The 110914-nt window shown below is 41.7% G+C and overlaps 1 protein-coding gene across 1 annotated transcript; it reads left to right on the forward strand.

Annotated features, from left to right (window-relative positions):
• Nucleotides 1-10104: 10104 nt before the first annotated feature.
• vipr2 (vasoactive intestinal peptide receptor 2) lies at nucleotides 10105-86422 on the forward strand. Its single transcript, XM_030752248.1, has 13 exons — nucleotides 10105-10235; nucleotides 37408-37513; nucleotides 55225-55338; nucleotides 61622-61713; nucleotides 71756-71853; nucleotides 72631-72763; nucleotides 74985-75135; nucleotides 76309-76369; nucleotides 78585-78654; nucleotides 80974-81065; nucleotides 82567-82696; nucleotides 82780-82821; nucleotides 85695-86422. Exons 1-13 carry the CDS (start codon nucleotides 10185-10187, stop codon nucleotides 85866-85868), a joined length of 1314 nt encoding a protein of 437 aa, XP_030608108.1. The 5' UTR covers nucleotides 10105-10184; the 3' UTR covers nucleotides 85869-86422.
• Nucleotides 86423-110914: the final 24492 nt, after the last annotated feature.

Consider the following 110914-nt stretch of genomic DNA (forward strand, 5'->3'; position numbering starts at 1 on the left):
AAACTCCTGCCTCTCTCAGCCAATATTAATAATAAGATTAGTTTTTTCCACTGGGCTGTAGTTGGATCTGACAACTTGATGTGCATGTACTGTAGGTCAGATGAGCATCCCTGTTATAAGCAGTGTCTAGCACACACACTCGGTCCTGCACTTGTTTTCAAGCCTGGGAGAGGCAAAGCATGACACCCACATAAGTTTTGTTCATCAGTGGGTTTATGATAGACCGTGGTTTTAAACTAGGCTGCAACCAGAGAAAATAAGCAAACATAAGAAAGGCTTTTTGTCTGGAGTCTTTCCTGTCATTTTCTGCCCACGTTGTATTACCTGCACTGCTTTCTCATGAGGAAATCCTCATAAATGAAACAGATTATCTTACATTTATGCTGGTCTCACTGTCCATCTCACACATTCACTTTGACGCTTGGACACATCAGTGCAGACCCCTTTTAGTTTGGGTCAAGATCCACTTTTCAGTTTAGGTCACTGGAGACCAAAGTAAAGTGAGACATTACAAAGAGCGCTTTTCGTTCCATTAAAAAAAAAAAAAAAGTATATATGCTGTTATTGTCATTATTCTCATTTCATTTTCTCTACTGCTGGCAGAGTAATGGCAGAGGGAAGATGAAAAGGAGGCAGAATAATGTGCTTCCCAAAATGAGGGTGGGAAACACACAATTTGCAACTCTACTGCAGCAAAGCAATAATGCATACAATCTGTGTGTGTGTGTGTGTGTGTGTGTGTGTGTGTGTGTGTGTGTGTGTGTGTGTGTGTGTGTGTGTGTGTGTGTGTGTGTGTGTGTGTGTGTGTGTCGCTCAGGTAAGAAGAAAGAAAAGCGGTAAGGTGGAGGACAGGAGCTCAAGCTCAAAGCCAAGTTCCCTCTAAAAAAAAAAAATAGTCTGTTTTGAATAATTATAACAATAATAATGATGACATGGTTTGTTGGTGTGTTTCAAAACCATCACTTTAGTTCAGGCACATTTGAGTTTTAAGTTAGTTTTAGGTGGGTGTGGATGCAGTCCACACACACTGCTGTACTCATGGAGTATTTCATGAATAACTGCTGTGCAAACTTTTGGTTTGATCAATAAGGTCTTCTTAGTGTAAGTTTGTCCTGACCGGGATTTGAACCCCTGATATGACATTCCCAAAAAGATCTCATGATCAATATCTTCTGTGGCAATTATTAATTTAAAAAAAACAAACAAACTGTGGACCCACAGCAGCACGTGACCTTTTCCATTTTCCTTTTTTTGTCCAAAACCTGCAAAAAAGCTTCCTCAAAGGTTGAGGAATAACTGCTGTCATGGTTAAAATAAACCAGTATTGGATGTTGGAAGGAGATGGTAAATTAGCAGAGATCTCCTGAGTTATTTTCTTAGCACATATAAACAATCTGTCTTCTTCTTCCTGCCTACATTCTTGTGCTATAAAAACATCACAGGCCCTGTTCCTTTGCTGGAAGCATAATTTCTTTACTTGGTACAAAATTTTAGCACTAAACACGCTGTGATTGGGAATTTGCTGAAAGTAGTGCCTGGAGGTTCAAACATCATGTTGCCTGGGTATATACCTGAGTCTGGGTCCATCCACCCATCCATTCACTTCTGCTTATCCTGTTCAGGGTCGGGGGGGGGGGGGGGGGGGGGGGGGGGGGTGTCAAGTTCTGGTGTCTGTCTTGGTGTCCACTTCCTGTTTTATTTTGGTAAAGTCTTGTTTCTTGTGCAGTGTATTTAGTTTTGCTTCCCCTTGTCTCAGTGTTCAGCTGTGTCACCTGCTGTTTCCACTTTCCCTCGTTATCCCCTGGTGTATTTAAGTCCTGTGTTTTCTCTCCTTGTTGTTGATGTTGCTGTGTTGGCATGCCTGTGTGTTTTTGTCTACCTTGCTTTGTTTTTGTTTTCCGCTTTATGTCTGACTCCCACAAGGATTTTGTTTCTTGTTCTACTCAGTAAACACCTTTTAGGTTGTGTCTGTGTCCAGAGTCCTGCATCTGGGTCCATCTCTGCCCGTCACAGCGCCCGCCATGACAGCGAGAGGCAGGGTACACCCTGGACAGGTCGCCAGCCTGTCGCAAGGCCAACACAGAGAGACAGACAACACTCACATTCACACCTATGGGCAATTTAGAGTTTCCAATTAACCTAACCCCAGTAAGTGCATGTCTTTGGACTGTGGGAGGAAACCGGAGTACCCGGAGAAAACCCACACAGACACGGGGAGAACATGCGAACTCCTGGGTCTGGGTATTTTCAGCATTTTGAATACGAGGTGTTGCAAACTGTTCGCTCCAGGAACAGTAACACAGGATCGAGTTTAGCAGTGCTTGCAGACCGTGAGCAGCTTTATTAGTAGAAGAGAAATTTTTCTTGTTTTTCTTTTGTTTTATGCCTTCGACTCACACCTACAGAACATGTATCATTGCATTTAAATGCAACACCAGTGTCTGTTTTCAGATAACAACCCTCTGTGCTGTTTACAGTAATGAGAAAATTATGCACTTTCCAAACCAGATTACACATTCAGTAAACCCACACAGAAAACAAATGCATGTAAGCTCTATGTCCCTAGATAATATGTGCACTGTGTCATAGATAATACACTTTTTTAGGTATACTTTGATAGCACTGGGTTGGATCCACCTTTGCCTTCACAACTGCCTTAGCTCTATGTGCCATAGACTTAACATGCTGGAAACGTTCCTCAGAGATTCTGATCCACATTGATATGACAACATCACACAGTTGTAGATTTGTTGGCTGCACATCCACAATGGCACTCTCCCGTTCCATCACATCCCAAAGATGCTCTGTTTTATTGAGATCTGGTGACCGTGGAGGCCGTTTGAGTGCAGTGAACTCGCTGTCATGTTCAAGAAACTAGTTTAAGATGTTTTGTTTACACGGTCCATTATCCAGCCATCAGAATATGGCTGATTGTAGTTATAAAGGGATGGACATGGTCAGCAACAATATTCAGGTGGGCTGTACCATTAAAACGGTGCTCATTTGATACTAAGAGGCCCAAAATCTGCCAAGAAAATATCCTTGACACCGTTACAGCACCACCACCAGCAGGAAGCAGTGATACAGGATGGATCCATGTTTTATGTTGTTTAAATCCTGAGCCTGCCGTCAACATGTTGCAGCAGAAATCGAAAAGTAGTTTGTAAAATAAAATACGAACAACTGAATTTCAAGATTTTGTTTATGTTGTCTGACATAAATGTAGGAAACTGTGGAATGTGGTTCATGACAAATATGAGTTTGGCTGTTTATGAATTTAAAATTTTATGTTGAATAAAACTCTCATCCTTCATTTCTCTCCTTCCATTATGACTTAACTGAGATAAATAATTTACTAAACTGAGCCCTTTTTAAAAAAAATAGTAGGCCTTTTTTTCATCAGACCTTATCTTTTAATCAAATATCCCAGTCCCTTAAACTCAGCTTTTCTGAGAGAATTTATTGACTCATTTTTATTAGCTTTTATCTTTATTTTTGCTGAGCTCCCTAAACCTTGGTCCCAAATCTTCCTGCAAGGAAAACAGACATTAAAAAAGAGAGAAAGAAAAAAAAAACCATTCCCCACCACATCTGCATCAGGAAGGCACATTTTGTGCAGCCAGACTGTTTAAAATCTGGTTTACACACAAGCCATAAAGCAGCCGCAGCAGCTCAGCGGCTGTTTTACGTTTTTGTGCTCGCTTGTTGCAGTGTTGATACGTTCACCCACAGCAGAGCCACTGATGGTCTCTGGCTTTGTGTAAATATGTGCCACTTCATCCTGACTCTGCTTTCATTAGCTCACTATACAAGGCAGAAAACATGTACACAGCTGCGAGTGTGTGTATAATGGAGCGAGGGGTGTTTCTGGACAACCTTGTACGTATTCTGTTCTGGTAAACCCCACTGAATCCAAACGTGGGGGTTTGAAGTGGCATTTTTGCTGAACGCACGACACGTTTCTTCAGTCACTTAAAGTTGTAAAGTTGACCTTTATTGACACTTTCTTCAAATGCTGTATGTGCTGCTGAGAATCTGCAGTGAAGAAGAAAAAAACCCAGTCTGACATTTCTACTGTATTCCAGCTGAAACTGCAGCAAAAGCTCGTTAAGAAACCGGTTCATGTTTTGGATCCTTTTGTTCAGACAGGAATACTTGGACTGATCCAAAATCTGTTTGTAACAAATGGTTACAGAATTACAGTCGAATTTGAAATTATTACATATTATACTGCAGGATATTTCTGACTAACTCGACAGCTCGTTCTCTTTCTCTTGACTTGCTTTAAAGATGTAACACATTTTGGGGTCAACTTGAAAGAAGGTGGATGTGAAATATAAAAGTGAGGTCAGAGGTCAACTGATATTTGGATGCAAACTATAATGTGACATTTAGAATCCCCGTATAGCAGAATCATTTCCTAAATGCTGCCAATACAAATGAAATCAGCAGAATTTGAAGCAGAGTTTTAAAGCTAAAAGACATTTTTATGAAGGTTTGACCTTATTTGACCTTGAAGAAAAGGTCAGAGGTCCAAAGTAACCTGATATTTAGAATCCCCATTTATCATTTCCTGTATGCCTGTATGTTGTCAATACAGGCAATGGCAGTAAGAAACATAGTTTTGAATAGCTCTATATAGCATCATTTTGAATTTGACCTTCAGATTGATCTATTGACCTTGGAGGAAAGGTCTGAGGTCATATGACATGATATATTAAATCTTTATACCGTACTCTCTATATGCTGACAATGCACACTACACTTGTAAGTCTTTTAGTATAATTTTGGACCAATAAATCATTAAATTGACCTTAAAGACCTCGGCAGATGTGAGCCTAATTTTAATGGACTGTTAACAGGACCCCACTCTACACCCCTCAGAATTCATTCAGACCCTTTTGAGCGATTGTGTTTACAGACAGAACGACACGCACGTACGAATTGCCATTTTGACTGTGTTACTTTGTGCCATAGCTTTCAAGCCATTTGTCTCTTACTCACGCTTAGCCTGTGCCTGTTTCCAGTATGGTATTATTATGACTCAACTTGTTCCCCGTGAGCTTGCTTTTTTCCCCCCTCAAATCCATCCTTTGTTGTGCGTTTTGGCCTGATATCTGAACTGTTACAAGGGTGAGCAACAACAGTAGCTTTACTGAAATATAATATGAGACGGGTGGCAGAGCGCAAAGGGGAGATGTACTGATACCACTCAGAGCTGATTGCTCAGAGCTGACCTAGAAGTCACTTTCTATTCCTCTCAGTTAAAAGGATATGACAGACAGCGTTTTCCAATATTTTGCAGAAAAAGCAAAATTTGCACACAAGATGCATTTTTTGTTTGTTTTGCTTTATGTTTTGGTACCACATGGCAAAATTCTGTTCTCCCACATCTCATCTTCCCACTCCCATCCTCACCACGTTCTACAGAGGCACCACAAAGAGCATACCCACAAGTTACATCTGGTTTAGTAAATGCAAAAGTCAGACTGGAAGTCTGTGCAGAGGGTGATGAGGTCAGCGAAGAAGGTCTTCGTGACTTCACTTCCTCCCATCCAGGGCATTGTGCTCAAACTGCCTGACCTATCAGAGACCCCACTATGAGCTGCTCTCCCTGCTAGCCTCCAGTAAGAGGTTTCACAGACTTTGGAGCAGAACAGCTGGATTCTGCAGCCGTGCCTTTCCCCTAACTATGAGACTTTTAAACTCACAATAAGTGGATCTTGACCCAATAACAATAACAACTCACAATCTATCTATCCATCCATCCATCCATCCATCCATCCGAACAGTGGACGAGAAAGTAGGGTGTGAGCATTACAAGTTGTTTTGAGGAAGATGAGTTGATGGAATCAGATTTGGTGGGATCACACTGCCCTCTTCTCATGTGAACAAACAGGCCCTAGTTTGACCCACTGTTCTGTTTAGCCTGTTGCGTGTTACACAACATCGTTCTATAGCTCTGATTGTATTCACAGAATAAATATGTGGTGGGGATGAAAAGATGGCTGATTGCAAGTGTCAGTGTTGTACTGGTACGTAATGAGAGAAGTGGGGGAACCGTGAACTGTCCTCCACAGTCGGCACTGAGGTCCAATTAATTACACATATAAACAAAAAATTTTAAATGGTCTCAGTGTTCACAGTTCAGTTCAAGTCTTTGTTTCAAAACAAATGAACACTGAATGTTACATAATTAGTTTGCTATATGAAGCACTGCTCCCTGATTACTGTATCTCCTATCAAGAGTCGGTGTGCAGACCTCTCTCCTGCTTCAAAGAGTTTTTGTTGCCTTGACATTAAACAGTAAAAGTGTCCTGTCGGGTTTTCTAATAAACTAAAAGTGTGAATCCTGCTGTATTACATACATTCCTCTGCAGTCTTCTTCTTTGCAAACTTTGATGGTATATCAAAGTATTGCGACACCACTGAGAGCACTAAATTATATCAGCACAGGCATCCCGCATGAAGATGGTCAAAGGTTTTTAAATTCAATCTTGACCTTAGAAGCAGCAGCTGAGCAAACTGCTTGTTAACTTTCTATAATTTCCCATAAATCTGCATCAGCAGATAAAGTTGCCGCGGATGTTGATGTTCAACTTGTGCACTTTAAAGGCGATCAAATTCGTGTTGGTTTACCCTAAAACTCTTGTTTCCACTTGGCAGCAGCAGAAAGCAGGACTGCAATATTGCAGCCAGCAAACAACGACAGCATTCGTTTGGAGTCGTTTGTGTCGTCCTTCTGGCTCTGGTTTGGTATCTACCAACTCCTCAGGTAAATCTGGGTTTTTAGCTTCTACTTTGTTCACCAGTGTAGTTTATAACTTTGTTTATTTGCTGTTTGGTGCTGAGCAGGCAGGGTACTGTGGGTTTTAGAGGTTTGGGTTTGCTATATTAGACTGTTATTGCTTAACTTTGAAGTTTGAGCCTTTATTGAATTTAAAGTGCAAAAGATGCAAATGGAATTTTAACATGATTTCTATTTTCCACGTAAACAACTAAAAAACGTGGTTGATGTATCGGCCAACAAAACACAGTTAAAACACTGAAGACAGCTGTTAACATCTGTGTGGGGTGGTTCTAACCCAGGAGGTAGGGCAGGTCATCTGCTAATCAGAAGGTTGGTGGTTCAATCCTTGGCTGCCACCGTATCTTTGGGCAAGGCCCAAGTTGCTGTCCGATGCGTTGACTGGAGCATGAATGTTAGACAGAAAGCACTTAGTGGCTGATTGAGGGATGTTGTAGAAGGTGCTTTGAGTGTTAATTTTAATTTTCAGTACACTCCTGTGGGAAGGGACAAATCATTAAGGATTATGAACTTGTTACAGCATCACAGACTTAAAGAAATGATACCTGAGGTCAAAACTGGTATGAAAATGGATCTAGACACAAGCTTTCCGGGGGCATTACTTGTGAAATGATGACAAACTTTAATCACTACCCAGTGCAACTATGAGTCTGTGTATGAATTCAAAGTGTGCTACCACACAAAAACAGACACAAACTAAAGAAAGAAACACGAGATGTAAGGGCCGTTTGGACACACTGTTCCCTCCTGTTGGAGACAGCGGAGGTAAAAAGCAATTGTTAAATTCAAATGATTCGTTCTCACATCACAGCATGGATTTTTTTTAATGGTACACACTGGAAGAAAGGCTTCACGCTCCAGAACAGACGTGGTTTAAAATACAGGCAGATGTCTGCTTATTTAATTGCCCACTGTCTTTGTGCTCTGTTTAATTTATTTAAAACTTTTTATTCTTCAGTCAGTACAAATTATTCTGGTGTGAAATGATTACTTAGCAGCCAAGTCAATATTTTCAACACTGAGACATTTGGAATGAAAGTAGAATTATTAGAGTTTTGTCCAATTATCTAAAAGGTTTTAAAGGGAGTCTGGTGTGTGTTACTTTCACAAAGAAAAAAATGATGCACTGCTAATAAAAAGAAGGGAACAGTCGGTTATCACAGTATAACACAAAGTCAGTTAAACTTCAAGATATCAATCTGTCCTGTTAGGAAACATCACTGTGAATGTGATGTTTTGGTGCTAATTAAAGAGACAACACACACACTGAAGGAGCAACAACAAGACAGCCCCCCCCAAAAAATAAATATTTTACAGGTGGTGGCCACAGATCGCTGCTCTCCCGTTATCCTTCCTGACTGATTTTTCTCTGCTTCTGCCTGTACCTGCAGGTTGCACAGGTACGCCGGCTCCTTCGGGATTACCTTATGAAGGTTTGTGGCGTCCTCGTAGCACTAAAGAATGTGGAGGAGGTACCAGGAGACTGGGACATACTGGTACCGGTTATCTGCTCCTTTGTGAGCGAAGGAACAGGAGGAGCCGTGCACCGCCTTACATAAGATTAAGATTAAGATTAAGATAAAGCTCTTCAGTGCTGCTAATGTGCATTTTTCTAACCAAGCTGTCAGAAATAGATTCTATGAGGGAGGCTTGAGGAGCCGACATCCTTTGGTGGGACCTGTGCTCACAGCCCAGCATCGTTCAGCTCAACGGGCATAACTTTCAGCAAGGCTTATATTAATCATATAAATACAATAATAACTATTTGGTTCACACTACAAAATAGTAGGTGCCTGAAATCTAATCACGAGCGAGTTGCTTTCATCTGTACAATTTCTTAACCTCTTATCCAACTCAGGGTTGGATAAGAGGGCAGTCAGTGCTTATCCCAGCTGTCATAGGGCGAGAGGCAGGGCACGTCCTGGACAGGTCAACACTCCGTCACAGGGCTAACACAGAGAGACACACAACCAAGATGCATGTCTCCCTTTAGACAGAGAATGTGAAAAATAGAAAGAGGGAAAAGTTATGTAAGATAATGGTCAGTGGGAATTAAATCACAGTGTATCAGGGTGGTCTTATACCCAAACTCCCTCTCCCCGCTCCCTCCAAGTGTTTCAGTGGGCGCCGTATTTATGGCAGATTTGTGGCTCTTCTGTTATCAGTTTGCCTTTTACCTGAGTATTAGGTGTAATTGCTCTTTTGGACTGTTATGCTTATATACAGTACTTTCTGCAAATGTGTTTTGAATAAAATCTGAACATGACTTTTCAAATGATAAATAAACTCACTGGCACTTCATTAGGTACACCTGTTCAGCTGTTTGTCTGCCAGCAAGTCAAGACGACCCGCTGAAGCTCAAACTGAGCATCAGACTGGTTAACAAAGGTGATTCAAGTGACTCTGACTGTGCCGTAGCTGTTAGCTGGTCTGTGTATGGCAGAAACTGCTGCTCCACTGGGATTTTCTCACACAACCATCTCTGGGGATTACAGAGAATGATTCGAGAAGCGGTGATGAGCAGTCAGCTGTGTGGCATTGTAGGATCCATTTCTACCTGTAAGTGCTTCTGCAGCAGAATCAGCGGTGATCCATTTCAAGTCTCTTTGGACTGATTTTAAACTTTTCTCTGTGCTGTCAGCGGCTAAGAAAAGTAACGACCCCAACATCGATGACCACGGCGTACCCATCTTCTGGTGGCTGTTTCTCGTAGAATAATGCATCATTTCACAAAGCTGAAATCGCCTCAAACTGGTTTCTTGAACATGTCAGTGAGTTCGCTGTTTGGCTTCCACAGGCCCGAGATCTCAGTCCAGTAGAACACCTTTGGGATGTGGGGGGAAGAGGAGATTCAGTTCCTGGATGGGCAGCTGATAAGTCTGCAACAACTGTGCTGCTATCAACTGTGCTATGATTTTGGTCAATATTGACCAAAATCTCTGAAAATCATTTCCATTTTGTTGTGATTGTTTTTTTGTTTTTGTTTTGACGCTGATAACCAACTTTTGCTTGCAAATCTGATGACAGCCTTAATCGCGCAAGAAAGTTTTATTTTGAAACCCAGTACCGGAAACGTGCCTGCTTGTGACTGTGAACCTGACGGCAGAAGTCAGCAGCGGGTAAATGATCCGTCCGCACATTCGGCTCAGTGGAGGCGAGCAGCGTGGATAAAGGACGTCACATACTGGGCTTTAAAAAAAGAGAGAGAGAACAAAAAAAAAAATAATTCATGGAATTAAACATTTCTTTAGATCTTTATTTTATTTTATTTTATTTTCACCGGGATGAAAAACTCTGAAGTGGAGTTTAAATGAAGAGCTTTAACCTGAGTTTCTCCAGTTAGGACGGCTCACTGGCTTCCAGCTGAGGAATAAAGATGAAAAGTTTGCTCTTTGTCACCTTGTTGCTCTCGACCTGTCTGCTCACGGTGAGTGTTTGTGTGTGTGCGCGCCTGCGCCCGCGTGCGTGCGTGCGCGTGCTTTGGTAATTGATGGATCGGAGGAAAAGTTTGCTGTCTGTCGTTGCATTTGGTTAATTAAACGGTTATTAATTGGACTTGTGAGGTTATCCTTTATGGTGTTTTGTTCCCTTTTGCTCTGTGCGCTGATTCGTGATGGTAAAGCTGCCTCTAATGAGTCTCAGTGTCAACTGCATTAATTGTACGGTCTATTAAAATGTCACGAAGAGGTCATCAAACCTCCAAAATCTTTAAAATTATTTTCAGCTCAAATTATTTGTTGACTGGTCCACTGATGGGTAATTACTCAGTGAGGCTTTTGCTAATTGCACCAATTAGCAGAAAAAAAGATATTTGAATAGTAAAAATTGATACTTTTCTTACTGTTATAATACAAGTCAGTTAATTTCTTAAAGTGTCTTAAAGTGTCATACCAAACAAGAAACGTGAGTAATTTTTAATGGACTTTTTTCAAGCCCGTTTCACATTTTATGGATTAAACTTTGGATTTTATGGAGGTTTGATGTGTTGAAGAATCGTTTGATTCATATTTTCACAAAGCATCTGACAAAAGAAGTCCTTTGAATTTGGGTGGTTTCAATTACAATTAACTGCAGAATAATGCGACATAAAATTGAAGCTCAGTAATCTCATTTGTTGTGCCTTTATCTGCCAGATATTTGGTTCACCTTCAGTCAAAACTGTACAAAGAGCTCACGTGAGAAATAAATTGGCCAATGAACTGAGCTGGTAGCTTTTTTTGTTTTTTTTTTTAAACAGATTAATCATTAATTAAAATTTTTGATGATGATACATATATCAAATATATGTATCATCATCAAAAATGATACATATATCAAATATATTCTGCTCCTGGCAAATTGAATATCCTTGGACAAAGCAAGTCATCAGAAATAAGGGGAAATTATTGCTTAATTTCTTTTTACAGACTTTTTCCTGGCAAAACGATTAACCAATTAATCATGCTATAAGTGGCAGATTGAATAAGTAGAATAATCATTAGTTATAGCCTTAATCCTTGAATCTGCTGACGCTCTTTTCTAGCGTTTCTGTGTTCATTAATTAAGACAATCAGTGGACATAATCTCTCACTTCATGTTGTTCTTTTCGAGGCATCCTCCAGCCATGATCCCACTTTTTTTCTGTCCCTCGCACATTATCTGCCCTTCTGCTGTGTTGATCCACCCCGCAGGATAAACAGTGGACGTGCTCCCTCTCTCCCTCTCCCTTCCCAGCAGCCCCCTCCTCCTTTGACTAAAAGCAGATGGGGCTGTAAAAATGTTCACATCACCCAAAACAAATGCCAGAGTTTAATCATCTGACAGACGAATGCTGCCACTCCAAAACCCCTCCTTCCTTGTGCACAGATCTGTTACTGATATATCGCTGGATCTGGGTTTTGGCTACAATCTCTGACGGCTTTTATGGTTAAGTTAATGCGTTCTTCATAATTTAGTCCTCACAGTAACGTCCAACTGGGCTCAATGAGACTTGGTCTAAATCCACGTTGGTTTTCTCAAAATGAGCATAACTGATATTTGCACATTATTTTGGGTTACTGGTGTTATGCATGCTGCTAAAATTGTAGCTATACATTTAACGTATTTGTTGGCTTTAGATTAAACCTTTTAGGAATATTTTTCCTATAACATCCACAGGATTTTTGCATCAGTGCGATCATTTGCATTTTCCTTCCCTTGGATCCGCAAAAAAAGAAGTCTAACTTTGGCTATCATGACTTACAGATATTTACTGTGTCATAAGAACATGCAGTCGCAGTGATTTGGGTTTGTAGAGTTGTAATTTGATTTGCAATAAATTGCTTGTTGAGTCAGAAATGGAGAACATGCATCAGTTTCATGCTCTTACTTTAGTGTGCCAAACAAGGATCAGATGAAGGCCACTTACTGACCAAACCAGTAAATCCTCCTCTTTCTCTCAGGAGAAAACTTTTAAAAAATTTTTCCTTGTATTTATGTGTATTTTGTACTCCGTGTACGCAGTAAAAATACTCTGTGCTTTCAGGTGGCGTCTCCAGCTGTGGAGAATGGCCTCGAGGTTGGCAGGAAAACTCTGCTTCATCCACAGCTCTGCGTATGCTGCAGGTCTTTTTGTGCGTTTTTATTTTAATATATAATTTTTTTTTTTTTAATACCTGAGCAAAATCAGCTGGAAGTTTTGTCATTTGGTGAAGTTCAGTTTTGTCCTCTTCAGTTAAAAAGTGAGTCGTCGAAAGTTTTGAAACAATTCAAAGTTCTTCAAGTTGAGTTGTTGGAAAATGATTTTTTTTTTTTATACATTATGACTGTAAACAAAAGTAGACTGAAAATTATAGCTAGTTATAGTTAGTGGTTAATCAGTATATGAGCTAAAATATTCTCAGTTGCCTAGCCTAGTTTAAATGTAGCTGGAGTTATGTATATAGTGTCATGAAGGCTTTGCTCCTCCTGAGAATAAAACTGCTCCTTTGACTTACACATGCTGGATGTGTGGATGTTAGTGTTGTACACAACAGACTGTGGGCAGATAAACAGACATCAGCAGTGGCCAAAGAGAGAAAACAAGAGGAGCTCCAGAACTGCCAGAGACTTACAATCAGTACACTGATGTGAAAGATGGGAAATTTAAGGGAATAATAAAGTTGATGAGGTAGTATTTCCTACATTTCCTCATACTGTGCATGTCTCTCTGTGGCCTCAGTGCACCAGACAGCAGCAGGGACTCAGGTGTGAAGGCCACAGTGGTAGATTAAGCTCATCTGTCTGGACACGGGCTGCAAGATAACTGGATTCAGCCAGAGATATTTACCCCGGGGTACAAAAAGTCACGTTATATTCTGATGAGAGCTCATCCTCAAAGCAGAGGACGACTCATCTTGAAAACTTTCTAACTCCGTGTCATTTGTATTGACATTTCTTTATCTTATTTGGCACAAAAAGACACATCAGGCATCTGAAGAAAAGAAGAAACGTTTGCATTTTTGTGTTGAGTGAGCCGTGCCAAATCCACTTCTAATACAGCCGTACTATCCACGGAAAAGTGTGGCACAGAAACACAGTGGAGCAGTTTGGCTGAAGAGGAAAATAAAACAGCCTCACAAACTTCCTTTTTCTGGGATAATTTCTTTAATGCTAATTAAGAAAGTAAGAAAAACGGGGAATGAAGTCTCAGTATTGTGCAGCGTGTGCACTCCTTTGTAACCGTTTTATGTAAAGTTAATTTAAATTTTTAACTTTCACATATTCTTTTACCAAAAAGACAGAGATGGGAGCAGGGGCGGTTCTAGGGGCGGGGCCACAGGGGCATTGGCCCCATCTGAAATCTGATTGGCCCCCTGATGTGCCCCTGTCCTGTCACTCATCTGTCCTTTGTCCGAGAGCAAGGAACAAATTATAGGTGGATGCAATTCCATGCTGAAACACCAGTAGCGCTAATGAGCCAAATAGGAATGTCCCGTGTGAATAAAGCTTACAGGCCCCTCAATGGCCCCTTACTCAGAAAAATCCTAGATCCGCCACTGGATGGGAGAAAAACGACCAAATAATGCAGTTTTGTCCTTTGGCCGTGGAGCTCGGCACGCTGGGTTAGTGGGTTTGTTAGAGAGAGTTCTGGATGTTGTTCAGGATGTTGCCATAGACAAAGTTGAACAGCTCCTCCCTTGACTTGGTTCCATCCAGTTGCACAACATCAACACCTGATGCCTCCATGATGTTTTCTGTGTGCAGGGATGCTGTTATTGAAGTATTTTACTCCAGTCCACAATCTTTTCCTAAAAGTGGAGTAGCTTTTAGCGCCTAAATGCTATCAGGCACCTCACAATGCCTGAACCTAACCAGTGAGCGAAGGTTAAAAGTGGGTGAAAACGAAGTGAATGAGTGGCGGAAGGAAAAGAAACAGAGTGGTCCAGACAGGATGCAAAGCCTGGTCTCCTGGCTGATATACCTGCATGTTATGCCATCACCAGCCTCCCAAAGCAGACTTTGAAGGTGTCTAAAAATATGTGGCCGTTATCTCTTGGTGACAGATGGTGCCATGTTCAGTACGCCAAGCCACCAGTGCCAAAATGCACCTTTTTCTTAGTGGTGAGGTGCAGGCAGCATCCCACAGCGCTGCGTTATTTGACACCTCGGGATCAAAATGTTTTGCAAAGCCTGAACTCACAGCCATGCTGTTCAAAACGAACCAGGAAAAGAGATCAAACTTTACGCAAACGTGGTCAAGGACAATGTGAAAGGAAGTACATCGCGCGAGCTGTTGTGTCAAAACTGCTCCTGTTCTCAACATCCACCGTGCTCCTCTGATCAGCACAGCAGCAGAAAAACATTTGAATTCTCTCGCGCTGCCTTTCTAATGACTGACATTCACAAATGCTCCCATTGTCAGTTCAATTTGAAGTCATATTGATCGGGACTTTGGGGCAAACAGATTGTGTTTGGACAAATTCTTTGTTTTGGAAAATAATGATAATGGTGCACTAATGCGAGTGTATGGTGAAACAACGCTCAGTTTGCTGTTCACGTCTTGGAGCTTGCTTCCAGCTGCGGGCTGATTCGGTTACTTCTAAGTGGATGCTTCCCAGACTTGTGGAAACAGAACATAAGCGATTTAATCCAGCTTCTAAGAAGCAAGATTAGGTGGCACACAGTGCTGTTTAGAGGGGGAAGGGGAAGATTACATGTTTTTTGAGCCAGTATTGAAAATGGCCCAGGTTGAGCAGTGACTGAGAGGCAAAAACATTAGAGCAGCTGGAGGCTGCAGGCACCTGTTGTGCTGCTTTGTGCAGGCCGTGCTGTGGGATGGGTCATTATTTACATACAAAAAAATGAACTGTATTTGCTAGCATGAACGTGTGAGAAGGGTAATGAGTTGTGCATGATATGGCAAAGATTTCTCTGAATTGATTGATAAAGAATCATTGTAATATTGTTCCCCACTTTTCAGTCAGCCAAGGGTTTCTCCCTCCTGAGCAATTCCAATTACAAGAACTCCCATTCTCTAAAGTCCTGGTGTCAAAGGTCCGCTCACAGAGGAGTCCAAAGCGAAGAGGACCCCATGGAGCTGCAGCACAGAGGTGTGACGCTCATGGGATTAACATTTTAAATAATTTAAATCGAAGGGGCCAGTAAAATGGATACAGATTTTTTCGTTTTATTCTCTTTTTTGATTTATTGTATCAAAAACCCCTGCCTCTTGCCCTGTGTCAGCTGGGATAGGCTCCAGCACCCCCGTGACCCTGAACAGGATAAGTGGAAGTGAATGGATGGATGGATGTATCAAAAACAGCAGCAAATTTCTAGCATCAATCTCCTGATAGCGGTCACCTTTAACCACCACAAACAGCTCTTTCGTATACATAAGTTTGTAAGTTTCTGCTTCGATTTCCTCGTGTCTGTTTTTATTTATCGTTTGGAAATGGATGCCATCAAGGGAGGAGATCATGGTATAAACCAGGGCTCTTCAACTCCAGGCCTCGAGGTCCGGTGTCCTGCAGGTTTTAGATGTATCTCTGCTTCAGCACACCTGAATCAAATACAGAAGTCATTAGCAGGACTCTGGAGAACTTGACTGCATACTGAGGAGGTAATTCAGCCAGTTGATTCAGGTGTGTTGGAGCAGAGACACATGTAAAACCTGCAGGACACCGGCCCTCGAGGCCTGGATTTGAGGATCCCTGGAATAAACCCTTAAAGTAACAGACTCCTCCACGGGTAAAGTCAAACTCCATGTAAGAAAGACAGAAGTATGTTTAACTGAAGGTTATTGGTATAGTTTTTTTTATAATTTTTCTTTTCCTCTATTGGCGGGTGCAAATATTAAATTTAGCTGTTCAGCTCCAGATTCACGGGGAGTCTCACGACGCCCTGTAAGTGAATTACAGCCAGTTTCAGCACAAAGGAACTAAAAGGAAGTGAACCGGTGCTGTAGATCAACTCTGCGCATGGATTCAGATATTTGAGCTGAGCTCATACTTCATTTTACTGCACCTAATGTGTTCATTTGCACCGTCTGTTATCAAAAAGAGCTTATACCGAGTGATTAAGAATAAGCATTAACAGTCAAGACTCAACTCGTGGGTCGTGATTTGAAGTTTAACTGTATTTGTCTAATTATGGTTAAATTAAGTCATAATTTTACAGACTGACATTTGACGGTTAAAGAATCATTTCATTTCATTTTGACTCAGCACATTTCCCATTAATGCGGCTTTTTGTGGCTCTGTGGGAGAGCTAAATTTGCACTCAGCGCTAATGTAGAGATTCAGAGGCAAAAGGAATCACAAAGAACAATCTGCGTCAGGGCGGCCAGTGCCTGTTCCTGGCACGGCTTGAGTCTCACTGAAAGTAAACACAGAAGCTGTAATCTTTCCCGTAGCCATTGTGCCGACTGCATAAAGGGCTAGTTGGCAGCTGACTTCATGATCCTGCATCATGTTTCTAGCATATACAGTACTGTGCAAAAGTCTTAAGCCACCCCTTATTTCTTAGGAAAATGGGAAAGAGGTGCAGAGATTTATTGAAAGATGTACAATCACACATGGAAATACAGTATGTAAGGTAAAAACAGTTTGTACAATTCTAATGAGCTCAAAAGTCAATGTTTGGCATGACCACCTTTATTCTGAGCACAGCTTAAACTTTCTTGTAATTTCATTACATTGTTTTCGGGATTAGTTCTTCAGGTTTCTTGAAAGACATTCAGAGCTCTTCTTTGCATGTTGGCTGCCTTTAGCTCCATTCTCTGTCAGGTGAACAGAATAAAAGGCAGTTCTGTTCTCTTCAATAATGCTGTTCAGGATAGAAAGTTGTTGTTTATTCTTGGAGCGCAAGTACTGTGATGTTGTTTAGCACCACACAGCATGGCTTGGACAAAGCAAACAGGTGTCTGCAGCTCAGGGGAGGCCAATCATTGACTGATAGTGTGTTACTGATACTGTACTGCTGTTTTTTTTTTTTTTTTTTATTCAGGAATGTGTTTCCTGCATTGACAGTGTGTTTGGGATCATTGTCATGTTGAAAAATGAAGCTGTTGCCACTCAAACACTTCCCAGATGGCATTGCATGATGGGTCAAAATCTGACCGGACTTTTCTGCATTCATAATTCCATCAATTTTAACAAGATCTGCAACACCACGGGCTGAAAATGCAGCTCCAAACCGTGACAAGAGCCTCCATCCTGGTTTACAGATGGCTGTAGACACTCACTGTTGTGCCTCTCTCCTGACCCCTGCCCTACATATCGACAACCATTTGAACCAATAATTTCAGATTTGGATTAATGACTCCATGAAACCTGTTGGTACTAATTTTCAGGCCAGTTTTTGTGTAATCGGGCATACCTCGGCCCTGCTTCTCTTCCTACTGAATGTCTTCTTGATAGCTACCCTTCCACTGAGACCATTTCTGAATTGGGTTCAGTGAACAGTCAATGGATCAAGGGCTAGATGTCCTGTAAAGTCTTTGCTGTATTTTTTTTCCTGTTGACCTGCTGAAGTTCAAATTGAGCCTCAGAATTGGGAAGAAATGTGATTTAAGTGACTTTGAAAGCACCAAATCACAACAAGCAGTCTCCTCAAGGCCCTTTATATTGTAAAGTAAAAACCATACAATAATTGCAGAGAAACACAACAATCAAAACAACCCCCAATGAGCAGCACTTGGCCACAGTGGGAAGGAAAAACTCCCTTTTAACAGGAAAAACCTCCGGTAGAACCAGGCTCAGGGAGGGGCAGCCATCTGCCACGACTGGTTGGGGGATTGTTGGTGTCAGACAGCCTGGTCTGAGTATTTCAGAAACTGCTGATCTACCAGGATTTCCCCACACAAACATCTCTAGAGTTAACAGAGAATCATCTGAAAAAGGAAAATATCCACTGAGTGGTGAAAATGTCAGAGATCAGAGAAAAGTGGCCAGATGAAAAGACGACATTACAACCAAGGTATGCAGAAGGGCATCTGTGAATGCATAACATTCAAACCAGTTGTTCAGAACAGTCAACAGAGGCTTGGATTGTAGGGTCAGACTTTGACATGAAGAACATGAAAGCATGCACCCGTCCTGCCTTTTGTCAATGATTCAGGACGGTGGTGGTAAAGTTGTGTGGAGGGTGTTTTCTTGGCACACTTTGGGCCTCTTTGTTCCGTTTGGGCATTGTTTAAACACAGTCTGCCTGAGCATTTTTGCTTACCATGCCCATCCCTTTATGACCACAGTGTTCTGTTTTCAAATGTACCACCAGACCTCAGTCCAGCAGAGATATGGGGGAACGGGAACATCGTAGATGTGCAATTCAATTCAATTCAATTCAATTTTATTTATATAGCGCCAAATCACAACAAACTGTCGCCTCAAGGTGCTTTGTATTGTTGGTAAAGACCCTACAATAATACAGCAGCAAACAAATCTGCAGCAAATGCATGACGCTGTCATGTAAATATGGACCAAAATCTCTATGGAATGTTCCCGGCAGAAGAATTAAGGCAGTTCTGAAGGCAAAAGTGGGTCCAACCCGGTACTACCAAGGTGTACTTAATAAAGTGTCTGGTTTGTGTATGTGCATACTAAATACATGAGCCAGACAGTTTGACAGTTAAAGAATCATTTCATTTCACTCCAGACAGTTTGTATCCACAGTGAAGCTGTTCGTAGATTAGAAGATGTCATGTGAGACGTCCAGCACAAACAATCAAGTGTTCTTTTCTTCTAGTTGATTTTGGGGAAACTCAGTCTCCAAGACAACAACATTCTCCAAAGCCGTGCAACCATAATTTCGTGTTTCACAGCTGGGATTGCTCTCATCCACGCACCCATGGACATTTTCGAAGACTGGCATCAACAGGTCTCACTTTTTGCAGCAAAAGTGTTTCCCCGTCCTTTGGCAGTGAGCACAGGCACATTACAAGTATGTCGAAGTACACTGTGTTTCAAGACTTACTGCCCTTCTACCTCTGTCCTCAGTCTGTTGACTGGTTCCATGAAATACAGTCGACCTTCAAACTGAAATGATTTGAGATCATGCTTTTATGGTCTATGGGGTAATCCACCACAGCCCAACACATGTAAACAAGCCTGAATGTAATAATATTTATGCTTAAGAGTCCATGTAAAAAAAAAAAAGTCACAGCTGGACTTTATATTACAAAGTCCAGCTGCTGCTCCTTCAAATGGAAGCAGTTCAAGACTCCCATTTTCAGGTACTGTTGGGTCACTTGTTTAGTCTGCACTATATTTAATTACAGCATTTTAACCAGCCAAAATGAATGAAGCCAAACAGACAAAGGCACTCTTGGCATGTGAGCGCAGGAACCGATACTTCAAGTTTTGTATAGATGAGCTGAAATACAGATGTGAAAATGATCTGTAAGAACACCCAGAAGACCCATGCTCAAATTTCAAGATACAGATTTTTGAGCATGGACCTGTACTATACAGCCAAATCTCTCAAGTTTTTCACATTATTTGTTTTGAATGGCAAATTGCAGGGTCTGTCATAAGCATCTGCTGTATGTACAGTAATCATAAAGAGCACCTACACAGTGAGCTGGCAGGGCTGATCAAGGACATAAGGCGGATGAGAGTCCGCATCATCAATCAGCATCCACAAAACCTACACCCCACCCACAATACTATGCTCACAGTACTGTCAGAAAATAATTGATCCAATGAGTTCTTTAATATCCCGGAATGCCAACATCTCTTTTCATCAACCAGCAATGAAAGCACCAGTAGAGAAAGTATATACAAACTCAACTCCCACTATAGCAGCGATCAAACCTACACACTCCTCTGAAAAAGTACAGACACAGCAGCAAAAAATAAATCGTTCTTTAAAAGGAGAAAGAAAAACTGCTTTGAGGCGATTTTTCTCCAACAAAACACAAAATTCAAGTATTGCTTTGAAGTTTCATCACCATAACATCTCGCTGAAAATATCTAAAAATACAAACTGGTACAGAATTGTTAATGAAAACTTTGCGTATGTAATATCTCTCCTGTTTGTTTTTTATAGCCAACAAGAAAATAGTCCAAATGTAATTTACTGAATTGCCTCAAAACGTATATTTTAATGGATTCAACAGACTTTAAATGATTGAACATTGTCAGTACATCACACTTTATAGAAAACACTAGCCAGCAAGTGATATACCATATAAAACAGCAACATTAAGATGGACTCATCAAAGCATGTGATGTTAAAGGACAGATACCATGAGAGGATTCTCTATGTTTCCATAGTTTAGGTAGACATAATACATAAGAATGGGTCCTTCTTTCAAGTACCAAGAATTTTCTGTTACTGTCTAAAGGAGTTGTGGTTCATCAGAGAGTGGAGCAGTCTTTGTTGGGATTGAGTTGAATAGCTGAATGGAGCTATTACAGTCATTCACCTCCAGCTCCATCTTCATCATACTTCCTTTTAAAGGAACACTTTGAAAACACATCAGTCAGTGATATCCTTCATCCTCCAGGAACTGCCTGCATACTCTCACCACATGAGGAATTGTCGTAGATCTACCGTCCCAGCGTAGGGTCTGACAGTGGGTCCAAGGATTTCATCCCAGTACCTAGTGGGAGTCAGGGTACTGTTTCCTAGGCAGTAGAGGTCTGTGCCTCCCTAGACCATCAAAGACTCACCACCAATCTAGTCATGCTGAACGATGTTACAGGCGGCATAACGTTCTCTGTGGCTTCTCCAGACCTTTTCACGTCTGTCACATGTGCTCAAGTTGAATCTGCTCTCGTCTGTTAAAAGCACAGGATTGCAGTGGCAGACCTGCCAGCTCGGGTATTCTGTGGCAAATGCCAATCAGGCTCCAAGAAGCCAGGCAGTGAGCACAGGGCCCACTAGAGGAAACCCCCACCCTGAAGGAATTGGACTACCCATTCAACCTCTATAGGCTCGAGGTATGGCCTCAAGCTACCCGTAGTGCCACTGACCCAAACCAAATACAAAACTATTGAGGAAAAAAAAACAGAAAAGATGAGGAGGGAAAAAATGTCAGTGGCCTCCACCAGTAATACCATTCATGTTTTGGGGCTTTTCATTGTTTCTCCTCTATTCAGTTCAGTTGAATTAAATACTATTTATATAGCACCAAATCACAACAAACAGTCGCCTCGAGTTGCTTTATATTGTGGGTAAAGACCCTACAATAATACAGAGAAACCCACCAGTCAAAACAGCCCTCTATGAGCAAACACTTGGAGACAGTGGGAAGGAAAAACTCCTTTTTAACAGGAAGAAACCTCCAGCAGAACCAGGCTCAGGGAGGGGCAGTCATCTGCTGAGGGGAGAGTGACAGGACAAAAGACACACTGTGGAAGAGAGACATATTAATAATAACTCATAACTTTATAGATTTTGGAAGGTAGTAGGAGTAATCTCCTTTTAGGACATCAGCAGTGAGCCTGAGATGATCCACAGGCTGACTTTAGCTGTATTTTGCCCACATGTGATCTTGATCATTTGGGCTTCGATCACAAGAAGTCATTCTCTACTAAAGGAGCAGTCCGCAGGGATGCTAAAAAGGGAGAAAAGATGTGGACAGAGTTCTGGGGATAATGACGCAAAACAAGTAAAGAAAATGTTTGTGAGTATTTCAGGTTTAGTCTAGCAGACCTGTGTGTGTGCAGCTTTAACGGTGCTGCTGTGAAAGAAGAGAGAACTATCAGCATGAAAAGGAAGTAGTGTAGGCTGTACCAATGGGACATCATTGAATCACAGGTAACCTCTTTCCCATACAGTGCTGAATTATTTAGTAATCTGAATATAAGTGCACAAATATTCTTTTACAAAATCTAACTGTCCCTTTTATCACCATTAGCTTTTTAAAAATGCAAAATAATAATAATAATAATAATAATAATAATAATGCCTTAGACTTATATAAGTCTTGAAGTCTATAGTGCTTTTCAAGGTACTTAAAGACCCTTTACAATTCCATGCATTATTCATTCGCACCACAATCATACATGTTACAGTGTCTTGCCTAGGAATAAAAAATAAGGACTAAAAAACTAAATACCACCTAAGCCTCAGAGCAGTGTACGAATGAGTTCACTAACCGGATGCTGTATCTGCGCCTTAATTATAGGTGCTTAGGTGATAATTGAGGTGCACGGTGGTCTTATCATGGAAGCAAACTGGATGACTCACTAATGACTCACAGTGCGATCACATAGCAGTGAAAACTGCAGCTGCTCTCTTTTATATCGAAATGTATCGATATTTTATTGCCAGGCTGTGCTTCTCTTCAGTAAAGGAATAGCAGAATTGTGCAAATCATCATAAACCTCTTTTATATGTTGCGTGGTGGTTGTGATTAACACGAGACAATTTTTTAAGGTGTCACAAAGTGAAAGTGCGGAAGCAGCGTGTTTGTGTTGACGTCTAAATGAAATTGTAACATTTAAAGTTTGTATATACGAGCTGCAAAGAATAGTTTGTCAGATATTTGTGGGTCAACATCTTCTCGATCTGGTGAATTCGGGTGACCCAGAGCAGCAAATCTCACAAATGGAGACAGTGGAGAGCTGGGAATCAGTTCATGGATTTTAGTTACAACGTCAGAGGGTGTTCTTGTAGACAAAGTCTGAGGCAGGCAGGTTAGTTTACAGAGAAGAGATTTTCAGGAGGTCTGGCTTTCTGGCCGGCTGGCTGACATATGAGAGGAATGTAGGGCACAGAGGGAGAGGCAGAGGGAAATGACAGGAATAAGACACAAAGTAAGTAGCCTGTATCCAGAGAGCCCGAGCACGCTGTTGATACAAACTCACACGAGGGAGAGAGACCGTGAGAGAGATATAATTGAGGTAAATGTCAGATTGACTGAGTGACAGTTTGATGGTTAGGTGGTGTGGCCTCTTTTCTCATTATTATAAGAGATCTAGATTTGAATGTGCATTTTGTAGCTACCTGTCGATATGTAGTCCAAATAGATATCATTTATAGTGAAGGAGGCAATTATCAGGTTGAAAACAAAGAAAAGGACAAACAGATAAAATAAACTTTAGGAGACATGCAGCTGTTGGTGGGACTGCTGATAGATGTAGGAAGAGGAAAGAGTTATACTTTGTTCTCAGATTCACTCAGTTGCTGTGAAATTGACGTCACGGCAGAAAGACAATGACACATAACCTGAAGCAACTCAAGAGCTGCTTTTAAGGCCAAAAAGACCAACAAGCAGCTGGAGGCATTTGCAGTAAAACTCAGCATTTTATGATGTCTGTGGGTTATAGAGGTCAGACACTCATAGCAAATTATTGTTATTCTTCTTATTATTATTTCTTGTTGTTTTGGACCCTGTGAAAATGGTTAGACTGTGTAAAAAGGTGATAATTCAGAGTTGTTAATTCAGTGTTTTTGGCAAAATTAAAGCTGAGACTTTGCACTTCAATCACATCTTGATTGCTTAATTTCATATTCACTGTGGCAGTATACAGAGGGAAAATGATTAATATTGTGTCGTCATCCAGAAAACTTTTTTTAAACAGTGAGTGCTATAAAAGGCAGATTGTGCGTTTGATGTGAGATTGTGTTTTTCTCTGTGTTGTTTAGAGAGCGATTGGACATACTGGGTCATTTCTGTGAACACTCTGTTGGTTTATCCATCACTTCTGTTCAGTCTCATGTTATAAGGTTTTGGTGTAAGTCTGTGGCACAGTTTATTTCTTTTTATTTCAGAAAGTGGCAAAATGCATATTTTGTCCAACGTGTTGCATTTAGCGGGACTGCAGTCAGAAAATCCACATTTGGATGATGAAGATGTGAAAATGATTCATTTGGTCAGCAAACCTTTGATTTTACTGGTAATTGAGGTGATTTTCCTTTCTTTTGATCTCATTTCAGAGAGCTGTTTGTTGTCTTTGTATTTAGGCCACAGCTGAGCAGTGAGGCATAGCCCATTATGAAAAAGCATAGTGCTGTAATTTCTCCTCACGCTGTGTTGTTTCCGTCTCTGTGAAGCACCACCTTGACTCTGCCTCAGCTTATGAAACGTGCTTCATAAATGTAATTGCCTCGCCTTGTAGATTTTTTTAACCAGCAGCTGCTGTTGTTCTGTGAGCATTGTTGTGAGTCTTTTATAATCCAGTTTAAAGCTGAACTGTAAATCACGCTGGATAAAACCGTCTGTTAAATAGAACCAAATTGGATCAACACTTTACTGCCCCCCCCCATTCTCAGTAATACTCTCATTTAAAGGATAATATCACAATCTTTTTTGAATACAATCACAGTCCTTGTTCTGAATTGCAGTTCTCCTCACAGCTTTAGTCTGTATCACGTGATCACGTTGTTAGTTGCCTGAATCCAAAGCCTGTCACTTCTACTCAAAGCTAAAAGGTCCAAGTCACAAATCTGTGCATCTCTCTGGGTACTCTGGCTTCCTCCCACAGTCTAAAGACATGCATGAGTTAAAGGTTCATTGGTGATTCTAAATTGGCCATAATCTGTTTGTGTGTGTGTGTGTGTGTGTGTGTGTGTGTGTGTGTGTGTGTGTGTGTGTGTGTGTGTGTGTTAGCCCTGCTGCAGATTGGTGACCTATCCAGGGTGTACCCTGCCTCTCACCCTCTGACAGCTGGGATAGGCTCCAGGCCCCACAGGACCCTGAATTAGATAAGTGGATGGATGGACAACAGCATTTAAGAACAGAAGCTGTCAAATAAATGCAGTATACAGTACTATAATATATGCCATATACAGTAACACACTGTGCAGCATCAGTTAATTGTATCTAATGCACTTCAGCCCAGTCAAAGAGAAGCAGTACTCCATTCTTCAGAGAGATGCACCAACTAGCACGTTTGTGGAGGAGTTATTTGGAAGCATGATCAACTGAAACACCCTGAAGCTCTGGGTTAAAAAAAAAAGAAGTCCAGACATATTAAAACAACATGTTGGTGATTGTTCACTGATAATATTATAATGCTAAAGAGAAACTGAGTGAGTACGCTCTGCTCTGATGTACGGCAGCGATGCTGAAGTCACAGAGTAACCCTGAAGCAGATGGTGAAGCCTGGTTGGAGCTTTGCTTCAGGGTGAAAGCAGAGCTGAGCAGTGGATTCTTTCAGATCTTGTTTTACTTATATCACATGCATTTTGGGGCACGAGGGGGCTTAAGGTCAGAATAGCAGAAAAAAGTAGCTGAAGCACCAACCGGGGAAATGAACATGTGGCAGCCTGCTCTCTCTCTTTGCTGCTGCCTGCCCTGCAGAGTCCGTTTGACCGAGGCACTGAACCTGAAGCAGATCCAATTAAAACTGCACTGTAAGGTATTACTGTAGCAATAGCTGCTGAAGTCGAGACCTTATTGGCATTCTTTTCACACTTCATGTTAAAATTAAGTCCCCACGTCAGATATAATCATAAGATGCTGCAGTAAAAAGTAAACTGTGAGCAATGAACTGTGAGAAACGCAGAAGCTTTACTGTGCTGTGAGTCTGCCCTGCAGTGAGATCACTCTGATAAAAGAACCCACAAACCAACATTTTCCACTATCTGTTTAATCGGATGCGCTGTATGAACCCTGTCTCTTAACAGGCTTCGCTGCCCACAAACACAATGACTCTGATAAGGACCGCGAACACGGTTTCAGGGCTTTGATTTGGGGAGCTGTCACACAAACACAGTTGCCTGTTTGTTAATGTCTGATACCACAGTTACACTGGAGGCGTCATTTATCAACAACATGTTGTATAGCATCATAGTCTCAGACGTTTTCATCAGTCGACCAGGCTGAGAAGAACAAATTGCTCCATCCAGACATTCCCGAAAAGGTGAGGGTCCTGGGGTGTTTCTGGGTCACCAGGGATGAATCCCTAAGAGGAGTCTGAGGTGGAACAAACCATGAACTTTGCACAGGGTGTTGGGAGACAGGATGGAAAAGATCTGCTGCTAATATTGTGGTGCTGAAAGCACAATGCACTTTTAGTGGTGTATCTTTTTTCCCCCACTAATGTAGTGCTGCTGCCTGCCGGTTTTATCTGTAGTGCCTTCTGAGAACCCAACCAGCAATTTGAGACGTGATTATTACCTTCCCTTTACTAGCAGAGGCTGAGTGAAAACAAATCACGGCAGGCAGAATATGTGTTGTGCATCTGTCCTTGTTGGTGGTTCCAAAGCAGGCACCAACCTTTTTGGTGACACCTGGTCTAGATGAGGCCGTAGCAGCGGCATCGTGTAAGTGGCAGAGCTGGTAGAGTCCATTCCCGGCCAGGTGAGATGTGTTTTAGCAGCACGCAGAGGGCCGATAGCTTATTTAAGATGGATGGTAATAATGTTCTGACTCACTCAACCAATACATGATGTGTATATATAAACAATGATTAATGTCTTTAGTAATAGTGTACTAAATAATACTTTGAAAACAGTTTGACTGTGTGAAAGGGTTTGCTTGTAGTGGTGAACTGACAGTTATAACTTGATTTTGAGCTTAATGTTTTCTTTCGGGCGTTTAATTGACTTTATTGGTTTTAGTTGTCAGTGATCATTTACTGAGGCAATACTCTGTATGTCAGATTTAGCTTCTTGCTATCTGCTGTTCCTGAGGAAATGGAAATGCTCTGCTGCATTTTAGAGGGTCCAGTTTATTGTGGATCATACGGAAGTGGAAAGTGGAGGTTGAATTCCAGCTGTCATGATGGGCTTTAGGGATAAAGGATGTTACCTTCCTGATGTGGGAGAGGTCGTTAAAGCCAGAATCACCTCGACTTCCAGCATGCGTCCTGGAACTAGCCTCCTGGAGGGAGGAAGGCCTGGACTTTACTCCAGGTGACTACCAAGTAACTACAAGGTAACTACCACATAACTAATTAGAAAATCTATGTTCAATGAACCCCTGCTCAGCCACTTGTTATTTTTTCTTTAAAGATTTTTGCTTGCTGTTTGCATAAAACCGATCAAAGGTTTTACAGATAGAGGAAGTGCTGAGCAGTTGCAGAAGAAACAAATGTCTCACATTTGAAACCGTAATCTAGTTTCTTCTGATGAAGTTTTTGTTTAATCTTCTTTCACTTTGACATTTCCGTTTTAACCACAGTTTGCTGTCTGAGATCACTGCAGGACGGTTGTTAAGCGATTAAGAACTCCTCATTTTTGCCCTTTCTTATCTGATATACGAACAGAGGAAATGCTCATCCTCTTCTTGAGCTTTTCACCTTTTTAAACTGCTTGGATGAATTTTTATAATTTCATAATGTAAAGAGAAACAGTTGGTGAGAGAGTGCAGCAGCACATCAGTAGATGAGATTTCAGAAATACAGACGCAAGGATTATTTTGAAGACCTTTGTTTTGTCATCATCCACATCCACTTTAAAACATGCAATATGCAACTTTAGATTTTTAGAGTATTGCCAGCACTTTTCCATGTTCCAGAAAAATAATTTTGGCATTAGTAGTTGCTCACATTTGTCAAATGAAAGACATTTTGAAAGTATAAGCAAGTAAAAGCTATTTTTGACCACAAGACATTATAGACAACACAGCTCTGACATACAGTGGGGGGAAATTGTAATAGGATGAAATCTGTACTGAAATGAAACATGGATACAACTTTTAATGAACTGGAATTTTAAAAGGTAACTTTGTCCATCAAACTTAGGTGAACTGATGTTAACTGCTGCATACCAGTACTCGTCCCTGTGCTTTTCTTGCTCTAATTCAATTTAGGGCCGGGAGATATGAACTCAAATCAAAATCACAATTTACTGAACATTTTACCAGGATTACCCTCTTAACCTGTTAACTGGCAGCACCAAAATCCCCTGAAAAAACGACATAAGACATAATAATAACATAAGGTTATTATTTGATCTGGAAAACCCATTTCGTAGCCTGTTAACTGGCCACGTCAAAATGGTTTTCACAGAGCCAATAATAACCAGAGGGCGTCATGTAGCTTTGTCGGGTGATTTGGTGTGGCCAGTTACATGATTGGCCGAATGAGGTGTCAATCAAAATGAGAGGGTCTAGCCTGCCATATAATATGAACTCCAAACGTCCTGTGGACGGAACGTGACCAGTTAAGAGGCTACCAGGAATGGTCTTACAGGTGGAGGCCACTGCCAGTTCTTGTTGGTGGTTCCAAAGCAGTTTTTTGGTGCCAACTTTCTGAAACAGACACCAGTCTGATATTTTTCCCTCCTCATCTTTTCTGGCTGTTTTTTCACTAGTTCTGCATTTGGCTAGGGTCAGTGTCACTGCTGGTAGTATGAGGCCAAACCTGGACCCTACAGAGGCTGCACAGGTAGTCCAGCTCCTCCAGGCTGGCACATTAATATGTGCCATTGCCAGAAGTTTTGCAGTGTCTCCCACCACAGACCCAAGAGCATGGAGGAGATTCCAGGAAACAGGCCGTTACTCTAGCAGAGCTGGACAGGGCCACAGAAGGTCCTTAACCCATCAGCAGGACCGGTATCTGCTCCTTTACGCAAGGAGGAACAGGATGAGCACTGCCAGAGCTACAAAATGACCTCCAGCAGCCACTGGTGTCAATGTCTCTGACCAAACAATCAGAAACAAAATTTGTAAGGGTGACCTGAAGGCCCAACATCCCCTACTTGTGCTCACTGCCTGGCACCTTGGAGCCTGACTGGTACTTGCCATAGAATACCACAATTGGCAGGTCCACCACTGGAGCCCTGTACTTTACACAGATGAGAGCAGGTTCACCCTGAGCACATGTGACAGACATGAAAGAAGCTGTGGAGAACATTATGCTGCCTGTATCATCTTTCAGTATGACTCGTTTGGTGGTGGGTGACTGATGGTATGGGGAGGCACGCACAGACCTCTACAGGCTAGGCAACGGCACCCTGACTGCCATCACGCATCAGGATGAAATCCTTGAACCCACTGTCAGACCCTACGCTGGTGCAGTGGCTCCTGGGTTCCTCCTGGTGGATGACAATGCCTGGCCTCATGTGGTGAGAGTACAGTATGTAGGCAGTTCATGGAGGATGAAGGAATTGATGCTGCTGACTGGCCCTCACTCTCACCTGATTAAATCCAATTCTATTGAACACCTCTGGGACATTATGTTTCGGTCCATCCAAAGCCGCCAGGTTAGCACCTTAGACTGTCCAGGTGCTCAGTAATGCCCTGGTCCACATCTGGGAGGAGATCCCCCAGCACACTGTCCGTTGCCTCATTAGGAGCATGCCCCAATGTTGTTAGGCATACATACAAACTACTGAGTACCAGTTTTAGTTGTTGCAATGAAATTTCAGCAAAATGGACTAGCCTGTTGCATCATTTTTTTTTTCAGGGTATCTTTGAATTCAGCACTCTGTATCATCCATCAAACGATGTGGGATCCTTTGTGCCTAACACATTACCAAGTCTATATCAGTATAGATACCCAGCATGTTTTACTTTCCCATTGAGATCTGATGTTATTTCATTTTAATTTTGTTGAGCATTTTCTATGCGCTACAGGGTGTTGGCGAGTTTCTTCAGCTGCTTCTGGGAGTTTCTCATACTTCATTTGGTTTTGTTTTTTTGTCACTGTGGATTTGAATACTGCTCGTTCTTCGGTCAACCTCCGCTGTAAAACCAAATCGAGTAAAGGTAAACTCAGGGCAGCATAATCATCTCCTAAAGCTCATTCGATGGTGGCCAGCTAGTGGTGTGGATCATTGCTGATTGAAACCAGAACAGGAAAACACATTAGGAAAACCTGCTGATAAGCCTGATTCATTAGCATTTATATAACTCAGTTGTTATATAATGGGGAGACTTTCAATAAATATTCTCTTGCTGCTTATATTTTTTTTTGTCAGACTTTAAAAACACTCGTTGGTTTGATAAAATGAGTTTAGATCAACTGTGATGTGCAGCTTAAAGCTCCTCGTTAGGAAAATGCAGGAATTATTGAAGAAATGGGAGAAAAATCAAACGTTCTATCAAAATTTCAGACACTACCTCAGTGTTTTCTTTACTGTTTGCAGAGATGCGTTGAATGAGTAGCATTTCCTTTCGCTGTCCTAACTTTTGTTAGTCGTCATCATCTACAGCAGCGGTCCCCAACCTTTTTTGTGCCACTGACCAGTTTAATGTAATAATATATTTTCACGGACTGGCCTTTAAGGTGCGGCGGATTAATACAGCAAAATAAATAATACGACCAGCATAAGAACTGTGATATCTTATAACTATAATAATAAACGTGAATCCACTGTGAACTCGTCTGCAACTTTATTAACAACGTCCTTGTAACATCACACCATCCTCTCTGCCCCCAACACTCTGGTCGCCATGATAACTTTAAACATGCCTTCAAAATAAGATGCACCTCAGTGTTTTCTCTGCAACTCAGTTTTGGTAGCTTGTGGGTTGGCTGGGTTCGGCCTCACCAAGTATCGGCTGGCACACACCAATACACGGTCAGAATCCCTACAGTAACGGGAAGTTCAGGGTCATGGGGGGGCCTATTCCAGCTGTCATGGGGTGAGAGGCAGGGTACACGCTGTACAGGTCTCCAGCCTGTCGCAGGGCCAACACAGAGAGACAGACAACCATTCACACTCACATTCACACCTATGGGCGATTTAGAGTGACCAATTAACCTAACTGCAGTAACTGGGTGTCTTTGGACTGCGGAAGGAAACTGAAGTACTTGGAGGAAATGCATGCAGACACGGGGAGAACATGCAAACAGCGAGAGGCCCTTCATGAGGAGAGGCCAAGGTCGAATCGAACCCAGGCCTTCTAGATGTTATTCCAGCTGTGAGGCAGCAGTGCTAACCACCACACCACTGTGCTCCCCCTATCCCCATGTTGCTAAATATAAATGGACTAGTTCTTATATAGTGCTTTTCTACTCTAGTTGACCACTCAAAGCGCTTTACATGAGCGTTATGTAGGTCAGCCAACCTAGTTCATTAGACAGGTACGGGAACCAGTGACGCTTGTAGGTTTAATCTTTAGTGGTGACGTATCACGTGACCGAGACAAGCTCCTTGACACGTCAAGAGAGAGTCATAGATGGATGAAATGGACTGAATCTGCCCATTTTTCAAAATAAAACAGTGTTCAGCCTCAGATAATAAATAAAACAGAAATAATATAAGTTATTTATTCTTTCAGTGGGGCCCGGTACCGGTCCGGGGGTTGGGGACCTCTGATCAGAGTAGATTGTGGATCTCCATCAGAGTCAAAGCTGGAGGCAGCTTTGTGGAGAAGAAGCTGGCTCTGCGCCAGTCAGGCCCCAGAGTAACTCTGCTATAACACAGGTGGTGTTTGTTTTAGATACAATATTTCATCAGACGTTTGTGGGATTGCCCTGAGATTTTGTGCTGACATTTGTGTTCACGAGGGCTCACTCCAGTTCATTTTTCAATTCAATTGTTTTACAAAATCATAACATTACTAATCTCAGGGAAATATACATAAAAGGAGAAAGTAAACAGTTTCCTCTTGAGTTGGCGCCTGATTTGTGGGTTTTTACCGAAATGTTCCTGCAACTACTAGATGGGTTGCCATAAGTTTCCCCACAAAGTTACCAGACGATACATGATAGTTATTTAACTTACTAACATAACCTAACTTTATGGGAGCTGCTATCCCCCCCCCCCCCCAAAGACTTTTGGTGAACTCTCCTTTAGCATCTTTACCAACTCAAAGTTTTCATTTCTCGAGTCCAGTAATAATTTTGTTTTTAATAAACAGCAGAAAAACTAGTAAGCGCCAAATACAGACTGCTTTGTCTTGAGAAAAATGTTCGTGTAGTCATGAACTGCAGGAAGTTGCAGGAAGCAAACTAAGAAAAGACGAGCCGTTTATTTAGCCCGTACCATGAAGCACAAAGATCCTCAGCGCACAGAAGGAGAACACACCAGGCAGGATAACAGGCATCACCACAAAGGGCAACGCACTATTTATGCACAGACAGGGTAGTCAGGTAAGTGTACACACCTGGTGCACTTTACTGAAGTGGGTTTTATTGTGATGTTTAACACTATCTGCTGTTGATGCAGTAGTAGCCAAATTCATTTTCTCTTACTAATTTTCTCTTAGAGGAGTAATCTCATCTTATCTGATGTTGCACTCGACTCATGTGCTGCATGCATCCACTGCCTATAACGCTGATAACTCAGTGTGCAGTGGACCAAACAGAGCAGCCTGTGTTCAGCTCTGCACAGACGAGGGAGACAGAAGGAGACACAGAGGAGTTTATTTTTTACGTGAAAGGAAAAACCAATCACAGCTGGCCTCGTTGTCGTACTTTAATTTGTGGATATAGATGAAGTGATATCAACTGCAAAGGTAAAACGGTACTGTGATATTTGCCTGTTTCTTTATTTCCAATTTCCTCCCTTTTTAAGCAGTTTGCATATGTGCAAAAAGTTAGAGACTTGGTTAATGTTGTAGCTCGTGTTTTTAAAAAAGAATGAAATGAAATGAAAGGAAGTCTTGCTTTAAGGCACTTCTGCATTGGCTTCTCTCTTCAGACCTGGTGAGTTTGTCCAAAATGCTGCAAACCTTTAAGGGCAACACGCTGTGTGATGTATGATACATGTTAGAAATGCACCCATTGTTTTCTGTGCTTTGTGCCGTATCTTGACTGCAATGCACTCATCAATTCGACTTCTGTGTCTGGTTGTTGTATACTTTCTTGCCTGCTGAGTAAGTGAGTGAGGAAATGGTGTGCTATTGGATTTGACATGCCCTGCAATGAAGGTCACGAGCACTTAGCCTGAAATTGACATGAAATTTTCCGGTGTGTCACTGTGCTCTCCGTCCCTTCAGTAGATTTTTTTATTTTCAGCATTTGCCTCACAAAAAAGGTTGAACTTCTGTAACATGGAACACTTGAACCATCTGGAATGACTATAATAAATATGTCATCCGGGTTGTAAAATAATGCTGTTCATGCTCCCTCTGCATGAACAGACAGGTGTGGGAACACGGAGCTTAAGTTGTCTCTGACTTCAAACAGCAGAGGGAGATGAAAAGCAGAGAGAGAAGGTTTGGCAGAAGAGCCAAATGAAAAGATGGTCCTGGTAGGAGCCCATAAAAGCAACATGTGACACAAATGGACTTACTTCAGTGTGCGAGAGGCAAACTGAACAAGAAGGGGCTGAAACCGTCTCCATCGGGCCATAAAATATGTTTTTTTTTTTTTAGATGTAACTAGGTGCCAGTTTTGCTGGCTGCTGTAACACAAATGATCCAGCCTGGTGTATATCCATTTGTTGAAGTTTTTCCATGAGCTAAACTGCTGGCAGAAAAAAAAAAAAAGGCTCTGGTGAAAAAGGAAGTGATGCGCTGCTTAGTTTATGTAGAAGAAAGAGCCGTCAGTGTGGAGTTCAGCCATCAGAACTCTGAGGAAGGACAGAAAATGGTATCTGCATGTTGGATTTCCCACTACAGTTAAACTAGGTTGTCTTTGAGCTGTGATTTAGGAACCTGATATCACCTATTAGTTAGTGTGCATCTTGAAGCTTCAAGTGTCACGGCTGGTGCAGGCAAGGCAGGGAGGACCCCCAGCGTGGGACACGGCGAGAGTGTAGATTTATTGATATTGTTTACAATGAACACAAAACTCGAAGCTAGAAACCAGAAGAGGAAAAGAAAAAAAAAAAAAAAAAAAAAAAAAAAACACACACACACACACACACACACACACACACACACAAAACTAACCAACACTGAGACTTAAATACACAGATGGAACGAGGGGGAGTGGAAACAGCTGGGCACAACAGGTGAAATGAATGAGACTAATGACACAGGAAGTAAAACACAACACAAAACACAGGGAACACTGGACTGCCAAAATAAAACAGGAAGTGACTAAACATAACAGACGCAGAAACATAACATAACACAGAAAACTTGACAAACAGAACATTACACAAAGAAACAGCAAACTCAAACAACCTGAGAAACTAAACTATAAGAAACACTAAGAAACACAACTGGAAAAATACAACAAAAGAGAGCTACACAAAAGAAACTCAAAACACCGGGCCACCGGCCCAGGACCACGACAAGCTGAGCCTTGTCACTGTTACCATTTTGGTGTTTCGAAAGATGAAAGGGCCGAAGTCGCCCTGAGGAACGCGGCAAATCTCATTCAGATCAAGATCAAGTTTCAAAGACTTCTATAGAATCTGATTTCTTTTTGCTACCACAGGATTTTGCCATGTGTAATCTAAAAATATCTTCCTTCCTAACTGCTAAAGGCAAAAATAAATAAAAATCTGTGCATGCCGGTGTAAACATTCGGGCTTTGTTTCCTCTCATCTTCATGTGCGTACCGACGTTCATGCGTGTGGTTTCTCTGTGTGTGTTTACCCTCACATCTTTTCCAGACGGTGGCAGTAAATAGAAGTGTTGGGTGTTAGTCATATGGCTTGATGACTTTCTGAACACGTCTGTCATCTCCGCGTTCAGTCCCAGTTACATTCATCAAAGCTAATTTGGTTTGACAGGAGACAGAAGAAATCTGAGTTTGTTTTTGCTGAATAATAATCTGTTACTTGCATTTAGTGCAGATAATATTCAGTGTTGAATGCATAAAATTGCAGTTCAGTTGGGACTTGAGGCTCATGGTTGTGTAAGTCTGTGTGTGTGTGTGTGTGTGTGTGTGTGTGTGTGTTGTGCTGTCTGGATGATGGCCAGCCTGGCCTCATGCCTTGTCATGCCAGGAGATAAAGAGCCGCAGTCTCTCTGGGAGATTTTGACTGAGTGACTGACAGGACATTGGGAGTTATTTCAAAACCCGTTGATCCCATTAAAGGGCAAAATAACAGCAAAATGACACGTAGCAGGAAAACTACTTGAACTGGATTCTTTACTCTGAGCTAAATTTATATTTGAAGCGACTGAAGAAGCTGGTGGGAGTTTGAATACAACCTCACACAAGTCCTTAAATTTAATGTGTTTAATTGTCGTGTTTTGAGTTAGTAAGGGCTTTACATGCTTTGTTATTTATGTAGGAATATCACTCACATAACTGCAGCACATGTAACAAAGCTGCAGCGTTTCCATGTCTGTTATACTGCGGAAATTGGATCAGATTATTATTTTTCTCATATTTACTGAAAGTCACACAGTTTTCAGCCCTTTATAACTTAAATTATAGAAGATGATTTTTCATTCATCTTGTGCTGTTTGGCTCCATCACACTTTCCTCCTCAGGATTTACACACACACACACACACACACACACACACACACACACACACACACACACACACACACACACACTGGTGTGCTGGCTGGTTGGTTTAAGCAGCTTATCTTGACCTTCTCTTCATCCGTCTATCATAACCCTCACGCCTCTGTGTATCAGCTTGAAACACTTTCTTCCACACCTGACATATAAAGAAAAAGGCAAACACAGTGCGGACTCATAAATGTTGCAGGTGGTCTGTCATGTTATTTTCTATCAGTTTGTGGGAGTGTTGTTAGTGGACTTTCTTCCATACTCTGCACACAGATTTGATACCACCTGTTTATTCTATTTTATATTGAGGTGGATTACTGCTGCGATTGGCTCGGGGCCCTCCCCTCAACCCTCCACTGGAGAAGCAGTTAAGAAGATGGATGGATGGTTCCCTTTGGCAAGCAATCTCGAGGTGTTTTTCCAGTTAAAGAGAGCTGATTTAAAGTGAGAAGTCTGCAGACTTAATGCAGAAACGTGGATTGTTCATACCCTCTGCTAATGTTGATTATCAGGGCTCGAGCACTGATGGTCTTCAGACCAACTGTTTAACTAGATTTTTACACTGATTTCAATCTGATTTAAGCTTGCACATCAGGTTTGTGAGATAAACATCAAGGATGTTTAGACACTTTTGAATATCAATATAATAAATTATATGAACACAATGCGCAAAGTTCTCTCTTTCCAAGAACCAACAACAGTCACCCATCACGCTCAGATTACATTTTCCCTGATATCAGTTTTCCATCACTTTTATATCTTGATGAAATCTTCCCCCGTGCTCATTGCTGACATCATGGGAAGAAAGTCAAGATGAAAATGTAAAAAGTGCATCTTCAGTGACATTCTGGCACCCATGTGCTGATATGTTATCCACAAACTCAGCATAATTCTCTGCTCTGCGATTGCCAGGAGAATTCTGGACGACCTGCACGAATGCTTCCCGTGCTGATGATTCAGCTGGCTTCAGTTTCCTTTTGAACTCATCGTTAAGCATCGGTTCAGGCCCAAGAAAAACACCTTCCTTAATTTTAGCTTATTTCTCAAATGCTGAAATGCATTGTTGTTTCTGTCCAGTCGTCCAATACTTGGAACATAATACCTAAAAAAAAAAAAACGGGACATGATAGATGAAAACGGTTTTCAGATTTGGAGTCCGCAAATGGGATGATGAATTTCAGTGTTTATCCAATCTGCCCCAAAACTATATGTGTGCCAGTATTCAGCGATAGTTGTTGCAGCATCTATTGGGAAAGGAAATGTCACGTTTTTATCCTTTAGTGTATTTCTCCTCACAGGTTGATTGATCAAGTCTGAATCAACTTCAGACTTTAATAATAGTTCAGTGTGAAAACTGAGTTTTCAGCACACACTTTGCCATGAAACAGGAAGTTGCAGTTGAGCGTTCCAGCAGAGGCATCCACGTGCTGACGTTTAGTTGCAGTCATAGTGCCACCTAGTGGCAACAGGAAGTGAGCATTAGTTGGCAAAATATCATCTGATGTACATGAAATTTTCATTGTGTGTTCCACACATGACATACAACAAAATGATTAGTAGGGGTTCTCCAGAGCCACCTAATGGGAACAGGAAGTGATAAGTAACTCATTTGTGCAGCAGCCAATTAGAATCCAAGTGACTGCAGGAAATGCCTCTGCTGCAGCACGATTCGCTGGCATCGTTCCTCCACCAAAGCATGCCTCGGCGTACACCGAGGTGCTTGGGTCCTCATTGCTGCTTGCAGCTTTAGTTACAAGTGTCTTATCTTGAGCAGTGTTCCCTACAGATCTGGATTGTAGATATGCAGAAGGGGGGCATGGGCTTGCCACAAATTTCTAAACTTGTTGATATAGACACCTAATTTCCCTGACACTCTCAGACTATTTTAGGGTTGACATAGCAGGAATAATTAACATATAAATTGGATTCTTTTTATTGCTTCCACTGCAGGTTGACGGCCGACATCCAACCTGTAACTTCCTGCTGGAGGTGGAGAGAGACCAGGCTGAGTGTGTGAAGAGGCTGAGGGAGGAGGAGGCCGTCAGAAGCCATAAAGGTCACAGTCACTCAAAGCACCACTGTTAGAAACCAGATTTCCTCTAACACTAACTTGGCAAAACTTTGTGGAGCTTTAAACACAATTTGTTTAAACATATTTTGGTTTGTTTCAAGCATTAATGTGGCTACTTGGCTCATGTTAGCATGGGTTTTTCCACGGCGGCAGGTGTTTGAGTAAATACCGAGAACATCCATTATGCTGGCTGCATTATGGATCAACATCTGGAACAACTTGCCAGCTGATTTAATTACCCTGCATATTCATTCATGCACACCGGTTTAGTAACATTTGTGGCTGTGCAACGCTTTCACACTGCAGAGATTGCAGCAAATGAGATAAAATGATTTGTGTTTGCAAATTGCAGGATTGCAAGGATAAGGTTATGAGATCCACCCCGTGCAGTTTTCATGCCTGGTAGAAACATCAGGTGTTGCTAGTTGCTTTGCAAATTAACTACATGACTTGTATTTAGGACCTTGCCTGGCAGACTATGTAGTGGACATTTAAATGCAGCCTATTAGATCAAAATGCACAATCCTCAAACATACAGCTGTTTAGGAGTCCTTCAACTAAAACACATCCTTTTTTCCTGTCTTAAAAGACAAATGTTACACAACGCATTTGGGGGGGTTTTGCAGTTTAAAGGACTGAGAAAGTGAGTATGCAGAGTCGGAACATGCACACCAACATTTCAACTGGGAGAACTGAGAGTTTTCAGGTCCAGGTATTACGACTGCTTGGTTAGGGTCTGGGAAAAAATACAAACTTTTACTTGTTAGAAAGTTTCTCTGTGACTGCTATTGAGTAGTCAAATATCCTTAGGATGGTACCTGAGTAAGTGAAGTCTGGTTTAATTCTGTAAAGGAATGAAATGAGAACATTCACAGCAATGTTCTAGTGACACAGATCATGTAAATGTTAATTAACAGTGTTTTCCATTTCGTGCCATGACATCCTGAGAAAGGCTGAAAAACCCAAAGGTGAGCTATGAGCATTATGTATCTATGTAGAACACAGACTTACATAAACATGTTCTATAAAGAGAGCGATAGGTTAATCATAATTCACTTTGTGTTAGTTGTGTCCTTTGCTTTACTGCCTGCCGTTAGGACTGACATTAATTAAAGGGCAGGAGTTGCACTGGATCATGTCTCTAGTGGGAAGACAAAATGTGAGTAGAGAGGTTGAGAACGTGACGAGCATTTAATTTCATTTTACAGACTTTTTCTTTAAATGAAAAAAATGTTTTTGCAGGATGTCTGCTTTCATGAATTACATAAGAATCCATGGCATTAAGTATCTAATTTGCCCGTTATTTTTCTTGGGAACATTGCAGACCCACGTCAGTAACAGTCGTATCACGTGACGGCAGTGTGGCAGGCAGAATGTGGACCCAAAGCAGGACTCAGGAAACTGACCGTAGCCTCAAAACTCAGCTTAATTGCTGGCAAGTTGTGAAAAAGAAAGAAAGATGTGCCAAACAAGGGTGGCCCAAACAAACTGGAAAATACAGAACTGGGAGAGACATTACCATGAGGGGAGGACATGACAAGGAGCTGAGGAAAACTGAGGGTTTAAATACACACATGAGATAATTAGGGAGAGAGGACACAGCTGGGGAAAACAAGACACAGGTGAACAGAATCTAACTGAGAGACAAGAGGAAACAAAGCTGGACACAATGCACATGAGACACAGGACTACCAAAATAAAACAGGAAGTAGGTAAACACCAGGACATAAGAGAGGCAGGATAACTAAAACTCAAGAACCAGAATAATCCACTAAGTAACTACAAACTCAAACACATAATCCAAAATATAATTATGAGAACATAGGAGCTCATAAATAAGAAAATTCTTAACTAAGGACTAAGAATAAACTCAAAACAGTGTCACACAGTCACACAGTGACTAGTCCTGTGTGACTGTGACTGAGTGTCACCTCCCTTATTGTTAAAGAGAAAACTGCAGCAAGTATTTGCAGCTTTGTCGCAGATATAAATGGTACAGAGCTGTGGTGACATCACAGTGTGCAGCTTGTATGATGGACCTCTAACGACCCTAAACACCAGCAGATGCAGTTATTCAAATGGTCATTAGAGGTCTATGAAACACAGGTAAAGGTTTGGTAACTAAGTTTTAAGAAGAAGAAGAAGAAACATCCTTTATTGTCCCACAGAGGGGAAATTTGGGTGTAACAGCAGCCGCAGTTATTATAAATATAAATATAATAATTTACACTATTGAGAATATATATATATATATATATATATATATATATATATATATATATATATATATATATATATATATATATATATATATATATATATATATATATAATCAACAAACAAGATTATCCTTAATAATACTACTAATAACACTATATACAATGTACATGATGTGCCTGTGTGTTGAACCTTAACAGGCCGGACTATTTACAGTATATTATATATTATCCTACATTGTGTAGATTATTGTGGTTTTTGTTGGGAGCAGTGATGGTTATTATAAAGTCTTACAGCTGCTGGGAGGAAGGATCTACGATAACGCTCCTTTGTGCATTTAGGATGCAGCAGTCTGTCACTGAAGGAGCTCTCCAGCTCGGCAACAGCTTCATGCATGGGGTGGGAGACCTTGTCCATCAGTGATGTTATTTTGGTTAGAGTCCTTCTGTCTCCCACCACCTGCACTGAGTGGAGAAGACATCCTAGGACAGAGCTGGCTTTCCTGATGAGCTTGTCTATCCTCTTCCTCTCAGCTGTAGACTGCTGCTGCTCCAACATACTGTTGCATAGAAGATGGCTGATGCCACTACAGAGTCATAGAAGGTCTTCAGGAGTGCCCCCTGCACTCCAAAAGACCTCAGCCTTCTCAGCAGGTAGAGTCTGCTCTGACCCTTCCTGTAGAGCGCATCAGTGTTATGAGTCCAGTCCAGTTTATTGTTCAGGTGAACACCCAGGTACTTATAAGAGTCCACTATCTCAAAGTTTCTTACAAACATTAACTCGAATTACAGTGGTGTACAGCCTAATATTAACTACCAGTCTCATATATTTATCCATCCATCCATCCGTCCATCCATCCGTCCATCCATCCATCCATCCATCCATCCGTCCATCCATCCATCCATCCATCCATCCATCCATCCATCCGTCCGTCCGTCCGTCCGTCCGTCCGTCCGTCCGTCCGTCCGTCCGTCCGTCCGTCCGTCCGTCCATCCGTCCATCCATTCTGGAGCTGGAGCCTATCCCAGTCATTTACATTTTACTGGCAGGCTGAGCGGACTACAAGTCATTCAGCTGCTTATCGAGCGGATCTCTTGTCTTGTTGTTGGATAAACTCCAACCTCAGTGTTTTGAACAGCAGTTCTGCTGTGAGCTGGAGGACCGTTTTAACCAGAACCTGTACCAGGTGTAAGGAGATCTATTGGCTTAATTTACGTGCTTACTTTGATGTCTAAAATGATTCATTTGCTTTTCGTAAAGTTGCATGAAGTTTGATTTTCATCTGCTGAAGTAGGCTGACATAACCTTATTATTTGAAACAGAAAGAATGCATCAACAGTGGAATCTGCAGTCTGAAGGCTGATGTGAAAATGTATGAAGGTTCATACAGTACAGTATTCATACCATGTGAGGACGTGATTAGATCTCATAACACAGTTTAATCCCATGGTTTGTAATCTGTCCAGCCATGTTTTCTACACAAAATGAAAAGCTTTATTTAAGGTCACTTATCTTTTATTGAGTCCACTGAAAATCTGTGCAGTGCAGCTGGGAATGGATTCCAACTAAATCTGGACATGAGACACATGCGATTATTTCTCTGCTGGGCAAAAATAAATATTAAATGCAGACACACTTCCTTTATGAATGTAGACGTCTACTGTACTACAGTGTAGACCTCTGCTCAAAGTTCAGGTGACTTTGAAATCTAATATAACAGTAAATTATAAACCACAATGACAAATGATCATCGATTTAAAGGGTCCATTTTCACAGATCATTACCCGTGTTAAAAAAAAATCTGAAAACTTTAAACATTATAAAACTTTTCCAGTTATAGCTGAAAACATTTTCCAGATTAAGAAACAAAAAATGTGGCTGCACCATTAGCCCCTGAGGATATGAAATAGCTTTAATTTCTACAAAATAAAATACTCTGGAGACAGGAAGTCCAGAACGAAACAGTTTTTTTGAGGGGACATTTTGGCACTATAATCAAATCCACAGTGGCTGATTCGTGCTACGGCAAGATTTACCCCAAAATACGATGTCCGTGGACATGTGGTGCTCAGGGAGCTGCTATGATATTTCAAACAAAGGAGTGGAAATTAAAGAGAAATGTTTCTTTAAATTTGGTACTTAGGATTAAACATGCAGTAGTGCATCTTTTACTAGAATAATATATTAACAAGTGCCAGCATTGGCCTGGGGGGACCACACTTTGACACCCTGGAATTAAACTGAGATAGATAAATGTGCAAAGAGTAGATGAGTTTAAATTCCTGGAGTCAAACATCCAAAGCAACAGACAGGAGAGGCGAGGAAGAGCGTGGCTGGGTGGAGCGGGTACAGACGAGTGCCAGGGGTGATTTGTAACAGAACGATAGCAACAAGACTGAAAGGGAAGACCAGGATGGACAGTTTTAGAAATGAGTGTATCAGAGGGACAGATCACGTTGAGCGGTTTGGAGACAAAGTTAGAAAGATGAGGTTGAGATGTTTGGATGGAGGAGTAGTGGATAAATATGTTGAATATGGAGCTGCCAGGCAGGAGGAGAGACCACAGAGAAGCTTCATGGATGTAGTGAAGGAGGACATGCAGAGGGATGGGGGGAGATGGAGGCAGACCCCTAAAGCCAGAAGAAGAAGAAGGTGATGATGATAAACTTGCATCAGGTGACACAAAGTGCTATTGGAGGAATAAAGGAGGGTGACTGTGTTTGTAATTCAAATTAATTTGTACAAATGTAACCTGATATATTACTGTCTGGTAACAGATTTACAGGTGTTCTCTGGTTCCTAAACACAGCATCCTTCCCAGGACAAACACAAACATTACATGTGGCACATAATCAATGAGGTGAACCTCCAAACTGGTTTACTATATTAATGAAAGGCGTTTTACCAAAAACATCTAACTGCACTTCTGAAACCCAGTCCAATTATTATTTAAAAATGTGCTATTAATTTGTTATTATTTGATCACACGCGTTCATGTTTAGGTTTTTCTGCCTAAGATCATGCAGGATGGTTTTGACTTTTATTGATGTGACAAAATGATGTTACCTCCAGGTCTGGTGGGGTCTCTTGTCTGAAGATCCTAAGATGTTGCTTCTGGTGGTCTTTAATAATAGAGCTGTCAAGTAGGTTTGAAAAACGTCAGACTGAGAACAAGCCTCTGTTTTGGGGATGTACATAACTGGTCACTAAGAAATTAGCTGATCTGAATGCTATTTTGTTGTGAAAACACAAGTGAATATCTACACTTTTGCAGTTAGGTCCATAATTTGTCCAAAGACAGATTTTTTGGAGAAAAAGATAATTGTTGTAGTTTTGCCTCTTTACACCACAGTGGGTTTCAAATCAATCATTATAAGGTTAAAGTCCAGACTTTCAACTATGAGAGCGAAAACAAATAAAATGCATGATGACAAAATTATTTACATAGTTAAGAAAAACAACATCGCATCATCTCAAGGAAGCAGGTGTACCATCATCAAGATCTACAGGTGAGAGAAGTCTTCTTGAATGGAAATACAGATGACTTACAACAAGGTGCAGCACTGGTTATACTCTAGGAGAAGATGTCCAGATTAGACTTCACCAGCAAACATTTAAAAGAACCTGCAGAGATCTCAAAAACATCTTTGGACAGATGGAAAAAGTATGGAGAAGGAGAGGAATGAGCATGATCTAAAGTGTACCATAGATCCTGTTAAACATGGTGGAGACAGTGTTCTGAAATGGGCATGTATGGCTGCCAGTGGAACGGGTCACTGGTGTTTATTGATGTGGCTGCTGATAGCAGTGCAGGGCTACGCTCTCTGCTCAGAGTCAGCTCTGAGTCTGCTCGCAGAGTGAGTGGATGATGATCCAAAGACAAAAAAATTAAAAACTTTATGAAGAAATAGTTTAACATTTCACAAAACAAACAATGCCAAAAACTCTTGTTAGCTGGAATTAAAAGGTCAACATCATTTATTTTTTTGTGCATTTTCAATATTTGCCAATTAATGTCTCAGGAACCACGATTTCTTACCTACGGTTGCTTTGTTCCATCAATCCATTTTCTCCCGCTTATCCGGGGCCCGGTCGTGGGGGCAGCAGCTGAAGAGGAGAAGCCCAGACCTCCCTCTCCCCAGCCACCTGCACCAGCTGATCTGGGGGGTCCCCAAGGCATACTCAGGCTAGCCAAGTAATATAATCTCTCCAGCGTGTCCTAGGTCTGCCCCGGGGCCTCCTCTTGGTAGGACATCCTGGAACACCTCACCCAAAAGGCGCCCAGGAGGCATGATGCCCGAACCACCTCAACTGGCTCCTCTCGATGTGGAGGAGCAGCGGCTTTCTGAGCCCCCCCTGAATGGCTGCGTTCCCCACCCTATCTCTAAGGGAGAGGCCAGCCACCCTTCAGAGGAAGCTCATTTCTGCTGCTTGTATTCGCAGTCTCATTCTTTTGGTCAGTAGGGGTAGGGTTGCTTTGTTCACTGACTAAACAAATAAAATGCATTAGGAAGGGAGCTTTAGAGGAAGTAGCAAGCTTTTGCTTTTATGTAAACCTTGGACAGAGCTCGGGGAACATCTCTGATCCCTTTTATTAATGCTACACCATGAAAGCCGTTCAGCTGCTGTTCCAATTGTTAACTGTTAAATAGCTGATTATGAAACGGGCTGCGTGGGCCAATAATTACTGACAGACTAAAACACAAGACTCAGAGACTAAAGTGTTGATTTTTACAGGCTTTATTGTACGAAGGAGATCTGCGATAATGAGCGAGGATTTTGAAGTGAGGTGCAGGTCTGACCACAGGACAGATGATTCTGGGAGAGAGGAGAGAACTATTAGTCCAAGAGTCCAGACAGAGGTTTTCCACAGTGTGAGTCCAGTTAGTGAGAAGGAAAACATGTGAGAGCTCCTCCCGACCTCAGGGAGCGTTAGAGACCGCAAACAAAGATGAACCAGTACAGGACTCTGGCAGACTATGACAGTTGGAAATAGCTGATTAGTCTCACCCAGACTTTATCTCCCCATGTGCCCATCTGCAAAATAGGCTAATTACCACAGAAAATCCACAGAATCAGGTCCTCTGATGGTGCTCACAGCTCAAAGTATGAAAGAGAAAAAAGTCAAGAGAAAATTGAAGCGAAAGCCCATTAGAGTTTTTCATTTTCCACTTTTTTTTTGCTGAACTAACATGTACAGTAAGAGTTTTAATGATCCATAGTGAAAAATATCCTGCTCTGAAATACAAATAATCCAAACCATGAGCTACACGAAATATCGTGATGTACAGCGTACTCAGATCATCCGTTATCTGTCCACCGCAGTTAGAAATGCAAACAGTGGAGATGGTTTATGTGCTTCAGCCTCAGCTGAGACAGACTCAGTACAGCACTGTAAATCTGCTGTATGCTTTCTATACAGTCTCAGATGTTGTAACATCAACCAGAGGAAATTTATAATACATGTGCTTTAAATATTTAAAGTTTTTCTTTTTTCTTGTTTTGAAGTAAAGCAACAATCCTCACAGGAGGAGCTGAGTCTGCTCACAGAGAAGAGGTCCATAAGCTGACATTATGGTGCTTACCGAACACCATAAATCAACTAAATAAATAAACTCATAATAAACTTATGGAGATGCAGAGCAGACCCTCTCCCATCTTCACCCATCTTCATAAATGGAGACTGTGTGGAAAGAGTCCACTGATTCAAATTCCTGGAAACCCACATAGCACACGCTCTCTCTCCACAGACACAACAATGTTCGCACTTTCTGAGAATCCAGAAGAAAAGCTGCTGCTGACCTTTTACCGCCCCACAGCAGGGAGTGCTCTAACACACTGTGGTGTGGTATGCTGGATGCTCCGTGGTGACAAAAAAAAGCTCCCCAGAAGGTCATCGACGTGGCCTAAAAAATTAATGGCTGCCCTCGTGCTCCCCCGGCCTGTCCTGTTGTTTTATTATATTTTATGTCATACTTCAATTCACATGGCAATAACTTTGATTTGTACAATAACTGCAGACTGGAAAAGATGTTGGTTTTGCGGTTAAGGTTCCTCTTTTATATTGTGTCCAAGTTTTTATGGTGTGCTTGATGTAAGTTTTTTTTAATATCATATTGCAAGCATGTAACTCTAATGTATGAAGCAGAGGTGGCGTTCCCACCTTCATTACATCCACAATACAACAGCAATAAAAAGCTGTCTCCATCTTCTCCATAAAACAGGATTTGAAATCATTTGGTGTTTTTATGGATAAACACGCAGAAGAGTATTTTCATCATTTTAAGTGCCCTGTTTGGGATAGTAGCATTACTTTTTTAATTGCTTTATCTTTGTAATAATGCACATCAACTCCGTATGTGTCTGTGAAGAAGCTAATATAGGTTTAGCCTATTATCTCAAAATACTGAATATTGTAACGTCCTTGAATGATGGCACGTCTTATTTGATTTAGAACAACAATCTGCCCTCTGATGGGGATTCTTTTCAATCCTCCATCAGGAATGTGCAAGCAAATATGTGAACAATGATGCTGACATCACAACCTTTCTGTACACATACATGTTATTGCCACTTTGTTAGGTACAAATCAGCCAGTCACATGGCAGCAACTCATTGAGGTGTGCAGATGTGGTGAAGCCGACCTGCTGAAGTTCAAACTGAGCATCAGAACGGAGAGGAAAGGTGATCCAAGTGACTTTTAATGTGTTGTGTTTTTTTTTTTTGTAACCTGTGTTGTCTGGCAACTTAACAACTGGTCACAAATTGCTGCATCTGTAGCAAAATACCCCCCCCCCCCCCACACACACACACACACACCCACACACACACACACACACCCCGCCACCCACAACAAACAGCACCTGAAAGAGAATAATACAACAAACAGCAAACACACTCTTGTTCTGTTGCTTGTGTGTGTGTGTGTGTGTGTGTGTGTGTGCGCGTGCATGTGTGTGTGTGTGTGTGTGTGTGTGTGTGTGTGTGTCTGTGTGTGTGTGTGTGTGTGTGTGCATTTGCCATGAAACGTACTTGATGAAGAGGGTGAGAAGCCAAAACAATGACCCCTGGAGCCAGAGATAGACAGAGATAGACTCAGGAAACCCAGGCCTCCTGCAGCCCCCCATGAGCACTGAAGACCCAGGGCCACATGTCCCAATGACAACCACGTGCCTAACCCCAGAGAAGGAGGAGGGAGGTCCCAGCTGGGGTTCCCACAGCCAAAGGACAAGAGCCCCAGCGAACCAGCGACAACAGGCAGCCGACCCCGCCAGAGGCAGGTCATCCCTGCACGAGCCAAGGGAGGGCTCCAGGTGTCTGTGAACCGCCCAATGATGAGTAGAGCCCCCAGCAGAGCATGTAGAAGTGGCCCGAGTCAACCCAAACCACAGCCCCCAAGGGCCAACAACCAGACCAAAACACCCAGCCTCGTGCCCCTGAACCACCGACTGCCCGCCTCCCACGTGGGCAGCAACGACCAATGGGGAGCAAACATGTCCCACAGGGGGCGAGGCACAGCAAGCCCCAGACGCAGGACCAGACATACATGCACATATACACACGCACGCGCGCATATCCACGCACACTCTCACACACAGGCCATTCACAAGCGCATGCGCATGCTTGTGCGCGCGCACACACACACACACACAAAGATAAATGCACAACAAGACACACTCATCCACGTCAACCCATCTTCTGACGAGTGGGTGAATGAGTACCCCAGAGCCGGCAGCCACCCCAGAATGCAGTCAGCCCAACCCTCGACACCCTGACCAACCCCCGCCCAGGGATGGGTGCAGGAAACAGGGCTGTGGAAAGACTGCCCCCCTCCCCACTCATCTCACTATGTGTCATAGTTGTTGTTGCAGGCGGGCTGGTCTGAGTATGTCAGAAACCGCTGATCTTCTGGGATTTCCCCACACAACCACCTCTAGGGTTTCAGACAATGGTTCAAGAAAAGGAAAGTATCTGTGGTGAAAATGCTTTGTTGATGAACTCAAAAACCACTCATTACAACCAAGTTATGGAGAAGAAGATTTCTGTCAGTCAAGAACAGGAAATTAAGGCTACAGTTCATATGGGCTCACCAAAACATCGAAAACTGGAAAAAAAATTGCCTGGTCTGATGAGTCTTGGATTTCTGCTGCTACTTTTGGATGATAGAGTCAAAACAACATGAAAACATGCATCCATCCTGCCTTGTATCACTGGTTCAGGCTGGTGGTGGTGTTGTAATGAGGTGGAGGATATTTTCTTGACACACTTTGGACCTTTTGGTACCAAATTGGTATTGTTAAACACCACAACTTCCTGAGTATTGTTGCTGACCATGTCCATGTCTTTATGACCACAGTGTACCCATCCTCTGCTAGTTTCTTCCACCAGGATAACGCACAATGTTACAAAGCTCAAATCATCTATTGGACAATGAGTTCACTGTATCCAGAGTCACCAGATCTCAATTCAATACAGCACATTTGGGATGTGGTGGACTGGGAGATTCACATCATGCATGTGCAGCCAACAAATCTGCAGCAACTGTCAACAGGGACTAAAATTTCAGAGGTCTTCGAATCTGTGCCTCGAACAATTAAAGAGAGAGGTCATAGACTTTGAATAAAAAGCAAGTGAATAGTTTTTCTTTGGAAAGCCTCACTGATGATGGATATTATATGATGTAACCCATTTCTTGCATAATCATCCTGGCACTAAATTGTGACCATATACTGTATTTTTTTAAAAAAGGCCAGATCTAGGTCTTCCATGTGACTTCAACAATCTTATTACCGTATTTTCCGGACTATAGAGCGCACCATACTATAAGCCGCACCTACAAATTTTTTGGAAAAAACTGGAAACGTACATATATAAGCCGCACCGGGCTATAAGCCGCTGGTATCTCCGCCGCTCTTGGTTTTCCACAATTACTTGGCACTCAGCAGAGGGGGACAGACAACCCCAAATTTGAGTTATAACAAGTCAATTCACCATTGATTCGTTCACGCCGAGCTTACGTGCAGCGGCTCTATTTCCCTCCTGTAGTGCCAGGTCGATAGCCCTCAACTTAAAAGCGGCATCATAGGAAGTTCTTTTTGTGGTTTCCATGATGAGGGAGTTTGAAAAAAATCTCTTTTGTGCCTGCTGCTAGCAGTTGTTGGCGCTTTCTTCTTTGATTTCCAACTTTGACGTCCCATGATTCATATCCTGCTAAAGAGCCCCCTGGTGGTTAAAGAAAAATCCACAGAAACGCCGCACCGGGCTATAAGCCGCATGGTTCAAAACGTGGGAAAAAAGTAGCGGCTTATAGTCCGAAAAATACGGTAATTTGAAGCCTGATGAACTTGAGCAAACTTCCTCCCTGCATCATTAAAGTTTGATCTGCATATGTCTAAAATGCACAAAGGTCTTCATGCATAATACACAGTTTATGGTCACATCTCTGAAAAGCGTGTTAAAAAACAGAATTTTTTAAAATTATTTTTGTTTAAGCATAAAACACAGTGTGTACGGTTTTAACAACCTGAATTTCAGATGCTCCTGCTGTGTTAAAGCTCAATGACACGAAGGAGAGTAAAAATCTAACATGGCTGAAATCCTCGGGGGGGTTATTAGAACAGATCTCAGGATTTCATCTGATGCTGAAGCCTTGCTAATATTTTGACACCAAACAGTTGACATTTAGCCGGCTGAGCCCCAGTGTAAATGGAGAATCTCACATTTGACCTTTAAAAAGCATCAAAACTGTTGCTAACTTGACCTTAAGTTTGTTTGTTTCTGAGGTCTATAAGCAAATCATTGTAATTAAGTTGTTCCTTTAATTTTTTTAGTTTAATGGCTTAGCCATCGTGTTTCTGGAACTTCAACATAAAAATTAATTTTGGTCATTGATTAAACTGATGAAAAATTAAAATTAAGACCAAGCAGCGCCGCTCTCCTGCACCTGTTTCCAACAGCTTGTCCTGGCTCCTCAAACTGAATAATAATCACAGCCTTTCTGTGTGTACCTGAAATCCACTGTTTCTTTGTGTTTCTGGTTTCCTTCTGTCGATATTTAGTGTTTATCCTCATGTCTCAGTGTTACTTATTTGTCTTTTGGTTACTTCCAGTCAACTTAGTCACCAACTGGGAGGCATGAGCCAGTGTACTACTACTACCACTGCAGCTGGTCCCAACTCTGGTTAATGGGGAGGGCTGACCTCTCTACTGTGATGACCTCTGTAAGAAAGGGAGCATGAAAAAAAGAAGGTTATTTCCAGTTTTACGATGGTTACTTTATCCATGAGCGTTGTTGTAGTTTTCTATGCAGCTTTCGGTTATCCTCGTTTGTGTTCGTCTGCCCCACCCTTTTTGGTTTCACCGGTGTTTGATCGGCTCCACCTGTGTCTAGTCTGCATCCCTGCACGTGTAGATTTTTTTAAAAAATGTTTCAAATGTCAGAATGAGTGATACAGTCTAATAGTTACAGGTAGGAAGGATCTTGTGTAGTCCTGCACCCTGGGGCAATGAGCCTTTTACTGCATGTGCTGTGGTGAACAATCAGGGAGGCATGTATGTGGTGGGATGGATTGTCTATGATGCTGCAGAGTTTCTTCAGCACCGTCCTCTCAGAGCCTTCGTCCTGCTGCCCCAGCACGCTGCCTCATAAAAAATGTTTGGATTCCTTGAACAACCATTAAAAAAGTTCATGTTTTGTCCATTTTGCCAACCACTACAACTTAGATCCAAAATCTGAACCCACATGAAAAAATAATTTTCTTTAGTCAACCAAAAGTCTGTTACATTAGAGGTGTATGTACTTTTATAAATGTTCTGATTTAAGTGAAACAAAAGAGTCACAGTTTTGTGTTGCAGTTTGATTGTGGTTTGCTGCTGACTTCATTTATTTAATGCTTGTGTATTTTTTTTTTCAGGGACAACAAAGTCTCAGGGCAGCTTGTAAAATAGTGCATTTAATCTTGATTGATTTGTGATCATGGACACAAAAACAGGATCTGAAGGTAGTTTGGGCAAATTTTATCAGTTCTTTCTTCATCACAAAGCAACAAACAAAATCCACCTCAGGAAGTAGGATGAGTTTGTATTTATCCTTGTTTTTCGACACCTTTAGATGGACGACGTTAAACGTCTTCACGGTGGAACTCAAACCTGCTGCTTTAGATGCACAACCAAAGATGTGACAGATTCTTTCACATTGGGCGTTTTCATGAGGGAGCACTTAAAATCACACAGTGTACAACTTAAATGTCATGTTGTCATCCCTCACTGGCTTCCCACCACTGAACACATCATTTGTGTTCAAATTGTGTGAAATAAAGAGCCGAGCCACTCTGACATTTGGAAACTTCTGGATGTCAAATTGAAGTGAAAATGGAGTTGCGCAAAGTTTTCTTTCCAAACATGTCTTTGACTGCAGGAGGTTAATGGAATATATTTACCCGTCTAAACATAAGTCCCTTTTTAAAACTGACTGCGCGGAATCGAAAAAGCTCGGCCGGCCTTTACTCGCATTGAAGGGAAAATAAAAAAAAGACCATGAAGCAGAAGGAAGACGACTTCCCTCCAGATGTTTGCTGCTGTGCTTTTGGTGCCTCGTCACTTAAAAACTGGCCCTCTGATGTGTTTCTATGAAAGCGCTCAGAGAAAGGATGGATCACTTAGCGGGTAGATGGAGTTTTCTTCATGCACCGATGGGTTCAGATCTGTGTTTGAGCCATTTTACCCAAGGACATTTGTTCTTTCTTTCATCTCTCCTTTTCTTTTGCCCTCGTTTGCCCTCTCTGTCTGTTATTTCCTATCCGCTTTTTCCGTCTTACCACCAACCCCACCAACCCTCACCCCCACCCCAGGCTTTTCCTCTTTTTAGCTCCTTAAAAAAATCTGGCTGTCTAGATTTAGCAGTTTCTCTGTGCAGACAATTTATGCAGAAGTCATGACAGGAATAAACTTTGCTCCGTACTTTAGGAAGCTAGGACAAATTCACGAGGAACAAAGTGTAACCACTTCAGAAACAAGGACAGGAGACGAGTTTAGCAGAGGTGCCAAAAGTACACACACGTGTCACTTAAATAGAAGTACAGATAGTTCTGCTAAAAAAATACTCTGGTTTTATTCGTATAACGCCAAATCACAACAAACCGTCACCTCAAGGTGCTTTATATTGTAGGTAAAGACCCTACAGTAATTACAGAGAAAACCCAACAGTCTAAAAAAAAACCCTATGAGCAGCACTTGGTGACAGTGGGAAGGAAAAACTCCTTTTTAACAGGAAGAAACCTCCAGCAGAACCAGGCTCAGGGAGGGGCAGCCATCTGTGACCGGTTGGACTGAGGGGAGAGAGACAGGACAAAAGACGTGCTGTGGAAGAGAGACAGAGATTAATAATAACTAATGATTAAATGCAGAGTGGGGTACAAACAGAGTGAGAAGAGATGAATGAGAATGAGGAATAGAAGGAAAGACAGCAGTGAGAGGAGGAACGAGACAACAGCTAAACGTGTGAGCTTCAAATGAGATTTTCATGTTTCCTTTTTCACTGTGGATGAAGATCTTTACAGAAGTGAACTCAATTTAGGGAAAGAGGAGGATTATTTCTGAAGATGCTCTGATCGACCCCCCCGGAGTGTGTGTGTGTGTGTGTGTGTGTGTGTGTGATGCTCCTGCAGCAGGGATCTTTAGCAGGGATGTTGGGGAGGCGAGGTGCATTTAGTAAACACACTGTCTCCATTCATCTGTTGATAAAAAGCCCATGTGACTGCTCAGTTTGTCTGCAGCACTTTCGCACCCATTAAGGCTCACGCTTAAGAGCTGGCAGAGCTATTTTGGGCAACAGTCTGTTTTGTATTCAGGAGTTTTGTATGTAGTCGAGGTTCTTCCTCCCGATTTTGTCTAACCCCCCCGTCATTGTGACAGATTCTCTGTAATGTTTATGGACAGCATCTTTTAGTGCAGCCGAGAACCCGAGGCCGTCAGGGTGGGTACACCCAGGATCATCTCTCTGCTTGTTGCAGATGATGTGGTCCTGTTGACTTCACTGAGCAGTGACCTCAGACTCACCCCGGGGCAGTTTGCAGTCAAGTGTGAAGTGGCTGAGATGAGAATTACCACTTCTGACGACATGGTTCTACAAGAGTAGACTTTAAGCATCTTGGGTCTTGTTGAGCGGAAGAACAGGGTGTCTGAGCTGCATCTCTCCCCACCTTAGTTTCTCCCCAGCGGTCTGAATCACAACCAATACTTTTTAGCTCCTCCGGCTGAAAGACTGATGAGCTTATGCAATGGTGAGGCATTGGTCTGTCTCAGTTTGTACGTTACAGACAACCAATGGCAAAATAACACAACTTTGTCTCTGTGCTTGACACATTACAACAGCCACCACCAATAGGCGGACCTCTGTCCGGATCCGGACTGAAATGATGTCTCAAGCGGACCCGAACCTAATACCAAAACAGAAATAACCACTTTATTAAAATCTTGTTGAGCGCTTTCTGGTTTACCAGCGCAGATTTTACAGTCCTTACGGTAGTAGTGAAGCGTCCAATGAAACCCACTGACCGAGTTTGATACCACCAAGCTGGTTCCTGACGTAAACTTTGTAACAAACAGGGTTATTATAGTTAACGAAAACGAACGAAATAATGAAAACTGAAACTGAAAAAAACATTTTCATTGACTGAAATAAATAAAATCTATAATTAAAAGCAAAAAACAGTATTGTGAGTTTACAAAACTAACTAAAACTAACAGAAATTATAGATAAAATGACCTTTGTTTTCGTAATTTTATTTAAAACCCTTGTGGATTCATATGTAATAATTTTTTTCTGCTCTAACAGTTTAAGCTGGGAGCGCCATCGGGCAACTGTGTGCGTGCGTGCTCACCGCGTGCTCACGGTGCTTTGTGTGTGCTTTGGACAGTGCGTGCTCACAGTCCAAAGTAACGGCAGCGGTCTGCCGAGAAACCGCACCGATCCTTCAACGTAACCTGACGTGCGCCTCCGGAGAAATCGAACTACATGTCGGGTCCACACAGCCCACAAGGTTGTGATTAACCTGTTCAGTCCTTGTGCGTTTCTGGCTACTTTTTGCTGCAGTGTTTGAATTCATCAGTGAGAGAATAACTATCAGGACTAATAATCAAAGCAGCAATATAAGGACTCACAAATGTCAGCAAATTCCTGGAGGGAGCTGCTGGAACTATCGGAATGGATATGAGGAAATAAAGAGAGTGGAAAAACAGGGACAAATATGTTTGCAGCCAAAAAACTGAGCACAAAGAGCGAGGACCAAAAAAATCCCAGCCGGCACATAAAACACCAGCACGCGACCGCAAGGTAATTAACACACACAATCCAGCTACACAAGCATAAATGGTTGGCCACTTAAGTAGTTGTTTTTGTCCAACATTCGCTGTGTTCTGATGGTTTACACCACGTGTTCTGATGGTTTACACCACGTGTTCTGATGGTTTACACCACGTGTTGTGATGGTTTACACCACGTGTTCTGATGGTTTACACCACGTGTTCTGATGTTTTACGCCACGTGTTCTGATGGTTTACACCACGTGTTCTGATGTTTTACACCACGTGTTCTGATGGTTTACACCACGTGTTCTGATGGTTTACGCCACGTGTTCTGCACTGACGCTGAAGTTTGTTGGAGAGTTTATTCAGTTTTGGAGTTCATGTTTTTCTTTGTTTCTCCTTGTTGATGTTCATGTGTTTCCTTAATATTACACACATTAAACACGTAATGCTGCTATTTTGTGAACAGCTGGTTGTTGAATGCAAATTTTTAAACGGTATCTTTTGTCCCCCCAGTGCTGGGGGTTACTGGGGTTAGGTTAATTGGCTATTCTAAATTGCCCATAGGTGTGAATGTGAGTGTGAAAGGTTGTTCGTCTCTCTGTGTTGGCCCTGTGACAGGCTGGCGACCTGTTCAGGGTGTACCCTGCCTCTCGCCCTATGACAGCTGGGATAGGCTCCAGCCCCCCCGCGACCCTGACCAGGATAAGCGGAAGCGAATGGATGGATGGATGGATGGATGGTATCTTTTGTCGAGTTATTACACAATAGTCACTCTTGCTCCTGACAAAGTATGAAAAACTAAAACTAATGAAAACTAAACTAAAACTAAGCATGAAACCAAATATAAAAACTAATGCTCTGAAAACTAACAAAAACTTATATATCACATTAAATAGTTGGACTTCCGGACTTTGGCCTCATGAAATTTTGTCTGACTGGACCTCTTTAAATTTTATTTGAATACCCCTGCATTACAATAATCTTTGAATTGTGATGGGTCATGAGCTGGATGAGCTACTACTTCCTGTCAGGTGACAGCTTCACTCTGCTCCTGCATCCACTTACAAACATGAACATGTAATTTCAGCACATGTCTGGTGCTGCTGTTTTATTGTCTGTTTCTGTACAGGGCTTTTAAATGTGAAAATTTTATCCACCTTTGGTTTTGACAGAGCCGGGATGCAAAGGGATGTGGGACAACATAGCATGCTGGGAGCGAGCTGGGTTAGGGGAGACCATGACCATCCCCTGTCCTCGATTCCTCAGGACTGTATTCGGCAGAAATGGTGAGCATGACTGATTAATAAACAAGTGTAAAGGGGATCTTTTACTATACTTTTTTGCATCTCTACAGAGAAAAATTTATATTCAAAAGCCTAAACTATTGATAACATGATTATATTTTAGTATTATCACTTCGGAGTGCATTAACTCACATTGTTTTGTAGTTTCTGACACTATGCATGTGCTCACTTTGGTCTCAGTGACATAAATTTTGTCGTTATATCTCGTTCTTGTAAATTTGTTGCAGCTAACCCCCGTCTTACACTGAAGGCATATTTTAAAAAGATGTTTTAATGAATATTATAAGCTGCATCGCCATGCAAACATGGACACCAGACGTATGAAAAACTGGTGTCTTTGCATATTACTTGAACATTCTTCAGCTCCATTACTTTTGCGTGGCAGATGCTTTACAAAAATTCCCAAACAAAACAAAACTCTGAAGCATCACAAGGGAAACGAAATGGACCTTTAAAAAATTGTGTAAATTTACTTTCACTTTGCTCACTTCCTATGAGGCTTCTCCTGTAACATTTATACCAGTCAACAAAAGAAATGCAAGACTGGGTTTAAAATAGATTTTATAGGTTGACACTATAATAAATGCATATGCAAGATATTTAATATGAATGTCTGGATCTGTTGTTGAGGAAATACTCTCCATTCCTGGTTTAGTGCAGGTCCCAGTGTTGTGATGGTCATTGGTTGTGGCTGGATCTGATAAACACGTGAACCCAGCATTTCTCAGGTATGTTCAATAGGAGGCATATCAGGACTAAATGCTGGCCAAGGAAGTGTCTGGATCTGTTCCCGATCCTGAAAGGCCTGCGCTAGTCTGGTAGTATGTGGACGGGCCTGCTGAAGCAGCCACAGGATGGGGTGCAGTACAGGTTGGAGCACACCAGCAACAATCAGAGTGCTCTTATGGACATGCAAAGCTACAGCAACAGCTTGAACACACATGCCAGCGTCCAGTATGCCAACAGCCCAGCCTCGGTCAACCTCAGTCATTAGCAGCACCGATAACAAGGTCGTGCATGCACTGGCCTTTTTGTGCTGTGAGACACTTGGCTTTAAAATGCAGTAAAGAAAACCAATTCTGTGGTTTACAAGTGAGTTCATTTTGGATGGTTAACAAATTACCACTGACAAAAGCCACTCAGCTGAAACTGAAAGCTGTTCACAGGATACATTTGTGTTTCTTAAGAGGCTAAAATGATGCACTGAAAAATGGACTTAAAGACTGAAAATGTATTTCATGGCATTTCTTTTTGGGAATAGTATAATGAATACAATAATACTTTGAAAATGTTTTAAATACTGTTAATTCATGCGAAAACAGAATGTTGGCGGCAGAACGTTTAATGAAATAAAGCAGGGATGATGTTTGCTTGTAGGCTAACTTGGACGTTAGCATCAGTTTGATTTCCTCGAAAGACAAAAGAAAAGGAAAAAACTGAAGGATCTTTTTTTTTGGATTATAAAAAAACATCTGTGGGAAATGAAAGTCTGGGATAATCACACATGGTGTTCAGACAGATAATCTCCCCAAACTGATGTAAATTTTATGGTTTGTGAATCATGAACAAACTACACCACAGTCACATGACTTCACAGTCACGGCCTCTAAACACATCCCAAATCCCGGAAACCAGTCGTTCAGCCTTTTGTTAGCAAACACCTGCTCTGGGACACACGAAAGCTTTATGAGTTTATGAATTTATCATGAATTTATGAGTGGAGTTTGTATTTTTTAACTTTTTTAGATATAGAAAAAATCTGAAACTGTTGACAGCTTTTGCTTCCCACAAACCTTATTTAAGACGTCTCATCAAAAATCCATTCAAATAACCTGCTGACCTTCAGCTGAGGGAACGGGACAAAAACATGAACTCATCAGCCGGTTTTTATTCCTGCAGCATTATTGATTCAAAAATGTAATTTTGCTAGAATTGTTTGTTTGTTTTCAGTGAAATTTATATGTGTTTTTATGCATATTTATCAAATGTAAAACTAAATTTTTAAGACTCTTGTACAGCAGCAGTTTTTAATAAGTTACCAATATCATTATTACTAGTACTAATACCTCTTAAATGTAACTAAATTTGAATTGAAATAAGCTTCAACATCCACCTCAAAGGCTTTCTCAGTTTCAGTAATTACACATAGATTACAACATGTATTACAGACTATTATATTTTATTGTAATATTTCATTATCTTATATTTATCCCCTTGAGGCGACTGTTTGTTGTGATTCGGTGCTATATAAATAAATTTAAATTACATGATTATGACTGATATTGATGATGGTTCTATTCTAAACCAGGCCTCAGATATCTGCAGATCACTTTATGCAGAGCTGCGCGTAAATCACACAGCAGATGGGTTCTGCATTAATACTCACAAGACTCTCTGTCCCCGTTAGACGCTTGTCATCTCCCAGTTGTGTGAATGTGTGCAGTCACTGGATTCCCTCCTGAATCCATCAGATTTTCCGGCCAGTGACCAGATGGCAGTTTAGGTTTCCGCTCTGAGTGTGCTCTGATTTACATTGATGACTAAACATCGTGCAAGCGCCCAGCGGCTTGTTCTGAGCCAGAGCTCACCCCGACGCTTCCCTGTCTGGGACAGATCCAGAACCCCTGAAGTTACTACATTTTACTGGGATAGTAAAGACACATTAAACACGATCAAGATGGTATTGAAGGCTTTTTTTTTTTTTGTTGATTAAACATAACCATTGAGAAAAGAAGATTTTTTTTTCTCTAAAGACAGCTGTTGTATTTTTTTTAAAATAAAATGATAGCTCTCCGAAATAGAAGTTCTTTATTTTACTCAGCATTATGAGAAGGCACCTCACCTTCATACTTTATAACAGCATGAAAAGCATAGTTTAAGTAAACTGAAATGAAAACAAAAGGCCAAAATGAGATAAAACAATAACAACCCTGAAAATAAACCTGTCTATGGTGCAGATGGGACTCGGATGCAGACTTGGAATAAAAGTTAACAGGTTTATTTACAATGAAGCAAAAGCAAGATTTTGACAGCTGAAGGATTTCCAGTTGGCAAATCCAAGGCTCCGATACTGACAGGTCCACGGATGAATCTCTCCACAGGGAAAACTCCCTCAGTCGGTGCTGAATTCCTGCGCAGAGGAGAACAAACAGGTGTGGCAAAGGCCCAGAGGAGAGGCAAACAAATGTTCTGAGAGAAGGAGACAACTTCACTGACTGCTTCCAAAGTAATCATTAAGCATTGACTGAAGGTCTTCCTTCCTCTTAAATAGCACACAGCAAAGAGAGAATGGGTGAGCCAGCATGCGAAAAATGACTTGTCACGTGTAACTGAGACAAAACTGTATATATATGGGAGAACAGTTGTTACAGTAATTACTGCAACTGTGTGCAGTGAACTTCATCTTCAAAGAGACTTCAGTGCATCAGTCGGTGCCTTGAATCTCTCGGTCTTCTGAATTTTTTTGTATGCTCAGTTTGGTCTTAAAGGGAAAAAAAATACTCAAAGTGCGACTTTGGTGGATATTTCCCATTGTTTTTTTTGAGGTTTTACAAATGTAAAAATAAAAAAAAAATCATCAAGTAAAGCATAAATGAAAATGAATAGTTGTATCCATATGTAAACAGTTACATTTTGTTTCACATTAATGAGCTGCAACAAGTTATTGCTGACATATTGATACATAAGTACATTCTTTTTTCCTGCATCCAATGTTTTATTTTTTTTTTAGAGCAAACAGGTTTAAAATATATATATATATATATATATATATATATATATATATATATATATATATATATATATATATATAAAAAGTTAAACCACAGTTAAAACAATATACAATACTAGTAGTACTTTTACTTTAGTAAAAGATCTGAAAACTCTCCCCATCATTTTTCAGTACTGCATGCTGTATTTGCGAAAGCTTTAATCGGCATCATCAGCCAACGTCTGCACATCAGTGACATTCACATTCAAGACTGCTGTTGTATTTAGAGCGATCGCAGCAGTGCACACAGCGCAGATGCTGCAAGCAGCATCAGCACATACGTGCAAGTGCAATTCCCCGTTGCTTTTTGAATCATTGTCTTAGTTTCAGCTGTGATTTAGTGGACAGGGTTTGTTGAGTATGCAGCGAGGCGGAAGCACGGTGGCGTTCCTTCCAGTCAGTGCACAAATGATGCTTCGTGCTTCTTACAGTGGATTCTGGGAATTTACAAAAGGATGAACTGCACTGGCACCTCCCCCCCCCCCCCCCCCGCAAATTTCCCTCAGGGGTCACTGCCTGCTGTGCATGCCATACATTTTAGACGCACTGATGGTGTTTTTATGCAATGGAAATATAAGCAATAACCTTAATTGTGTAACAATTTACAATGCAAATGTTACATTTCTAGATATATTTTGAGCATCCATCTTCACGAGAGCCCATTCATTTTTATTCTGCGTGCTACTCTGATGAAATGTTGCTATTAGTGGTGGTACTAATACTCATAATTGACAGTAGTAAATTAGTCTGTCAGAAGGGTTGAAGCGCTGACATTTTCATGCTAAGTGTTAAAAAAGACTCCGTCAAGCTGAAATGAGTGACCTACAATAAGTTTGCTCAGTTAGGAGTTCACTGAATATGGATATAACAAAAAAAAAAAACGGACAAATCACCAGAAAAAGTCAGACGATTAGTCACTGATGACATTAGGGATGCTGGTGCGATTTAAATGTGTATTTAGAAGAGAAATTTTTCTTATCATCTTTGGTTCAGCATCAACGTGGAAGACACACCAAAGGCCATCGAGGCCCTCCGCAGGAATACATGTTGAAACTGTATTAAATCAGGGGTGAGAAATAGAGTTTCTATTAAGGCCACGCTGGGTGATGAGACTCACATTAATAGCCAGACATATAGTTGATTGACAGGCTTTAACGGAATAGAAAATGTGAGTCTCATACTGTCATGGTCCTGGGCCGGTGGCCCAGTGTTTATGTTCATGTATAGTTCTGTTATTATGGTGTCTGTCTCCCCATACTGATGTGCTGTCCTTAGGTGTTTAGTCTGGGTGTCAAGTTATTTCCTGTTTTATTTTGGTAGGTTCCTGGTCTGTGTGCTTTGGGTTTAGTTTGTCTTGTACTTCCCTCCCAGCTGTTTTCCATTTGTTCATTACCTTCTGTGTATTTAAGTCTTGTGTTTCCCATGCTCCTTGTCGCGTCGTTGATGTTATTGTGCCTGCGTGTGACGTTTTTGTGCCCGTATGTTCCTGTGCTCCCTGTGGCTTCCCTTCGTCTCCTCTTATTTGTCATCCAAGGTTTTTGTATTTGTTTTTTCCTGTTGAAATAAATCCCTTTTAAGTTACGCTGACTTCTGGAGTCCTTCGTGTCAGCCATTCCTCGCCTGTTTCCTCCCCGGCCATGACACATACAACCTTTTCACCTACAGTCTGAGCCAATAAAGCCCTGAACCAGTCTGCAAACATTATTAGCCTATATGACATTTAATGAAGCAAAATAAAGCATTCTGATTTCAAGAAAACTGTCATCACAACCTGTTTCACAAGCCTGAAATAAATTTAATGGAACCAAATAACCCTGATGCATTGTAAAAGCAAAGTAATGCATCTTTATTTGGTTCTTGCACATATTTCTACATGCCTTATCTAGCCTTCTGCACAGCCCAAAAAAGGACAACTCAATATTTGTGTAGGAGGTTTCGTAGAAATTAAAGCTCTTAAATCATGTACTTCACATAAAAGTAAACCTTGGCCTTTATCGGTTTTAGATTTATCTCAGAGTTGCTGTAGTTGCATTTTCAGTTAAACAACTTTCTGAAGTGTCTCTTCTCTGTCTGGGACTTCACGTCTTTGCTGGTTCCTGGATTCAAACATCAAAAAGATGGCAAAAATTTAGTTCTTTGAACATTAGTCTATTGCAGGGCAAACACACAGACAGATAACCATTTGTAGCTACAGCCAAAAAGCCAACAGGTGGGAACCTACACAGGCACATGCAAAGGAAACTTTAATAAAAACTTACTTACAGCTAGAATCCAGTAAAAGAGATAAACCAAATGAAAATGACAACCACGGTGATCCAGGGGTTCTCAGGGAACAGCATCAAGTGGTGAACAGAGAGAAATACAGGAAACCTGTCGCAGTGACACCTGCACGTTTTCCTGTTCATGATCTGTTTCCAAAAAAAGGATAAAACAGGATGCAGTCAGTGCTTATTGAGAAAGAGAGACTGAGCTGTGTGTGCACTTCTTCTCCTTTAGGTAACATTAGCAGAAACTGCACGTCAGCAGGATGGTCTGATGTTTTCCCAAACATAACCAGCGTGTGCGGGGCAGACGCGAGCCAGGATAAGGTACAGTAAACATCTGGACTGTTGCCTTTTGTTTCTCTGAGTTGTAAATGTCACCTGGACATAAACGAATTCCGGCTGTGGAGCAGGAAAAGAAGCTGTAACCTAACACGGACCATTAGTGGCCCATAATTGACGAAGCCCGCAGGGTTGGCTGTTAATTAACACCAGTTAGTGGTGAAAGACTGCTTCTTTAAAAGGTCAATATGCCCAACAGTACTGTGATACACATTTAAATGTGAGCAATTTGTGTGTGCACACTCTGCTGCCTAGTTTTTTGTGTCATTTAATGGGGAAAAGCACCATTAGCCTTCCTCTAGAAGCAATTCGGTGTTAAAGGGTCGTCATTTTATGTTTCCCAGAATATCTGTATAATAGCAGCCATTTATCCAGGTAGGAAATTTTCTGAATGGCTGACAGGTCATACAGTTTAACTCCACTGCTACTGTAAGCTTGGTTGGACTGAGTTACATACATTTGAGACAGTCTGGTATCATAGAATAGGAATAGTCCAGTGGTATGCACATATTTAATATTAAGGCACACCTTTATTCATATCTGTACAGCATAGGTCATCCAGCATGTTGCTAAATCTTCTTTTTGCTGTATGATTTTTATTTAAGAGTGTCTCCACTTCACTTGTATACAGAGGCCTGTGCAAAAGTCTCGAACCACAGCTCTTTAATTTATTTATGTTTTGCTTCAATGGTGCCAGATTTTCTGGTAATTTTTTAAATGTGGTCTTGAACAATTTAGCAAAGAACCAATTTTAAATTTATCTTTAGGTACTTTGTTACTAGCAGCCTGTCAGGAGAACATGTCCTCTCCCATTTCTTTAGTAGAATCTATGAAAAATTGTACGTTTCACCTATTTCCCAATACCGTGCCTCCAACGCTGTATCAGACACTTGGTCTTCTTGCCTCTGGGTTAAATCTAGCTCTCTTTTGAATTAGAGCTGGTCTCTTTCCATGGCAATGTTTAGTTTCCAAGTTCCGCTTTAGCCTCCGTGTCAGCATTAGCCAATTTCAACACACATTTGAAACATTCAGTGAATCAAGGGTTTCCCTCTTTGTGCGCTTGTAAACTGCAGCAATAACATCCCAAAATCCTAAAACACACCTGGACCAGTCTCATGACATGGCAACATGCCTCAGCATAGACAACAATGAATCTGAGTTAGTCTGAAAGCTAAAGTTACAGCTTTTGGTGTTCAGTCAGGCAGTAATTAGGCTTTTTTTTGTCATTTTATGATCAACCACAATCTGATTTAATGCTGCACAGGACACGAGTCTGCGAACAGCAGGGCACTGTGAAAGTGAAAGCTGGCTGCCATGCTGAGAAGTTGCAGTTGTGCAGCTCTTCATCTAACAGCTCACTATAACCGCTTCTTCCGTTTTCCATTACTCCCGGGATATTTCAAAGTGATTCATCATCAAAAAAAACGCACTTTCTACATCAATATTGTGATAGTTTGGGGATATGCATGGATAGGCAGTATTATGAGGAGCAATTCTCCAGACATTGAGCTGAAAAAAAAATTGCCAAGCACACAGTGTTGAAAAGACGCTCAGTGCTTTTAGCATAGTGTAAAAATGTGAGGCTACCACTGCAAACAATACACCAAGGTTTTAACTACACTTTGAAATATAATTATTTAAAAGCTGACTGAACAATAGTCGTGCAGAACAGAAGTCAAACAACTTGATTTACAACCGCAATCAATCTGGGTCATCTTGACAGGTCACCAAACTGGAGTTTCTGGTGTGTGTGTGTGTGTGTGTGTGTGTGTGTGTGTGTGTGTGTGTGTGTGTGTGTGTGTGTGTGTGTGTGTGTGTGTGTGTGTGGCCTTTATTGGCCTCTGTTGTGGTAATTGCTGCTGTCCTCCTCGTTCACGTCTGTGGTTCAGTTTGGGTCATGACTGTGCGTAGCTGAATCACCCATTGTGCTTGTGCAATTGTCCGCTGAGCTCTCTCTCCTTTCAGTTCTGGCTCTGTGTGGCTTCTCAGCTCACAACCATCCTTTGCTGTGTTTTTCTGTTGTTGTCTTCAGCAGGGAGTAGACGGATACTCAGGAATTATGCTGCGCTGCTGTCAGATCAGTCGTGTCAGATCAGTCAGACTCCTTGTGTCTTGCTGGAGTGTTTGAGCAGTTGTCTGAAAGGGTTCAAAGACCTGACAACATAAAAAAAAAAAAAAAACAATCTCAAAACACAAATGAAAGTGAAATTTTAGATTTCAAAGAGGAGAGAGAGAAAGAAAGTGCAAGAAAATCACAAATTACGGCCCATTTTAAACCAACACACACTCACATGGGTCGGTTGGAACTGTCTGGTGGACAGAAGTCATATGTTTTTGTGTGTGTAGCGTAATTAAGTTGACCTAAAATCAAAGCTGTTTTATGTTGTAAAGGAGGAGATGGTCCTTATTTTCTGCTGTTCACAGAAAGTTAAAAAAGAAAATAAAATGCAGCGTTTATCCAACGGCAGCCAAAAAAAAGGTGTCGTGAGCGTGAAGTCTGCAGGAGCGTTTTTGAACAGGGGAATTAAAATTAAGGTAGTTTAAAGGTTTTACTAAAGCTCGTTTGAAGACCTGCCATCTTCAGAAGTTTTCTGATGACTCTGCAGTAGTTGGATGTATCAGCAGGGGTGATGAGGATGAGTACAGGAGGACAGTGAAGGACTTTGTCACATGGTGCAAGCGGAACCATCTAGAGCTCAACGTGACAAAGACAAAGGAACTGGTGGTGGACTTGAGGAAAGACAAGGCACCGGTGGCCCCTATGTCCATCGGGGGGGTCAGTGTGGACACCGTAGAGGACTACAAATACCTGGGAGTACACATTAACAACAAACTGGACTGGGCTAAGAACACTGATGCCCTATACAGGAAGGGCCAAAGTCGCCTCTATTTTCTGAGACGCCTGAGGTCCTTCAACATCTGCCGGACTATGCTCAGGATCTTCTATGAGTCTGTGGTGGCGAGTGCCATCCTCTATGCTGTTGCATGCTGGGGCAGCAGACTGAGGGCGGCAGACGCCAACAGACTCAATAAACTGATCCACAAAGCCAGTGATGTGGTGGGAGTGGAGCTGGATTCGCTTATGGCAGTGTCGGAGAGGAGGATGCTGTCTAAGCTGCAGGCCATTATGAACAATGGCTCCCACCCACTCTACAACACAGTGATGGGACACAGGAGCACATTCAGTGCAAGACTCATCCCACCAAAATGCACCACAGAGCGCCACAGGAGGTCATTTCTACCTGTGGCCATCAGACTCTATAACTCCTCCCTTAATAGGTGACATTGTGGTTCATCAGTGTCATTCACTTATCAGTATTCAATTGTACATAAAATTGTTTAAATTTCCACATACATTGTACATACACTATATACATTGTACATACACTTATACATTGTACAAAAAGGACTGTGCATATATATATATAATGACACCTATTTAAAAAAATTTTTTTTTGCACTCACAAGTTTCATATGTGTATAGATTTAGATGTGTTTATAGTCAAATTATCTCTTTAGTCTTTATATTTTTATGCCTTAGTGTTTGTTATTGTGTTTTTGGATTACTCGTCTAAATGAAATGGTTGCAGCTGTAACAACAGAAATTTCCCTCTGGGATCAATAAAGTATTCTGATCCTGATTCTGATTCTGAAGGGGAAAATGGGGAAAGTAGCTGAGTGGCTGAAGAACAAATAGAAATGCAAATGTTAATGAACTGAAATTTATTATGTGCTCAGTGATTCGTTTAAAAAAAACCAGCAGCTTCACTTTTTGTTAGAAATCCTTTATTTTTCTTTGCTTTGTTTTATGGTTTCTTTTGCACATAATCAATGGTGTAGCCCGAGATTTAGTCCGACAGAAATCTTTCACTATATGGACAGACTTACTGGGCCACCAACACATTACACAGCAGGCAAATGTTGCAATGAATCCTGTTTGGATATTAATCTTTTCTGGATATTTATGATGAACACAAATGTCAACATGATTTTTTTTTTTACCTTAATTAATTACTTTTTAAAAAATATCAGATGATTGTGTGCATGTATTTAAAATATGTCCAGATGAGACCTTCAATTCTTTGCTTCACTTTTTTTTGACACGGACGTGAATAAACCTAAAAACATTTAATTTGTGTTGGAGGACCTGCTACGCTCATTTCTAACTCTGTTTTCTCGAGCTCTCCTAGAACAGCTTTACATGATTGAAAATAATCACTGCGTGAAACTGAGGGTCTCCCTCTCTTTAAGCCAGCTTCCTTCTGATTGGCTGCTCCTCATAAACAGAAGGTCTGTGCTCACAGCCAGAGAGCTGTGTGCCTCAGATGACCATTTTAGAGATATCTGTTCTCTCTTATATAATACAAGAGTACCAAGAGTAAAAAAATGTCTGAAACTGTGCTTTTGGCTCACAAAGATTACTTGAAAATTCCTTTATACCCCCCCCCCTCCCACTACAAGGTTCTGCACCTTATCCCACGCTAGGAAAGAAGTGCCCAGGCTGTCCCTGAGATCCTCACAAAGGTCAGACCACAGCACTCCAAAAAGGCTTCACTCAGCTGGGCCCTTTCAGACTTCATTAAAATAGAGGCCTCGTCAAATAAAGGGAAAAAATATTTTATGCAACAGAAGGCGTTCTTTTGTCTATGGTTTTCCAAGTAGAATAAAGGCTGCTGTGTACAGTTTCTAGATGTCAGTTCGATCAGATCTGTCTGTGACAAAATGGAGATACTGCAGAGAAAGCTATTAGCTATTAGCAGCACCCAGTCAGCAATCCACGGGCGGCACTCAGCGGGAAACAAAAACCAAGATTAATTTATGACGATACAGGCTGAGTCACTGTCACATCATTAACACCTTCAGCAAGACAAAAAAGCAGAGCAGTTTAATGAACACAATTCTATTCATTGTACAATTATACATTTCTATGATTTATGTAAAGTCAGTTAATCAGTGTTATTATGAAATGCAGAATAAATGTCCAGTAGTCAAACAGTCTCCTTATTACTATTTAGCCAAAAAGCCATAAATGATGTTGACATAGATATTTTAATGAAATCTAAGACACGTTTACCTTCATCAGTAATGGTTTCAGGAGCCGTCACTGCTGCTGCCGTATGGCAGTGGTAGTACACGTGAGCTAAGAAAGGGAAGTTCATGCAGTGTGGTTTATTGCACAGAGAAGAGGAATATGCTGTTATCTGAGTAATGGTCGGTTGTGCCTGGTGTAAACCCTGATACACCCAATACCCTTTCACATGTCAATAAGCTGCATTCTTCACTCTTATAAGTTGTCATGCCTCACTTTAAAGTAACTTGGTAATCCATCCACTTTATGTTGCTAATGGTTATTTCACTCTGATTGCTACAAGTCGTTGAATTTAATGGAGTTGCTACATTGCTGCTGCTCTCTCCTGTCTGTGTTCCATAAGGTTGATACCTAACAGCCTTTCACAGCACTGAGACTTGGTGCTAGTAAATCCCATTAAAATTTCAAACTATGTTTCCCCTTAATTGAAAAGTTGTGTCTTGGAGAATTTGCCACTTTGTGGACTTCGGTGGTGTCAGCGCCTTCTGAGTCATCATGTAATTCCTGAATGATGTTCTGCTTTTTGTTAAGGGCATTTTTCTATGACTTTTGGGATGTTTTTCTTTCTTTTTTTTAATCGTGCTGCAGAATTATTTTAGGATTCGTGTCAACATCTGAAATGTTTGAACTTCTTGTGCCTTATGTCCTGAAAACATCCTGGAAAAAAGAATTCTGGAAAAGGGTGGGAAGTGAGGGGGAGTGATGATAAATGGGATGGGACACAGCTCACAAACGGGACTGGACCGTTTCCTTTCTGACTGAACTCGGGCGGCTTGGCTTCTTTAATGTTCTTACCAACAGAACCCAGTAGAAGAAATTAAACCCACAGAAGCGTTTCCTGAGGAAACAAGATAACACCTCAGACAGAGAGAGAGGAAGAGAGGGCGAGGGAGCCAGAGAGAGGCTGTTTATGGTTGGATTTCTGTCTTCTTGTTTTCTTTTGTAATGCAACAGATACTAAAATCTTTTAAACAAGAACAAAAATTGTTCTCCTTTATCCTTTAGCACTAAGAGTATAATGGGTCTTCAGAAATCTATAAAACCTTATGTGTGCTCAAACACAAAGACCCATATTTTATCCCTAAAAAATAAGAAACAGCACAAATAAACGAGTCCTTTTTGTAATCAGGTTTTTTTCTTCATCTTCAGCTGCTGCCAAAGATCAGACTCCAAACTTTGTATCAGAAATCTTAAAATTATTCTGTAAACAATCTATTTGTTTCATGATAATGCAGGTGTTTCTGGTATTTGTGTTTCATTATGTACATTATTATTCCTTTTTTCCTTTTTTTTTTTTGATAATTGTTTGCTTTTCCCTGAAACACAATGCTGAGTTACACCTCCTCTTTATTGTGGGTTAAACCATAAGATGCTTACCCTTTCAGCCTCTTTCTTCCTTTCTGTTGCTGTTTTTTGTTCTTGCACAGTTATTTCCTGGTAAGAATGTATCCTTGGTGCTTTATTTTTAGGAAACTTCAGCCAGGTTAGACCAAAAAAAAGGGTCAAATCATCTGTCAGTGCTTCTTTTTTTTTCTGTTTTGTGAATCGTTACAAAGTAACGGGAGTTGGACCCAGTTAATTAATGATGACACATTACAAGTCATTTTACAATCCATGCTGAAAGCAGGTCAGAAGGTCACAGAGAAGTCAGACTGCATGTATTGCAGGGAAAAAGACTGCAGAGAATGAAATAACTGCCTAACAAAGAATTAGTGATAAACACACCAGAACAGAAACAATTCAGCTTCAGCTCTTTTCTGCTGTTTGTTTTAGCCATGATGTTAGTTTAAAATACATTTATGGAAATTCAAATTATGTTTTGCATCAGTGTTTTCTCCTTAAGTGCCACCACGAGGTTTATTTCTGCAAAGTTTCCCGTAAAGTTCAGTACAAACATTCATGTCCACAGTAAAATGCACTGAAAGAAGCTGTGATGCTTCATGCTGGTCTGTGATTAAAATGCATCCAACTAATTACATTTCTTTCATTTAATGGTAAATGTTAGCATTGTTAGCATTATTATTTTAGCACTGTCATTGTACATAATGAGAGAACAGCTGACAAAAACAGTGAAGCATCCCCTGGCGGCTGCAGCATTACAGACCCTAAATCCTTCCCCTGTATGCTAAAGGATTGGGGGGGCATCTGTGATGGGCGACACAGCCTCCAGGCTACAGTTGCCTAGGTAACCTTCTAACGTATTTACCACCAATACTGTCAGTGAGCAGTACTGGTATTCAAAATGTGTGCATCCAATCCATAGAGGTAGATACTCTCTAATTTGTGCTAATTAATATGGCTACTTCTGGCATAACAAACAACAACATGATTGAGGCCAAAAATGCTAAGACTCAGGTTTATGGCTGCCAGATCCACACTGGACACGTGACCTGTGCCACACATTAAGGTCTCGTGGTCCTGGGTATTCCTGGTGGACATTTATGAAAGTTTGACCTTAGTTGACCTTGAAGAAGAGGTCAGAGGTCAAAAGTAGCTTGATGTTTAGAATCCTCACATATTATTCCCTATATGCCAATATGTTGTCAGTACAAACAATGGCAGTAAGAAACATTATTTCAATAAAAATAAAACTCTATTATTATGGCTTTGACCTTCAGATCAAGCTTTGACCTTGAATTAGAGGTCAGAGGTCAAATGTAACATGACATTTTAAATCTTTATACGGTACTTTCTTCATGTTGACAGTTCACACCACACGTAAGAATCATAGTTTCTAAGTTATAAGGCTTTTTGTTAATTTTCAACCAATAAATCATGAGGATGCCTTGATGACCTCGGTGGATGTTCGATCATTTTTTATGGATTGTTGGTGCGACTGCACTCTACAACCCTTCAAAGTTTTATAAGAATTCATTCAAAACTTTTTGAGCCATCGTGTTAACAGACACACAACGACACACGCAAATGCCGCCAAAACCATAAGCTGCTTGGCCGAGGGAATCGAGTCCAAAACCAACACATCTACGAGGAGACTTTAGAGCACTTCCACGTGCTAACGAGGTTCACGCAAATGCGGATTTCCTTTTCCTGCAGGACACCTGGCCACAGTGCCAGAAGTACTACGAAGTGGTTTGCTGACTGTATTACTGTGCTTGATTGGTCAGCCAACTTGCCTCACCTGAACCCCATAAAGAATCTGGATTTTTGTAAAGAGGAAGATGAGAACTCAGCATGAAGACCAAACCAGGCTTTAATACCACCTCGGCTGTGACACAAGCCGTGCCACTTTAATACAGTGATTCATGGAAAAGGAGCAAAGCTGACTGTCAAATGCATAAATTAACATACTTTTCATTTATGCAGAACAGAATTTGGACATTTTTTGAGTTGTAAATTAATTTTTGATTGACCTTAAAAATATCCTAATGATTTGAGATACTGGATTTCTGATTTCCAAATTAAAACAGAGCGTGTGTTGAGCCTAGAATATATCCACTTGTTTCCATGTTATTCTTTCTTTTTTAGATGTGTCAAAAAGCTGCGTCTTTGCTTTTTCTTTGTTAAATCGTGTTTTCTTTCTGCAGCTCGTGGCTGACCTTTTGTCTGTTTTCTCAGCTTAGTTTCTTGAGGTTGGGGTAGTTTTCGCCTCTGTTGGATTCCCAGGTTCTCCCACCTTGTTGTGCAGTACCTTTGGTTCATACCTTTGATAAAGAAGCATTTCTGGTTCTTTAGACTCTGTGTTCTGTGTGTGGTTCTGCTCCTCAGTACTTCCAAACATAAGGATATGGTCAGGGATGGGATTCAGGTTTCTTTGTGTGTGACTCGGATCAGTTCATGTGTGGGAGAAATCACACAGTGGGTTAATGACAGGCTGTGTTCTCACGTGGAGGGCATCTTAGCCGTGAATTGAAACGCCTGCCCTCCGTTGTGTTCGTATTTTTTGGCTGCTGTTGTGTGACCGCAGCTTCACTTGTTTGTTCACTTGTGTGGCCCGTTTTGGGTCACGAATGGCGCTGCTGAATCATCCATTGTGCTGTTCTTCCTCTCTCACTCTGTCTCTTAATCTCCCGCTCGCTCCACCTCTTCCTCCCGTTTGTCACCATGTCCTCTTTTCTCTGAATTTAAACACAGAGCAGCGAACGTCCTCAGAGCAAGTTTGAATGATAAAGTTGAAATAATAAGTGCAGTTATCATTACATACATACATTGTTTTGTCATTTTATTGAACTACTTTAATACAGCTATGTTATTATGGGTTGTATTTTCTGTTATGGCAGCTGTAACACGGGAGTTTTCCAGGAATAAACTAAATCTGATCTCACCAACAAAACGATTACACACTTCATCATCAAACTGTGTCCACACCAAATTTCAAAGCACTGTTTCCATGGAGCCCAAGTTATTATTTAGTGTGTACAGAAGAAAGACCAGTTTTGATCAGCATCTGATGCAGTTTGTTTAAAGATGGAAAAGTTAGTTTATCATTGTTTATTCAGCCACATACTGCATATATTTGTCCAGAACTCAAATCTGTATTAAACCAAAGGGATTTATTGTGATTGCACTGCCCTGTAGTTTGACAGCTGTTGATGCAGCGTTGCCAACTCTCACATTTTTGGTGTGAGACACCCAGTGTTAGGCTCTGTCTCACAGTGTGTCTGTCTCACACTGCCCAAACAAATCTCCCTCTGAAGACGGTCGCTCCATACGAGCTCAACCAAACCTGTTCCCACCTGACCCCCCCCCAAAAATCACATGATCATTTTTACACATTTGCTTTAGTATTTGTAATAAAACTATGCAATATGTTACCTGTGACCTGTGAAAATACTCTTAATTACAAAGTACGTGCAGCTGGGTTAAAATTTCGCTCTTTATTTTTCCCAGTATTTTCAGCCCTCATAACTTAAAAAAGTAGATGGTGTGATGTACATGCATCAGTGATATAACAAAAACTCTTGTTTCCTTTGTCTGTAGCTGGTCTTCTACTTGGTCGTGCAGACGTTGTACACTCTGGGTCACAGTCTGTCTTTAATTGCCCTCACTACAGGGAGCGCTATCCTCTGCCTGTGCCGGTAAGACTGAAGACAGAAATACTAATAAATCAGAACATGGAGATAAAAAAAACAGAAGCTGAACTTGAAATGTATTTATTTCTTTTAAAATGCTCTGAAGAAAGGCAGCTACTTTAAGTGGATTTTAAATAAACAAGCACTGGCACAATTAATAAGTAGCCAGATTTTAGCACAGCTTAATCCATATTTGTGTGTGCATGTTTTTGTGTGTGAGTTATATATAATTTGTAAATTGTGCTCATTGAAAAGTCTGTTTCTTCAGTGTTGGGACTAGATTTAAAGCAAATACGCTTAACAAAAAGAACTCTAATTAAAGGTGTGTATAATTAATTAGTTTTTCCTAAAGTTTTAAGTCCTTAACAGAAGACCCTGACTTCACCTTTACTATGAAATTTTAGCAGATTATGGAAAAGTGCATGTATAATAATAGCTTGTGTAGGTTCTCAGTCAAGATATCTGAGACAGTCACATTGTCCTACCCAAACAAAATACAGAATTGAACCATTCTGTTGGTATTACATATAATTGCATGTGCTTGTGTATGATTGGCTTGTGCATTGTTGGCAGGGAGTTGTTTGCGTGTGGATTCCTGCTGTGACAAATGGCATCAGTGAATGAAAGGGCCAAACAAAAGCAAAAGAGTTAATTGTGTGAACCAGTGCAGTTTGTGCAAAACTAGCATAACAGTGTTTATCTATAGCTTTCGGCCTCTTCAGGTTCTAACTGTAGCACCTTTATTTAACATCATTCATGTTGCAATATAAATTTTCTGTGCAGGAAGCTCCACTGCACCAGAAACTACATCCACCTCAACCTCTTCTTCTCCTTCATTCTGAGAGCCGTGGCTGTGCTGGTGAAAGACGACATCATCTTTAACCGAAACTCGCACTGCTCCAACCAGCCGTCGCTGGTAAGGTCACCACCTCTGTCCTCAGCAGGCAGAGTCGTATCCCCGGGGGAGACGAGCAGCGCGGCCCAGAAAGCTGCACAGTCATGTGTTAACAGCACAGCTGTCACAGCGGGGAAAATGTTTCAGTGTAAAGCCAGCCAAGTTAAAAAAATGAAATAATAGAATATGAATTAGATGTGTATACTTTAAATATTAAATTAACATCTCAAACTGGCAAAACTTCTGCTGTGACAGTTTGTTTTTACCAAGCAATCATTTCCTGAACATGGCTCTGCAGTATTTACTGGCAGTTAGCCCATTCTTATGTATGGGAGAGACAGCATCAATCAGCCAGTCACGCATGCTCCCTGTGTGCTTAGCTGAGAGGGGCAGTAGCCTTTCTGCACCCAAAACTGTGGAGGCATGCAGCACATCAAGGAAAAAGCAAGGGGGGAGGGGCTTTTGCTGTAAGCACCGCTGAGCAGCTTTCAATAGAAGAAATGAGGAACTATGTTATAATCCGGTACCCAGTTTTCCTCCTATACCCGGGATATACAGAGAGCCACACAAACATGGGAGCAAAAGGATCATGCACTCTGATCCTTAAAGAGTCCACGGCAAGCAAAAAGTGTGTGAGACTGTCCCCTCGTGCTGCGGTGGTGTTTAATCAGTTAACTAGGAAAGCCAACACTGATGTATGTAGAAAAAACTACATTGCTGCCCCGTGTCTTTGCCAAAGTATTGATAATACAGTTTTGTGAAAGCTGCTGGTGTCTAACAGCTTATTGGTATCCCTGACATTAGTGCTGGTATTCATGTGGATGGAAAGATTTAGTCCTTCTTCTGACTTTGTTGTGTTCTTATATGTTTAAATTGGAATGTGAGAATAACGGACATTACAAAGATGTGTTGGATTTTATTCATGGAAATATTTAAACGTTAATATATTTAATGAGTACCTCGCCCGATTAATTATGATTGTTGCAAAAACAAACAAACAAAAAAAACCCTCTTTTTCAGCCAAACTGGGCATTCTGCTCCAACAGCAACTAACAGTTATAACCTAATACCATATCAGAAATTAGTGTTAGGAAAAAGATGCACAATGAACATGAAATTGCAACACTGATCACATAAGATCAATCAAATCTGCCATGTTTTTGTGTGTGACATCAAAATGTTTGCCCACTTTCTAGTTTCCAAGTTCTTTTTCCCACTCGAGGGACGTGAATGTCAGAAACAAATGTTTCATTTTATACAGCTGACTTCAACTCGTACAGGACTCATTTGTGCCACATTTAAACATAATGGGTGAGGCAGATTTTGATTCTGCAGGGATGATATCAGTGGTCTTTTTCACTAACCTGCCAAAGTAGTTTTTCATGAGTGCCTAAATCTAATCAAGTAGAAAGTGAGAAGTGAAAAATAAAGTGAAGCAAATTCAGAGCTCTCAATCAGAACAAACTACATTTTCTGTCTGACAAACTTGGCTCTTGCACAGCTGCCCCCCCCCCCCCCCCCCTAACTTCTACAGTAATGCAGACTTTATCGACCTCTGGGCAAAACCTGGTATCTCTAATACTCCTGTGGCCAATGCACAAATCACCAGTGGTTAATGCATCTGACAGAACAGCAATATTTGATGCTCTGTGGCATTCGTGACGTAGCGAGACGACTGCTTGTTTGGAGCAGCTTCACAAAGGACAAAATTTGCCAAGTGTTTCTGCCATTTAGCCTACGCTCACTGATAAACACACTGGCTTTCATATAGAAACACCACAAACTAACGTGCACTTGGATAAACACCACTTCAGCAGTCTCGGCTAACCTTCATGAAGGCAGGGTTTCATTCACTGCTCTTTTATTAGTTCCAGCTAATAAACCGACAACAGAAAACTGACATTTGATACTTTCCATGCATCAGTAGCTGCCTGACTCTCCCCTCGTGGCATTCCTCCTCCTCCGCTCACCCTCATTGTCAGGGCGCTCTGACCTTTATGCACTTATCCACTTGGTGCTTGTGACCTCATGATCTGCAAAATGAAGCTCCTGGTGAACTCTCTGATAGACCCAGTGGAAAAATTGAATCAGAATACCCTGCATAAATACATGAATGTCCCAAACTGTCTTTGTGGTTAAAATGTCACATATATAGCCAACAACAGAATCTGCAGTTAAAGTTGATATTTGATGGGGGGTGTTTTTTAATGCATATTTGCCCCTCTGTGTGCATTCTCTTCAGGTGGGATGTAAAGCCAGCCTGGTGTTTTTCCAGTATTTCATTATGGCCAACTTCTTCTGGCTGCTGGTGGAGGGTTTGTACCTCCACACCCTGCTGGTTGTCATTTTCTCAGAAAACCGACACTTTATTGTCTACATGTTTATCGGCTGGGGTAGGTACATTTTTCTTATTCTTTGTTTGACTTTAAATCAAATGGGATCAAAATTACACGCCTGCAGCAGTAAAAGAGATTTTGGTTTCTTTCACCTGCAGGTTTAACAGCATATCTATGGTTTTGGTTCAGTCTCAGAGCTCTCATCACTTCACACAGTAAATAAGAAATATTACCAGCACCAAATACCAGATACAAAATATGTCTCTATATGTCTGCCACAAACAGACAAACCTTTTTTCACGCTCTCAATTTAACAAATATCATGCTGCAGTTGTCCTACTACAGCACCAAATGTGAAAAAAAAAAAATCAATGGCTGGAAAGTTACCAGTTCACAAACGGGCTCAAATATGCTTAAACCAGTTAGGCCTGAGTCAAACAAGGATAGAGACTGGTTAACAAACTGCTAATAAACTTTGGTTGCTAGGGAAAAAGTGCAAAGTTAAAGTTGTGCCTTGCTGCCAAAACCAACACAATGGTGCAACCGTGCTGCACACAGTTTCTTTGCCTCTGGGCGAGTACGTAGTTTGCAAGTGTTTGCAGACAAGTCGACAAACTATGGGCAACCGCAGCAATCTGCTGGCAACCTGAGCAATCACAGGGAGGATTTTGGTGCAGCATCAACCAGTCAGGGAACGCACATTTTTCCCTAGTGACTTGAGGTTACCATGGAATCACTCACTGGTCTCAAGGTGTGCGTGACTGGGTCCTTAACAATCAGTTTCAGTGACTGCCAGCAACTTCCAGCAACCACTTATTGGTTCACCTTTCCCTAGCAGCTAGTGGTTACTGGTGGACACCAGCTGGTCTCTAAGCCCGTATGACCGGGGCCTTTGTGGAGGCCTCGAGCTGAGCATTTTGTCGTCACTTTTTTTGATATTTTGAAACCAGGTGTTACAAGCAAGATTAAGATCTGACTGGAATACTTAAAACTAGGGATCGAGATCATTAACTCAGGAAAGTGTTCGAGGTTATAAATTAAGTGAGAAGTTGAGTAATTTTCTCACATTATTTTTGTAGCCAGAGGATTCGCCCCCTGCTGGCTTTTAGAAAGAATGCAGGCTTGTGGCATTTCAGCAGTGATTCCGTTATGTAGATGTTACTGTTAGCAATAAAGAAAAAAAAAAAAGAGACACAAATAATGATTTAATACACTTATGACTCCTGACAGGATTCCCCACTGTGTTCGTGTCTGCGTGGGTGATAGCCAGGATTTATCTGGAAGACACGGGGTAAGTGCAACAACCAGAGTCATCAGGTATCGCCATAGAAACAGTTAAACATGGATTAAATTGTACTACGTGGATTTACCCACTGACTGAATATCTGCCAGCAATTTATTCACATCGATGCGTGTGTGGGTGTGTGTGTGTGCTTTATAGAAATAGTTATTCTATTCTCCTTTAAAATTTCACAGGAGTTAGCAGCTCCAATCACATTAAACAGACACATTCATTGATATTCAGCAGTCACCACCTCTGTTTTTTCATTAAGGTCTCAAATTGCATTTTATTGATTAGCATCTGTCAGCCATAAACATGTGGGGGTGGGGCCCAGTTTCCAGAATAATAAGGCAAATATCTCACATGTCACATGGATCATTTAGCTGATGGGACTTGCTTTGAGATGTCATCACATGAACCTGTTAGCGTGGATCTGCTTGGCTCTTGTTGCACATTATTGCAGCTGACACTACAGCTCATTATGTATGAGTCATACTGCGTAGGCATACTATAAAATATGATAGCAAAGGACAGCATGGAGACCACTCGGTAGTGTGAGGAGAGTGATAATGAAATTGATGAAGTTTTAAGTTCATTACCAAAGCCAAGTAGGAGACTGGTACTGAGTCAGAGCAGTGAGTCATTTATTTTTATTTACTTTAATTTATTCAACCGCAGCATCTGAAAAAAAAGCCTAATATTTAAAAGCTTAAATGTTTAAATTTTAGGACAGTGTATCATATTTAAATATAATTTTTAAAAACTCACAATGGTCAATTGAATTTTGTCATTTTAAAAGAGCAGCCGTCCAAAATCAGAATCAGAACTACATTTATTAACAAGTGCAAACAATGCTACAAAAGAACAATAATATATCAAATATAAAATGTAAAATATTCAATGTGTATGGTGTGCAGTGGAGTCCAATGCACAGTTTTTTAATGACCCGAGTAAGGGAGTGTTAATGTTAATGATAAAGCGACAGAGTGGAGGGTACTAGGCTTTGAGCAGTCCAGCTGGAAAGAAACTGCGCCATGTGGTACTGGTCCTGATGGGCTGCAACCTCCCGTCAGAGGGGAGTGATTCAAGGGCGGTGGAGGTGATGTGCACCATCACTGATTTCAGCAGGTTCAGTTTCTTCAGCCACCACAGGAAGTGTATCCTCTGCTGTGGTTTCTTCAACTTCCAGTTTAGGCTTGGAACATGATGGAAAGACTTCACAGTATCAAATGGGCAGCCATGTAGGATGATGGGGTTTGGTAGGGATGAGGTCCTCCTGAAGTCCACAGTCATCCCCACTGAGCTGTCTCTGAAACAGGCCATCATATTGTCACTCTCAACCACCAGAGATAGACTCATCTCTGTGATGAGCGTGATGAGGGTGGTTTCAGCTGCAAACTTCAGGACTTTAACAGACTGGTGACTGGAGGTGCAGCTGTTGGTATGTAGGGAGAAAAGTAGGAGTGAGAGTACACAGCTTTGAGGGAACTGGTCATAATGATCTGAAAGTCTGAGAGCCTCACATGTCAGACAGGAAGACAGTCCACAAAGGTAACCTGAAATAGGTTTCTGTAGAGTCCATGAGCTGGAGCTGCCACGTTAACAGCATCATTCAGTGACCTGATGGCTCTGTAGGCAAACTGTAGGGGGTCTGTTGATGGATTTGGGATGAGAGAGGTCAGAGTGATTGTTGTGGACCTGTTAAGGCTTGTGATCCGTCTAAAAAAATTAGGATTTCAAGTACCATGTGGCCTTTTATATGAAGGTAACTCAGACTGATAGGCACATTGATAACACAGTCTGCAGGAAGCTGCATCTGAACAACCAGCTGACAGTTTACCAGCTGATCTGCTTCCCACAGAAAGGTGTGGAGTTTGGGTAAAGGCACAAGACTGTTTGTGGAAGCCCGCAGCAGAAATTAGTTTCATTAGTGGAGTTTACGGGATCAACCAGAGTCAGAATTATGCTTTCTCACTTCGAAAAGGGGCAATAAGAAGGTTCTATCACCCGGCAGCTTCTGGATGGCTACAAATTCATGGAAAGCAGTTCTCAAGATCAGATTCTCCCATTTTATGCTACTTTATGCTCCAGCATTTGTTCACCCACCAGTACTTCCTCTTTTTTTTAACATACCCACTTTTTAGTTACTGTTGTAGATAATATGTACACACATATATGTACATGTACACAACAGTTGCATTCCAATTTTTTGTGGTACCTTCAGGTGCTGGGAAAGAAATGACAACCCCATAGCCAACTGGGTGATCAATGGACCAATTGGATTCTCCATCATGGTAGGCCGACATTCATCGCTTTCATTTTTGTCTGCAGATTTTGCTTGTTGGTTGAAAAGGCATTCAGCCGCCTCACAATGAAAAAGCACAATTTTCCAGTTTTCCTGTGTAACAACTGTCTTTGTTTCATAGGATCATACATCAAAACAACATATGCATGATTTTTCTACTGAAATATGCTGTGTTTAAAGCACAGTGACCTTTTAAAATCTATTTTTTTCCAATTCCAGCTGCATGTGAAGAAAAAAAAAGTGTTACGACATCAAAAAGCAGCCCATGATTATATTCCGATTGTTTCTCCTAGGATTCTTTATTAAAGGGTTAGGGTTCATGACCCTTTGGATTTTAAGACCTTTTAAAATCCTAATAAATTGTTAAATAATTCCACACTCATGAGCAAGCATTCTTTGTAACATTCATACAGCAGGATGATGTGTTAGCACCTCATGTCTCGAGGTGTTAATTTCACAGGAATTCGTGCTGAGTGCATTCCTGCTGTCCTGCCGAGCAGCAGCCCACCATAATCTCTTTATCATCCTTTAAAAGCATACATGGGGATAATATGGCCTGTGGGCCAGAGCTGGCTCACAGACCATCTCGATCCACCCTACAGCATCTTAAAAGGAAAATAAATGAGTCCAAATCATTTAAAAAACAAACTCAGGCAAATGCTTGCAGTGAGTCGCTACTGTATTTGATTCCATTGCGTTTCATGAGTGACCGATGCAGTGATGCATATTACTGCCAAGATGTTGGCTAATTAAAATATAGCTTTTTATTTTATTTGTGACCTGTAAACATTTTTTTTTTTGTAATTAATTTCTGGGGCTTCTGCCTCATGTGCTACGACCTTCACAATACTTACAAGACAGTAAGAAACAGTAGAGGAAAGTTTTCACTGGACTCTGTGTGGCTCTCTGAAAAAAACCAAATTGCATCAGTAGTTTGTAACACCACCTTCAGCAACAGTGTTTGCTACATGAATTCATTGGTTTGTTGCATCATTGTAGAGGAATTTTGACCCACTTACTGGTTGCATGTCCCAATTTTGGCCAAGCTATAGCTATCAGACAGATGGCCTCATATTGGACTCTACAGTACTTGGGTATATAGAGGAGTTCATGGTCAACACAATAACTCCAAGGTGTCCTGGTCCTGTGGCTGCACACATTCCCAAATCATCACCTTTCCACCACCATGTTGCACAGTTGTGCTCAAATGCTGTTTGCTGTTCAGTTTTTGCCAAACCTTGTGTTGTGCATTATGACCAAACATCCCCACTTCGGTCTCGTCTGTCCAAAGGCCATTGTTCCAGGAGTCTCATGGTTTGCTCAGATGCAATTTTGCAAACCCAAGCTGTGCTGTCATGTGTATGCTAACACAATTGTGGCATTGTGTTAGCATACACCTGAATGCTCAGACCAACAAACCCCCAAAATATCTGTTTTTTTATAGAGGGCTCCCATTTGCATCCCATCAGTTAACTGAGTGCATTTGATTAGCAGCACCTGGCTGCTACTTCCTGTATTAATCCCTATTTTCCTTTGGGAGCAATAAAGTATCTACTTACTTGTTCATTCTGGACTATTTTGTAAAGTACTGCCCAGAGGTTCAGAGAGTGAGAGTTCTAGATCATATTATTATTATTATTATTATTATTATTATTATTATTATTATTATTATTATCCCAGATTGCCTTTTAGCCAACAGGCAAAACACAGCATCAAACTTCAGAATAATGGCACCGTTCTTCATGCAGTTATGCTTTTATAAATGTTTACAACTGCACGACCGCAGACGCTCGTCTCTGGATGAGAACGATCATTGCGTTGTGTGCCTTGTGTGCACAATGACAATGAGTTGAATCTAACATCTAAAAATCTTTCATTTGTGAAACAACAAGAAACAGATTCAAAAGAAAAATATTTAATTTCAGTCTTTTTAAAAATCCTATTAGCACAAGAATTTCCATAGTGCAGGGTGTTTCAATAATGTCGTGTTTTACACATTCACCTACCAAGTGAAAAATGCCCAGTTTGTTCCCAGAAGGAGACACAGATCCCTGTGGAGTTGTGTCATGAAGGGCATCTGCTGTAAAAATCTGCCAAATCAAATATGCAGAGAAAGCAGCTGAAAGTAGCTTTTTTTCCCCTCTTTTTTTCTTTAAAGGAAGACCTTCCTCTTTTTAATTGGTGTTTTTATCATAACTTTTCATTCACTGCATTTGGTGGGTGGCAAAATGTCAAACACAGCAGAATAAAAATTACTCCTTATGGGTTTCTGTGACTCTTTGAAGTTATTTCTTTTGCTCTCTCCAAGGTAAACTTCATTCAGTTCATCTGCATCATTCGCATCTTAGTTCAGAAGCTGAGGTGTCCTGACGTGGGCGGCAATGACCAATCGCAGTACAGGTAGGATATGACTCGATGCTCTCTAAACAGCACAAGCACCAAAAAGCTGTGTAGAGAAGGAAACCCCACCTCTGCCTGCTTGGATACATACTCCCTGTTTTGTGGGTTTGTCTTTTTTTCTTGCCAACATGCATTTGAAGACAAGTTAACAAAAGTTGACACATTGTGTCAACATTTGTGTCATCAAGTAAATGACACCTGCTCGCTCGGTAAAAGCTGCTGTGGATAAACGAGTCAGCTGAATGCTTCCAAGAATAAAACGTGATCATCTGAGACACCGAGAACGTTTTTTATCCTGTGGTATTGCTGACTGAGATAAGAGTGACGCTAACGCTCATTCAACAAGACAGCGTTTCATAAATGCTGCTTTTATGAAACACAGGAGAGCCGTTATGGAGCCATGCATTTTCCCACAATTTAGTGTCTGTTTAAACCTTTGCCTGCGTTTAATCTTCAGGCAGTTTCACTCTCTGGTGAAATCGTACTTGTGCTGAGTTGTCAGGTACTCTCATGTCTGCAGGGATCCAAGATTTAGCGGGGAGAGGTGGTGGGTAAGCCCGATTTGTTTCACTGTTGTTCAGCGTATGACTGAGCTGAGCTGACACTCGACAGCTTGAGAGTGATACAGGAAAGGAGGGTTTTACCATCTTCTGTGGAGCTGCAGTGGAAGGGCACTACATTGTTATCCCCATGTATCCTAAAGCTATGCAGGAAAGTGTAACTTTTGTTTGCTCACATTTTGAGATGTTCACCATTGTCAGTTTATCTCAGGTCCGAATTTAGTCTAAGTAAGGCTGGATGTGTCATTATTGGGTCTTTCTGAGAACTCATAATCAGATGATGTGTCTCAAAATGTCTCAAAGGAAGTGAAAAGTAGGGATTCTATGCAAAAGAATTCCTTAAATCAACTGGAGTTTATTAAAACTAAATATAATGCAAAATAGAGTGCAGTGAGTGAATGCTTGCTGTATGTAGCGTGGCAGTGTGGACACAAAAGAAGGCTGATGCCATGTGGCAGCCTTTATTAAGAGCCAATATTGGCAATTTAAATGTGGCATAACAGAAGAAATGAGCAATGGTGACAACAACGTGTGAAACTGTTTACAAAGTAGATAAAAACACAATAAATACAAAAAGAAATAAAGCAACATAAATTAGGTCACATTAGTTACACATTAAATATCACATAAATAAAATAATCTGAAAAAGAAATCATGGATGGACGGATGGATTTATTTTAATGTTCCTCCATGTACATTTAATAGTTGATTGCACTGGAATTTAATGCATTTTTAGAAAGATTACTCCTGATATCTGATTTGTCGATAGTGTGAATACAGAGGATACAGAGGGTTATCTGGGTTAGAGCTCAGTTTCAGTTTGATGTGAGTCATCAGTATTTCACTGATTTATTGCATTGTGATCAAATATTAAAATAAACATTGCATTATATCTCAGATTTGTGTGTTAAAATATTTGTTTACTACTGTTTCTCTCTCAGGAGGCTCGCCAAATCCACACTCCTGCTGATCCCTCTGTTCGGCATCCACTATGTGGTCTTCGCGACTCTCAGCGAATCCACCGCAGAAGATTATAGAATATTTTTTGACCTGGCCCTTGGATCCTTTCAGGTGCACATTTGTATTGCTGCATGTTCGTGTCTCTTTGCTTATTGATCTTTTAATGCAACGATTCTGAAACTTTTTCTTTTTAGGGTCTGGTGGTGGCCATTCTCTACTGTTTCCTGAACAGTGAGGTAAGTTTTCAGGTGAAATGACTATAAATACAATGTATGCATTTAGTGATTTTAATGAGAACTCAAACTGAGTAAACAATAAAAGATTTGAATGAAACATGATTTGCTTTTAAAGTGATTTCTGGAAGGCAAAATAGAAAAGCTTTTGAAATATACCCATAAATGTGTCTGTGCTCAACTTTTTATAAAAAGCCTAATTTGAACAATCTTTCATAGAAACATTTAATAACCATTAAATTTGTTAGACTGGAGCTAAAGTCTGGAATGTCTCCAGTTTTTTTTTATAGCGTTTCAGTGTTTATCATATATTTGTTTAGCCAAAATGAATCAGACTAAATCTGCAAAGTGTTGAGCGTCCTCCTGTCTGCCAGTCAGACTCCATCCATAGTAAACATAGCTGCACTCTATCAGTTGGATTTGGTGTACATTTTGAATTAATGTAAAAGCACAGCATGTATCATGAGGTACTCTATTATTTTACTTATATCACTTCCCCCTGATCTGGCAGCTCTAGATGTGCACAGGTAATTGACATGTGTGAGCAGCACCTGGCAGATGGGAATGGTGGAGCAAGGTGGTGGTTGAATTGTAGGGAAGGTTTCTCTTCTCTGTGGTTTTTCCTTCTAATTTTGGTTTCAAAGTATTCTTCTTACAGCCCTAAGAGAGGACAGGAAACTGAGTTTTCAACCAGCTAAGTAGGCTGATTTTTATGGGCTTGATCCTACTGATAACACCGTGTTGTTATTTTCTCTAAAATGTCCGTTATTCCTGTCAAACTTTGCTTTTGTGGCTTTTAGAATGATTTATTTGCCCCCCAAATAGCTCAATTTCACCATTTTTATTATGCTTGGACACAAAACAGCAAGCATAAATTTTAAAGATGCAAAGATTTATTTTTGAAGCTTTTGAAATAAATGTTTAAATGGAAAAATTAACCGTTTTTCTTGATTTGCGCAAATACAACAAATCACTTTCATGTAAGAACCCTCAAATGTAGGATCCCTGATATCTGCGTTCAAAGTTTGTTATATTTTGGTGGAAGAGAAAACAACTTGAAAAAAGGTTCAAACCTAAGTGAAAACCCACTCCTAACTGGCAGTATATGGAAAAATGGCAAATGTGTAAAATCATTGTCTGAAGCACAAAAGTAAAATTTTGGGATCAAAAATATATTTTTGTAGTTTGTTTACATTTACTAGAAAAACATGATTCAAACCCAAAGACAAGACAAAAGTAGAAATTTGTTACCCAGTGTAATTTATGCTTATGATTTATGATCGTACAGATAATCATGAATAGATTGTTATACAGAATCATACCAAATGTTGCTGGACCGGTTAGATCAAATCATATTAATAAAGAGACATTTTATGGAGTTTGTGATGCAAAGAAAAAAATGAATTTGCTCTTTAAGAAATGCTCCTTCACCAGTGAGTTTTGACAGTCTGTATGAATCCTCCAATAAATGCAGAAGTCCTAATAACTGCCGTTGGTCGTTACATTAAAATCATCTCACAGCCTTTGTTTGATGCTTTGTTTGATCCACCATCCGTTTTCTGGAATTTGGAAAACAAATGAAAAAAAATGCTGTTTGACTTTGTTTTAGCGCTGCTGCTGATTTGAGTAGTGGTGGGCAGATCGATCCAAATATCGATAATATCGATACCAACGTTGGTATTGATACTGATCAATATCAGTGTAATGAGATCGATACTTTAGCTTCAGTTTCTCTCCTCTATGCAGTGCTGTGGTTTCATCAAAGATGCAGGCTGACTGTTTAAGTGCAGCTCCTGTCACAGCACAGAGCAGGCACCCTTTGCTCCTCCCCTCCCCGCAGTATTTTGACGTTATATTGTCACGTGACACGTAACATATGTTACTTGGGGGGGGGGGTTGTCAGCAGCCTCAAACTCACGGCCCATGGGCTGGAAGTGGCCCGCGAATTGATGTCAAAAAATAACACAATTTGGCCCTTTAAGTTACTTTTTTGATATTTCACTTTCCCCACCAATTAAGAGGAGTTAGCGAAATGTCAAAAATAACGTAAAGCGCCGGAAGTAGGGGGGCGGAGCCGGAAGCGTAAATGTTCTATAACGTTGTGGAGTGATAATTTTGTACAGCTTGTTTATTTAAGAAAAAATCTAGAAAATTAGTTAGTGAAGGGATATTTTTATTACATTTTTGTATTATACTTTCTGAACACTCTACCTGAAAAAGAGTTTTAATTTGTTCTTAAGTGATCATGTTGTACACTTTTAGAAAAAAATCCAGACATCACAATGTACGGGGAAAATTGGTTGGGTACTGTTCTAATGTTTCAGAATAAAAACTTTTATTTTGATAAAGTATTTTCTATTTACCTATAAACTTTGCCCAATTCTATCCTGGTTTTTGATACCAAATCTTGCAGTATGGCACACCACTACATTTGAGGCTAAAATTGTCAGTGCTGACTGCATTGTCTTTCTGTTTGTCTAAAAAAAAAATAATAATAATAATTAGCACCAATAAATGCATCAGCCAGAGTTAGAGAATTTAAAAATATTTTAATGAAGGAATATTTCTAGTTTCGTTATGTCATCTTAAAATTTAGTGGCAAAAGTCATCATTTCAAATACATAAAGGCATTTTGTCCCATTTTCAGTATCTCCCAGATGTGGGTGCTGAGATAGCTGGAAAATCATATATTAATCATTCACAAGATCAAGTTTTAATGCGTATATATTGGTGTTTACTCTCATTTGTTATTTATTTATTGTGGATTGTACTATTTTCTTGCTAATTTCCTTTCCAGGATCAATAAACTATCTGTTTGTCTGTCTGAGCCAAAATGGCTGCAATTGATTTCTTTTTCTTTTTTTATGTTTCTGAAGGTTCAAGGCGAGCTGAAAAGAAAGTGGCGGAGCATGTGTCTGAACTGTCGTCTGAGCAGAAATCGCCACATCAACAACACGTTTGTCTCCAGAAACGGTTCGCAGCACATGGTGCAGTTTCACCGCAACTCCCGAACCCAGTCCATCCTGCAGTCAGAGACCACAGTGCTGTGAGAACACGAGGGTCTTTGGCACGCGCACACAAAAAAAACACAAAAACGCAAAACAAATGTAGTCTCCAGGCTGACCTGGGTCGAATAGTTTTACAAAATTATTTAAAACACAAAAATGAAAGTTGAAGTACCACATGGGTGGGACGTGCACATTACTGCAGTGCAGATTTTGGTTTTAGCTTTACAAATTTCTGCAAGCCTTCAAATGTCCCATCAGTGGATCGATCCTGTGAGGTTTACTGTGTCTGCTGCTAAGAGACATTTTTTGTTGCAGTTTTTATATTACAATGTCACCTGCGTCAGCCGAGAAAAATATGCGCAACTTCCTCTTTATGCTGTTGTACCTGGAGTTTTGTGCATGAATATATGAGGTATAATATGTACATACATGAATGTTGCATGCATTAAATTCGATATTTTAGAACAGATAGACTTGTGTAATAGACATCTTTAGATTGGCACTTGCAACACAATCAAAAACACTTATAATCTATCATAATGCCATCTTTAATAATAAAGGATACCAAGTATCAGTATGCAGATGTTTGTATAATTGCTGCTTGATGTGCGATTTAACAGCTGCTGGAAATACTGTGACTGTGATGCAGTCTTAATGCTGTCATTTTGGAACCATATTGTTGGAAAGATATACAGTTAATAGAAGCATATATATATATATATATATATATATATATATATATATATATATATATATATATATATATATAAAATACATAAATGTACAAAGTGAAACACATCGGCTATGGGAAACCTTGCAATACTTTTTGTTGAGTTTGGTATTGACCTGAAATTCATACTAGTTATGTCAGCATTTAGTTTCCATAACATGCAAGACCATAAATGCTCTCCTTGGTTCTTATTTTGTGTGTTTTCTTCTCCATCCTTTTCCACATGCCTCCTGTGTCTCGCAGTTGTGAGTTTGTTCCTCACCCTGTTTCTGTTTAATCCCTGCTTTGAAGCTTAGTTCTTCATGTGTTTTTAGTTCACCTGTGCCCTGTTATCCCTCTTCCTGCTGTGTGTGGGTCTTTGATCTACATAGTCTTATCAGGTCACTGTTGCTGTTTGGTGCTGCTGGCTGGCTGTCAGTCTTTACAGCACTTTAAGTTATTAAGTTCTTGATTAAATTCTCTTAATCAATCTCCACCCTCCTGTCGGTCCCTGTTGTGTCTGCACATGGAGTCCTGATGTGAGCATTAAATTCCTGACAATTTCTTGCTTTCAAACCCTTCATTAACACACATCTTTTTTTAAGTCGCAGCTGTCTCCACACACAAAGCTGTACCTTAAAGTTGACCAGAAAAACTTTTTTTCAAGTGTTGCAACAGAAAATGTTTCCTTCTGGAGAGCATGGATAACAGATGTATTATTTAAATAAAAGGACTTGGTTAGGCGAAAAACAAAATTAAGTGTTTAACAAACGATGTACTTGTAAATTTTTTTTTTTAGTTTACTCGTTAGATTTTACCTAAACAAGCAGCAGAAGCAGCGGCTCCGCTAGAAGTGTCTATAGTTTCTTCAATAAACTTCTCCAGTATTTCTCCATTTCAAACACAGGGCAGTTTTTATTAATAGGTTTTTCACAAGTATGCAGGGAAAGGTGACAACTTGTCATGAAGCATTTAGTGGTCCTAGTGGCCACACCCACCCATTTGATACTTAAAATTAGTGGTAGAAATAATTTGAGGCATTTTGACCCAGGTCAGCACCTGCGCTCAGGTTTTCTGGGCTTGTGGAAAAAACAGGGTTGTTTTTTATCAATTCAGAATCCAAACTACAAAACGGTGTCATTTTTAACGTACATTTAATGAACTGCTGTCATTGAGAAGTGCTGAGCATGTTCCAAACCCTTCATCCATGCTCTGATGGTTCTGACACAGAGCTCGGTGACCTATTACAAAGAAACAACACAAGTCTGATGGTGTCATTTAATTAACAGGGACACTTAAGATGGTGTGACCATGAGAGCTTGTTTTAGTAGATCAAACTTTAAAACTAATTAAATAAAAGCAGGTTTACATGATAACCATTCGCTTCAAACACGCTTCAGCTGCTCCAGCTGAAGAATCTCCAGGCAGTTACCAGATAATGCAGAAGTGCCTGGATGATACAGGTGTGTACAAGTAAATATGAAATGTTTTACTTAATGTTGGTTTTATTCATGCAGCCAGTGTTCTGCAGCAGATGCATGATATTCTCAGTGTTTGCCTTTTTTTCATTGCTTTTGGTAAATGGCTGTTATTGTATAATTTCTTGTAGACGCTAATGTGTATTTTGTCAAGATAAAACAAGAAATAAGTCAAATGTGCTATATTTTTCTGTTACATGTTGTATTTAATTATCAGCACAATACAAAAGATTTCTGGTGACACTTGACTTAAGGCACACAGGATCATCATTTTTAGTAGTTTCTTCTTCAGACTTCGCATTTAAATTATTAGATTAAATTAAACGTCTAAAGTCACTGAATGTCCTGAAAAAAAGGGCCATAATTTAAAAATTTAAAAATGTTTTTTAAAGTGTATTTTAAATTCATAATGGTACTGACAGACAATATTTTTACAGAATGCAAAACACAGTTAATAGAAAACATCTAGATAAATTCTTTCTGTAATTGTACATAATCTGGTTCATGGAGGGAGATCATTGAATTTTTTGCAGAATTACATCAATTTCTGTTTTGAGATGTAAACAATATTGAGGGGGTGTGGTAACAGGAATTTTGGGAATTCAATCAAAACAAAGGCTACGGGACTTGTATGCAGTCTCTGGAAAGCCAGCAGTGATGCCAAATGCTGATAGGTTAAAAAAATTTAGCAAATGTTCTCATTTAAAAAGCTATAACCGGTCACACTTAAATAACAATATGAACAATTGATCATCTGTGGAAAGAGCTGCATTTTAATTTAAGTGCCCCAACAAACAAGCATCACACCAAGAAACACATTTATCTGTGCAGAAATTTAAAACAGTTTAAAAAAAAAACCCATTGAGTTCCAAAACAAAGCTGTTGCCTTAATGAAAGTGTTACCAAGTACCTTAAAAAAGATGTCACTATGTTACTCAGTGTGTCATTAAACATCTATGTGACTACAAATGGTTGAGAGTCAACAAAACCATATACAACACACAGTGTTGGCTTGTTGAGTGATTTCATACTTAATGTTGACTGACATGATGCTAAGGATCGTGTCTATTGAACGCATGTATTTGTACTTAGACACCATGAATGTCATGCAAAAGATGATTGATAAAGGCTATCTATGTAAGCATTGCACTGTGTGAATGTAACTCTTTGGAAAACTGCATTTTAACAATGATTTCTAGGTAGTAAAATCCCTCACAGTTAAAATTCCTTCTTTGCAATTCAAAACAAATGATGTGATTTGCAGTCACTGGGGCTGGCTTTATGCACTTCTCCTATAAACTAGTATGATCCAAAGCCATCTGAAGCTTGCAAATCATGTAATTATTAATATCCCAGAGAAGACATTCCTCTGCTTTTGGGAATCTTTGAGCTCATTATAGCAACAATAGTGCATCCAAGCAACTGGTGCCTCCTTTGGTCTTCATGCCATGTTTATGTCAAGTGGGAATGAGCTTAGCAGTGTAGATGTGCAAGCTTTTATACTGAGAAAAGTGACTACCAGTCTTATTGTGATTCACTCATATTAGAGATTCCAGTGCTTTCATAGTCTTAGTCTCTTTAGGCCAGTTCATGGTTTCCATGTTGTCCACATAGCCAGCTGTGCAGGTGTCCATGCGCAGCCCTAATTTTGGGACAGAGGCAACTGAATTTGTGCCAGAAAATAAAAATGAATTCTTGGTTATGCACCATATGTATTTCATTGTGTTTGTACAAGGATTGTAGAAAAAATGCTCAAGTTAATTACCATTTAACTTGGTAAAGAGGTGCAGCATGGGTGGAGATCTTCACCACATTTGGCACAGATCAACAGTCCTGTGGAGTTTTAGGTTTTCAACAAAGCAGTTCTTGATCTTCCTAACAGGGGGTTGTCATCATATTTTTTCTAGTGCACATGTAAGTGCACATGTTCAGGTCTGCCATTTTGAGTTCTAGTCCACAGAAACCATGGATTGGTCTGTGCTTTTACCTATTTTATCAATCGGGACCCAAATGTACCAACCTGTAAAACCTCATGTTCTCTGAAAGCAGTTCTGTCAGGTTTCCATTGTGGTTCAAATGCCAACAAGAAGATTTCTAAAATGTTTTCAAGCCTCTCCTTCAGCACAGTATTATCAGTATTATTTTAGCATACTGGAAACTCTTTTGCGGATCGATGTGGTTGGAAATTTATAACTTTTTTTTTATTATTAAGTCTGTGCACATCTGAACAGTGACACTGAAATGGAAGCACAACTTGAATGAAAATAAAAAGAGATTCTGTGCACCGTTTGTTTGCTTTTGGTTTATTCAGTATGCTATGACATTTCAACAGTTGAGAGTTGATCAGAAAAAAGCAAACTTTGATTTATGACAGTAGTAGTTTGAAATGCTCTGTTATGATGTTGCAGTTTTTTTTTTTCCATGTTTAGTGGAAGTGCTTTTAAAAATCTCTCTGGGTCCAATTGTTTCCATTCCAAAATAAGGCAAAATTCGACATTTGGATAAAATTAAAATAAAATAAGCAGAAATCAGAGGGACATATTGGCTGTTCTCAAGAAAATATCACCCACTAATCCAGATCCAAATTCTGCATCCAGGGACTTGATTCATGCTTGATATGGAGGGAATATGGTGGAGTTATAAATTGCTCTCGTTTACACACTGCTAAAATATGTGAGCTGCAATGAAGATGAATATTGGATATATTAGAGTTGGATAATCATTGTCAAACCAGTGAAACAAGCAGAGAGTATCAGTGGTCCCAACATCTTACACAATGCTGTCTAACAAATGTCCTTCAGTATAATCTGCTGTCTAATTAGACTGAATTCCAGTGAACTGTAGTCACTCTGGCTCCTGTCAAGCTGCAAAACACACGTTTACATGTAACTGATGGCCGGACGTTCTCCTTCAGGATGTTCTAGTAGAGAGCGGAATTTATGGTTCCATCAGTTTGTAACAGTCGTAATTGTGTGGTGTCTCTTTGTTAGTGATGTCACAAGTGTGCGCCACCGCTCCTCTGTAGAGGGCGTGGGAGAAACGTGTTGGCAGATGGACGCATGGATCGAGGCGGACCTCTTATTTTATTTTATCTCCCTAACTCTTTGTAAAGTTATGGGTTGTATGAACACTGCTTATTTTCATGTATGATACTGCAGCAGCCGTTCAACCGGGCTTTATAAGGTTGGTGAAGAGTACATTTATTAAAGGACAACACTATGGAATTCCTAGTACCAGTGTGGTTGTGCGTTTTTGACTGTCTGCTAAGTACGTCTGCCGCCTCCTCTTCACCACTGAACACAACCCAAACGTTACAAGTTACAGTATGTTGTTACCCGACCAGATCGCGGCTCCCAACCGTGGTAAGGAGACCCCTGGCGTATTCTTCACTCGGCTTGTAGTGGGTAACAAGCCTGCTTCTTCACAGCGGGTCAGCTTCCGCCAGGCGTAGAAAGACAGCAACTGCCACGATTTCAGCAACAAAACTTTATTTCTTTTCATCTGTCCCGAACACACTTTTCCTTTCCCTCTCCTGCGCTAGCCTGCAACATACAACACAGGGCGGCGCAGAGGACAACTAACACATGGGTGGTCCCTCCAAGCCTACAACATGGCACCTCCCACTTGGAATACATCCCCCACAAGGCTGCAATCCTAAAGGGGAAGGCTCTGCCTGTAACACTACCCCCACTCTGGATGATGATGAAACCCTTAACATCACTCCAGCATGTTATAACATTAATAAGTAAAACAAAAGAGATCCTGAAAAGAAAAACACTCTCCTCCCCACAGTCCATAAACAAGCAATTCTTTGGTGGAGGATAGTCCAGGTTGAAGATGAAGGCACTGAACTTCCCACACGAGTGTAAACATCCTCCACTCTGGAAAGGGATGCAATTAAATGTCCATAACATATCATGTTTTACACACAAAACAAACTAAACATAGACAATCCCATTCACCCAACCGGGCAGCCTAACGACAATGGGACTCACACTGGGCATGGAACCGCCCTAGGGCTGCATAACCTGAACTCTTGTCCCTCCCTTGAGGGTATGAACATATTGTTAAACCAATATTACTGTTATTATTCTCTCCTTTTTTTTTCCTTGGTCCGCTAAGGCATTACACAGTATCTGTGAATCACGACCAAAACAACAAATTAAGCAGGACAATGCAATCATGAAATTGTACCCTTACAGTCCTTACAAAACAGTCAAGCTTACTAGTTTACAAATTTTTTTTTTTTTTTTTTTTTTTGACTGAGCAGGGCAGCGATCCGCCTACACCCTGACTCAGTTTTAGGCTACATTAGCCTTGGTCCATTAACCAGTCACCAAACCGGTCAGGTGCCCTCCGTCTCCGCTGCGGCCTGCAACGGGGTGTGATGCTTGGAGGGGGGTGACGGTCTGGTCTCGCAGTTGGGCACAGCCCACCAGCCACATCCACTTCGGGCTGGAGGGATCCATGCGGAGACTGCAGGGCAGGTAGTGGGGAAACAGCTCCCGAGGAAACTCCTGCATCAGGACCATCGGCTGTTGGCTGAGTGTCCCACAGGTTGAGGGGGCCGAGGTCGGTGTCGGGGTCATCCTCGTCGGGCGTTGGAGGAGGTACCTCAGCCGCTGCTGTCAGATCGGGTTCTTGGAAGACCCAGCCATTGTCCAGCAGAGTCCTGGAGTGATAAGGCTTAAGCCTATCATGATGAACCACTTTAGCCTTTGTTCTTGGTCCCTTTTTAATGCGGTAGACCAGATCATCCAACCGGCCTATTACAAAGTAAGGTCCCTCGTAGGAAGGTAGGAACTTGCGGACTTTGTGTCTCACTCTCTTGGTCCCTTTAACCAGATACCACACTGCAGCACCAACTGGGTACTGCACCTGGCAGATGTTCTTGTCATACTGTCTCTTAGCACGCTCACTAGATTTCCCAAGGGCCTCCCGTGCCAGCTGATGAGAAAGTTCCAACCTTTCCCTGAGCTGCACCACATAATGTGGGAGAGTGTTGTTGTGCATATCGTCGGGTGGCAGACCAGCAACCAAGTCAAGGGGCTCGGTTACCTCTCGTCCGAATAGCATCATGTTAGGGGTCAGCCCTGTGGAACTGTGTTTGGTTGCCCGATAAGCCATGACAGCATACGGGATCATTATATCCCAGTCCCAGTGGCAGCGCTCTGCAGTGGCGGCTAATGCTTTCTGGAGGGTAGCATTGAAACGTTCCACCTGGCCGTCAGACTGTGGATGGAACGGGGTAGTGTGTGTCTTTTCGATCCCCAGCAGTGCACACATCCCCTGGAAAACAGCCGACTCAAAGTTGGTGCCCTGGTCGCTGTGCAATGACTGGGGGGCCCCATACCTACACACCCACTCTGAAACAATCTTTTCTGCCACCGTGGATGCTTGTTCGTTAGGGACTGCATAGGCCTCCACCCACTTGCTGAAATAGTCCTGCACCACTAGTATGAAACGGTTATGCCTCTCTGTCTCATTTAGTGGCCCCATTAGGTCAACTGCAATTCTGTCCATGGGGGCGCCAACGCGCACTGTGCCCATCACTGCATTTGGGGTTTTCAGTGGCCGTGCCTTTGCGGCACAGTTTGTACAAGTGCGGCACCATAGTGTCACATCATCCCTCATGTTATACCAGTAGTATCTGTTTTTCAGACGCGCCAGAGTCCTCTCTGCCCCAAAATGACCACCCACTGGGCCATCGTGCATCTGCTGCATCACTGAGCGGCGAAAAGGGTGAGGCAGTAAGATCTGGGGGTAGAACACTTTGCCTTCAGTGCAATGGAACTTCCTCGCCAGCACACCATCTTTTAGATACAGTCTTTTCCACTGTGCCCAGTAGGCTTTAGTGGTGGGTCCACAAGCGGCTACGTCAGCCCAGGGTGGCCGACCCCCCCCTTTTTCCATCCATTCCACCACAGGGGCTATGTCTGCGTCAGCCCTTTGGGCAGCCGCAAGCTGCTCTGGGGTCCACCCACTGAATGGTTTTGAGTGGGGCAACTCACTCAACCGGTGGATGCTTGGGTGACCTACAGAACCATCGCTACTGCCGACCTGAGGCTCCACTACCCCCACTCGAGGGTGCCCTGGGGGGTTAATGACGGTAGGGGGGTCCATTAGGTTGCACTGCACACCTTTATGCTGGAACTGGCTACTGTTGAATTTGGGATCTGGAGCCATGCAGGGGCACGACGTACGGCATGGCCTCCTGGAAAGTGCATCGGCATTTTGGTGGCTTTTTCCAGGCCGATGCAACACTTTGAAGTCGTACTCTGCCAGCTTCTCTAACCAGCGGGCGAGCTGGCCCCCTGGCTCCCTCAGCCTAGTTAACCAGCGGAGGCTGCTATGATCAGTGCGAACCGTGAAGGGCCTGCCCAACAAATACTGTCTGAAATGGGACGTGAACTCTACAACCGCCAGGAGCTCTCGTCTGGTCGTGCAGTAGTTTTGTTCGGTGGCTGACAGCCGCCTGCTCCCATAAGCCAGGACCCTCTCCTCGCCTCCCTGTACTTGGGAGAGGACTGCGCCGATCCCACAGTCGCTGGCATCCGTATCGAGGAGAAACTCGCCCTGGTCCAGGGGGTAGCCCAAAATGGGTGCTACTGTAAGACGCCTTTTTAATTCCTCAAACGCTTCCTGGCACTCAGCAGTCCATTTGAAGCGTGCATACTTCTTAGTGAGTTCATGGAGTGGCTTGGCTATTGTGGCAAAGTCCTCCACAAAGCGGCGGTAGTAGGAAGCCAATCCAACAAACTGTCGCACCTCTGTGACATTCCGAGGTGCAGGCCATTCGATCACTTGCTGAACCTTCTGGGGGTCAGTAGCAATGCCCCCGGCCGAGATGATGTGCCCCAAGTAGGCGACTTGCTCTCGGAAAAGGCAGCACTTTGAAGGTTTCAGCTTTAGGTTGGCTTTGCGTAGCCTAGCAAAGACCTGTTCAAGCTGCTCCAACATCTGGTTGCTATCCTGCCCCAAGACAATAATGTCATCGAGGTATACCAAGCACGTTTCCCACTGCAGCCCAACCAGGACTCGATCCATTAACCTCTGGAACGTGGCCGGCGCATTGCATAGCCCAAAGGGCATCACGTTCCACTCGAATAGCCCCTTTCGAGTACAAAAGGCAGCTGCTTTGCGGGCTCTAGGGGTCAGTTCTACTTGCCAGTACCCGGATGTCAGGTCCAGTGTACTGAAGTACTTGGCTGTGGACAGCGTATCCAGGGTGTCCTGGATGCGTGGCAGGGGGTAAGCGTCTTTGATGGTGCGCTCATTTAGGGGCCGATAATCCACACACAGCCGTGGACTCTGGTCCTTCTTTTTCACCATCACAATTGGTGCAGCCCAACTGCTGTTGCTAGGCTGAGCTAACCCAGTATCCAGACTCTGCTGTACCTGCTGGTCAGCTGCTGTCTGTTTGTCCCCTGCCATCCTGCGTGGTGGATGTTTCACCGGTGGCCCCGGTGTGATCAGGATGTCGTGCTGAACAACGTTGGTGCGGCCAAGGTCATTTGGGCCGGTTGAGAAGACGTCCCCGTAGGACTGCAGAAGGCCAGCCAACTTGTGGCAGGCATCCCGCGTCAAGCTGGAGCAGCTCTCGGCATACAGGGCATGCAGATGGCCTGGCACGGAAGCAGGGTCAGGGCTGCTGCACTTAGAGGCTGCTAGGGGACTGAGCAGATGAGGCTCCATCCCTTCCAAGACTCGTGCCGGCTGGAGGACCCCAGCCACAGCACCCCTTCTTAAGGTAACAGGCGCAGCCCCAGGGTTGAAGACTTGGATAGGGATGCTGGAGGGTTTCCGAGGCTGCACAACTGCGTGGGCCACAAGTACCTGGTGCTTCTCCACGAAGCCTTTAGTGGGGCTCAACATCAGGTCCCCATGAGTGATGCCACGGGAGAACCCTGGGACTACGTATTCGCAGCCAGGCGCCAACACTGTGGTGCGTGCCACTCTAACAACATGTACTTGGGGTCGGTAATATGATTTAAAGAGGGGTACCTTTTCGTCGAAAAGGGTTACCTCACTGCGGCCATAGTCTAGACAAGCGCCTGCTTCTTGCAGGAAAGGGTGCCCCAGAATAACTTCGGTGCTCTCAGCCATGTCAGCCAGGATGAAGTTCACGTCCGTGACCCTGCTACCGACATGCACCGGCAGGACAACCTCTCCAAGGACAGCCAAACCCTCTGGGTTGATGCCCTGTAGAACCTGAGCAGTGGATGGCTGTGTCTGGGGCCTGGAGTCTATGGGAATGGTGTCAAAATGGTGGAGGGGCAACACATTCCTCCGTGCACCAGAGTCCAGCAAACCACATAGTTCCAGCCCATGCACCAGTATCTCAACACACATCACATCTCTGCGATTCTTGTTGCAAATGACCACAGCACCTGGGTCAGAGGTCTGGTCCCTGCTGGCCCTTAGTGGCTTTTGTGCACGAGGACGAGGGGAGGGACAGTTCCTCCATAGGTGTCCTATGCCCGAGCAGTTGTGACAGACAGCTTCTCTCCTGTTCAATTTGTCATGCATGCTTGGATTCTGCTGCCCATGCTGCTGAGGTCTGTGTGCTCTCTCTGATGGTTTATATTTTAGCATGTGCACATTCTCCCGTACCATAGCCGCCCGAACCGCTTGTGTTGCTGAGCCCCTGGTGCCTGGCCGCATCAGCTGCGTGACTGCCCTGGCGGCCCTCCTGGTTGTCTCGAATTGGTGGGCAATTCCATATGCTTTGGCCAGGGTGCGTGGCTGTTCCTCCAGTAATTTCTGGATCGTTTCAGCGTCTGCCACAGCATTGATAAAAATTTCTACACCAATGCGATCTTGCTCCCTCTCGGATCGATCGGCATACACAATAGAAACCTTTTCGTAAATGTCATCTCTGAGGGTGTGCAAGGCTTCACCGGGTTTCCTGAGTCTCTGTCTTAACTCAATGCCGATGGCTGCTGCATGTTCTGAACATGGCCCATAGGCAACCTCTACCTCCTCCACAATCCTCCCATAGCTCCAACGAGCAGATTTGGGGTTTTTGTGGATTATGGCGCCAGCCGCGCCCCTCAAGCCGAATCTGAGTTGGACAGCCCTAGTCCTCTCTGTCCAGCGGTTAGCCTTTGCACAATTCTCAAACTGATAAAGAAAATCTTTCCATGAACCTGATCCATCAAAGTGACCTGGCTGCAGTACAGGAATTTTTTCTTTGCCTCTGTAATGTTCATCGTCACTACTGTCTACAGAGTCACTATTATGCGCCGCACTAGAGTGACAGTAACGTGGCACTGGCCTGACTTGCTTTGCGCTATGTTGGCCATGTTCATAGAATCCAAGCTCCCCAGCTGGCGCTGCTGCTACGTGAGGCGTGGAGGAGCAGCAATCCTGAGCCAGCATTTTAGGGCTGAGTTGTACAGGCTGGGGTGTGCATGGCACGATACATGGATCAGCAGGCTCAGTAAACTGGGCTTTTACAGGAGCGCAACGGTTACGGTTCATAGCCGTGAGCGAAATGGCTGGCTGGTCACATACAGTGGGTGTAACAAACTCAGTAGGATGCTGATCTGTGCCACAGGGTGCAGCTTTAACTGGTGTGGATGCCATGTTTATAGAGCTGTCACAGTTTGGATAGTGACGGTAATTGAAATCACCACAAACTGCCTTCTGTGACGCCTCTGGTGTTAAGAAGGGGTTGGTGTGCGTGGAGGGTGGCGGGGTGAGATGCCATGCAGCCTCACTCTGTAACATATCAGCGGCTTCTTCATTAGCGGCTAGTGTTAGCTCCATGCCTGTGACGAAGGGTTGCTACTATATCGTTTAGCATACACTTTATCGGGCGAGTCCATATTAACTTTAGCAGTCTCCGTGTGCTCCGGCAAAAATGGGTTAGCGCTCCTGCTAATGTGCATTACCTTGGTGTTGCGCTTGGCATCCTCGCGTGCTGCCATTTTCTCTCTCGTTCGGAGCGCTCTCTCTCTCGCCGTCCTTTGCGGAGCTTAATCCCGGACAAGAGCCCCCAGTGTTACCCGACCAGATCGCAGCTCCCAACCGTGGTAAGGAGACCCCTGGCGTATTCTTCACTCGGCTCGTAGTGGGTAACAAGCCTGCTTCTTCACAGCGGGTCAGCTTCCGCCAGGCGTAGAAAGACAGCAACTGCCACGATTTCAGCAACAAAACTTTATTTCTTTTCATCTGTCCCGAACACACTTTTCCTTTCCCTCTCCTGCGCTAGCCTGCAACATACAACACAGGGCGGCGCAGAGGACAACTAACACATGGGCGGTCCCTCCAAGCCTACAACATGGCACCTCCCACTTGGAATACATCCCCCACAAGGCTGCAATCCTAAAGGGGAAGGCTCTGCCTGTAACAATGTGGTCCAGGTCCTGAAGCAGCTCCAGATTCTCACTCTGCCAAACTACTTCTTCAGATAGGGTCGGGTAGGCTCGGACAGCTTTTTATCCTGAATAAATCAAATCATCATTCACAAACCACATTTTGTCTTTACTTGGGTATCTTTGTGTATTATTAAAATTTCCTTGATGATCTGAAATGTGTGACAAATTTGCAAAAAAACAAAGGGGGCCCATGTCTGGGTGTTATTAGGGGTAATGAAGAGTAAACAGCACAGCAGTATGAAACACTGATTGGACCAGCTACGTTTACTAATGCGCTGCAGCTGAGCAGCCTGAGCGCCCACGTCAGCAGCGCAGGTTTTTCCAATAAGTGTTTGCGAGTTTCAATCAACAATCCGAGGTGCAAGACGTGCATCCGTGTTTGTAAATTAGATAAGCCAACAGTCACAAAGCTGGCACTGCTGCTATATGCAGACTGTATTAGGCACTGAGATGCCATCACTGGTGTTTAATGTGGGCTGCAACAAATTTCAAAACCTTTGATGAATACATAAATAAATCTGATCGTTTTGTACAAAAAGGTATTATTACAGTTAATTTTACTCTTAAAGATGGAAAAAGATTGAAAAAGCAATGGTATCAGTTTAGCCCACCAGAATCAGAATCAGAATCAGAAGGTTTTTATTGCCATATGGGTGAACAGGTTCACAGCATTAGGAAATTGCTGCGGTACTTCGTGCTTACAGAAAAAAAAAAACAAATAAGTATAAAAACTATAAGACAATATACAAGTATACAAATTGCAAATATACAGAGATATTAGAGCTTACAAAATATACAGTGCAGAGACTAATTAAAAGATAAAAGAATGTAAACTATATTCCACTAATATGTACATCAGTGCAGTCAGACAGGTGCATAGACATAGGGTCATCAGCGTTTGTGGAGGGTGGTGGTAACAGTCTTAGGGTAATTGTTCATGAGTCCAACAGCAGAGGGGAAGAAACTGTTCTTATGGCGGGAGGTTCTGGTCCGTATGGACCGTAGCCTCCTGCCTGAGGGGAGAGGGTCAAAAAGTCTGTGCCCAGGGTGAGAGTGGTCGGCTGTGATCCGACCTGCACGCCCCAGTGTCCTGGAGGTGTACAGGTCCTGGAGAGATGGGAGGTTACAGCCAATCACCTTCTCAGCAGAGTGCACAACGCGCTGTAGTCTCTGTTTGTCCCTAGTGGTGGCTCCAGCGTACCACACAGTGATGGAGGAGGTAAGGATGGACTCAATGATGGCAGTATAGAACTGCACCATGGTCCTTGCTGGCAAGTTGAATTTCTTCAACTGCCGCAGGAAGTACATCCTCTGCTGGGCCTTTTTGACGACAGAGGTGATGGTGGGCTCCCACTTGAGGTCCTGGGTGATGGTAGTTCCCAGGAAGCGAAAAGAGTCCACTGTGGTGATGGGGGTGTCAGTCAGGATGATGGAGGGTAGAGGGGCTGTGTGCTTCCTAAAGTCCACTATAATCTCCACTGTCTTCTGGGCGTTCAGTACCAGGTTATTGTGGCTGCACCAGGACACCAGACGTTTGACCTCCATCCTGTAGGCCAACTCGTCCCCGTCTGAGATGAGTCCGATGAGCTTGCACTACTAATTAACCTGCCAGTGATTTTTCCACACTGCGCTGGAAGGCAGAGTCTGTTTTCTCACATGCATCAAACTTTTCTAGACATCATCTGACTGAGGCAGATGTTAGATAGCAAATGTTGGCCTGGACATAAATAACTCTTTAACCTGTGACTCCACAGTAAAAAGTGCCGCTGATTATGTCGTCAGTATACAGCTAATGAGTGGGTGGCTATTTCCAGTAATAAGAAAGCCTCTGAGGTGGACTGTTTCCTGCTGTGTAAGAAAGAGCAACTATGAAAAGTATCCAGACATGACTCTCCCAAATTTTAAAAACATCTTCAGGGGTCCCCAACATGCCAAATCCCACTTTAATACCTGGCTATCAGGGTAAACAGAGTTATCAAAAATCCCATATTTCTACACACCAAAGTCCTTCTGGAAGAAAGTCTCACCACTCAGAATGGCAATGCTTTGGTGGTTAAAATAAGTTACTACCTAAATAAGCAGAGAAAGAAACATAACTTTCATGTTAATTATCACCAGAACATAAAAAACTGCATGTAAATAACAAGTCAAATCTGATTAAAACTGCTTCAGGAGTCGGGGGACTTTGTGCGGAGTGTCACAACACTGTGATTATGTTTATGGCTCAGTGTGAACAATCAGTGTGTCGTGTTCATCCCACTAGAGCTCTCAACTAATGCTGTCTTCATATTTCTCTTTATACTTACTGGAGCTGATAGGAAAAATATGACTAAACACTGAAGCTGTAATCTTCACCTCATGTCTAACAGAATAGGTGTATTAGGAAGAGAGTCAGCTAAACAGTCATATTAAAAATGAAGCAGTCTTGGCATTAGAGATGGAACACATGAAAAAAAGCATCATGTTTAGGCTTACAGTAATTTCCCCTCATTTTTCCTCTCTTCCATCCATTCTCGTGTCCTCCTGACGTGTTGGCTCTTCCGTCCTTGCAGCCCAGCCTTGAGGTGGCGAGCTGGATGTTCAGTCATCTCTGAGAAGACAGGCTGGCTTGATTGAAGCTGACAGAGTGACTTGAGGCAAAGATGCTGCTAATTGGGAGGGAACAGGCTGGCTGGATGAGGGAGGGGGGGGTCCCTGTTAGGGTGATGACTGAGCACTTGGCTTCACATCGCTGGTTGTTGTGCATGAAAACTGCAGTCCTCCAGAGGGGAAACTCTTTATAACATTTTCTTTAGCTGGCAATAATGAAAACAGAAGACTGGGAAAGTGAACAGTGTTAATGGGGCTACGCTGGGACACAGGGAGGAGGGAAAGGAGAAAAAACAAAAACCTTCAACTCTGGAGGCATTTAACTGACTTCTGAGATTTAGTTAACTGATGCTTAATTTTTCATTAGACATTTAACTCTCTGCCTACTTTTGCTTTTTTACAGACCTGATTTCTAAAAGGTTGGGATGCAGTGTGAAATGTAGATAAAAAAGGATACAGATCTCATAAACCCACAGGAGAACATAGAAAACATATCAAATGTTTAAAATGATAAAAATTTACCCTCTTAAGAAAAAAAATGTTTTTAATTTGATGGCAGGACCAGATAACAAAAACGGAGAGCAGGGCCATGTTTACCACTGTGTAGCAGAAACAGCCCGTAAAACATCTGGGGATTGAGGAGACCAGGTGCTGGATGTTTGGGACATGTTGTCCCATTCTTCTTCTTCTTCTTCTTTTCATATTTTTTTGTTTGATGATATTAATATTGGTGAAAGGTCTGGTCTCTTTAAATAGATGCAGTATAAACAACATCATCTGGATGGGAAAATATACTCTATAACCTGTACATACCTTTCAGCACTGAAGGAGCCTTCCCAGATGTGCAAGCTGCTAATTCCATAGGCACAAAAGCGCCTCCATACCATCAGAGATGCACGCTTTTGACCTGAGCGCCGATGATAAGCCAGATGGTCCCTCTCCTCTTTAGTCCGGAGAATGCTGTGTCCAAGTTTTCCAAAACGAATTTCAAATTTTGATTCAGTTTTCCACTTTGCCTCAGTCCATTAAATGAGCTTTGGCCCAGAGGAGAGGGTGGTATTTCTGGATCACGCTCACATATGATTCTTCATCGTATGATGGAGCTTTAACCTGCATGTGTGGATGGCGAACTGTCCTCACAGGGATTTCTGGAAGCGTTCCAGAGCCCATGCAGAGATTTTCATGACAGAATCATTCCTGTTTTTAATGCAGCACCAGCAGAGGGTCCGAGGACCGCGGCCAAGCGATGCTGATGTTCAGCCTTGTCCCTTGTGCACAGAGATTTCTCCAGAGCCTCTGAATCTTTCAGCCTCTGAATCTTTTTTTTTTTTTTTTGCAGATTGCTGATCATGTTTACCTCTCCAAGATGCTCCTTTTTTTACCCAGTGATGTTACTGATCTGTGACCAGTTAAATTGTTTTACTATCACTTCTCTTAGGTTCTGTTTCCACTGAGTTCTGTTATGTTCCTGGTTTGTTTTGGTTTTGATCATCCATCTTAGCTTCCTGTCTCATCAGTTAGAGTTTACATATTGATTTCCTAGTTCCTTTTGTCCCTGTCTCCCCCTGCGTAAATGTTCTTGTGTCTGTTTTGTCCTTTTGTCATGTTCCTGTCCTCCTGTGTTTGTGTAATGAGTTTTATTCCCAGCGTTGTGACTAGTCTGCGTCGCTGTTTCGTGTCTGTGTGTTTCCTGTTTTATTTTGATAGTCCCTTGTTCCTTGTGCTTTGTGTTTTGCTTCCCCTCCTTTCGTTTGTTTATCACGTTCAGGTGTGCCCTCACCTGTTGCCTGTTCCCTGATTATCTTATGTGTGTATTTAAGTCCTCAGTCTGCGTCTGTTCTTTGTTGTGTTGTCATCAGTGATGTCCTGCTGTGTGATGTCCATTCCTGCTGTTTTTGTGTATTTAGTTCAGGCACTGGTCCAGCCCAGTATGGCACTGTTCATTTGTCCTTTTACAATAAACAGCCTTTCAGTTAAGGTTGCCTGTGAGTCCTGAGTTTTGGGGTCTACCTTCTCCTGCCACACAGCCCACTGTGACAATAGCAAGCTCCCCTTTGCTCCCTTCTCTTTCCTTCCAACCCAAACCTGTTCACAGTAAATTCCACTTCCTGAACGTGGTTCTGCAGGAGTTTCTTCATCTTTCCTCCCCACTGTCTCTTGGTGCTTGCTTATAGGGGATCTGGCTATTCCCCATCAGTCCTAACGAGCAGACTTGGGCTTCTCATTCCAGAAAGAGCCGCCTCTTGTTCTTTGGATTAGGTTTCAAAATACCAAGATGATGATGAGGAAGCTGAGCAGCCATGCTTTACAGGCCAGACAGGGGGCTTCCCCTCAGTTTGATAACCCCAGCTTTCAGCCAAATTCAAACATACATGCCTATAACTGTATCTTACTTTAGTGCAGTATTTTAAAATACATTTAAATCCACATTTTGACAGATAAGTTATCACTTGGTGCCTGAAACGTCTGACATGCTCTTTTTTTTTTGTACATCCTCATGTCTTGTGTGTAAATCATTCCTGATTAAACCCTTTGGTTGTTTGTTTGTCCTAAAATTACATGTGAAATGAAAGTGTTGCTCCTTATGGATGGAAACACCATCGTAAGACAGCATCCAACAAATATCACTTTCTCATTCAGTTCCTTCACTGAACAGCCCACTTGAATGATCCCTTGGCCACATTTCAAACAGCATGTTTTCAAATTAGGAGTTGGTTAACTAGTGAGAAACAGATCAGTAAGCATGAAGAGTCAGCCATCTGGCTGCTCCATCTGTCAGCACCAAACAGCTGTTTAACAGTGACTTTCATCTCAGGAGCTCTTTGGTTCCTTAAATTTCAGTAAAGAGTGGTCTGCCCGTGGTTCCCAACAGCAGCTTTTCCATATCAGAGTGACGCTGTGGCTTTATGGGTGAAATACTTGTATATCCATATAAATCTATTTACAGGGTGGCTGCCTTCTGCAATAGAGAGGGCTGTTCACTGAGCAGAGAGTCATTTGTTTGAGCCCAGGCTCCTCCAGTCTGCATGTTAAAGCATCCTTATGAAAGATGCTGAACCCCAATCCCATGTGCATCTGACTAATAGAGGCCCTGCATGCATACACTGTGCTTTGTAGTATAAAATGGTGTGAGCTGTCAAATTAAACTGGAAAAGTATTATATAAATGTCATTCCATTTACAGTTATTGTTTCGTACCTGCCAAAAATCCCAGAGGTCTCATGGCCTTTTCAGCTAGTCATAAGTTTCCTCATGCAACTAAGGAGGAAGGCCTGTCGTTCCTTTGGATATTGGTCTCAGGAGCCTTTTTTGGAGCAACCACAGAGAGTTCCAGCCAATCTCTGCTGTCACCATTTATCGTCTTTCTGCACTGCAAATAAATTCACTAGAAGCGATCCAGAAGACTCTGAATCTTGGGTCCTCTCTGTTCCTAAGCCATGACATCCATCGCATATTAGATAATTCATGAATCTTACCAAGCAAATTCACCTGACGGCTGATGTTGAAAGTAATGTTGAACCATATTAAAAGTAAAGTCTCCAGTTTTTGTTAGATTCTGTGTTTTTAGATTCGTCAGTTTTTGTTACATTTCAAAAGACATTTACATCATTGGACTCTAATTTCATCTTATATCCAAGCTAACAGGTCATACATTTAACCTACTCGTACCCCTTGTTTTTAATTATTTGGGCCAGACACAGACGCCTACATTGACTGAATGATATTCAAAATGAGCTGCAGGCTAGGTCCAACAAACAGCTACATCACATCAGGAGGTTTAGGAGAAATACATCATTCACGAGAAAAAACACTCCTCTATGAACAAATGACAGAAACTATAACAGAGAAATTCTTGTTCTTCGTGGTTCAAGGTCACTGCATTCATTTGTTTGTGTAAGCTGCTCTGACACTTTTAGGTCAGCTGGGACCTTTCACATGTTTACATGTCCATAGGTTCACTCATAGAGCAGAAAACAACTCCTGCATGAAGTGCAACATTGTAGCAGAGCGCTGACTGCTTATAAAGTTGTTTAACCGTTTCCACTCTGCAAACAGAGATCAGAGTACATTCATCTGATGTTATTTTAACTGCTTATACCAGCATGCTCAGGGCTTAATTTGATCTCAAAGTACAATAATGAAACAGCATTTTTTAAAAAGTAAATTAATTCTGATATTTAACTAAATAGCTCCCAGAGTTTTGTTTAACTACAAAGGGCATTTATTTTTATCCTCCTTGGTTTTTACATTGTAACCAAAATCAGTCTTTTCCTAAACCTGTCCAAGGAGTTTTCAGTTTGAATCTAACCAAGAAGCTAATGAAAAGCAAGTGAAAAAGGAAGTGAATCAGCAAATAAAAGAGAAGCAAAACAAAGCTCCTGTGAAACACATCAATGGCTGACACACGGTGCAGCGTGGATCATGTGACGTATGCACGGTGGCAACAACGAGACCCGTTTCACTCCCAACTCCTCGTATTTTAACCCAAACCACAAACTTCTCCTAAAACCAGCACAACTACAGATTTGACGAACGAGCAAACAACAAATAACAAAAACTCAAAAAGTGGGTGAAACAAAAGTCTCCAGGTTCACAGTGCTGTCACTCACACCATCATCTGACCTGCTTGTGTTTACATTCTTTAAAACAGGCATTAAAACATCAGGTCCGGCTTTATAATAGTATCTACATTATGTTTATTAGATGCACTACACAGTATTTATTACAAAGATTAATATTAACCTCAGTTGCAACTTTACAGGAACAATCTGACCAATGAGCAGAGAATGTTTTATGTAACTAGTATTTTCCCATTTAGCTGATGATAGTTATCATAGTTTTACTCCCCATATATCCAGGAAAATGAAAATACGTCATGTACTATTCAGTCAATACAGGCCATTTATTTTGTAAGCTGTAATAGTGTCTTACACACTTACAGCTTTATCTCTGTGTCTGCATGTGTTAGTGTGATCTGGCAGGATGTAATGACAGAGGACACGATGTGATGGCTGCCATTGTCACTCAAAATGCATCATCTCCACTGGATGGACAGGTGGATGCAGTGGATATTAGATGCCTGTGACTCCATGAAATGCTGCCAAACTCTTTCATATCTGCACAGTCTTAAGATGGGCTTTTATTTTGGAATATCTGAGCACCATTGCATTTTTCTCTTTGCAGGATTTGACTTTTTTTTTTTATCAGCAAGCAGTAATTACATATTTCTAACTATCAAAGCAGGCATGGTTACTTTTTAAAATTAGAATAACAGCTTATCTGGGTTTCTGAAGCCAAAGAGATGAGGTTCTAGTTTAAAATTTGCAGTGCTGGACCGAGCGCGCTCTCAGTCCCGGTTACATTGGAGCAGCGTAAATAACATTTAAGAAAAGGAGACAGTTCAGCCAGTGCTCTCTTCCCTGATGCGTCCTCTACATGTCACTTGAATAATGTGAGTCTGAGAGAGCTCTGAGGGGATGCAGTGGCATGTATTTAAGCATACAAAAGCCACTGACTGGTTGATAAATCTGACAGCCCTGCATGGGCAGTCGTTGGCTGGTGGACACTTGACATTGCCAGGGTTCAAGGGTCACGTGCTTCCTCACGTTGTTACGGTAAAGACCAGAGGGTTTGGAGGGTGAGCTGTCACTCTGCTTCAGCCAATGACAGCTGAGACGTGTCTGAGACCATGGCCAAACCTGCAACTATCAGGCCACTGCCAGTCATCGGAGGCAACACTCTACCTCATCACCTCGGAGGAAGTTCAAACAAATCGATTCAAATGAAAGTCAAATGTATTCACTGTGCTGCTGTTGACCTTGACCCTGTCAACAAATGGGGCTGCTACATCCTTTTCTTCGAGGATCTCTGGCAGCGTTTTGCAAAGTGAACAGAAATGTAAAAGATCAAGCTTCAAATGAAGTGCAGTGAAAATAGCAAAAAGGCTTTTTAGACTTAAATATGGCCTCTTTCAGAACAGCTGTGAAATACATGTTGTGTATGCAAAATTTTATATATACAGTGCCTGGTCAAAGGTTTGGACACACTAACCTCGTGTGTGTGTGTGTGTGTGTGTGTGTGTGTGTGTGTGTGTGTGTGTGTGTGTGTGTGTGTGTGTGTGTGTGTGTGTGTGTGTGTGTGTGTATCCTTTTTTAAATGAAAATGCTAAGTGTATATTTCAGCATAATTTTTTAAAAGACTGGTTAGCAAAAGAACATAGTTTTTCCCTCTGACATACGAATTTTGAAAAACAGGTACAGGTGTGCACATCCACCAGTAAGTTTAATCCAGCTGTCACTGGGTGAAAGGTGGGGAACTCCCTGAACAGGTTCCCAGTCTATCGCAGAGCTAGCACAGAAAGACAGACAACCATTTATGCTCACCTACACACCTGTGGCCAGTTTAGAATTGCCTCACTCATGCATGGCATTAGGGCTGAGGGGGGAGGTACTAGGAGAGAGTCAGTCCACACTGAAAGACAGACAGTGGATTCAAACTCAGGACCTTCTTGCTGTGCAGCAACAGTGCTAACCACTGCACCACTGTGCTGCCAAAAGCAGCTGACAGTCAACAATATTCTGCTGCATCTTCCAACCCTTCCTAAAAGTGCATTCCACTTTTTACTGATTGATTGATTGACTCGTTACTTTGGACACATAAAACAACGAACCAATACACACATACATATGTCTATGTATACACACAGACATGTCTATGTATACACGTACACACATACGCAGAAACATGCCCAAAAATGGAGTAGGAAGAAGTATGTACATACTCATTAATCCCTACCCCATCCTCAACACACTATTAATATACAAGGTTCACCTTCACCCTCACATCCCTTCAGCACATGTATACACTAACCTCACAAAAATAAATGAGAGCAAATTAGAAAAAAATGTATAAATATAGATATACCTAAATGTGATTAACTTTACCAATTATCCTAATAAATTTCATTAAAGACTTAATTATCCTTAATCAATTTCATACCCTTCCAAAAGCATGTTTTGAAATGAATAATGCTCGAACATTGCTGTAGGCCCACTGGAAAACTTCCAGAATTTGACTCCAGAAAAGGAAACACTGAAGGTTTTAATTGTTGTTTGTGCATTAAGAGTCCTGAAGTTCAACTTTCCCCTCAGGTTATAATCCTCCATAATCCATCATTTTCTTCTGTTTAAGCTGTTTGAAATGACTCCAAGTGTAATCAACAACTCATCCAGGAGGTCACAAAAGAACCCAGAACAACATCTAAAGAACTGCAGCCCCTGAGCAAAGTTTTCTAGGAAGAGCGAAATGTTTTCCAGTCCCTCCTGGGAGATATTGAGATGTTCCTCTGAATGAGATACTTAATCTCTCCAGCAAGCTCCAGCTCTACCTCTGGAGTTTCCTCCCAGGTGTGCATGCCCCAGGAGACATTCTGACCAGATGTCTGAACCATCTCAGTTGGGACAGCAGGTCTACTCTGAACTCTCTCTGGATGTCCAAGCTCTAAGGCTGAGCCAAGCCACCTTTTGGAGGAAACTCATTTCAGCCTTTTATATTTGGGTCCTTACAAATCTCTCATGACCACAGGTGAGCGCAGGTAAACTGGTAAATCAAAAGCTTTACCTTCTGGTTCAGTTCTCTTTTCACTCTCTCCGGTATAACTCTCAGTACTTCTGATGCTCTATCTGTGAACATGATTCTGATACTTGAACTTTCTCACTTGCGGCAGTCTGTCTCACCAAAATGGAGCACACCACCATTGTTCAGCAGAGAACCAGGGCCCAGCAACTTCACAGTTGGCTGCACACCACTCCAGCCAGCAGAACTACATCATCTGCAAAGCACTGTACTGTTATTCTGAGGTTCTAAAACAGATCCTGTCCATGGATAGAAATGGGATTGGACTTATCTTAAGTCTTAGAAGGTGTCCTTTGGTGGCAGCATGTGACATGATAACATTAGTGAGTTGAGACTCTCACATCCAACTCACCAGTTTTTCCATGTTAAGGACTGTTTTTCTTTTCTCTAACTGTGAAACCAAGTGAAACTGTCCAAATACAAAGCAAGCCACCATCGCCTGGCTGACAAACCTGTGACTTCTCCTGCCATCACCTCCTCTCCAAGCTCCCAATGCAGCGGCCTCTGTAGGCCTCTCAAACAGGACACTTTTCTCTTGGTGGCCAATCAGAGGTGGGAAGTAACGAAGTACAAATACTTCGTTACTGTACTTAAGTAGATTTTTTAGGTATCTGTACTTTACTTGAGTATTTATTTTTCTGAGTACTTTTTACTTTTACTCCCTACATTTTTACACAAGTATCTGTACTTTCTACTTCTTACATTTTCAAAACAGACTCGTTACTTTTTAACACGTCAGGGAGAAGTTTGCGTTTTCGGTCAGTGCGCCGTCAGTCATCAAACGATCTGAGCCTAAACGGAGGAATATTAACATATAAGAGACAATCGTACTGGCGTATCCTCCATCATCGGGGCTTATCGGGTACAAAGGGATTAAATACACAAACCCATGTAATTAATGTCTCATTTATAGCGCTATAATCAGGGGTCACAGCGGGCCGGACCGAATCCGTAAGTTACGCTCGCAGGACATAAACAGCTTAGCTAGCGCTACTGAAGAGGAGCGAGCATGAAGGGAGTAACGTGTGGCAGGTAAATGCAACGTTTTTAAATGCTCAACAAATATCAGCAAACACACAAAGTGTGTGCAGTTTGTCACACAGTGTGTCTGCTAGCTAAAAGAAGAGCTGCTGCATTTCAGGGAGAGCAAAGAGAGAGAAGTTCACTCAGAGATGGAGAAAGAGGACAGGAGATGAAGAAGAGAGGCTAGAATTAAAGGTAAGGACTGGAAAATAAACTGAAGTATACTGACTTTGTGTAATTCAAAGATTGGATGAAAATACTGCAGTTTAGTACGTAATAAACAGGTTATCTTGTTGTACTGTATTTACAGTAAAGCTCTGTGTTGGTGCACTTTGTGTTGATGGTCAGAGTTACAGGTGACATCAGTGCAGCAGAGATGAGTTTGAATCAAAGCTGCTGATGCTGAGATTCATTCACTGAATCCAACATTTCTACAGCCTGTATGCTGTCAGTGTAGGGGATGGAGATCAGCTCAGAGAGCTGTGAAATACTGGGTTACATCTTTGTGAGTTCACTTCATCCACACAGAGCAGTAAACCTCAGAGCAGCAGCAGCAGGTCAGCTGATCACAGCCTGCACACCAACATCATTTACTGGAGCTCACAATAGAAAGTTGTGATTCTTCTCCCCATGCAGAGCCACTACAGCTGATCTTAGGGTTCCTCCACCTTCTGAATCCCACTGTAACCACTGAGTATCCTCATGTTTGTGTTTAGGTGGAGGCACAGTCACCCTCTGCTATGGAGGACACAGAGAACAGAGCTGTGTTTAAATTCCCTTTCACAGTTTGTGATTCAAGCTGAGTACATTCATTAGAATTAAAATTTAGATTGGAATAACGTTTGTGTTCTCATGTATTATTTTATATTTTTACAATAATATATAATAAGGTTCAGTTAGCTTTACACAAAAATAGCAGGTAGAAACGTCCTCCAAAGAGCTACTTTTACTTTCTTACTTTGAGTAAATTTCAGAGCCTGTACTTTTTTACTTTTACTTAAGTAAAGAAGTTGAACCAGTACTTTGACTTTTACCAAAGTATTTTTTAACACAAGTACTTGTACTTCTACTTAAGTACAGAATGTCAGTACTTTTGCCACCTCTGTGGCCAATATTGTGGAGATCTGTACAACAAAAGACTCCTTGTGCACGTTGGTAAGATGCAGTCAGCCTCTGACAAATAAAACACAGATCCATGCCTCCAGATGAAACTGAGCTGCATCCTGTGTCTGGTTGTGCATTTTCCATAAAGTGGAAGACGGATCAGAGAAAA

This window comes from Archocentrus centrarchus, chromosome 17 (assembly GCF_007364275.1).
Source record: "Archocentrus centrarchus isolate MPI-CPG fArcCen1 chromosome 17, fArcCen1, whole genome shotgun sequence".
In the NCBI taxonomy this organism is placed as follows: Eukaryota; Metazoa; Chordata; class Actinopteri; order Cichliformes; family Cichlidae; genus Archocentrus; species Archocentrus centrarchus.

Coding starts and splice junctions, on each gene's coding strand:
- vipr2 (XM_030752248.1), top strand. CDS start 10,185: ATGAAAAGTTTGCTCTTTGTCACCTTGTTGCTCTCGACCTGTCTGCTC. Junction 37,514..55,224: donor GGCCGTCAGAAGCCATAAAG/GTCACAGTCACT, acceptor TGGTTTTGACAG/AGCCGGGATGCAAAGGGATG. Junction 71,854..72,630: donor GCTATCCTCTGCCTGTGCCG/GTAAGACTGAAG, acceptor TTTTCTGTGCAG/GAAGCTCCACTGCACCAGAA.